Source organism: Gossypium raimondii, chromosome 10, assembly GCF_025698545.1.
Source record: "Gossypium raimondii isolate GPD5lz chromosome 10, ASM2569854v1, whole genome shotgun sequence".
Classification (NCBI taxonomy): domain Eukaryota; kingdom Viridiplantae; phylum Streptophyta; class Magnoliopsida; order Malvales; family Malvaceae; genus Gossypium; species Gossypium raimondii.
The window spans coordinates 56,460,735-56,604,913 of NC_068574.1; the positions used below are offsets into that span (position 1 = coordinate 56,460,735).

Genomic DNA, 144,179 nt, shown 5'->3' on the forward strand with positions numbered 1-144,179 from the left:
CGACCATCCAAAGAACCCTTGAATCATTTGAAACATGTATTTTGAATTTTAAGTTTTGTAATTTTTTTAAGTGAAATATGTTATAATTCTTTGTATTTTCATAAATTTAGGATTTAATTTTTGTACTCTTATTTTTAAGAATTTAGTCTCTTTACATTTCAATTTTTGGAAATAAAATAAGTATTCACTTAATAGTTATGTAACTAAAAATTATTATAATGGATTTGAATTTAAGATAATAATTTTATCAATGCTAATAGTTGAACTTAAAATTTAAAAAGTAAAGGGACTAAATTTTAAATTTATAAAGAGTACAAAGGCTCGTGGTAATTAGGTTAAAATATTTTATTTGTCTTTATGCTTTAAAATTAAAAATTCAAACCTTTTACTTTTTTAACTAAAATATCTACTTAAATCATCGTTGTTGATAACTTATGTTAAAATTTTGTTTATTTATTTATTATCAATTATGTCAAGGTAGTGTAATTAACATGTCAAATTAATAAATTTTAACAGAAAATATAGAAAAAGAAATGTTAATAATTTGATTGAGATTTTTAAATAAAAAATAAAAAACTTTAATTTTAAACTTAGAAATTAAATTTTAAATTTATATTTTGAATAATCTCATTATAGGTTTTCCATCATATCTACTCTTTTTAAGACAATACTTAGAATTATGGCCTCTCTTCAACCCTTAGATAGGAGGATAATACACTTCAACCCACTCAAATTCACGTCCTCCTGTATTAACAATAATACCTATATCAATCGAGCTAAGACTCAATCGATTTATTTTTATAATGTTTTTGTACTCAGATAAAAGGAATCATTTGAATATAGTTCATTTCTCTTGGGAAGAGGACAGCATATTCTTTTGTTTTTACTTGAAAGAGAAGGAACGGCAATAAGCTAATCTATAAAGGCATGTGGTGTTCAATGATCACACGATTAAATATACCTTTAAATAAAGGTTAAAGTTGTTTTAAATTTTTTACGTACGATGAATATATATAATTATTTGTGTACGTAATATATAAACATAAAATAATGTTATTGTTGCGTAAGAGATTTTGGTTGAATCTGAAATTGATATTTTGTAAAGGCAAAGTGTTTTTAAAAAACTATGTTTTTAAAAAACTATCTTAAAAACAGTTATTTCCTCTTCGTGTGGTAAATGATCAAGAACTACTATTCTCAAGATACAATACATTTACTCGAACAGAACAACTCGTAAACCTGAATGAAATCCAAAAACATACAAGAAAGTCCTAGAACTCAATTCCATGTTGAAATTCTCATTTTGGTGTCTATACATTAAGTATCAAGAAATACATATATATATATATACCTGTTTTCAAAGGTCACAACGGGTTTATAAATAGTTATGCCTATTTACATAAAAACACTTCAGTTACATATTATATATGTATATATATATATATGATTGTTGTAATAATATATAAGTTTAGTATATATTTTATTTGAAAATATTTTATAAATTATTATATATTGTATTAATAATTTATGAAAATTAAATTAAATTAAAATTTGATATATAAAATTACATATTAAACCGAAATTCACGTTTAATTTCAATAATTAACATCCAAAACTTACTTTAAAAAATAGATTTCCCTTTTGCAGTAACTTTTCTTTTTCAAGTGGAAGTATGTGCTACTGCAATTTTTGTTTGGTTCTTGGGTTTGAGAGCCAAATTTGTCAAGAAAGAATATTAAGACAAAAATAGTCAAAATGCTAAGAAGTTAGGCAACTATTACATCTCAATATATTGAATTTTTACTATTTCTCTGATATTTTTTATTTAATTATAATTTTAACAATTTATATTTTATTTTAAATAATTTCACGGAGTTAACATAACTTTTAACTCTTGACACGAACTTAAGAATTTAAAATTAATGTAAAAATATCATTACATTTTTATAAAATAAAAATAACAAAAAAATTATATGTAAATCTTTTAATTGAGTTAGTCTCAGAAGTCAATCAAACACAAATCTAGATGCAAAAAATCTAAAATACCATTATTTTTAAACAAACAACAACTATTATTGCGGGTGATTTGGGTGTTGAGTGTAGCACCTGAGTGGAGGTACTACATGTAGTTTGTGTAATATGAGTGAAACTGATGGTTGGCTACTGCTATAGTTGAGGGAATGACCGTCGTATATCGGCTTGTAATTGGTCTCGAGTTGTTTGAGACTACGTTTGAGCTTATGGATCTTATGCTTGTTTATCTCTGTTTGTCAAAAATGTTTGAGTTGGAGTGACACATGTTTGTGTATACTTACCGCACTAATTATTGAGGACTAAATATGAAAGAAAGGAGATAGATATTTACCCTAAGTATGAAAAAACGCGAAGAAAGGAGATAGTCGCTAAGAAAGTTTAAGGAGATAAAGTTGTTGGAGAGGAGAAATGAAGCCAGAAAAAATTGTCTCTTTTGTTAGATCGATAATATGATTTGAGATGACTGAATTACAGGGTATGTGAATGACAACTGATAGTAATCTTAATAATATGTTTGAGTTTTATTTATAAACGACGTACTCTTAATTTTATATAAAATATACGTAAAACGAAACAATTTCCCTAATGGAATAAATAATTGGTGAGATATTTTGTAGCTTAACAAATTTCAATAATTGTACAATCACATACACACAATCTTTCTTTTAAAATAGATTAGAGACAAAAAGGACTAAATTGCCATTTTTCAAAATCTCTACTTTTTCAAGAGGAACCCTCATACCAACTTTTGTTTCTTTCTTTGGATTAAAAGCCAAATTGTCAAGAAAGTATATTAAAGAAATAGCCAACACAAAACCCCATATTTTGTTGGTAATTGCTAAGAAGTTAGGCAATTATTATCAAACACTAAATCTCAATATAAACTAATCAATAAATTTGGATTTGCATTTTACTTATTAAAGCTAATTGTGAAGAAGACTTTATTTATTTTACTATTTACTCAATCAACAAAATCCAAATTCTTTTAAATTGTTGGCGGGGTGAAGTCAGGACATTTTTTAGGAGAGTCGAAATTAAATTGTATGTTTTACGATAATAAAATGTAATTTCACCATTTTAATATCTATATCTTTATAACTTTTAAAGGATTAAATCAAATTTTATCATTTTAAGGGTAATGTGTAATTTTCGTTTACTAATTTAAATTTTACAAATTTTAAAGGGGCTTAAATGGATTTTAAGGGGTTGGGGCAGATTGAATTTTGGTAAGAAGTTTACTAACTAATAAAAATATTTTAATTTAATTATATTTAAAAAAACATATATATTAATATAAATAACTTTTATTATTTATTTAATGTTTAATATAATTTGCGCGAGTTTAAAATTATATATAAAAAGTTGATTGAGTCTTAGTTTGATTGGCAAAAGCATTGTTGTCAATATAGGAGGATGTGGGTTTGAGTACGCTGAAGCACATTATCCTCCTATTTATGGGTTGGAGAGGGGCTATGGATAATTCTAGCCTGTCAAAAAGAGCAACTATGGTTACAACCTATAATGAGATTGTTTAAAAAAATTAATTATAAAAAATATCAATACTATTATTAATAAAATAATAATTATTCTACATTTGACTAGTCTAATAATAAAATTCCACAAGTGGGCAAGGCGAATCCAGAATTTTTTTTAGGGAGGTCAAAATTGAATTATAAATTTTTGAGAAGTCAAAATATAATTTTACCACGTATTTATTTATTATTTCATTATTTTATGAAGAGACTTAATAGAACCTTTTCAATTTTGGAGACCAAAGTATAATTTAATTATATATTAATTTATAATTTAAACAATTTTTAAGAGCCTATATAGCAAATTTTCCATTTTGGCCGTTGCTTGCTTCCTTTAAATTCGTCCCTACAAGTGGATTTAAGATGTTACTATATATTATTATATACAAAAAAAGACACATGATGGACTCCTAAACTCGCTTGTAAAGTTTTTTTCATTGATAAATAATAATATTTATACTATAAGATAAACTACAGATAGTTATCCACTTATAAAATATTCGCAATTTAAGCACCCAAGTTACATAGTTCGGTCATTTTGGTTACTCTCGTTAAAATCACAAATTATAAGTTGACATGATAGTTAAAAATTGGTATAATAACAAATTTAGTCCTCAATTTTTATTTATTATATCGATTTAGTCATAATTTAAAAAATAACACTCAAAATTTACAAATATTTTCAATTTGATCCTAATTCTAAAAGTTCAAAGAAATATATAAAATACATAAATATTTTTTAAAAAGTATTATTGAAAATTTAAATTTATATATATTTTAAATGTTATAAATTATTAAATCAATATAAAAGTTTAGGGCTAAATTTATAATTATACCAATTTTTAAATTGCCACATCATCTTGTCGTATGTGATTTTAACAAGAATGACTAAAATGATCGAACTATGTAATGAGTACTTAAATTACAAACTTTTATTTTATTTTAAGTGTCTAAAATGAAAATGTAAAATTTTCTTTTACGTGTAGGACATAATTTATTTATTTTTTATAAAATATTCTAAACAAACTTAAACACGAAATTAATATATATTTTTTAAATTAATTAAAATAGAAAAATATAAATAAATAAATAACCCTCGTGGCAAATTATAAAACGTCAAACTCTTTCACGTTCACCACGTTTCCTCAGTTGAAGGAAACAAAACTAAAATAGCTTTGCTTTTTCTTCTTGTTTCCAGTGTTTTTATTTTCAATTTTTTTCCCCACAGCCAAACACTCTCCCTTCCCCTTTTCTCCCATGGCGGTTGTTAGCCGTTGCTCTAGAGCTGCTACGGCTGCGACAACAGCGAACGCCACCACCGCCACAACATTCGCTTACTTAATTCGATCTCTCTCTCCTTTTTCTTCTTCTTCTTCTTCTTCGACTTTCGATCCCCAAAATGACCTCAACAACCGTAATAAACCAGCCGTTTTAGGGACTTTGAAGAGAGAATCGAAGGGTAGAAATGTCCAGTGGGTATTTTTAGGTTGTCCTGGTGTTGGCAAAGGGACCTACGCTTCACGGTTGTCGAATCTTCTCGGTGTTCCTCACATCTCCACCGGTGATCTTGTCCGAGATGAGCTCGCTTCCTCTGGTCCCCTTTCTTCTCAGGTCTAATCTATTCTGTTAGGTTTTCGTCAATCGATTTCCTTTTTACAAAAAGTTGAAATTTAATGAATGCATGTTGAATAGAGAATATATTTGACCGATGAGTTTAAATAGTTTGATCCACTGCTGTTTTAGAGAATTGAAGGTTCAGTTTTCTTGTAATTCTTTTATTATGTTAAGTGGGGTAATGTTTTTGAACGATCGAAGCTAAAAGTTTTGATTTGTAAATAAGTGAATGCATAAATTTCTTATTTGGATCAGTATACTCCAGTATATGTTACATTTTAACTTAATCAGGTCCGCTTGATGAACAATTTTGTATTTTGTTTTAATGCATATTAATTTTTATTTTTATGTTAAAGTATATAGGTAGTACCTTTAGAATTAAGTAATCTAGTCCATGGAGTTTGATGGCTGCAAACAAAAAAAAAAAAGTACAATTGTAGCAATCTAGATGCTGATGTGGACTTTGGGAAAATCTAACAATACAATAGAACTATTAAGAACATATCTTCTGTCGGATTCCTGAAGTTCAAATCAGCATTCTAGACTGTTCCTCATTACCATTGTTACCAATTTTGTAGTACTTTTAGAAACAAGTAATTTACTCCATAGAGTTTGACAGCTGCAAAAAGAAAACAAGTAAATTTAATAACATTATTAATGGAAACCCATTTAAATGCTGATGTGGACTCGTGAAACCTGACAATACAAACCTTTAAATTGAACTAACCATTAAGAACATGTGTTTTGTCAGCATTTTAGATGGTTTTTCACAAACATTGTTATCAATTTTGCTTGTTTGCACCAATATCAGATACAGAAGAAGTAAATTACTCGGTTCTAGATTGAGACCAAAAGCAATTAGTAAAATTAATAAGCAAATGGATTCATGATAAATTCATAAAGGAAATGCTTTAGAATGTTACGAGTTAGGACATGTAATTTTTTTGTTTGATTTTAGCTTTAATTGGTTTGTGTTTTTATTGGAATTTAAAAGTCATGATATTTTTGTGGTTTGAGGAAAGAAATTGGAGTTGAAACATCATTGTTGTTTCCTTTTGCCTTTTTGTTTTTTTATTACTCAAATTTACTTTTTTTATACTATTACACTTGGCAGCTCAAGGAGATTGTTACCCAGGGAAAATTAGTTTCAGATGAAATTATAATAGATTTACTTTCCAAACGTCTTGAAGCAGGAGAAGCTAAGGGTGAATCAGGGTTCATTCTTGATGGTTTTCCTCGGACAGTAAGACAGGCAGTAAGTGCTTCATTTGATAATTTTCTGTAATATTTTACTTTCAACTAAAGGTTAATTTGACTTCACTTACTGGGAAATACTAATGGTAGTAAAGGCAGTGGTAAAAGAACTGGTAGGAAAATATACCCTTTGGGTACTAAATTGATCCCTTTGCATATCTATTACTGAATCTTTTGCTAGAAGCATGTATAAATTCCAGTCATTGTTTTTGGTTCTAAAAGCTTTTGTTAGCTTCTTAGTAATTTACTCACATGAGGCCTGGCAATTCGTGTATGTTCAAGGTATTTTTCTTATTAGTTTTTGACAGGCTAATAATTTTTGTGTTTTCATGTTTCTTTGTGTTTCTTTTCCATGCCATGTTCCGTACCGTGTTTTTGTTGACTTTTTCGTGTTATGGAATCTATCATGTCCAGAATTGCCAGGTTACACCTATGCAACTTCTACCTATGTTCTCAATGATTAATAGATTTGCCCCTGATGACTGTAAGTTGGATGGTCAAGCATTTTATTCTTTTTTTTTTTTTTTTTGTGTGTGTGTGTGTGTATACACTCTGAAAATAGCATTTTATCAGAATACAACTTAAGAAAAATATGCTGATTTCATATGGTCTAAGTTGCTACATTGTTAAGAAATTTTATTGGTTAAAATATGTTTTTAGTCTCTGTACTTGTATACAATTTGAGATTTAGTCCTTTACTTTAAAAGTTAAAAACTCAAATCTTTTTACATTTTCTATTTAAAAATCTTAGTCCGATAATCATTGTTGTTGGTAGTTTTTGTTAAAATTTGTGAACTTATTATGTTTATTTTCTGTCAATCATATGATGACAGCCTAATCAAAATTCAAAGTTGACAATTTTGACAGAAAATACTTACGATTTTAATGGTTGGACTGAGAATTTTAGTAAAAGAGTAGGATTTAATTTTAACATTTTAAGTATAGGGACTAAATCTCTAATTTTTTCAAAGTACAGGAACTAAGAACATATTTTAACTATTTTTTTTCATCAAATTGAAAGCTTATTTTTTTTAATATGAAATTGCATCAGAGTTGTTTTCAGTTTCACAGCAGGCAATTCACTTATAATATGAAGGATTTTTCAACTACCTTTTATAAATAAAAACAAAAGAGAACGGTAGTGGCAGTTGCCACTGAATCCGTGCCAGCTGCATGGCAGATACATTTTACTTTTCAATGAAAAGATGCTCATTTTGTACTTTCATGCTGTTTTGGTGTTCTAGCCTCCTCCTCCCCCCTTCCTTTTTGGTATATTGTCAGGAAGCATAATGGTTGCACTATTCTGTTTATCATGTAAAATAGCTCCATGCCATTTTGACCAATTACTAGTAAATCCCTAACCCTTCAGTCTACTATTTTATCATGTTTATTTCCTAGGAAATATTAGAAGGGGTGACAGACATTGACTTAGTGATTAACCTGAAGCTTCGAGAAGAAGCATTGCTTGCAAAATGTCTTGGAAGAAGGATTTGTAGTGAGTGTGGAGGAAACTATAATGTGGCTTGTATCGATATCAAGGCAGAGAACGGGAGGCCTGGAATGTACATGGCTCCACTTCCTCCCCCTCCTCAATGTGCATCTAAGCTTATTACTCGACCAGATGATACTGAAGAAGTTGTTAAGCAACGGCTCCGTATATACCAGGCGATGGTAATTCCCATTCCTGTATTTTTTAAATTGCATTCCTAGAATTTAGTTATCTATCAACAGGATTACAAATTTTATCTTCATACAGACTCGACCTGTAGAGGATTTCTACCGCAGTCGCGGGAAGTTGTTAGAATTTGATCTTCCGGGAGGAATCCCAGAATCATGGCCAAAGCTGCTCTGTGCTTTGAATCTTGAAGATCGCGAGGACAAACAGTCCGCAGCTGCATAATGTCTTGCATCGTTGGATCATCTGAAGTAATTGCTGGTAAATTCGGTCATTCTTTGCATGCACAACACGTGCATGCATATTTATTTCATAAAAGAACCCGAAAAGAAGAGAGAAACATTGCATATGCAAATAAAGCTAGACATGTCTAAAGCCCTAAACTACAAAACGAGGTAGTTTTGTACTTGTATTGCAGAGAATATGTAAATTAGGTAAGTTATTGTTTGGGAGATGCGGGGGCATTGTGTTCTTTAAGCTAACTATAATGGTTTGCTTTGAAACAAGTATATGTATATCTGCTTAATGCCAGTGCCATTATCATTTTGCTGTATATTTGTGGTATGTCGAGCGTATAAAAGGGGATTTTATCATTGTGGGTTGAATTATAAAACTATGACTTGATAAGCTGTGGTTTGAACACACACACATATCCATATAGGCGTGAGCATGTTGCTAATATGTGGGTATATCGAGTGTTATTCAGCTGCAATGGAGGTCCATGAACAGGCTTTTAGGATATGCTAATATACGCTTAAAAGTTGCTTGATCAATGAAGTAATTTTCTACTATTTTTAAAGAAGATGAAGTAAGGCCTTCTGTAGAACAATGGCTGTAAGAGTCCACAGCTAGTCGGTGTCAGCTTTATTACTTGATTTTGGGGACGTACTGGACTGGCTGATTAAATTAAGAACCGGTGGTTTAAATCGGTAAAAAAATCGGTTAGAACTAAAACTGTCAGTCATAGGGGCAGAAATGACAGAATTTCATTCCCAAGTGATTCGAGTATATAGCCATGTGTTTTTTCATTTCTTTGAGGAATCATACTTGGGGTCCTGTGGGACACTGATATTTGAAGCAACATGGAGTTGCTTTTCATTGCTTTCTTAGAGTCGATTCGGATTTTCCAAGCTTAGTTAAGATTCTATGTCAGCCTAATAGAAAAAAAAAATAGTTGAAAAATTGAAAATTAAAATTAATATGGAATTTTTTTGAAAAAGACCCAATGGCGGCACTTCAGATTTGATTTATAATTTTACGTTTTCTAATAAAATATAATTTCATATGTAATTTTTGTTATTTGAGAAATAATGGTTGTTGTAAAAGAAGACAAAAGTGTAGTTTTTTCTAATGCTGAAAAGTTATGTTAATAGTATTTGATAGTTTAATTTTCAAACAGATGGGTAGTTTAATTAAGAATATTAATGGTTTTTGAATAAAAAATTTAGATGGTACAATAATTTTTATATTTATTTTTTAATAAATTTTTTAATTGGGTTGGTGTGACTTAATTTTGTTTCAAAAGTGCTTCTGGAGTTAGAAGTGCTTCTTTTAAGCAATGAAGAGCTGCCCCTTAATTTTGTACCATAAAATAAATGTGTTGTTTGATAAATTGAAAAGTTATATTTGATAAATTGAAAGGTTAAGTATTTAAAAAATAAATACTAAATTTAAGGTATAAAATATGTTTGGTAAATTATTTGAAATTAAATAAAAAAGTATAATTAAATTGTTTGATAAATGATAATATAATCTTAAATTAAGTAAAATAAAAAATGAGCTTATTCTTTATTAATTGATAAGTAGGTCCTATCTACTTATCATTTTCTACTTCTTTATTTAAAAAATTCAAAATTTCTATCTAGTAATTTTTATTGTGGGTTATCAAATATGTTTAAAAATTAAATTGATAAAAATATTAATTTTTCATTGATTGAATTTTTCAATACTTTATCAAGCAGGTTAAGTAATGAATAATTAAGTTATAAAATATGTTTTGATAATTTTTTGGAAAAAAAAGTTAAGTACGAAATATGATTATTGTTTTATAAATGTAAATTTTAAAATTTTAAAGGTAAATTATTTAAAAGATAAGATTAAAATAAATAAAATAAAAATAATTGAGTAAATTTTACATTAATCTGTTTATCATTTTCACACATTTTAATTAATTTTTTATTTTATTATAGATTATCAAATGAGCTTAAAAGAATTAAATAACCGAAAATAATGGTTCTATTTGATTTATTTTTTTTAATGAGTCATCAAATAAGGCTTAAGTCCGGAAGTTAATTATAGTATAAATATGAAGACTGGTAAATGAAAAACAGTGCTCACATATGGATTAAACCTTTTAAAATGAACATACAAATGCCTAACCTTCATAAAAATGCTCAAATAAAGGTCAAAATGGTCGGATAAGGATTTAACCTTTTCAAAAATACTCAAATAATGGCCAAACCTTTTTAAAAGTGCTCGAATAAAGACTTCTCAAATTTTGTATATCAAGTTTTAAATTATGTTCTTTTCTTTTCAAATATTATCTTATTCTAAAAACGTCAGTATTTACCTAATTTTTTCAACAAATTAAACTAAACTTTATTTTTATAAAAATTAGACCCTTATTTAACCATTTTTGAGGCACCCTAATTTTAGCATTTACACAAGGCTAATAGCAAGGATCATAATGTTGACTGGTAAGGAAGCTACTCTGCTTTATATATCTTCTTCATAACTCTAATGGAGACTCTCACATTCATGAATCATGGTGCCCCTGTTTCTTCCCTGTAATTGAAATTATTACTATTTGTTAAAAGGGGTATTCACATGTATCAATAATAACATTTCCTTTTTAACTTTTTTGTTCATCTATTATTTTAATAAAATAGACTTTTATTGAGTGTTTGTTTTACCATCTCCTCCCCAGAGTGATTCATCGACATATATATATATAAGATACAATCTATTAATGTGACATGTTAAAGGTAATTAGGTTACATGTATAGTGACACGTTACCCCCCTTAGAAGTTACTGGGGAGCTAGCCAGCCTCGCCAACTAGGACAAGTGGCGAGCACACATGTCGCGCGAGCTCGGTTTACGTAGTGTGCTCTGTATTATTTGTATAACAACTCTCAGTAGCTTTTAACTTTAAATGTAATATTTGGTAAATTTAACTATTATTTTAATGTATTAAATAACAATATTATTTATAATTTTCTTAAAATACCATTATAATAAAATACCTTTTAGGTAAGGGTAGGAGACAAAGACCAGCTCTTAGATATGCAAAATATAGAAGGCCAACTTGCGTTCCCACTGTTTTTTTTTTTTTTTTTGTCTTTCCACAACTTTTTACACAATGACCAAATTAGGTCAAAAATATTCAAAACCTTCCTGTAAAATATTCTATAAAATATTCACTTTCTTTTTTTAAGATTGACAACGTTTATTTATTAAATGAATTTTAAATAAACCAATTGTACCCATATTAATTAATTATTATTTTATTTATTTTTATTACCTTCAATTTTTATATTTAATTAATTTAAATATAAAATAAAAATTTTATAAAATAGTTAATTATTATTAAATTATAAGTTAATTTTTAAATATAATCATATATTAAACATAATATATTTTAATTAATAAATTTAAGTGTTTTTTTAAATTACGCTTATAGTTACAAATACAATTACAAAGAATATATTCAAAATTAAGTATAAATTTGAATTTGAATTTAAATTGAAGTCGAATATTTTTTACGAAATAAGTAAATATATTCAATTTTAAAGTATTTCAATATGTAATCAAATTTTTTTATTTTATAGTTAATAATAAGGAAAAAATCAACAAATAAAATACATATATAAATAATAATAAAGATATAATTATTTTTTATTTAAAATTTTCTTAATAAATAGATCTCAATGGTTTTAATCCATTTTTCTTAGAGGACAAATAGGCATTCTCGAAATTATAGAAAATAAGTGTATTTTAAAATTAAAAATACTTGCTTAGTAATAATATAAGTTAAAAATTATATTATAATTAATTTAAATTTAACAAATAAAATTTAACAATATTAACAATTGAACCCGATTCGTAAAATCTAGAAAATAGATGACTTGAAATAAAAGTACAGGGACTATATTTTAAAATTTTCACATTTTAACTGAATTTTAAAGTTTGGTAAATTACATAAATAGTCACCAAATTATCAAAAAAATTATTTTAGGGACTGAAAATAAAAGTTTACAATTTAAGCACTCTAGTTACATAGTTTGATCATTTTTGTCATTCGCTAAAATCACAAATAACAAGCTAGTGCGACAGTTAAAAAATCAGTATAATAACAAGTTGAACCCTCAATTTTTACTTATTATACTAATTTAGTCATAATTTTAAAAATTTACCTCTAACTTACAAATGATTTCAAATGAATATATAAAAATACATAAATATTTAAGAAATATAATATTTATGCTAATATTAAATAAAAAAAAATCCCCCATCACCCCTACCACCCCGTCGCTCTCGCCCTCTCCATCTCCCTCTCTAATGCTGCTGCAGATTCATATTGGGGTTAAAGTTGAAGAAAATGGAAGCTGTTTTAGAGAAGTACAATATGAGTCTAGAGGCGAAAGAGGAGTGGTTTTACAAGTTGGAGATTTAAAAGGATTGATTTTGGATGGGGTGTTAAGTGATCTTGTTACTTCTTTGGTTCTCAAGCTAACAAGTTCAATGGAAGTTTATAGAAGGAAACTGTGGTTGATTGGAGCTGTAGACAGTGTTGAAATATAAAGAAAGCTTTCTGATAAGTTTCCCAATATAGAAAAAGATTGGGATTTGCAATTGTTGCCCATTACTTCTTCCAAGACTTCTTCCGATGGGGCTTACCCCAAATCCAGTGGGTATTTTTACTTTGATTACGCTGCTTCAATCATCTTTCATATCGATATGTAACCATGTTTTTTTGTTGTTGTTAAAAAAAGAAAAAGTTGGTTCTCTCAATATTGCCACTCGAGTTTGACGATTGTGATTTTAGCGAAAATGATGGAATAATTGAACTATATATCGTGTTTAAATTATAATTTTTTTTATTTTAATTGTCTAAAGTGAAAATTTTGGATAGTTGGATGACTAGATGTGTAGTTTACCCTTTTTAAAGTTAAGGTTAACATCTCCATTAGGGCAGGATAGTAAAAAGGACATAAAAATAGGACAAGATAGATGTATCCTTAAAAAAATAAAAAAGACATTTGTTTCCCTTTCCCCATCTTTGGTCTGATTTCCACCTCCTTTCCTTGCTGTCTTTATATTCTGTGTCTCTCTCCTCCTTCTTTTAGTTATCTGTGTGAGGTAAGAAAGAGAAGAAGACAGTACAACTAATAAAAAGTTTTCATATGGGTTGGTTCCTTTGTGGTGGAAATTCAAACCAAGATGAAAAGAAGAAGCTGCCTATCAACAATAACACCACCACCACCAACAACTTTGATCATCAGATCCCATCTACTTCAGGTTTTACTTTAAAAACCCACTCCAAAAAAAGGAAGATTTGATCTTTAAAAAACAATTATTGTGTGAATTCTCATTTATTTTGGCTGCAATTTGATTTCGGCTTGACCCATTTGTTTAATTGTTTGAATTTTTTTTGTTAAATTTCTGGGTTTTCAATGTTTAAGTGTGATCTGACAGGATTTTGAAAAAAAAAAGTTATGTTGGTTGAATTATTTGTTGGAAATGGCAACTTGAGTTCGCTTGAAATTGTTCTTAGGTATGAAAACTATGAGAATTTTGGACATTTTCACCCCATAAAGATGAAATTTTTATTGGATTATATATAAATGTTTTAATTTGGGATCCATAAAAATGTTGGACTGGTAGATTTTAATTTCTGTTTTTTTTTCATTTACTTTCTCTCAGTTTAATTTATCTGATACATTTATAGAAACCACTTTTTATTACATGTTCTGTTAATTCTTTTGTAGGATTTTATAATCCAATAGTTAAAACTATGTTTTTGGTTCTTCATGTTACTATAGTTTAGGTTAAAATTGTCTTGAAAGAACATGGAAAGAAAGAATGCTACAAATGAAACAGGTTCTCTTTGTTTGCTATGTTTAAAGGATATATATAGAAGCTCGAATCGTGTTTTCGCCGTTTTCGTTGATATCGTTTATTATTACGAGAAGGATAATAAAGGCTGTTTTCAGCAGCATTAATATAGAGTTTTTTGTTTTTTTCTTGTCATGGTAGAGAAGCTGAAAGTGAATTCTGCACCAAATACTAAGAAGGAAGCTACTAAAGATGGAGGGTCGGATCACATTGCGGCGCATACTTTTACGTTTCGTGAATTGGCAGCTGCAACAAAGAATTTCAGGGCAGATTGCCTTCTGGGTGAAGGAGGTTTCGGCCGAGTGTATAAAGGGCGATTAGAGAGCACTAATCAAGTATGTGTGTTGTAAGATTTTAATTTTTATCAAGTACAAGTACATGAAAAAGCATCACCTTTTATGTGCTCGAAATGGATCGTTTATGTTACTGTTTTCGTTTTTTACTACCATTGTGTTAGACTTTTAGTATGTATTCATTAACTCTTTTGTGATATTGGTGATCAACTTTGTGCTCGGATTGTATCCAATGATCTTATATGCCTTTAGTTGATGATAAAACTACTAATTTTGGTTGTTTTGATTAGATTGGTTGGAACTTATAGTTTTGGAAATCTATGTTCCTTAACCGTCCAAAAAAATTTCGGTGGACCTTAACCGTGTCACCTGTTTTTCGTAGGTTGTGGCAATCAAGCAGCTCGATCCTAATGGACTGCAAGGGAACAGGGAATTCCTTGTTGAAGTATTGATGTTGAGCCTGCTTCACCACCCTAATCTTGTCAACTTAATCGGATATTGTGCTGATGGAGATCAGAGACTTTTGGTTTATGAATACATGCCGTTAGGATCTTTGGAAGATCATCTACATGGTACGAACAGCAACGCTCGTCTTTATATCTTTGTCTATCACACCATTGAATGTCATCATTAATACTAAAATTTTCCATTCGTATTGTTGATTGTTTTTCTTTGCTTCTATATCAGATTTACCTCCTGATAGAAGGCGACTTGATTGGAATACTAGAATGAAAATAGCTGCAGGTGCTGCAAAAGGTTTGGAGTATTTGCACGACAAAGCTAGCCCGCCTGTCATATATCGAGATTTAAAATGCTCAAACATTTTGCTTGGTGAAGGCTACCATCCGAAGCTATCTGATTTTGGCTTGGCTAAATTAGGCCCTGTTGGAGATAAGACTCATGTATCGACTAGAGTAATGGGGACCTATGGATATTGTGCTCCTGAATATGCAATGACTGGACAGCTTACACTGAAATCAGATGTTTATAGTTTCGGGGTTGTTTTCCTTGAAATCATTACTGGAAGAAAAGCTATCGACAACTCGAGAGCTGGTGGCGAGCAAAATCTGGTTGCCTGGGTAAGATTCCTATCTCTTGTTTACCATATATTGTTAACAATTCAAAGACACTTTATATTGCAGTGGCTCATGTTAATAGATGATTCTCTTTGTAAAATTTATATATTGTTTAACAGGCTCGTCCGCTATTTAAAGATAGAAGGAAATTTGCACAAATGGCCGACCCATTACTTCAGGGCCAATATCCAGTGAGGGGTTTGTACCAAGCTTTAGCTGTAGCTGCCATGTGTGTTCAGGAACAGCCCAACATGCGGCCGCTTATAGCGGATGTAGTCACTGCCCTCACCTATCTTGCTTCTCAAAGGTATGATCCTGAAACTCAGTCGGTTCAAGGACCCCGCACGGGTTCTTCCACTCCAAGGATGAGAAGGGAATAATGCCAAGCTAAAGGGAGAAGTAAACCATTACTTATATGACACAACCGAATCCGTGGGTAACTGATGGTCAAGATTCAAGACAAGAATCAACAGGTTTATATGTTTGAGATTTACTGCCGAGCGGCCACAAGATGGCAATCACGATGCAAGCGGTATCCCTACACCCTTTTGTCATGTCCTCTTTTCTCTTCATTTTTGTCCAAATTCATTTTTTTAATGTAAATTTGAGCTTGAAAGCCTTGTATCTAAAATGTCTTTAATATAGAAACTGGTGTCCCTTTAATGATCATTCAATTATGCTTGTCAATATTGAACATTGCTAGATTATATAGTAATTTATCTAGTTGCTAGCTTTTGCTTACAGTAGGCATTTTTGTACTTTCTTCCCCTTTCTCCTTACCATGGAGAAAGATATGCTTATTCATATCATATTCTTGTATTTTATTTTTTATATGTTAATAATTCATACTATATAGGTTTTAAGGTATTTGTGTGCTTCTTATTACTTTTCTTGTGTCGTTTCATGGTAAAAGTATGTAAAAGTATCATGGAGCTCTTGTACTAGGAGTCGAATTATATTTTGGCCTTTCTATCAAAAAATGAGCAAATTAGTTCTTAGACGTTAGGTCAAAAAGCGAATTAGTCTTTTTGTTAAAAATTTCATTTATTTTTTCTATTAAAAATTGATATTTTTACCTCAAAGGGACATGACACACCAAGCATCACTTTCTTATCATAGAGATTAATTTATTCATTTTTGAGTAAATAGGATAAAATACAATCTGGTTCGAGTTTTTTATGGTACATTTATTATGAATGCTCATGCTTCAACTAGATATACAAATAAAATCTTGATTACATTATAAACTGGGAAGAATTGCAGGCAACTTACTAAAATTAAAATTATAAAAATAATATATTGATTCCCATAAAAAACAGAACCATCTGAGTCATGGATTTGCAGATTCCTTTTCTCCACCTATATATTACATACATATAGCATCTTCATCTCTCCATACATACATATATATACATATATATACATACATGATATACATATCATTATGCAAGTAGTGCTAAGAATTAAGAGGGACTAATAGGAATTTTTATAGATCAAAGCTATGACTGTTGAAATGGAAAATGGTGTCATGTTTTTGTCTCCTTATGTTGTGTGACCTGATTTCTTTAGCAACACTTGATTGAAGAGTTGGTGGACCACAAACTAGCACACCTACATCAACATTCCCCCATTTCCTGCTTGTGGATGCAAATATTTCTGCATAAATGAAGGGGGGAAAAAACAAATCAAACCCGAGACTCAAGTATCAATGTCGTATACGTATATGTGTTCAACACGGGTTTTTATCATGGAACTAACCTTTGAAGTCTGGTCTGGTACCATATTGAATGATGGTTGAACTTTCAGGATTGTTTTGAGTCAAATCTTTGTCTTCAACAGTTCCATAACTCGGAGTAGATTCAACCTTTATCCTGTCGATATCTTCATCTTTGTCATTTGCAGAAGCTTTTTTATCCCAGAGATGCCATAAACCGATCACGAGACCACCGAAGATAACAACACTCGTGACCATGCATGCAATGAAAAGAAGGCCTAGGTACCACCAGGTAGATACATTGTATGGCTTAATGTAGAAAATCCTTAACAGGGCCATTAAAATGATAAATCCGACTGTTGATATAATAACATATAGGCCAGACCATACGTCGTTTCCGGTGCCAACCAACGGCGACATGCTGCGGCCCGAGAAAGGGCAGGAAGAGCTCGATGCCACATGAACCTTACCTTCTTCCTGCAGGTAGCATCAATGGCAGATGAAATTTAAGAAAATGATAATGATTATGTTTGAAAGCAAAGGAGGAGTTGAGCATAAACTGGACATACCATTGAAGGCCCGGATTCTCGAGTGACATAAATATCAATCTCGAGATTTATTTTGTTGGAGAAAAATGGGCAAATTGATTTCATGTCGATACTTGAAAGAAGCGGAAGTTCATCCGACTTTTTAACGGCCCAAACAACCAAAATCTTTCTTGGTAGACATGGTTTTCCATCGTTAATGCGGTGGAGGATATCACTTAAGATCGCTAAGAATGGCGAAATCCCAATACCACCTGCAACTAAAATCAGGTTCTCATACCTGCGAAAACAGGATCACCACGTCAGGTTACATATGAAGGTGACTTAAAAGTTTAATCCGGACATGAGAAAGTGAAACATTGAAAGGTATGGGAGTACGTACATCAAGTGGTATGGCGTTTCATGCCCGTAAGGTCCCTCAACGGAAGCTGTGATCGTGGTTTTTGATAGTTCAGGCTCAGACATGCTCAAGATACTGTCCCTCAGCCTCGCTGTCCATCCCCCAAGGACCTTTATGAGAATAGCTAGATGATGTTTACCGTCTAGAGGACTGGACGAAACACTGAAAGGATGCCATTGCAACCACGATAATTCTCGAACTTGAAGAAAAATAAAACTGAGCGCATTGTACTGCAAACCTACGTATATCAATCCAACAAAGTGTGAGAAAACAGCAATGTCATAATAGATTACATCCCAAGGAAACCATAAATTCACTGTGAACATATATTCTTACTTCGAGGTTTCGAGAGGACCAATTCAACTGTCCCACAGGGAAGGCACTTGGCTGAAAGCACGTCCACTTTCGTTCGTGATTGGCAGAAACGCAGGAAGCGGTCGAGCATGAAAATAAATATTGCGCCGGCAACTATGCTAAAAACAAAATCACCGACATGCAGCGCCAAAAAGACAATGAAGACTACATATAGTTGATGGGTATAGAAGAACAACTCGAAGTAGTCTTTCCTCACTGGATGAAGCGATGTAACCCACATAAACAAACCAGCTATGAGGCTGATAACTCCTGGTAAATTAGCAATACCAACCCGTTTCCACTCCAATAACTGCATGAAACAATCAACACCGAAAACAGTTAGTCGCTACCAATGCATAGGGTAAGCATCTAACACAGGTATATTCATTTGTTTTTAAATGAAGTGTCCAAGTAACATAGCCGGCATCTACGTAAGAGATATAAATATACAGCAAGCATAAAAGAATGAGTTAAACCCAAAACTCACTTCCTTTACAAGAGTTCCATTCATTGCCCATCCAATTACATAGAACAATCCATGTAGTGTAAAGAGCATCATGGTAAGATGTCCCAACCATACATGATATCTTGTAGCATGCTCAAAAGGGATGTCTATAAGACGAAGAAGAAGTGAACCCCTTGAAACTGGGAGGAACAAAAATATCAAGCAGAGCAACCCCAACATCCCACATCGAAGTCCCGTAAGTTCCAACATGAGTCGACTGAAAAAAGATGAGAGACGATATTAGCCCTCTATGAACAAACAACGCTAGTAAATGACAACTTTCAGATGCTAATAATGGAACTAATGAAGTTGGTAAACATTGGAATCACATCTAATGCATCCCAAAACTATTTATATAAACTAGAAACCGATAATATAGGCATCTATGTAACTCAAACACGGGATGTGAGTACCAGACACGAGTACATCCATGTATTAGAGGGTTTTTAGATGATCCTATCAACATATCCTCATACATTATGGTCCCGATATACATCAGACACAAGTACATCAAGAAAAACGAAGAGTCAAAGCATATTTTACCCTGTTTCTGAAGAAGAAAGGTCAAAAAGGGTCAAGAGGCTAATATTCCGCAAGGTGTAAGCATACATCGCCCATATGATGAACACAACAAAGAGGGTTATCCCAATGAACTCAGCTGCAGACACAACCCCAAATGGTCCATCCACAAGAACAGGGAATGTCCACAAACGAAACCCTGGTTTCTTTGAGGACTTACTCCTATAAACAATGCCAAAATTTTTCAAATCATTAGAACATACATACATACATACATACATACATACATACGTACATACATACAAGACAAGTTCTGGTGGAAAATGGCATACTTCTCAAAAACATGTTCACCAGAGATGATCAGATGAGCTACCGCAAGGATTGCAATGAGAAGAATTGGAGCACTGAATACCAAGAACAAACTTCCTGGAAAACAAAATTAAACATTGAGTAATAACAAAGCAAAGTATAATATATATATATATGTATGTGATGTGTATGTGTCTGTACATGTATATGTATATGTGAATGAAGTAAGATAAACAAACCTGAAGTGCCGAAAACAGATCCGTTGGTGGCATTAATAATTTTCTCAACCAACTGACTACCAATTTCTCCAGGATATAGAAAAATAACACCAACCCATGCAATGAAAATCACCCACATTACAATCTTTAAACCCCATTTCACTGATGATTTCAGAAAAGATGAGTTTTTGACATAACCAGGCTCAACTTCATCACTGAACAGAAGAGGGTTCTTCAATGAGTTTGAACCCATGGCAAAAAAAAAAAAACACTTCACAAATTCTTGGAAAGGGAAAAATGAGTTTCCTTTAATTTTTCTCCTCTACCAAACCCTAAGACTGTATAAATAAAATAAAATTAAAAAGAAACAAACTTTGTGGAACCCATTTCTGGGTTTGATGCAAATAATGAAAATAACATGGAGGAATGATCATTCAATACATGACCACAGATGAATTGCCACCAGAAAAAAGAATTTATTTTTTAGTAGAGTATAAGTAAATAAAGATGTAGACAGGTTGAAGTAAAGAGCTAAACTTTGTGGGGGTAATTTATAAATTTTATTTGCAAAATGATAGATTTTCGGGGGGATTAGATTCTTGGACAAGTGTGTGAGGAAAAAGCTGATAATAATTGATGATGTGAGATAACAAAATAAAGAGTGGAGAGACAACATTGTTTACCTACCACAAACTTCAATATACGTCAACAAGAAATTGGCTTTATTATTAAAATGACCCTTAAATTTTAATATATTATAAAAATAATTCACTTTCTTGATTATGTACATAAATAACTTGAAATGAATAGTAAAAGTTGGCGCCACCAACACGTCACATCAATAATGAGGATTAAAAAATCAATTTTTTTAGTGGAGCCATAAAGAATGACGCCACTAATATAAATATCAAAAAAATATTGGGATTTCTTAATAATTAGGGGGCCAAAAAATAAATAATGGTGGTGGAATCGTTCTAAATAAATTCTCATTGATCCCACAAAAATTTTAATTGGTTGACGTTAATTATTATTTTTAATGAGTTGATATAATTTTTGGACTTGAATTTAATAATTGAGTTCATTTTAGAATTTGTATTTTTTTATTCATTTTGGTTCTTGAATTTGTATTCGGTCAATATTTGATTATGTGCAGCGGCGAATCCAAGGATCAAGTTTTGGGGGCCTAGTAAAATTTTCAAAAATTATAAGAGTTTAATGAGAATTTTTTTTTAAAAAAAATAATGGGGTCTAATTAAAATTTTTGTGAGATCAATGAGAATTTTCAAAAATTTTAAGTGAGCTTAATTAAATTTTTTTTAAAAAATAAAAGGTATGATGAGAATTTTTAAAAATTTGAGGGGCCTAATTTAATTTTCTAAAAATTTCAAGGGAGAAATTTTTGGGGGCCAAGGCCCCATCGGCCACCATAACGATCTGCCTCTGATGATATGACCATTGTTCTTGAAATAAGACCGGATTGGTCAGTCAAATCGATTAGACCAAAAATGAACCAGTATACTGGTCTAAACAAAAGGTTGAACCGGTTGAATCAGAAATTGTTTGAATCCAATAAAAATTAATAACTAGAACAAAAACTAGTAGTTGAAATGGTTTAATAAATTTTTTTAAATTTTTTTTATGATTCTTTAACCATTTATTTAATTGTTGTTAGTTTGTCAGTTGAACCAATCAAATCGATTGAATAAGGAATCAATGGTTTGACCAATTTAACCACCAACCGATTATTAGAACAATGTGACACTCTAAAATTGTACCACATCATCACCTAAATTTTTATGTAATTTTTTTTTTAATTTTCAAGTGATGATGTGGCACAATCTCATAGTGCCATGTCATTATATTTTTATATTTTTCAAGTTTAGGGATCAAAATGAATCTAATTACCAACTTCAGGTGCTAAAGTGAACAAATAAAAGTACATATACCAAATTGGACTTAGCTACCAAATTTAGGGTCAAAACTATTTTATCCTTTTTAATCACATAAACTTTAACAAAAAAATAAAGTTAATTATATTAGATAAATAAAGTTCTAATTACATTCTCAAACTAATAATATTATACTAATCATGTCCTCTATTATTAAAATTGTTAAAAAATCAAATCTTATGTTACATAATTTAAAAAAATATTTTAATTAAAAGTAAAACGTCATTGCAGAATTTTTAATAGTTAAAATTTTAAAATAAAGTAAAGAAAAAAAAGAGAGTGAATAATAAAACTTTTGCGATGTTTCAAAATCTTAAAACCTAAATTTATTACAATATTTATTTTTACAATATTTGTTTCTCTTTAATCTATTTTTATTTTAAACTATGCCACATAAGATTTAACATCTCATTTAATGGTTAAATTAATTGTTTTAGTAATGGAATGACCTTATTGATATAACCTCGATAGTTTAATAATGTAATTAAAATGTTTTAAAATTTTAGGACTAAATTAAAATGAAAGTTATAGTTTAAGAATGTAAGGACCAATTAATAAAATGAAAAGGAAGAAAGATCATGGGTGTCAAAGTGAGGGATCACAAATTTTGTGTGAAGCAAAGTGGCTTTCCTTTCATTGTCAAATATTATGTCCATATCTCACTAATGGTGAAGGGGAAATGTTTGTTTTCCATCAAAATCATCCTAAAAAAAGTTGTTTTTTCTATACAATTGCTTCCAACTATACATAATTTCTTTCCACTTGTAAATAAAAGGATAAACTTATTTAGTGCTCTTAATTTCATGCTTTTTTTTTAATTTTTATTTTGATAATAATGTCGATACCAACCAGTAGCAAATCAGGGGGCTGGCAAGGGCCCCGACCGCACTAAAATAGAAAAATTTGTTTGAAGTATTTGTTGTACAAGATGATTAAAATCTCTGTAAGCGGATGATATTGTGTTTGAGATTACCTGTCAACGGTTTTGGTATGTTTTTGCTCATAATAATTTGGATATGTTGGATCTAGGGTCATTGATTAATGATTGCTCTCAAATTAGTTCTAGTTTTCAATTTTTTTTTCTATCCGTTGGGTTTGTAGGAGCAATAATGAAGCTGCTCACACTTTGGCGCAAGTGGCTTTACGTTATGCAAATTACTCCAAGTTTGTTACTTGTCCGTTTTCTGTTCAGCATATTTTAATTGCCGATTTTTCTAATGTTCCATGTGAGAATGAGGGGAGATAGGTTGGGTGTATTGGGTAAGCATGTTGGCTTGGGTATAGTTGCTCTCCCATTTTCTCTTATGATTTATGGTGTTTCGACTAATGAAATTTTTGTTTTTCCTGTAAAAAAAAAAAGAGTAGAAGTGTTCATGGGCCGGGGTCATTTTAAGCACGATATTAACATATTTTATTTTTGTTCAATTCCTACCTAGCACGGAATATGGATCTAAAATTTTGCTAAAGCTCGCCCATATTTATAAATAGCTAAGCCAATTCGAGGCTAACCAATATTATTTTTTAAGATTTTTGAAAAAATATTTATATTATTTTTATTAATATTTTTATATACTTTTCATTTATTAAAATTTTATATTTAAGCATCTTAACAATTTTTTAAACATTTACATTATAGTATTATATATTACTATAGATTTAATTTTTATATATATGTTATAAATTACATAATATAATATATCATAAACTTAGAAATGGGTCGAACTTAAATCTTAAATGTTTGAGCTCGAGTCTAATGCATATTATAACCGAGTTTAATTTTTTGTCTAAATTTATTTTTTGAGTTTAATATTTTTCTCCAAACCTTTTCGAATTTTGCATGAGCGTTCGAGCTTGGATGAATAATCTGACCTTAACTCGATCTAGTTAGGAGAGAGTGTAAGTCACACGTGTCACATATTTTACCCTTTTGATATTTGCCCAATACACACCGAACGCGTGAACGTACTTTTTCAAAAGGAAACATAAAAACATAATGCTGGACTATTGTCGTACACATTCCAACATGAGAAGGTATTTTTTAAATCCAAAAAATTAAATTTTAGAAAATTAAAATAAAATATTTGGTAAAAATGTCATGGAAGCCCTTATATTAGAAGTTAGATGCTCCCTTTACTAAAAAAAGGGGCAAATTTGTCACTGTACATTAAATCAAAAAGTAAATTTATCCTTCTGTTAAAATTTTTATCCATTTTTACTGTTAAAAATTGATCATTGTATAACAGCATGAGCTATGCGTGCCACGCCATGTGTCACTGTCTGGTTATTCTATCATATATGCCAGTTTTAACAGTAGAAATAGATGAAATTTTTAACAAAAATGACCAATTTACTTTTTGATCTAATGTACAAGGACTAATTTACCTAATATTTTATGAAAGGGAACAAAAGCAATATAACACCTAGCATAGGGGCTTACATGGTATTTTAACCGAAATTATTTACATATTAATATTTAATTAAACCATCGAATTTTATATCATTATTCTATATTTTGTAGGAATTTTTTTGTCCTATCTTGTCGTACTTGTAACGTAAATTATTGGGATGAATCTCAAAATTATATATAAACTTTGGTTTAATGTGTAATTATGTATATGAAATTTTGGTTTGATATAATTTTATAAATTATTAACACAACTATTGATACAAGATCATGTTATGTTAATATATTGCATACAAAAATAATTATATTTATCTAATATAAAATTAAATTAATATATTTATTTCTTTAAATGTGTATGAATGAATCAAAATTAAAGTTTCACGTATAAATTTAAACCACAATCAAGGCTTCATGTGTATAATTACACCAAATAAAATTCATGTATCAAATTACACATTGAATCAAAGTTCATGTATAATTTTGAGATTTATCCTTAAATTTTCATATCATTATATCTAAATTTATTTTAGTTAAATCTTACCATTTTATCTAAATTTTATTTTTGTGGACCATCAATAAATGATTTATTGATGGACCAATTTATGAACATAAAAAATTGATAACTGAAAAATAATCTAAACTCATGGAGTCTTCTTTTACCATTTTTGCCTTGGAACGCGGCATGCAAAACCATGAAAATTTTTGTCTAACTCAAATTACTATTTAATGATTTCAAAATATTTTATTTAAATTTAATTATAAATTACATAAATATATAAAATATTTATTAATATAGAATAAATAATAATCTGAACAAGGTCGTAACAAATATTACCTCGACAAGAAAAATAAAAATTTCGAGACCTTGATCGACCTAATCCATGGATAAATCTATAAACTATATATTTTTTAATCATTATTATTAAAAAAAAAGGATGATATTGTATGAATTCATATCATTTAGGTGTCAAACGAGAAATTTAACCATTGTTACAAATGATATTTGGTACCTAAAAATATATTGGCCCTATTTGGTAATTGGCCGATGGTAATGGCTGGTTTGACCAACTGATTCTATTACTTGTTTATTTAAAAGTGTTTGATAAAACTTAGTTGAAAATTGATATGTGTAAAATGACAAATAAGGACATGACAAATTTTATTATTAAGTATTTATTTGTTTATAATACTTTAGTATTTATCGGATGAAATTATTGAAATAAAACACTATTACCGGGGAATTAAAGCATCCATTATAAAAATTAATTAGTGAATATTTTGAAAATTTAAATAAACAAATTTCTTAAGTTCCTTATTTGCAAATATTAACCTTGTGGAAATTGATAAATATTAATAGTGTATTAATATAATTGTAAACTATATTTTCAATGATAATTATATCTTGTTCTTAGTATGTAATTAGTGATAATTATGTTACACTCTGAATAAATTTGTCAAATAGCATATTTCAATTAATATAAAGTTGCATAAGAAATCATTTTACTCAAGTAAATTGAAAATATATTAAGAGTACATAAATATTCAAGGACGAATGGGCTCGATTGAAAGTTTCTAGTAGCAATGTTGATTTTTATAGATTCACGGTGGAGTTTTTTTGTTTTGAGATTTACTTTGGACTTTGGAGGTGAAAGTGAAAATGAGATAATAGAGGCTACTGATATCTTGATACCCCTATTAGGTTTGAGAGCATGTGGCAAAAGAAGTAAATTTTGAGGAAGTATGGTTAGATATGTCATTCCACATATCTCATTCACAATCAACTGTTGAAAAAATTGTCTATTTGAGGTTTTTTTTTCCCGTTTTGGAGGTTTTAGCTCAACAAGCTCCAATTAGAGAGTTTGACTACCCAATTCTCTATTTGTGCCCAAATCAACTAAAAAAAGGCTCAAAACTCTGTTTAGCAAACACCCCCATTAAAAATTAAAACAAAAAATTATCAAGATGAAGACAAGCAAATGGATATATATATATATCGAAGTAGAGGGATCCACTTACACTGGTGTAAGACTAAAATAGTTTTACACCCTTTTGTATCTCTTTGTACACTTAATATTTTAACGATCCAATTATTGAACTTATTATTTTATTCATATAGATCATGCATGTCAAATTTGATGCAACTTAAAACTTACAACTATTTGTTTTAGGTAAAAAAACTTTCAACAGTTCAAAAATATTAATATATATATAATACTTTAGATCGAATGATAGAGATATCGGATCGGTTTAAAATTTACATGTATGACAAGCACAATTACATCTATAGATTCAACAGTTAGATCGTTAAAATATTAATCATATATTAAATATTTAGTATTTAAACATATCATAATATCTCCGGTTGAGTTTTAACTTAATTGTCACCGTTAGTATTGCAATAACAAAGATGATGTTGGGTTTGAACGTGATTAAACACGGTTTTTTTCGATTTAAAATTTTGATAAAATGTTATAAATAAAAGTAAATATTATATTCATATAAATATAATTCCTAGTTATTTAGCTTTCTTTCCTTATTATCAAATTTATTAGCATAATACCATAACTATTAAAGTTCAGTCAACCAAAATACTACTATCAAATTTATTTATTTCCAATGGATCATATTCATATATATATATATATATATATATGCTTTTGAACTTTAAAATTAGACCTTTTATATCAAGTCAATTTCATTTGATAATGAACTTTTAGGTAATTTCATGGGTCATTTTCTAATTTTAAAATTCAGATGGACTTTGTTATTTTTGTGATGACAAAATTTTGAGAAAATAAGAATGAAAAATTTATTATGAGGCTGATAATTTAGGATTATCATTAAGAATATTCACTAATTTTAGTTACGTTATCGCTTCACATCATATATATATATATATATCATATGTATTCATATATTATAGGGTAAGTTATTAAAATAGTCACTTTTATTTGTTTCGGGTTACTTTTGAGTTACGTACGTTATCGCGTTGTAACATTTTTGTTACTGAGCTGTTAATTATCGTTAATGGTGTAACGGTAAGCTGATGTGACACATTAAATCATCATTTCAAACAAAAATTTTAGGTTAATTTATACAATGATCCATATATTTTTTCGTTTTGAGCAATCTAATTTTTATATAATATTTAATTTAATTTTAATTTTAATATAGCTAGATATATAAAATTTTGTTTTTAAAAATTCTAAAAAGAATCTATATAAATGTCTACCACTATTGTATAAAATTATTTTAAAGAATAATTTCATTTTTAACGTATTTTTCCTATGTTCTTACTTTCATTTATTTTAAAGAATATTTTAATATAACGTATTTTTTCCTATCGTATAAAATTATATAATGTTTTTATGAAAAAGTTTGGTAGAACACTTTATAAACATCTCTACCAAAACTATCAAAGTCTCGACTAATTACTCTTTATTAAAAGTTTTATCCAACCTTTTAAGATCTCAATAATAATTAATTTTTTAAAAATATAAAATTAAAATCTAAAATGTTATTTTAACCCACATGGTTGTGTGATAAATTCTAATAATTTTTAATTTTTAATATATAATTAATTATATATAAAATATGAGGGTAAATTGCACTCAAAGTCACTAAACTATTAGTAAGTTTACGTTTCAGTCATTCAACTTTAAAAGTTACAAAATGATCATTGAACTATTCGAAAGTTTCCATTTAAGTCACCGGGCTGTTAAAATCATTGTTATATGGCCTTTTCTGTTTGCACCGACTGCACCAATCGAAAGCTTTTTTTTTTTTTCATATAACATCTTTGAACATCGCGAATCTATGAACCAAAATCCTAACAGCTTTCTTTTTCATTCTCCAGCATGACCTATTAGATCGACTTAGATATAATATGTTATCAATCGTCGAGCTGTCGCTTAGAGCTCACTAATTGAACTTCATTTAAAAAATTAACAGCTTAGTGACTTAAATAAAAACTTTTGAATAGTTAAGTGACTTAAATGAAACATTTCGAATAGTTTAGTGATCATTTTGTAATTTTTTTAAAGTTACATGACCAAAATATAAATTTACTAATAGTTTAATAACCTTAGATATAGTTTACCCAAAATATTAATGTAATATCCTAAAAGTCATTTTCTTTTTTTTTTTTCTTTTTAAAAAGAATTAAGTGAAGGTTCCCGATTTAATGGGAGAAAAATAAGTGGGGAGCATCAATTGACCCACACCATCCACTCAATTCATACTGGATATGACGACGACATGCAATCAAAGAAACAACGTTGGAGTGTCCTGCTTCCTTAAACGACGCCGTGTACGGTCGACCCAAAGTATAACTGCTTTCTAACCGTTGGTTTATTTGCAAATTGAATTTATATATATTTTTATATTGTTACTAAATATTATTAATTATAAAATTACAAAAAAAAAATCAAAATTTTAAAAAAATAAAAACAAATTTAAAATTACAAGATTTTAGCAAGCTAACCACCTGCCCACTACTAGCAGCTCCTGTCATGGGCACCATCGGCACTGTCTTGGCAGCACCAACACCTCAAACAATATATCTAAATACTACCAATAAATCAAATAATACCTCCAAATATTTGTATTTATATTTTCAAAAAAGAAAATTGCATTCATTTTTTATTAATAAAACACCAATCTATCATATAAATTCATACATAATCAGTATATTAGATATTAAAAAATTAAATTATTTTTTCTTATTTCTTTCTTATACTTTATTACCAATTAATTTAAGGGTAAAATATTTTCTTATGCGAGTATAAGAAAAAGAACACCAAAATATATTACGGTTAATGTGATTTTTTTCTTTTAAAACAATTATGTCCACCTTAATATTTGATTTTTTTTCACATTAACTTTTCTCAATTAAATTTCTCAACTTGAATTCAGTTCGATAATACACTTTGAGATTATGTTACATCATCATTAAAAAATCAATATATAATTAGAAGTTGGTATACAATGTCAAGTGATGATGTGGCACAATCTCAATTTGTCGCATCATCACACCATAACGAAACGAAATTAAAGTTCAGAAATCAAACAAAAAGATTACAAAATTCCGAGACTAATGTGAAATAAAAAGAAAAGGTTTAAATGCCAAAATGAACTTAATTGATATATTTAGGAGCCAAATGTAACATTAACCCAAATATTGAATACGGCTTTTATCAAGTGAGCTGTTAGAGAGAAAACTGTACAGAAACATACAACATACTATGAACTAGGATTTGAAATATCTATCAAAAACAACCATTACAAAACTTCACCATATACTTTATAGTTGATTCCCTTTGTATCTCTCGTTTCTTTTCCTTTTTCGATACAAAGGCCCGAAACTCGAGACCCGGATTTGCAGGAAATCACTCCTTAAAGGATGATTACACTTGTTCTTACATTCTCTTTACTTCTACAAAGTATTATTAGTAATTACCATCTAATAATGGAGCAAACAATTGATGATTATGGATATCACCTTGGTTTCTAGTAAAAAATTATAAAGATGCAAACTACTGGTCTCCTGAATTACCCCAATGCTAATAAAATATCTACTGAGGCCAATGAATAGAAGAATTGAAGGCAGCAAAAGATGGATATGAATGCTGAGTATTAACATGACAAACCGGCAATTCTCTCACTCCTTATGTTGTTCTTCAATGTCGTTTGTTCCCTTGTCATCTGTGTCCCTGCCGTTCAGTTCCTTCTCATTTGTGTCCTTGCCGTTTGTTTCCTTGTCATTTGTGTCTTTCTGCGGGATTTCGGTATTCTGACCCTCGTTAGATGGCTTCGCATCATTTGGGCCATCAACATTACCGGGCTTTCCCTGTTTTGTTTATTCAACCTTTTATTAATACATTAGATAAAATATTGTTATGGTAAAAAGAACAAAATAAAAACTCTCATAATAGCTTTTCCCTTAGCTGCCAATTGTGAGCCAGCCCATCAGTTTAATCCAGCAGAGAAATCATCTGATCATCAAAAAACTTAAAAGAAAGTAAATTTGTGAAAAAACTAACCTTGTTTCTATCACGCCAGCCGAGTCCAAATGGTCGAGAAAGTATGCTAATTTTCCGTGCAGGGATTTCTTGTTGAGGCTCTTGATTGCTGCGCGCTGATGAATCAGGGTGTGATGATCTGCAATCTTATATTTATTAGAAGGGATTTATAATCAAATTGGCAAATGTATATAGCTTCTGAATTGCATTCCAAGCAATGAAAAAGGATACAAATCAAAGAAAAACAACTAGTTATTGAGTGATCCCCGAACCCTGAACAGACCCAACTGACTGACTAAAAATATTGCACCCATGAGGAAAAGGATTTCAAATTGGCAAAAGGTTGTTAACGCACCGTGGAGAAGGTTGGACTTTACTTTGTCCAGACTGGTACTGTAAGGTAGCCTCTAACATTGATTCTGCCATTACCACTCTTTTCTCCATTTCAGCAAGTGAAGCAGTGGCCTCTTCATACTTTTCCTGTATTTGCATAAATTTTGAATTTTTGTGATATGGTAAAGACATAAGAACATGTTCTCGCACAGGGAAATGCTTCAGAAGGAAAAAAGAAAAGAACATGTTCTCGCATATTTTTACACTGAAGTACATCAACTAACATCGTTTCGAGTAAAGTTCCACTGTTCAATTAATTACAGCTTTCCAAAATATTTTCTTGTTTGCAACGATTTTTAAGCAAAATTAAGATACGTTGAAGCCATTAGTGCGTTGCCTGCAGCACTGGTGGAAAGATGATTTATTTACAATGTAATTAAAAAAGACCCATAATTTCCAACCCATAGAAATGAATATTGGCATTCAGTAAAACTCAAGAACCAAGGACTTATCGCTGCGAGCATATATTTACTGATGAAAGTTGCACAGCAAAACAAGAGTTTGATCATAATGAGTACCTGAAGCACTTGAACAGCATATCTTTGTGCAGCTGCATCTTGTTCAGCAAATCTGCGAGCATCTTCTGTCACCCTTTGATCTTGCTCTACCCGCATTAGGACCTACAAAATGCGAGACAAATGCTATAATAATCAAGACATGTATAACAAAAGAAGAAATCCTCCATTAATTGAACATGAGGAAACAAGTCAAACCTGAAGCATTGCGTTTTCTTGTTCCTGCTTCTCAGAAAGTGCCATACGAAGCTCAGCAACCTCTTGCTCTAATTGCTCCACCTAAAGATCAGAAGCAGATATAGCATATGCAAAATGTTTATCTTAAGAAAACACCTAGCAACTATGAAGTCAACAAAACACCAAACATTCAAAGCATACAAGTTGCAAGCGAACTGCCCAATGTCCTTCATTGATTCAGGCATGAGTCATGACAACCTTCCAATGCAATTTTTTTGCAAGTTCTTGTAATAACATTAATCAAATTGTCTAATTTGTGGTAAACAGTGATAGAATGCACACATAGAATCCACTAAGAGGCCCAAGGTTCCAGGAAAGCCAAGCAAACAAGTTGCAGGCATTGGAATGATTTTTAGTTCAATAATGGTCCTAAGAATAAATTAGAACATTGGCTGCAAATTCTGGCAAGGGAAAATGGAAAAAATTGCAAGAACAACAATCATATATTTCTATTCATGCCAAAGGAACTGCCACGAATGAAGATTTTCCATTTTACCCTAGCACTTAATTGGCGCCGATTATCCTGCTTTACCATCTCCATCAAAGCCGTTTCCAGCTCCTCAGATCTGATACAAATTAGAAAGACGCAAGATTGTTGGTTGCATTCATCAAGCTTCCATAGAATAAAGATTATTTTAAAACAAATAATCCACGAATTCCAACATAAATAAAAAGATTAAGCATGTGTTCATTTCACTGAAAACTTCCGAGAAATGATTTTTGGAAGATTGATGGATTTTCTAGAAAAACTTAAAGCTTTTTGTGTTTGTATGATTCAACGTAAAATAACTTTTTTGAAAGTTGTTCCCAATGAAACAAACACAACATAAATTACATTTGTTACAAAATATTGTCGAAGCATTAATTTGACAATAAAAATTTATCTTATAATAATCAATGCATAAGTTTTTAAATTTGAGATTACATGAATGAGAGTGAAAAGCAGTACATTCGAGCAGGAAAGGATAATTGAAACTAACCAAGATTTAAACAAATATTCATATTTTGTATTATAAAATATTTATTACTAAAAGTATTTATAAATTATAATCTATATCCATTATTAAAGTATTAATGTAAATATTTTTCAATAAAATATTTAGAATGTTAAAAGTATTATTAATGCTCAAATTTAGTATTAAAATAAAATTGCAATATCAAATAATTTTATTAAAATAATAAATTATATTAATTATATATATTTGATTTATTATATATTATTTTAAATATAAATATTTATTTTAATAATATTAAAATAATTATATTTACAATCAATATTTTAATAGGTTTAAAATTAGAATAAAAAATTATTATTAATATAATTTGGCACGATTCAAGTTAATTTTCATCTAAAAATCATATTACTCATATGGGAACTCTTGTCCAGAAATTGTCTTACCCTTTGGAAGACAATTTCATAAAAAAAGACTTATTTTCCGTTAACCAGTAAGAGTCATTTTCATTAGCCAAGCTATCTTCCATTAAACAAACACAAAAAATTGCAGAAATTACTTTCTATAAATCATTTTCCATAAAATAAAAACATCCTAAGTAGGTAGGCATGAGGTAGGCATGTCCAGTTTATAGGCCATTATGATGTAGCTTAGATATGTCCATGTGTAAGAAAGGTTAGGAGGCAAGTTAGTAATAGATCTTAAACCAAAAACACAAATCTAGCTCTCTATTACACGGCATATAGCAAAACATGCAAACCATAGAGATGATATAAATTTAACCTGAGGACAGCTGATCTTTTCTCTTCTAGCAACCTGCACAACTCAACTTTTAACCACACAACCTGCACACAATTATTTATAACAAATTAAGAATATGAAAACATCACAAGAGGCCAATAAAATCTCACAATACAAGGGTTTAGGTTTAGGGATTATGGTTTGGGGATGATAAATTAGGGTTATTGATCAATTAGTGTTTATGATTAGGGTTTACAGTTTGGGTTGACAAATTAGGGATTATAAAATAGGGATTTTGTAACATGAATTAGGTTTTATGCTAATATAAATTAGGGCTTATATTTTAGGAAATAGGGTTATGAATTAGGGCTTAGCCTCCCATGTCTTTTTGCAACTACATATAAATCCAACAAGCAACATCCTTTCAAAAAATTTTGTTAGGTCCACATAATCAGTGTACTCAATGAAACAAATCCACTCAGGCAGATCAATAGATCTAATCATTGATAATGATTTAATAAAAATAGTATCTATATCGCTCTAAGAAATTGACACTAGAAAGAGAGTTCATGTCACAATCTCACATATGCATGCAATATGGAATTTCAACTAACCCCTAAATCCGAACGTGTGATTGAACATGAATCCTTCTGAAATATCTTTTGTTAAATCTAGGGTCACTCTAGCCATTGCATTAAACCAGAAAAAAACTCAGGACATAAGATTAGAATAAATTATGTTATTCAAATTATATATTATATTTCCACTTTACAGGGCAAACAGCACATGCAAGTCATCATGTATATATTGTATTTTGTCTACAGGCCAAGGAACAAAGACTCATCAACTCACAGAGGAAATGCAACATTAAACAATTGCATATTTGCATATAGTGTTCAGAGAAAGGGTAAATGTATATGCTACCTGCTCTTGAAGATCTGGAACAGCCCCTGTGTCAGCATCTCCAGTCAGACTAATAAGAACTTCGTCAGAGTTTGTGGAACCAGACTCAGAATGAGAGAGATCCCCATTTGCTTTTGTCTTATTTGTTTCCATAATCATGGACTTAGGATCCTGCTTAAAATTATATAGCTTAGATGCTAGGCCCTGAGAATCCCTCCAAGCTTGAAGCCCCTTTGATCTTTCCTCAACTGCAGCTATTACTGCTGATCGATGCTTCTCTCTTAAATCATGTAATCTTTTCTCATTTACATTTTGATAACCCATACAAGCTGTCAATACAAGTTGGCTGCTGTCGAATGTTGAGCCAGCCAATGACTGTAACAAGGTAACAGCATCTCCTGCATCCTTAGTTGTAACCAGTGCAGGGCCTGTAAGAAAATTAAGTTACATTGTGCAGTTTAAAACAGCTTATTTGTCACTTGGGACTTCAGGTACCATAAAGATATTATTAAAGTCAAAATACTCATGTCTTTCACCCCATACCATATAACTCCATTAAAGCAAGTGCTGTCCTAAAAAGCATGACACGATTTCCTTCATAGAGGAGCACATCCCAGACTCGAAGCACTGTAATGAAAAAGTACAGCAGGAAGCTGTAATTAAGCACTGGTGATGCCAATTATTAAATGAGTGCAGCATCAGTAAATTAGAAACAAAAGCACCAATTATGACAGAAAATTCCAATGATAAACTGTTCAACTGATAGAAGACACAGCATGAAACCTAACCACTTTCCCATGGAAGCATATTCATAAAAATGGAAAGGAACCACGGTCCAGTAACCCATGCCACCTGCACTCCCAGATAATCAAGATGATTGACTGCAGAAACATAAAAATGTAAATTATAAACTGCCAAAAAAGCAATGGAAAGATAGCATATATGAAATTTCAAACACAAAAGAACAAATATTGAAAAAACAGACCCAGTTTGGGAAATCTCTCGCGCACCAACTCCTCAAAAACAAGTTGGTCAACCTAACAAAAGGCCACGAGTTACCAGGACAGTTATCTAAAGCATAATTATTCCATCAATCATTTAACATTCTCATTTAGGAGAAAGCAGATAGCATAAATCAACTAACAAGGAGAAAAAGAGTTGGACAAATATTACCTGAGACTCAATCATTTCCTCTGAGTAATAGCCATCAAAATAGTCATCAATAATGCCCATCAAAGTCCTGAAATGTATACCACAACTTAGAAAATAGAAAGCCAACAGTGCACTTACTATAAGATTAAATGCTATGTTTTCCCATAAAACTTAGAGGATCCCACCAAATAAACATAAGAAAGCATGTAAATAATGTTTCTCCAACAAAATATGCTCAGATCTGTAACCTTAGAAAAAAACAATTCAACAGATAGAACAAGGAATAATAGATCCGCAAGGAAATTCTCAACCGTCTCCAAACCTACCAGAAGGCATTCTCTTCGGGCATCAGTAATAGTAACAAGGCAGCAAAGAAATTCATGGCCTGCATGAGAAAAATACTTATTCCAAAAAAGCCAAAACACATGAAGCATGACTGTAACTAACATATTTCAGAGCCTAATACCTGACAGTAGCCAACTGAGGGATTATGTCGAGCATAAGCTGTAAGCAACCGTCTCAAAGCATTCCTACCATCATCGTCAAGGGCAGGGTGACCTGGGAATGTTCGAGGCAAATCCTGTTTTTAGAACCACTAATCGATTAGGAGACTCAAATTAATAACACAAAACAAACAGGTAGCACCAGTGGCAGAAGAAACTAAAACTAGAATTGAAAAAAACTGCCGATGAAACAACCTTCTCAATCTGCCCCTTCCACTTCTCAGGCCCACCTATGGACTCAGTAGTTGAACCCTTACTGTCTGATTGCAACCTCTGTTGTTCAGTGTTGTTGCCACAGTTAGTTTCATTAGCTAGTAGATCCTGGTAATAGTTCTCCACTCTGCGAGCCCTCACACCAACAAAGGCTTGCCAAAGCTGAAATGTCCATCTTCATGAGAGAGGAAGGTAGAAAATAATGTGGAAAATAAAGAGAGAATGACAGTAGATCAAATAAAGTACCTCTCCCCTAAGAGCCATTGGTACTCCACCACGAACAAGAACTTCCAACTCTTCCTTCCAGGGAAATAAAGATTCTGTAGGAGCTGCATCATCAGCACCACCACCCGTTCTGGTACTTCCGCTGCCACTTGTAGGGGAATCCTGAACTGGGTCAGATCTCTCTGCATCATAAAATTCATCATCAGAATCCTCCTCTGATGCTCCCTTTGGGGATCTAGCATCTTCAGTAGGAGTTAACGGCTTTCCTTGACTGGTTTTTTGCTCATCTTTTGATAGAATGCATTTCTTCTTTACACGAACACTCATCATATCTTCAATGGCCTGAAGCGACGGTCTAATTTCAGTCCATATTTGGATCCGATGAACTTTTTTCTCTGGTGCAGACTGAACCTTCTCCTTTTCTGTATCATTCTCAGACAGATTATCAGAACCAGACTTCCTTTCACATAAATCATCTTTTTCAGTGCCCTTCTTTACTTCACTGTCCCCATCCTCAGCAGCATGTGAGGTCTCCTTGCCTTCCTCTGAAGGTCTCCCATTGACTGGCAATTGAGCAGACTCGGCTTGACGTTCCAAGAAATCATTCCACCTATCTGATCTTTCCTCCTCTTCTTCCTAAAGTCATGGGAATAGACAGGATCTAAACATTTAATTCATATTAGGTGAACTTATTTCCATTGATCTCCAGTCGGTTTATCAGAAACTAGTTAAAGCAACTAAATCAAAGACCTGAACCATTGAGCTTGTTGTCATTCAAGGCCCATAAGAATGTGGGAGAGAGGTAGGGAAAAAGAGGTCTACAGGAAATATGTTCAGTCTTAACAGAATTTAATTGCTTAAGGTATTTTCAGTTTCAGAAAATAACTCTGCAACACATCAACCATTTCTAACTAAGTCAGAGAGTGAGACAAATTATTTGATATCCACCATGATATATGAGTTGGCATTTTATCATACTTTCCCTTTTACGCAGCGGCTGAAAATAGATGATGATTTAAAATAAAAAGGCATAAAATCAGGAGACTGAGTCAAGAAAATACCTTGTAGATATTAGCATATTCTCTGTACCTTTGCACATGCTGAGGTCTCACCGCAAATCCATATGCATCCCTGTCAGTAATAAACTCTTCAGTAACCTCCAAATTTTAAAAAAAAAAACCTTCATAGCTCACACTAACAACATATCATTCCAATACACACACAAACAAATTATAGAAAAAATTCCAGTTAAGCAAAAACAAAAAAAAACCCTTAAACTACTTCCGATCAGCTCTCCAACAATCACATTCCCACACTGATTACCACAACATTCAAAAACAAAGACTAGCTTAAACTTATCTGTAAGGTTATCAAATTCAAATCGAGATAACTTATTGAGAAATGAGCATAAACATAAAACCAAAAGTGAAATAGCATATAATTTTAACCAAATACGGCTCAAATAACCCGTAATCCTTCTCCAACCTTACCCAGTTACACCAGTGGCCAGTGGTCACACAACAAAATATAGTCAAAACTAAACTTCTCTACTTTCCAATGTCATTCAATTTACACCAATTTGCTCAAAAAATCAAACTACAATACATGAAAAAGAAAAGATATCAATAAAAGATCATGGACTCCAACAACGTTCTCAGCAAAAGCTAACATAAATTACAAGCGGCCAGCCACCACATTCCTCGATTACTAAACCAAATTGTGACCAGTTCAATAAGATCTTGAATTCACCTTCAATCGGCACCCAAAGATTGCGGAGTTTACACAAGCAAACAATACATGTTACTATTTTTCCATCCAAATTTGTTCATAAAAACTAAATCACATTTCAGATCATCAAATTCAAATCAAGAAGAACGGATAAAATATTCGCGGTCAAAAAGAAGTCCAAAAAGTTTGACTAAAAAAAAAGGAAAAAGAAAGATCTAATCAAAAGATTCAAAACTATAACGGATCAGATAAAGAGAGAAATCGAAGGGACAGATGGCGAAAAGAGCATACCTCTTGTGTTCGAATGCTATAACGGGGTTTACGCCTTTGTTGGTAGTTGAAATGGTGGCGGCGGCGGCGGTGGAGGAGGAGGATCTCATTGCTTCCCGCTGACGTGGATCGATTTGATTGGTCCGTGAGAGAAATAAAAGGAGCGATGTCGGTGACGAACGAGAGGAATTTTCGGACTTCTGCTTGAAATTCTGCTAACGTTAAAAAGGATAAAAGAAAGAGAGGGAGTCCAAGTTTGGCTGTTTGGGAGGAAAGAAAGCGAGGGAGAGTGAGAGAAAGGAGAGTAACGATGGTGGAAATATAAAAAAGGGGCAGGCGAGAGATTAATATTAGAGATGGAAGAAGAGGGACAAAGAAGGCATTGATTGATTTGGGCAATTCTTTCTTTGAAAATTATAAAAATTAATTAAAAATAGAAAAATTAATGAGTTTAATTGAAGCTTGGGAAAATGAGTAAAACGGAAACATTTGTTTAGGTGGTAAGGTAAAACCAACATGCGACGAGCGGTTTCTAAACAATGGCTGCTATTGGTCTATTCAGTAAGTTTATCAGACAATTTAAAACAAAATTTTTGGCCAATGTGGCCCTACTTTGGTTCCATTTTTTAGGGGTATCATCATATATAATTATTTTAATTTTTTTATTACTAGTGAAATTTTAAAAAATAAAAAATGAAAACACAAGAAATAAAAAGTGGTCGTGATAAGGAGGCCGATTCACTTATAATAGGTGGAGAGCTAGAATAGAAAGGAGAGGAAGAGGAGGCTATAGAATGCTTAGGGTAAAAGGCTTAAGAGAGGTCGGAGAGGAAAGGGGGAAAAAGATCCTTTCTACATTGCATGCTCAGAGCTTTACTTGATGGTGCCTGATTGTGTGGTTGACCAAGTGGTAATTCTATTATATGTTGTGATAATAGAATGTCGATAATGACAATATATCGCAAAGAAAAAAAATAGTATACATAGATAGATTTTACGTGGAAACCCTTCCGGGAAAAAACCACGGGCAAAAGAGAGATGGCTATGTCTATTTATAGGTTTGTAAACTCATATTCTAATCAAAATCAAATAGAAATAATGTAGTAAGGTTAATAATAATTTGGGTCACATATCTTTAACATATGTCTATTATCGTCAAGCGTAGTGCCGCATAGACCAGCTTTAACATTCCCTTTCCTGAGCTAGTACGAGATTGATATGACTCAGTGATCCTTTAGTGATCTCCCTGAGGAATACAAGCAAACCACTAAAAGCGGATGGCCTTACAGAGAGTTCAATGAGTGGCCTAATGAAAATTCCAACGATATCCGATCAATTGGTACAAGGTAAAAGGCTATCTATAAGTGTCTCTTAAACTACTTTTTATGTTGATGCGGGTCTTAACAGAAATAGAATTTAACAAATTTATTACTAACAAGCCTCCACAAATGTCCAACTAATATATAATATTTGAGTAACAATCAATCCAATCCAAACAAATAGTACTTACATAGGTCTAGTGTGGGACTAACAAAATGGTTGAAGACACAATCAAGGACATCTCTCAACCCAATCACATGCAATGAAATGTCATTGCTTTCATGTGGTCTCGTGCTATCAACAGCCTAAAAAATCACCCTTATCCCATGAAATATATACGGTTAAATTGTATTATTAGTCCCTATATTTTCATAGAATTAAAGATTTAATCATTATACTCTAAAAGTTAAAAATTCAATCGTCATATTTTTACAATTTAAAAATCTTAATTCAATCATCATCATCGTTGATAGTTTCCGTCAAAATTTATCAATTTAACATGTTTATTTTTCGTTAATCATATGTCACATTATACGAAGACAACCTAATCAACATGCCAAGTTATAAACTAAATTAGAGACTAATTACATATTTTAACTAAAATATATACATATCCTTAAAAAATCATCTTTAAATTTTACTGTTTATTGACTCAAGTATCAAAAGTATGTCTCAAACATAAACTCTAAGCACTTGTGGTATAAACTTGTTCTAATTTATCTAAAGTAATAGATAATATATTTCTTATTTATTTGATAAGTTTGTTGTAATTTATTTGTGATTTTTTAGGATGAGTAAGGGTGTGTTTAGGGTTAAATTTCAAAATATTTTTCAAATACTTCAAATTTTTAAATAATAAGTTATACTAAATAAATAGTTTTTCAAAACAAATTATAAGAAAATTAAAATTCTATTTTTCAGCTTTTTAAAACTAGTTTAAATATTAAATTATAAATTTACTCCTCGTTTTATATTAACAACAATTTATGTATTTAAATTAAGTTTTACAAATAATTTATATTAATTGCGTAAAATGTTTAAACATTATACTTTATATATCATAATATTAACAACGAATTACATAAATTATTATTTATATATTTGTATCAAAATAATACTAACATGGCATCATTGTAATAACAGTAAACACACAAAAAATATTTTGCATTTAAGTCAATTAATCCATCAATTATGAACTTTTTATTAATTTACAAGTTTTATGTTTATGTGTAACTTTAATCTCTAAACATGTATGGTAATGTATAAGTATTTATTGTTGACGTGAGATTATTTTATTTTATATGTTACGTTAAAATAAATTATTTTTAAATTATACAAAATATAATATTATAAATATTATAAAAACATTATATAAGTTATTTAAAATATTAAAAGTTATTCAAAGATTAATAAAGATATAAAAATTATAATCACAAAGTAAGGTCATGAAAAGATGTGGGAATGATGTGAATCATTAAAGTGAGAGTTTGATCAAATCATGTCGAATCGAGTGAAAAAATTTTGAGTTGACAAATCTTATTTTATCATTTTAATTTTATTTAAAGTTTTTCCTAATCGAATCGAGTAAAATTGTTCGAGTTAAATATGTCAAATTAAAATATTGTTACAATATAACTAATTTCATATCGAGCACATAAATTTGAAATAGTATATATTTGGGAACTCTTTCAAAGCAAAATAAGAAGAAAAAAGATATTTTAGTATTATAAATTTTATATATTTAAGTCTCAAAATTATTATTTTAAAAAATTATATATTCTTTAGAATTTTTATTTTCATATTTTTTATAAAATATAACTTTTGAATTTTTATAAATATTTTGGTTTTTTAAAATTATTTTAAATTGTTTTGTAGTTGTTGTTGGGAGAGAATTTTTTTCCCATGTCACAAACATAACATAAACAAACTCTCGGCCTATAACGAAACTTTGATAATGAGAACTTCAGAAAAAATATACTTGAACTCCAATAAACACATCACATAACCCAATACTCTTCACCTAATTCCCTCCGGACCCCTTTATCACCAAACCCCCATCCGTACTCCCAGCCTTTCTCAACTCCAAAATCATTTCATTATCATATATCATATTTCCTCTAAGTTCACCGAGACATTTATTCACATATCACTTTCATATAACATAGTTTATACATCACACATATATCACTTTGTATCATATTATTTATTGAATCACATAAACAGGTTCACTATATTTTTACTTCACATATCCACATCACTCACAATTCACAAAAATATAAACATAACATATATTCACGACACTCGGCACTTTAGATTTCAATTCATTATCATTAAGCACTTTACTTTCTTACAACATTTAAATATTTTATTTCACTATTTTAGCACACATAGTAACTTTTGAACATTTTATAATTTAGTCCTTAAATTCATAAAAATTCATTAATTATTATATCACTTCACACTTTATTTACTTCCACTTAACACTTCATTTAATCCATTTATTATAATATTTATTCACATGTCAAATTTTACGTATTATTCAATTTAGTCCTATCCACAACAATTTCACTGTACTACATCTATTCACTTTGTAATTAAAATTTAATTGATATATTTACTTCACTTCAATCAACTTCATATGAAATTCATACTCAAACATCTTAATTAAAATAAACAAACTTGAATTCAATTAAGTATTTACCTGTTTTTTCACTTTCCTGTGCTTTCATTCACTTTCTCCTTCAACAGAGTGATTTCCATGGTAGAAAATGATCTCATAACACTCTAGGATATGAATTAGGCTATGGTTTTAAGTAAAACCTTAAGAAAAATGCATGAATTTCCTCTTATTTTTGTTGTCCCAAGCTGCTGTTCTGCCTTCCATATGTTTTTAAAATTCTAAACTTTTCTTTTTATTTCAATTGATTCCATATTTCACCGGCCAATCAAATTTCACCACATTTCAACCTTAATTTCTACAAACTCTCCTTCTCTATCTCATTTACACCTCTAAATATCAATTAGAAATGGAATATTTTCATTTAAGTCCCTCTTCCATAAAATGAGAAAATTATACTTTAGTCCTTATACTTTTCCACTTTATTCAATCCAGTCCTTATCTCAATTTTCCAACTTCACATGTCAATATATCCCCATGTCACATTCATTAAAAAATTCTTAAAACTTTTAACCTTTTTCCAGAAATGGTAAATTTACACTTTTAGTCCTTCAACTTTTAATTTTTGCAATTTAATCATTTCTAAATTTCATTATTCATACTTTCTTTCTGAATAATTAATTATATGTATGATTTTATTGTAAAATTAACTCTATTTCCAAGTGAAATAAAAATAATAAATTTTAGTTAATAACATCTTCTCGTCTTAAATTTTAGTAAATATCATCCTACAATTGTAAAATCACAAGATAGTCTTTTACTTCCTCATTCTCCGCTCTGCATGGTGCACTACGTAGACATGTCAAAATGGCAAACCCCCAATTGTATATACCTGGCATTTGGAAAATTGATAATAGTTGGAGGTGTTGTACCATCGGGTTTTACATTCAATGGGAGATGCTGATAGGGGTCTTTAACAATTTTAACTTAATTTGAAGTCGTTGGAAATCGAATTGAAGGTTAATACCTATTCCAAATGCTGGATAAACGATCTGTCTCAATTTGTGCTTAAAATTTCCCATCTACTAGAAATCCACTCACCAATGCTGCATATTTCCATTTTATTGTCACTTCGTCACAAGAGAGACGAAATGTATAAGGTTGGAGTCCCCATCGCTCAACCAAAGCATATTTGAAAAACGATGCAAAAGTACTTGTTTCAGCTCAACTAACGTGATAGAAACCAGCTTGTATTACTTGATGAGTGATTATTGTTGTCAAGCAGATCTAAAATTGTGAAGTCAAGCCACAATGGGATACTCCAAAGTGGTTGCATTGTCAGCAACATGTCCTCGTTCGAATTTTCATAAACAGAAAGTAATCACGTTATGCTTTGAAATTAGAATTTTGAGATACTTAAGTATGTAGGCTAAAGTAGAATATAGAAGACTTGTTTTGCTTTTATATGAAGCAGGATTTCCTATTTATAGGTCTTGAAATTAGGATTCCAAAATTATTTTAAAAACAGGTTAAATTTAGGGTTTAGCTTCATTGGATATTATACTACTCGTAGTGTAGTCCTTAAAAAAGGCAGCATCTAAAAGCTATAAAATTCCAATTTCCTCCTCTACAGCTTTTTCTTTATTCCTTATCTTAAATTCTGGCATTAAACCTTTTTGCAATATTAAAAAATCAATTCGGATGTTAAAAATTAAAAGAATAAATTAATATTAAATATTTTTAGTATATATTTAAAAAATCAAAAATCAAAATGAGCAAAATTCAAATTTTTTATTAAAAATAAAAAATTTCTAACTATTTTGATTATATGTCACTTGTTGAATTTTCAATTTTTAATTCAACTAACCAGTTCGGTTTAGTTTCGTCAAAACATAAATCTCGATTTAGTAATTCCTTAGAATTCATCAAAAGCGAATGGAATTTGTAGATAAACCCTAGTTCAAAAAGAGTTACTAAGAATATTGAAAAACAAAGTCTGCAGAAAATAAAAATAGTGGTCGAACTAGCCACGCCATTGATTCGCTAGTCTAACTGATCCAACCAGTTCGATTAGTCCATCCGTTTTATTCAATTAAATAAATTATTAAAAATTTATAAATAAAGATAAAAAATCTGATTCAACAACGCAATTCAGTCGGTCTATACTTAATTTCCAGATCAACTGATCTAATCCCTTTCTCTGAATTGATACCCAATCAATTTATAGTCCAACCTAACTGGTCCAGTCCAATTCAAACAACCATAAAAAAACCAACTAGTTTTCTAATATTCCCGAAACAAGAGCTCGAAGAAACACCTCAATATCGACCATGGTTCAGTGACTCGATCAGCACAGCAGTGCCTTTAACCAACTAAAGTTTCAAAGAGCTGAGAATATGAAAACCTTCTTAACTACTAAAAGGTGCCTACGTTTTATATTAACTTCTGCAACAATCCATATTGTGCATTCATCTGATATTGTCATTCGGGTTCGGATAAAAGCCGGATCTCCATAGAATTCGATGTTCGGAGATAAGACAAACCCAGAAGAGATAACATTTCTTGCACTCAAAGTCACACGAAACAATCGATAATACTATATATGTTAATGAAATTATATATTTTCAATTATCATGTATCAGTTAGCTGAGTGAACTTTCAGAGGAATTCCCTGAAAGGCACTCTCTAACTGGTAACTGACATCTATCGATAGTTCTATTATGTATTTGTGTAAACAAGTTGTTAAATTGCGTGACTATACATGGGAAAAAAAAAATTATTTCAATTTCTTCAAGGAAGTGTTTGTTAATACAAAAAGGAGATAATGGGGGAGCAAATGATAAAAGTTTAGGACTGGTCGCACTAGCAAATGCCGTGTCCGGAGACTCCAACACCACCACGGATTGAAACCAAGGGTCCCTGCCAGTAGCTTTGGCTTATCAGATGGAAATCCAGAAACAAAACTATAACTGTTATATCGTCGTGAAAATGTCTCCTCACTCCACGGTCGATTTTTTTCAAGTCCGAGTATCTCATTTCTCTCTTCTTAGATGCTACGCGTAGAGCGGCTTTGACAAGCTTTCTAGCAATACCCTGTGTAGTAGGCATCTCTGATAAGTATATCCCGAAGCAATTCAATCATCAAAAGAAAGGTTACTTGGAAGTTACAAGAAAATTCAACATGGAACTCTAAAAAGACTAAAAAAGGCAAACCTTTAAAAATGTTATGTTTTAGTAAAATGTTAACAATTACATTAACTAAATAATGTCGATTTTACTTGGATTCGGATTTGAGTGTTCTAAAGGGTACAGTCTTACTAGGGTATGTTCATATTTTTCCAAGATTTTCACGTATCTGGATGGTCCTTGGAGGATCATATCCCGATGGTCTGGATATGCATCAGATATCAATTTCGGGCACCGGAACTTCAAGAAAAATGAAAAGTCGGAGCAATATAGTTCTAGTTTGACAAAAAGAGAATCACGAAAAGAAATCTTACATTTCGTGGACAGGTGTTGACGATATCGACTGCCTCTTGACTGCTAAGGTGTTCCCATAGACCATCTGATGCAAATATAAGAAACTGATCTTCAGGGTCAAGTTTCTGTACTAATGTTTCTGGCTCGGCACTAAGGATTGGCTTATCGAATGGTTCGGGAACTCTAAACTTCGGCAATAGAGGATCTCTGTTGAACTCCGCGCTCTTTAGATAAGCATCACCAATGGATCTCGAAATCTGTCACATAGCGAACCTTGGTTAACAGACTATAAGTTTGCACGTGCCTGTTGTGTAGATTGTGCTAATTCGCTTTGTCGGATTGATAGTAACTCAAACGGCAATTACCCTTAAAAGTTCCTAAAGCTGGTTCTCCAGGTGGAACTATTCAACGCATAAAATAAGCATGGGGACAATTCGGGCTTCTATGATGGTTTTTTATTTTATTTTATGAAAATAAGCATACAAATGGATAACAACTTGGGTACTAATGCTCCTATGGAAACTTCCAAATTCTGGAACCTAGAAATGAAAATGACTTAGCACTTGTATTGTTATTCTTCGAAACTTCATATTCAAAAGTCATAAGATTTGGAACGAGAAGGCAATCGACCAATTTTCATCAATTTTAAGTAGTTACTTCAACTCAAGAAAACAATTGTTTATAGAAGTAAACCTATGTTACTCAAACTTGGATGTGACTGTTGGACACAGGTATGTTCAAATTCTTTTCTAAGTTTTTCCACGTATTTGGTGAGTCCTAGGAGGGTCATATCCAGATAACCTTGTCCAAATATATGTCGGACACGGATACTTCAAGTAGAATGATGAGTTGGAGCAACATAAATGAAAATGACAAAAAACTACCTGTATAATACCCTTCACACGCCATACTGTGTGCTTGAGGACCACAATTTGTGGATCAGTGGGATGTAATGATCGTAACTCTTCCCGTACAGATTCAACACTTGCATTGTGCTCTGATGATAATGGAACTGCCTTGACCTCTTTATACGTTTTATCCAATCTTCCTAAGACCACTCGAGAATCTCCTGCATTTGCAATATATAGCATTCCGCTACAAACTATTCCTACCAAACAACACGAACCGACAGAAGCCATATGCGGGTCATTTAGCCATTGCTTCCTCACGAGAGCAAGAAAATCCTCCTCAGTTGCCAAAAATGCTTTGTTGATTACATCTGCTGACATTCCACCATTCTCAGTTGTAAACTCTGCACCATAATAGCTGTCAAGTCAGTAAACATATGCATTAGCTATCGGAAATTGGAAACTTTAACCAGTTGAGCGGGAAATAATCATTTTTCTTGAAGTATCTGAGTTCAACATTTTCAAATACGGGGTATAGGGATATGACCTTCCAAGGAATGACTTGAGACTACAGAACAAACTCAAGAAAACATATGGATGACTTGACTTTTGAAACTCTAAAGAACTTTGCAGTGAGGTGGTAAGACTCAAGACTACAGCACAAACTTCAGGAACATAAAGTTCAGAAATCCGAGTTCTAAGTTCCTGAATCCACACAAAAACTAAATTATCATCCTTTATGCGGAAAGAATAAAGTAGCACACGTTTTTTCGAAGATTACTCCCAACGTGTTCTACAATGTGCAATATCATCTCTATGTATGTCATCAATGGTAACAAAACCTGATTCCAAGTCAAGACTTTTAAAGACCACAATAAAAATATTGCTAAATTACGAAGTTCCGGCTTTTTTATATATATGACTATCAAATACAAAGTTTCCGAATTCAGCATAGTGAAGAAAGAATAACATACTCTTGATATAGCCGAAAAGGTGTTCATTTATAAACCTAGCAGTAGCCGGACCACCATGACCATCGTAGATTCCAACAAATGTCCCGTGAGGCCCCGATTCATATAAGCTCAATGGACCTGATTCGAGTTGGCTATGGTCTTCCAATAGATTGTTTGCTTGAATTACTGCCATCGAAAACTCACCGGTAACATGGTCTCCTAAATCTTTGTACCACAATAGTCCGTCAACCCTACCATTAGCATCATCACCTCTACTCGAATCTTCACCCTCGACGGAAGGTCTCCAGCAGGGCGGCATCATTCGCATTAATGATCCCGATAGCATAACTTACATATTCTACCCCAAATGACCCAACAACCAAGTTTTTCATAAAATCAATACCTAAAACTCTTTTCACCCTAAGAATTCACCCCCGGTTTCTGCTCGATTTCCAAATCCACAATCGAAGATTTGGATTTCAATCACGCATAGATCAATGCAGACAACATTAATCTGCATAATTTCAATAAAAAGACAGTATAAAACCTTCATTTTAACATGATAAATTCTACATAAATCTTAAAACAGGCATTATTCACATAAATCCATCAACCTGTTTATGCTTTTGGGGATTATCTACATAAATTCAGACAATAAAAACTTTTTTCAGATAATCATCAATCTATGTCTAAAAAAAAAACATGAACTTGAAAGCCATGACAAAAACTCCACACTACCAATCTCTGCATGCATTAAAATGGAAAAACAATTCATTTTTACAACATCTATGGGCTTTAAACTGAGATTAAAATCCCATATTGTCACCTGTTTATATATATATATATAAACTTTGGAACAAAATTAGAAACTTTCAGACACCAATCAATCTGTAACATTAAAGCATTAAAAAATGACAAATTCCACATTGTGAATCTTTTACAAGCATTCAAATAGAAATTACAAAAAGAAAATAGATAAACACCCATCACCTTAAAAACATCAAAAAGAAACAGAGATATTCTTCTTACATACCTTATGAAACAATGAAGAAATTTTGCATATCTAAGAAGATTCAAAAAGACCCATCATTTTGTTTTAAGACAAAACAATGAAAAATAAGGTTGTAAGAAAGGTAGAGATTTAGAGAGAGATTTTGACAAAAGAATAATAATAAGAAGAGAAAAATTTAACAAAACAAAGCTTGTGTTTTGGAAACCACCATAATAAGGTGGCTTTTTTTTTCCTCTCTCTCTCTCTCTCTCTCTTTTCTGTGGGTTTTTGGATTATGGTTTTTGGTTGGATTTCTGTTATTTTTCAATTTTAATTTTATAATAATCCATTGGTTGAAGGGGGGTTTTGACTTTGGACCTGTTTGGCTTCAACAATGAACAAACCAACAATTTAGGCAAGTTTTACTCATCTCTCTTTCTCCTGCTTTTAGCAAACAACTGCAATTTATATCAACTTTCTCCCTTTTGCCTTGCCTTGCTCTTTTCCAGTATTATTTCTAATTTTTCTTCATGATTTGGTGCATCCTATGTGTCTTTTTTTGTTTCCTTTTTATTTTAGGTTAAAGTATCCCATAAGCTTTTCTACTTTTTAAAATTTTAGAATTTGGTCCTTGTATTTTATTTTCAATAATTTATTTTCAAAAAATTTAATATTCATGCCTAATTATTAACCTTGTTAAAATTTTGTTAAATTTATTGGTTTAACATTTTGAAATTAAAAAAATACTCACTTGGCAATGGTAGCAATGTAATTCAAAATTTTAACATTGTAATAAACCTGAATTTAATAAAAAAATTATTAAAGGTTAACATTGGACCTTAATTCTGAAACCTAAAAATAATGGGAATAAATTTTAAAATTTTAAAAAATATAAAGACTTATGGCATATTTTAAGCCTTTCTTTTATAGTATATTTATATAAACTTTTTAAATTAAGGATAAAGAAAGTCAATTGAAAACTTAAATGTAAGTCCTTTATTGTTACATTTGTGGGTTCACAATGTTGTAAAAATTAGATCGGTGGACGAATTGGTCAGACCATCGATTTTCAATTTAATGGGTTGAACTGTTAATTCAATAATAATTAAATAAAAAATCATAACAAGTTAAATTGTCAATTTTTTTTATCATGGTTTGTTTTTTACCGGTTCACAGTGATTTGTTCTATTGTCGATTTTATACCACAGTTTGAACCAACTATTTTTTATTTAACTGATCAATCCAATCCTATTTTGATAATTGTCCTTATTTGGATTCATAACTGCTCCTCCCAATGATACCGTCTCCAAAATTTAAACGTGTATCCTTTCTTTAGAAGTGCGATATATTTTATCATCGTACTCAATACCTATTAACATATTGTATAAATTTTAATATCATCAAATTTTGATTGCAAAATAGTCATTTTTTCCCTAATAAATAAAAAAGCTAAGACTCTTGATTTAACCTATCAACTAACATTTTCCAACTTTAGTATTTTAGCTGTCTTTTTGAGTTGCTCTATAATTAAAAGAAGGTCAAATTATTAAAATAGTCATTTTTGTTTGCTTTGGGTTACATTTTAATTATCTATGTTTGAAATGTTATGTTTTAGTCACTTATGTTATCGTGTTGTAACATTTTAGTCACTGAGCCGTTAATTACCATTAACAGTATAACGATAAGCTGACATGGCACATTAAATTCTCATTTCAAATGAAAATTTTAGGATAAATTCTACAATTGGTCCCTATAATTTTTTTTTCATTTTGAACAATTTAATTTTTTTTCTTTTATGTTCTTTTAACTTTATTTTTTTTCTTTTTTTTCATTTTCTTCTGCTTCTCCCTTTGTTTTCCTCTCTTCTCCATTTCTTTTAGCGTAGTTTTCTATGTTTTTCATTTATTAAAATTAGTCCACAAGCTTGTCTCACTCGAAAAAATTAAACTGTTCAAAAAAATATAAAAGTATAGGGACTAGTTTTAACAAATGGCAAACGTAAGAAAATTACATTAAAAGAAATGGAGAAGGAAGGAAAACAGAGGGAGGAGTAGAAGAGAATGAAAAATAAAGGAAAAAAAAGTTACAATAACATAAAAGAAAAAAATTAAATTGCGTAAAATGAAAAAAATGGGGACCCATTGATAAATTAACCTAAAATTTTTGTTTGAAATGATGATTTAATGTGCCACGTCAGCAGCTTACTGTTACACCGTTAACGAAAATTAACAGCTCAATGACTAAAATGTTATAACGTGATAACGTAAATAACTAAAACGTAATATTTCAAACATAAGTGACTAAAATGTAACCTAAGGTAAACAAAAGTCACTATTTTAATAGTTTACCCTTAAATTTAAGAAACTATGACAACTATTTTTAAAACAAAATAAGACAAAATAATAATATTCAGGAGTAAAATCGTAGCTTAAATCGAATAAAACTATGGTTTTATTTTAGTAAAATTATCGAACTTATGTCAATTTGATCCCTACTTTTTTTTTTTTTGCATAATTATAAAATTATTAAAAAATGTTAAAACTGTTTAAATATTTTAAAATACATAAAACATAGATTTTTCTTTTTAAGTACAAGAACATGCAATTTGAAGTATTTCTATGTATAAGTCGATAAAATAAACGAAAATTAAAAATTCATATATATATTTGAACAATTTTATTATAGATTCCGATTATATCTGTTTTTTTACACAAAGCTTAAAACTATTTCTTCTCTTCTTTTCCTTTTTTAAGGTTTCGTAACCCCATTGTTGTGTGTTCTGCAAATATAAGAACTTCATGGGTTACATTTTAAAATAGTCATTTTTGTTTGCTTTGGGTTACATTTTAATTATCTATGTTTGAAATGTTATGTTTTAGTCACTTATGTTATTGTGCTGTAACATTTTAGTCACTGAGCCGTTTATTACCATTAATAGTATAACGATAAGCTGACATGGCACATTAAATCCTCATTTCAAATGAAAATTTTAGGATAAATTCTACAATTGGTCCCTATAATTTTTTTTCATTTTGAACAATTTAATTTTTTTTCTTTTATGTTCTTTTAACTTTATTTTTTTCTTTTTTCATTTTCTTCTGCTTCTCCTTTGTTTTCCTCTCTTCTCCATTTCTTTTAGCGTAGTTTTCTATGTTTTTCATTTATTAAAATTAGTCCACAAGCTTGCCTCACTCGAAAAAATTAAATTGTTCAAAAAAATATAAAAGTATAGGGACTAGTTTTAACAAATGGCAAATGTAAGAAAATTACGTTAAAAGAAATGGAGAAGGGAGAAAAACAGATGGAGGAATGAAGAGAATGAAAATAAAGGAAAAAAGTTACAATAACATAAAAGAAAAAATTAAATTATGTAAAATGAAAAAAATGGGGACCCATTGATAAATTAACCTAAAATTTTGTTTGAAATGATGATTTAATGTGCCACGTCAGCAGCTTACTGTTACACCGTTAACGAAAATTAACAGCTCAATGACTAAAATGTTATAACGTGATAACGTAAATAACTAAAACGTAATATTTCAAACATAAGTGACTAAAATGTAACTTAAGGTAAACAAAAGTCACTATTTTAATAATTTACCCTTAAATTTAAGAAACTATGACAACTATTTTTAAAACAAAATAAGACAAAATAATAATATTCAGGAGTAAAATCGTAGCTTAAATCGAATAAAAACTATGGCTTTATTTTAGTAAAATTATCAGAACTTATGTAAATTTGATCCCTACTCCTTTTTTTTGCATAATTATAAAATTATTAAAAAATACTAAAACTGTTTAAATATTTTAAAATACATAAAACATAGATTTTTCTTTTAAGTACAAGAACATGCAATTTGAAGTATTTCTATGTATAAGTCGATAAAATAAACGAAAATTAAAAATTCATATATATATTTGAACAATTTCATTATAGATTCTGATTATATCTGTTTTTTTACACAAGGCTTAAAACTACTCAAACCTCTCCCCAACCCATAAATAGCGCATTCCAACCCTCGTCCTATTGTATTAGCAACAATAACTATATCAATCGAGTTAAGACTCAATCAGCAAAAAATCATATATATATATACAAATAAAGAACTCAACTAATTTGAGGATTTTCTTCTTCTTTTCCTTTTTTAAGGTTTCGTAATCCCATTGTTGTGTGTTCTGCAAATATAAGAACTTCATGGGTTAACCTAAAAGAAGAAAAGGAGTGCATAAGTTACTAGTGTATACCACTTTTGACAAATTGGGGATTAAGTTGAATTGACTTTGGGTTTTTCTATATCATAAAACAGATTCCAATGCAATCATTTCATTTAAGAAGCAACTTCAAACAAACGTCATATATATATATATATATATATATATATATAATTCAAACTATAGGAGTTAGTATAATCCGATTAGAGAATATGAGCTAATCCTATAATTCTATGTATGTTACAAGACTAATAATTGAATTTAACTAAATAGATTTAATTGATGCTAGTTTGATCAGTACTAAATTTCAAATTTTGGAAAGTACAATAACTAAAATTTAGCAATTCAAAAAGTATAAAGACTAAATTTAATCAAATTAAAGTATGAAGACTTAATCCACAACTTTCACAAAATATAGGGATTAATAGTATAATTTAACAAAAAATTTAGATAAATGGAAATTGACCTACTTGAGTGTTTTTTTTTTTACATTTTTATCTCTTTTTTAAAAAAAATTTAGGTATTTTATTTTGGAAAATATTTGCTACATTCGAATTAAATTTACAAATTCCACAAGGGTTGGAAGTGGTGACAAACGTATATAAAATATATATATATAGTGAAAAATTAACAAAAACAAATATATATCAAATAAATGAGACTCGCGAGAAGATTATGACTAGACCTGATAATGGGCCAAACCGCAAAGGTTTATCCAAAAAGTGTAAGGGTTTAGATAAAAATATATGCCCAAAAAATGGGCTTGGACAAAAATAAGACTCATTTATTAATCGGGTCGAGCCTCGGGTAAGCTTTTTTTTGCCTAGGCCCAGCCCAAATTTGTAAAAAGAAAAACTTGTTACTGTTTTGTTATTGTTTTTCCACTACTTTGTTGTAATTTCACTGTTATATTGCTACTATTTTGTTGTTATTGTTTGGATATTGTGTAATTCTTGTTTTATTGTTAATTTTGCTACTATTCTATATGCATTTGCTTGTTAAGTCGCACCTATCTATCTTAGTATTATTTAAGTATAAAGACTTTTTTGTATTTTATTTTTAATTTGTTGAGAAACATTTATTTTAATGTTTTTAGTGCATTTGATGTATTATTTTTTAAAATTTATTTTTAAATAAAAACAATATAAAAATTTTAATACTAGGCTTGGCTTTTAGCTTTTTTATCTGGGTTAGGCTTGGACAAAATTTTAGGTCTATTTTAGCCCTTCAAAGTATTAGCATTTGGCCCTTAAACTTTATAAAAAAAAAGTCATTTTAGCTCTTAAATTTACGTTGTTTGTCAAATTACCCCAAACTAGACAGAAACATTAACATTTATTAACTTTGCTGACGTGGATGACCATGTGGATGCCACATCAACTATTACTTAATTATTTAAAATTTAAAAACTTAAAAAAATATTTAAAAAATTAAAAATTATTAAAAAGGTATACAAAAGTATTTTTTAAAATTTGAAAATAATTAATTGCTCACGTGGTCAGTAAAGTTAACAAACCTTAAATTTTTCATCCATATTTAGTTGATTTGACAAATAATACAAATTTAAAAGATAAAAGCGACGAAAATTTAAATAGAAAGCGAAAATAACTTTTCTTATAAAAGTAAATGATCAAAAAAGTTACTATGCCAATTAATAATTTTTTTTTTGTGAACTACAAGAGTAGAAAAAAACTTAACAGCAACACTGTAAGTACAACTTAAACTTAGACCATATCTGATATAGTAAACACCCTATCATCATCAAGCCAAGCTGCGAGTTAATACTAAAAATAAAGATATCCAATTACGATACTTTTCCTTTATTTCCATTAATCATTGCCATGCACTCATGATTGTTACCATTCGGGGCTACGGCCACAACGGGACGTAGAATGAACCATGTGCTATCATCATCATCATCATCATTTTCTCGTGCTTTTATAAAATTAATTTTAATAAATTCTATCTTTTGTCTTCCAAGTATGAAAAATTATAAATTAATTATTTAACTATTTAATTTTGTCTTTTATGACACCAGCTAACTAACATTAATAACTTTTAAAATTAGTATAATAGTAACTTTAACCCTCAATATTTATACATTGTATCAATTTAGTCTTGATTCTAAAAATCTAACTCCCTACATTTACATGTTATGTAATTTGATATTTTTCTATTAATTTGTTTTATTTGTGACCCTTTCATCTAAAAAACAGATTTATTAGTTAAATTTGATTGAAATATATATATAAATAAAAACACCTAAAAATCTAATATAACAATTTTCATATTTTTTCATTCTTTTAAAATTTAACCTAGATATCATAAAAAAAGTAAATCTACGAAAACCGACTAAATTACACCATGTGTAATTTTTTAGAATAAAGACTAAATTAATATAATTTATAAATATTGAGAGTTAAAATTACTATTATGTAAATTTTAAAACTACCGACATTAATCAACTAGTTGCAAAAATATTACTAATAACTGGGTAATTACTATTGCATTTTAATTTTATTTCACCAATGAAACAATTTTCCAATAATCATTTTTAAAAGCACATAGTAAAGCAATTAATAATTATGGAGAATTCACTTTTAATCATATTAGTTTATCCTAAATCACCTAACCTCATTATGACATTTTGGAACTTAATACCCAACTTGTATTTGCTAACTTTAATGAATCAAATTATATATAATGTTATAAGTTGTTTAATCTTTTACCTTTATTATCACTTAGACTTATTTATGGGTCAGGTTATTCGTTCAATTTCGAAGGTTTGTCCGAAATTTAAGAGGATTTAGGTAAAAATATTGGACCCGAAAAATAAGTTTGGACAAAAAAAATTGACCCGTTTAAAATATGGACCGAACTTAGACAAACATAAAATATGTTAACATCATGCTTAGGTCCAGCCCAACTCGACCTATGAGCACATCTACTATCACCTAGACCAATTATCAAAGTATTATATTTACTTTAGAGGTGCTCATGGACCGAGCCAAGCCTAAGCATTATATTAACATACTTTATGATTACCCAAATTTGACCCAACCCGAAATATATGCTTAAAATTTTGTCCAAACTCACCCATATTTGTAAAAGACTTATCCAAGCCCATTTTAGACTCGCCCATATTACTTTTAATTTTTTTAAAAATATTTATATTATATTATTTTAATATTTAACAATTATATACATTTTTTATTTATTGAATTTTTTATATAGCCATCTTAACATTATTTTAATGTTTACATTAGAGTAGTGTTACATATTTAGGATAGGTTTTTTTTAATATATTCTAAATTACATAATATATAAAAATAATATAATATAAAGTTTTATAAACTTAAAAACAAGCTAGGCTGGGCTCGGGGCTTGAATGTTTAAGCCTGAGCCCGACCCATATTTTGCACGAGCTTAATTTTTTTGCCCAAGTCCATTTTTTAGACTTGCTATTTTTACTCAAACCTTCCCAAATTTCGGACGAACCTTTGGACTTTGACAGATAGTCCGACCCATGGATAGGACTAAATTACTTTGTATATTTTTTGCCCTACAATTTTATACTCAAATTACCATACATAGCAAATCTTATCATTAAAACCATTTATCACCAATATCACTAACATCTAATTACCTTATTAATGCACCTTCTATCACTTAGTGATTAATGATAATAAGTACTAAATCCTTTACCCTTTTATCATCAATCATCTTTCCACTCTCTTTTTCTAACTTTTGAAAAGCTCTTATTTACTGCTTTTCATCATTTTGTTCCTAATTATTATTTGTTTAATATGGTCAAATTTATAATCAATATTTTATCAAAAACAGTAACTAATCCTCTTTAACTTTGAATATTAATGATTTAATCAAAGGTTAAACTATGTCATAAGCCTTTATGCTTTTCAGTAAATTTGAAATTTAGTTTCTATATTTTTATTTATAAGAATTTAGTCCGTCTATTTTTCAAATCTCAAAGTTCAAAGTTAAACTGTTAACACTGCAAATTTTTTTTTGAATTAAAATTCATTACAATATTATTTTTAGTTACATTGCTACTAAGTGAATATTAATTTTTTTAATTCTAAAATGTCGCACCAATAAATTTTACAGTATTAATAATTGGACATGAATTTTAAAATCTAAAAAATAGAGACTAAATTATTGAAAATAAAAGTATAAGAACTAAATTCTAAATTTATAAGAAGTATAAGGGCTAATAGTATGTTTTAACCTTTAATCAAACATGGAATACCTATAACTTACCCTCTTTGGTTTTAGCTTCTCTTGTTTTGACAATAATATTAAAGTCTAAAATAAGTTTAAAGCCTAAGCTTCGTTTTACCCGGCTTATTTTTTATATTTGTAATATATTATAGGAAATTATATATTGTTTGTCGAGTTTTTAAACTCTACAATCGAGTTTAAGGTAAAACAAATGTGTTGTAGAGGTGTAGTAAAATAAAATAAATAAATGTCACATTGGTCGCATGCTTAATCTATTTGTGGAGTCTAAAAATTCTACAAACAGTGTATGAAATAGTTACCCTATATTATATCATAATATTTTTATATATTATTTGATTTATAATACATAAAATTTATATTAATCTATAATATTATAGTGTAATAATTAAAAATGTTACGATGCTTGTGTATGAAATTTTAATAAATGAAGAAAAATAAATGTATTAAATATTAAATATTAAATTAAAACTAATATAAATGTTTTTAAAAATAGTATAAGTATGTCTAAAATGTACTTAGATTAATCATTTTAAATACATATAAATCTAAACAAAAATTTAAACTTATATTTAAATGATTTAATCCTTTTTACCGTATTTCATAAAATTATGGCATAATGATTTATTTGACCCTCCAACTTTATAAATTATGGCTGTTCATTTAATTTTTCGTCTCTTTTAACTATGAACTTACGTTTTTCTTATTTTATCAAATCACCCCAAAATAAATTAGGGTGACATGTTATTCACGTGGCGATCCACGTGTATGTCACATCAGCAAAGTTAACAAAAATTAAAATTTTTTATCAATTTTGGGGTAATTTGATAAAAAAAATACAAGTTTAAGGGTTAAAGGAGAGGCTATTTTACCAAAAAAAGCTCTTTTTTTTCAATATTTACCGAAACGGGCCGGTTTTTTAATTATTTACTGGAATGGTCCATTTTCTACGAAATCGCACCACGTCAGCGTGATGTCAGGGTAAATGGCAGGAGGTCGCGTCCACGTCAGCGCGACCTGCTGACGTGGAGGGAAATCGCGCCTACGAGGACGCGATTTGCTGACGTGGCATGAACAGTTTATGTTTTTAGCTTGGAAAACTTTGAAAGGCCATAACTTTTGGCTCGGTTGTCCGATTGAGACAAATTTTTTTTATTTCAAATAACTTTTCGAGATCTACGCGTTGAAAAACTGCTTAGAGATGAATAGAGACTAATTTGTAAAGTATAATTTGTTAGTTACGAGTATATGGACTAAAGTGTAATTATTTCAAAATTAGCATGAAATTTTTGTATTTAAGAATATTTGAATGTTATGGAAGGATGAAATTGAATTTGAATTGAAAAACGAAGCTTAGATTTGAAAATATGACTATTTAGGGTTTAGGGACTAAATTGAATAAAATGGAAAATTTTAGGGAACTTCTCAAAAGTGGAATGAGCTGACTTATAATGAATAACAGGATGATATAAGACAATTCTGTAAAAAAAAGATCCGGTGTTTACTTCAAATAAATAAGGAAAATAATGATTTGAATGTTTCAAAATTCAATTTTAAACTGAAAAAATTAAAATTTAGGGGCAAAAAAGGATCTTTTTCGACAAAAACTGCAGCAAACCACCTTTGGCCATTTGTCAGCGTGTAGATCTCGAAAAGTTATTCGAAATAAATAAATTCGTCTCAATCGGACAACCGAGCCAAAAGTTATGGCCTTTCAAAGTTTTCCAAGCTAAAAACATAAACTGTTCATGCCACGTCAGCAAATCGCGTCCTCGTAGGCGCGATTTCCCTCCACGTCAGTAGGTCGCGTTGACATGGACACGACCTCCTGCCATTTACCCTGACATCGCGCTGATGTGGCGCGATTTCGCGGAAAATGGACCATTCCGGTAAATAATTAAAAAACCGGCCCATTTCGGTAAATATTGAAAAAAATGGCTTTTTTTTTGTATTTTACCCTAAAGGAGGCAATAAATTAAATGAAGAACAAAAATGATTTTTTTATAAAGTTAGAAGGCTAAAAAAGCCATTATACCTAAAATTATTCACATACAAGTCTCTCTACCATTTTCTCACCATTAATTATACCATCTCAAGATACTTAATTTAAGCATAAATATTTTGGAATTTATTATTTACCTTGGAATTTATCATTCATGTTTCAGAATTTTACTATTACTGTTATCAAAATTTTGAAGGTCTTACACTTTAGTTTTTATTTTTATATTTTAATTTTAACTTAACTTGTTAAATTTATTAATTAAATAAAATGTTATTATAAATATTCTATGAAAATATCAAGTTGATAGAAAAAATTATTCAATCCACCTCCAATAGTGCTTTTTAAACTTCGTAAGCAAGTTAAGGGTTTGATATATTATAAAGCGTAGTAAAAAGGATCAGAGTTTGAGAAATATATTATAAGATGTAGTAAAAGTTTAAAAAATATTAATTACATAAATAAAAGTGACACTTGTCGCACCTTCAATAGGGACGTAGCTAGGGGAGGCTGGCAAGGGCCTCGACTCCCCCTAAAATGGAAAATTTTCTATTTAGGTCTTTTAAAATTTTTTAAAATTTAAATAAGTAAAGATAAATTTCCACTTTAGCCTCCTAAAATAATAAAAAAAATGGTTTAATCTTTTAAAATTTATAAAGATATAGGCTATATAAATGGTAGAATTGCATTTTAACTATCATAAAAATTACAATTTAATTTCTGCCCCCTAAAAAACTTTTCTAGCTTCACCCCTGACCTTCAACCCGCTTGTGGAGTCTAAAAAACTCCACTGGACGTGTATCAAATAATTACCAATTACATAGATAATAATATGTTTGTCACATAAAATTTTAAAAATAATAATATCTTAATAAATTTAATATTGCCACTTGCATAGGACTAAAATTTGAAATTTTTAAAAAATATAAAAACAAAAATATTGAATCAAAATATAAAGATTAGGTCACATTCTTCTATTAGTCTCTAAACTTTGCATAGGGTGTGGATTTAGTACTACTTTAATTTAATTAGTTTTAGTCCCGTGTTTTTGAATTAGTCAAGTTTGATCTCTATACTTTTCGAACTTTGAAATTTTAATTTTGACCAAACAGTAGTAGTAAAATCTATTTCGTTAAATTTTGTTATTAGTCCTATACTATACGTAAAGTTGTAGATGTAATCCATATTTTCAATTGGATTATTTTTAGTTACTATATTTTTAGATTTCAAATTTTTAGTATTAATGCAAACGGCAATCGTTGAACCGATGAACAATATTTTTAAGTAATACGTAAAAATAGCAAGTGACATAATATTACATATGTATAATACGTTTGCCGCATCAAAATTTGAAAATAGTAACTTAATGAATTTAATAACTATCATTTGGCTATTACTAAAATATTAAAATTTGAAAAGTACAAAATTGAAAATGATAAAATTAAAATACAGAGAGTAACTTCACAACTTACACATAATTTAACCTAAAGACTAAAATCATAACTAGACTTGTTCATGGGTTAGATAACCCGTTTGGCTCGGTTAGCCCGACTTAACTTAGATCTTACTTGAATAAAGATTTTTATATCTCAACTCAATTCGAATTCAATTTAAATAATAAAAAATAATTTTTAATTTAAATTTAAGTATAAAATATTAATATAAAAATACATATTTAATATTTTATTATTTTCTCAACAATAATACTTAATGTGGGTAGATGACTCGACCCGATCCGACCCGGCATTAGCAGCTCTAACCGCAACTTTGACTATTAACAAAACCTAAAAAAAAAATTTACCTTTTTAAGTTTTGATAATAATTGTCGGATTCAAAAAAAAAAAAAAATCTATGTTAAATTGCTGTCTCCATTTCTGTCTCAACGGCGCTCGTCTTCCTCGTCCGCTCAGATCAAGCCACGTCAATTCGTACTCTAACTTTTCAGCGGTCCGGTCAAGCGCCGACTCAGCCATGGCAGCACTCAACTCAGTCCGAGTAGCCGCGGTTCAGATGACCTCCGTCAACGATCTCGCCTCCAATTTCTCCACTTGTTCTCACCTCGTCAAAGTAAAAACAATACCTTCGTTTTTAGCATCATTTAATCTGAATTTGATGATGAAAATTTATATTTTTTTTCGTTGATCAACCCCGAAAAAGAAACGGATTTGAATTCAAGAATTTTTTTAAAAAAAAGGACATTTGAGAATCACTTATTCGCCCATTTTAAGAAATTAGGGATTTAATTAAAATTTTAAAGAAATTAGTATTAATTTGCTCATTTTTATCAAAAGCATTAATTTAGTTATTGATAATTACATATTACTTTATAGTTTATATTCACCTTTAAAGAAGCAAAAAAATGTAAATTAGTATAGGTATTGATGTTTAAATATATAATATTTGTGGGTTTGTTCAATTTTGAAGGAAGCAGCTTCAGCTGGGGCAAAAATGATTTGTTTCCCTGAAAGTTTCTCCTTTCTGGGTCCCAAGTCTGAGGATAGTCTTTTGGTTGCAGAAGCTTTAGATGGACCAATTATGCAAAAATATTGCTCTTTAGCAAGGTGCTAATTTTGATTTTTCTTATTTTCCTTGGTTTGTTTCATTGTATATACCGTTATTTTATTTTATTTTTTTAGCTTATGTTACTCGGATTCGGGTGAGGGTTGGATTTGGGTATATGACCAATATAAGTTTACTCATTTTCTGAAAACAATATATATATACATGGAGAATCATACCTTTATACTCATGTTTGGATATGTGTAGAACACATGAACTTTTCGAATAATGAAAAGACCAAGTAATGTTAGCTATGTTGCTCGTTCTTTGTTTTTCTTGAAGTAGTAGAGCTATATAGGAATTAAGACATATACTTGTATCCAACACTAATACCCGAATTTGAGTAGCATTTCATAGCGTTTAGCAGTTCGTCACTGCTTGCTTACTGATTACACTTTAGATTAATGTTATTGCTTCTTGAGAGAAGGAAAAAAGAAAGAATCAATGAATCGTTGTTGCCAATAGGATCCCTCTTCACTTCTTTTAATTTCATCTAATGACTTTGATTGGGTTATGGTATCGGTATCTGCACGTAATGAACATGTTTGAGTTATTGAGATTGACCTTTACATGGACTTTATGAATGCAGAGAATATAGCATTTGGTTGTCCCTTGGAGGTTTCCAAGAGAAAGGACATGATGCACACTTGCGAAACACGCATGTTATAGTTGATGATGCTGGCAACATTAGAAGCACTTACAGTAAGATACACTTGTAAGATGCTTAAATTTCTGAGTTATAATGTTATTTTTCTTTATTTTAAACTGGTCGACTTAGAAAATTTACCGAGTTAGAAAAGGCTTCCGTGATTCATTGGCTATTGAAATGAAAATAACGTGTTTGACATTGTTTCAGAGTGACGTTGTCTGCATGCATATCTTATTAAGTAGGCTTTCTTTAATTTGATATGAAATATTTCTCCTGTTGGATATTGAAATGAAAATAATGTGTTTGACATTGTTTCAGAGTGAAGTGGTCTGCATGCATATCTTATTAAGTAGGCTTTCTTTAATTTGATATGAAATATTTCTCCTGTTATCTTGTTAATCCGGGTTTATTGACGTGATACTTTCGGTACATTGGAAGGTTTGATGTGGATGTTCCTGGAGGATCAACATACAGGGAAAGCAGCTTTACTGAACCAGGTGATCTTCTCATATTGTTTTACACTATTGGTCTGGTCTGATTTTTTATTCCGTAATTCTTGCTACGGCTTGAGTGTATAACTGATTCAATCGATTTGTCTTGTGATATCTTGTAAAACCCCCAAAAGGGTATACAAATGATTTTGCTTAAAATACGACAATAGCATGTTCCTGCACTACGAATGTATGCAATGCAAATAGAACAAGCCATTTGCATTTGCAAGAGAAGGCTCTTTCTTAAGCTATATCTAACTAATCTTAAATTTCCGTGTTTCTAGGGAAGGATATTGCTGCAGTAGACAGTCCTATTGGACGTTTGGGATTGACGATCTGCTATGATTTGAGATTCCCAGAAATTTACCAGCAGTTACGGTTCAATCATGATGCACAGGTATGTTCAGACCTCATATTGTACACCTTCCAGTATGGTTGTTTTCCATGTCAATAAAATTTCTCCGTGGAATATGTTTTATAGGTCATATTGGTACCTTCAGCTTTTACCCCGGTTACTGGTCAGGCACATTGGGAGATTCTTCTTCGTGCTCGTGCAATCGAGACTCAGTGTTACGTATGGAATCCATTTCCTTTTTCCATCATACTTTTTCTTAAATCTGTTTCTCTATATTGATAAATTTAGTTCATTGATGAGCCAATCTGCCAAGAATTCATTATTAGGTCATTGCTTCTGCTCAAGCTGGAAAGCACAACAAGACAAGAGAAAGCTACGGTGACACACTAATAATTGATCCATGGGGCACAGTAGTTGGCCGATTACCAGGTTAGGTGGAGTTTCCCTTTTGGTAATTGAACTCTTGTGTGGTTATTTCTTATGTTACACGACATATGGTATGATTATCGGATATGGTTATGTGTCCGATATGGGTATATTCAATTTTTCTTAGTTTCTTCATGTATTTGGAGTGGTCTTGGAGGGTTATATCTTCATACCTATATTGGAAAATATGTTGAATTTGGAACAAGTAGTCCCTCTCCTCCTGCAGGAACAGAATGTTAACTTAGTAATGAATTGAATTTCTTTCCATTACTTCGGTGCTCATAGTTGCAGTTTAAGTGACATTAAAATCCTCATTTTTTTTCCTGTTTCAGATCGATTATCAACTGGTATCACCGTAGCTGATATCGATTTGTCATTGATAGATTCAGTGAGGAAAAAGATGCCAATTGCAGAGGTTAATTCCTAACTATTTCTTCAAGGCTACCTTAGACATCGCATGTTGTTTATCTGAAACATAAAATAGATCTAGTATCGTCCTTTTTGGTGTTGTCGAAAAACCGACGGACACTTAAGGTTTTGTCCTCCGGCTCTAAAGAGAGCCCATGGATGCCTCTTGAAGCCGCTATAAAGCATGAATCATACCATTGAAGAATCAACCGTGGTGGAAATCGAACCCCTGACCTCTACATCCTATAGGTCTGGGGTTCAATCCATGCCTTGCCCTCTTCAACGCCTTGGGTTTCCACCATGCATCAATTCTTCAGTGGAGTGTTCTCTACACTAGAGAGGCTTCCAGAGGCATCCCTAGACAAAACCTTGAAGGTTTGTCGGTTCTTTCCCCCTAAAAACGATTAATTCCTGTTAATCTCATTATTCTGTTATAATTAATCATCCAGCAACGGAAACCATTTGACTTCTGGAGACCTGCATCCTTATAGTTCTCGAAGATGATGGCCTGTTACCTTCATTCATATATGTAAGTCAAAGCCACTTTGAATCCCTAATGCACACTCGAAGGCATGTTAGTTGATTAATAAGGATAGTTCTTACAGCTCTCTTGCGTCACTGTATCATTTGGATTCTGTTATGTAATAAACATGCATGAAAAGCTTTAAAGCAAACCTTGTCAATATCTAGTCTTGCAAAGTCTATTTTTCATCATGCCATTATCTTGTGATGTATATAATTTAAGGTAGAAAAATCGTAAATAAAAGGATTAACCATTTTGTAATTTGCAACTTTAAATTTTATTATTCTTTAACATGAAAAATATACTTCAAAATTGAACGCCTTGTTTTTATAACAAGGGTAAACTAATAAAATAGTCACTTTTGTTTGTCTCGGGTTATATTTTAGTCACTTATGTTATCGTTTTGTTACGAAATGATCACTTTTGTTGCGTTATTTTTGCACTCAATTTTGACTGTAAATCATGATCGGATCCTCCATTGAATCGATCTTTTATTCTTCCATTTTGAATAAAAAAATCCAACCGATTAATGGAGTACTGTATTTGATTTTTATTGTTTCGATTCAACAAAAATGACTATAAAAATGGATGGGTTTTTTAGTCAAAATGGAAACGAAAATTAAAAGAAAAAAGAGATCTAAGAGTTTTTCTTTTTTCAGTTTAAGGATTAATTTGATGCATTTATGGTTTAGACTGGTTTTAATTATTTTAGGAAACCAAATTAATGTAAAATTTCAATTAATTAAATTTATTTAATTAAAAATTAATTAATTTACTTGGTTGGACATTTAAGATAAAGTGACCATTTTGTAATAAAATGATAACGTAAGTGACAAATGTAACGCTTAAAACATAAATAGTTAAAATGTAAAAAAATGACCATTTTGATAGTTTACACTTATAACAATGAAGTGTGAACAAAGGTCATAAAACACTAGCTGTGCAGTGCTAGATTTTATTAATACCTCATCTATTCAATGCTCAACAACTTGGACCAATAATCATCATCATTCGATACCCAAACATTATAACTTTTTTCAAATCTATACATCATACGAGTATCCCAGATCGAGATATAATCATGTAGAGGAAGTACCCTCCCAAATGTTTTAGGACAGAAATTGTATCAATTGAGAAATTTCATTGACCAGATGAAATGGAAGGATTTTAGGGTTAGCATTTCAATAGCAAACACCATTTACACATGTATTGTTTTCGTTGGAATCAATCGCTAGGCGTTTAGCCACTTGTATATCTTTGTGATTCAACACCTTAGAAGAATCAGTTCTCATACTTTGCATATTATTTTTTGCATGCTTTATAATCATTCAACAATCGGTTCATCCTAATTCCAAATAGATATAAAAAATTGTATAAATCAATGGAATTTTTTCATTAATTTTAGAGAGAATCCTAAATTCTTTTGTAGTCAGATTACATAAATAAGAATTTTCTCGATTATATAAACAAAATAATCCACTATCAATGTAAAACATAAAAGTAAACAAATCCGTAGATTTATAAGAAAATAGATCATCATAAACTTAGAGAGAGAATTACCCTCGGTAGATAAAAATTTACACACTTTCCATTCTTCTCCTTTGTAGAATATCACATAAAGATAGACTAAACCAATTGGTAAAATCATCTTGGAACTCAGATAGAGAAATGCACCTATACTACAACAATCTACGACCCATATGAACTACCAACTAGGATGACTTTATAATAAAGAAAAAGAAGATCTGTAAAATTATTTTAATTAAACCGGTCGGTCCAACCAGTAATACATCTAATAAGAGGCCTTAACAATTTGATCTTTTGCTTGAACGAAGAAATGCATCTATTTTTGCCTATACATGTAGGATGACACAACAATCAAATTCCAAACATATACTAAAAAGACAGAAATTTCATCTGGTTTTATGAGACGAAAACCAACTACATACAATTTGTATGACCTTTATAACAAAAGAAAATGTGTCCCCTTTCTTCACTTCTTTGCTCGCCCAAGAACTTTAACAATGTAAAAACAAAGAAAAGGACAAAAAACAGCCTCAAAGAACACGAATTCAAAAAAGTATAAAAAGACCTATATAAGTCTATGAACAATATGTTCAGCCACCCATAAAACTGAAAACCAACCTTTTTAGCCGATCATTCCAGGAGGAATTCTCGAGTCAAATCGGGACTACCAAGAAGGTTAAAACTTTTGTTGTTGCTTAAGGTGTCTTTCAAGATTGTAATTTGGCCTTCTTTTAAAAGTATATCCTCATCCAAAGTTTCTATCTTCTTTTTTAACACCTCAATCTCTGAGTTTAATAACATGTTCTTCTCACTATATTGCTTCACCTCTTCCCACATCAAGTCTCTTTCTTCGGAAACCTTAGGTAGTATACCCCTCAAGATAGATAGTTCCTTCATTGATTCTTGTAAATCGTTCCGGAGACGGCTTATGTTGTCATCTTTCTTTAGCATCTGTTCATATTGAAACCAAATAATTAGACAAATATAAAGGGTTTCTTATTGTGAAGGGTAAGGCAGCAACGCAATGGCAACGACAAGTGATAAAGATAACAAAGGTTCAAACTTCAGAATATTGAAAACACAGAAACTGGAGTAGCACAAACATCAAGCAACTACATGTATGCCCTTATATCCAACCTATGTTTCTTAGTCTCTTCATTTTTCTTGGAGTACCCGTGTCAGATGCGAAATTTGGACATGAGTATGGAGTCAGGCCCTCCAAGGATTATCCAAATACATGGGAAGCTTAGGGAAAAATAAACATAACCGTGTTGGACAGGGATACCCAAAACTTGCACCCAAGTCCAAGTAAATTAGATTTCAGCTACCAACCCTAGTTTTTGTCAATTATAAGCAAGCTTTGGTTGGTAGAGTGGAAAGAAAATTGGAAGAATAATTGAAGGGGTAGAAATTTGAATGGAAAACATAATTTGTCTTTCCATAGGAGTGCTTGGTAGGAAAGATGGAAAAGTGGAAAGAAAAATTACTTTTTCTTTCCATCCATTGCTTGGAAGGGTTGAAAAAGGAAAGGAAAGAAAGAAAACATTTGAAAATGCATAATTTTGAACATACACCTCTTTCTCATTTTCTCTCCTCTCCTCATTCCAATTTGAAGGATTGATTTTTATGCATTAGGATGGAAAATGATCATCTTTCCTATTTTCTTTCCTCACTTTTCTTCCCTACCAAGCACACTCAAAATTTATTTGCTTTTTACTTTTCCATTCCCTCCTCCCATCCCTCCACTTTTCCACCCAACCAAGCAAAGCCTAAATGATTTGCAAATGTGCAAATATAGCATATGCAAACAAAAAACTAAATATCAGAAACCCAAAGAAACCTGAATAGCTGGATAGTTACTGGTTTATACCTGCTACTCACTCACATGCAATATACAAAGGAAGATTTTTATGCACAGATACAGAAAACTTATTACATTTAAGGATCAAATGCTACCTGCAGTTCAAGATCCTTCAATCTGTGGGTGAGGCAGGAAATGTTGTCCATTGCATTCTGTAATTCACATCGAAGGATATCGTTACCTCTCACACCTGCTGCCACCTCGGCTTGCAACTGTTCGACTTCAAGCTCTTTAGAATACAGCTTTTCTCTCAACAAATTTGTCAGCAATGTTTCTGATTTAAGCTCCGTTCTTAGAATCTCCTAAAAAGTTTAACAAAAGCAGTGAGTATGAATTTAAAAGAAAATAAATTACCATGCTTGAAAATAAGAACCAAGTTTCATGAATAAACATTCTTAAACAGGTGATGAGCAGTGAAACCTCTGAATTGATATATATTAATGTCAACCCTAGGCTTTATCAAGAACTTACTTCTGAAGATTGGTTATTGAGTTTCGTAGATTCCGAGTCAGACTCTGAGGCAACTGGATTGGATTTCTCCTGCAGCAAAGCGGAAATTGTCTGCAAACTCCTTGTTAAGCTTTCAATTCCACGTTTAAAGCATTGCACCTTTACATCAGATTCAACAATAAATTGACTATCTAAACCCTGCTGAGTTTCTTGAAGCTGACTAGTTTTTCCTTTGATGAACTCAATTAACTTGGAAGACAAATGAGCGCTCTCATTAAGCATAGATAGTCCTTGATCCTGCAAATAGTATACACGATTCCGCATTTCCTTGTCAAGCTTGAAGGTTAAGGCTCCAACGTCTTTTCCATTACCTTTTAAGCGATTCAGTAAATCGATATTCTCATGTCGAAGAGAATCAACTTCATGCCTACAAGACTCCACCTCCCTTCTTAATGCCAATTCTACACCAGTCAACCTCATTTGCTCCATTTGCAAATTTTTCACCCAAACTTCATTCTTTTCCATGGAATGCTTCTTCTCGATCTCCTGATTATATCCTTCTCGCAACCCTTCAATTGTTTTCTCTTGCTCTTTGCAGGTTCGAAATAATTTGGCAATGGACTTATGCATCTCCTTGCACTCCTTATCTTTCTCTTCAAAATTTCTTCTAATGCAATCAATATCTTCAATTGCAGCTTGATGCTTCTCTTGCGACTGAGAGAGATTTTGTCTTAGAACTTCATTCTCATCATTCAGCTTTTCGACCCTTCTAGTCAACTCTTTAAGTTGTTCGGCAGAAGAAGTCATCATGCTTCTGTTTTCTGTTTCCTTTTCATTGAAGGAAGAGACTTCTCTCTGAAGTGAAACATTTTGCTCCGCTAGCTCCCGAACTCGTTCGCGAAGCCTTTGCTCTTCTAACCGATGCTTCTCAAGCTTAGACGACCAGTCACTTGACCTTCTATCTAACTCCTTTTCCAATCCCAATTGTATCTCATGTTTCTCTGTCTCTATTTTTTTTGTCTGTGACTCTAATTCTGCCCTTGCCATTCTCAGTTCATCCCTAGTATGCACTCTCTCTGCAATTCTAGACTGTAGAAGTTCTGAAACCTCAAGTGCCAGGTTTAATTTGTCCTCTGATAGGTGTCTAATGGTCTCAATGAGAGACGAAACATTAAACCCAATGTCACGAAGAAAGGTTTCCTGCCCAAGAGCTTCAGAAAGAAGCAAAACTCTCTCCTCTGCTTCTTTCGATCTTCTTTGTAACTCCATATCTATATCCTCTTCTGTTTGGGAAGAGTTCAAACCATTAGAACATCCCCCAAAGAAACAATGTTGCTTCTCCAAGCCAGAGAAATCCTCATGATATCCAATATCATTTTCATAAGGCTCGTCTGTTACACAACCTTTTTGGGCCAACATATCCAATTTGGACTCGGGGCATCTATTCAAGTATCCACCATATACATCTTCAGTGGTGATCGGAATATGAAGATCAAATTCTTTTGAACTTGATCTCGGGATATGAGTCTGAGAAAGCCTTTCAACCACATTCTTTGCAATCATCCGGGGTGACTCATGCCCAAATCCATTTTCCACCCAATCTCTAGATGAGAACTGATGACGCGTGCCTTTGGCTTCCCTAAATGAATGAAACTTGTTTTTCTCTTTGACACTATCTGTTGGAGACGAAGGAGCTGTATACTGAACTCGTGGAGGAAACCTCCCGCCACCATTTCCAAAATTATTTCTTTTTGAACTGTTCTTTGACTTGCTACTTTCCTGCAGCTGTTCTCCATCAATATAGCGGTCCACAACTTTACTTGACACATTGCTAGAGCAAGAGGAAGAGCTTCCAGATGAATCATGGCGCATCCTCGAAGAACCAATAGCAGCCACTTCACATCGTTTAGCCTTAGACTTTTTCTCGGGAATAACAGCTCTTCTCCTGGAATAAACCACAAGAACACGAGTGGTATACCTTTAGATTTATACAAGTAAAAGAACAAGGTATGATCAACAGTTTTTATACTCCACACATTAACAAACACACCAAATTCCTTACCGTGATGACTGATCATACTGCTGGTGTGAAGTAATATTAGGAGACCTATTTTGATCATTTGAGGAAGGAAAATCTTGTTGTTCTAGACCATCAACAAGAAAGGCTGCTGATGACAAAGAACGACTCCTTCGAAGAACTGGACTGTCACAAAAGCTAGGGCTATCAGGTATTTGCTTTCGAGATTTTCCAAAAAACCGTATAGGACTGAGAAAACCGTATTCAGCCTTATCACTGTGTTGATCATTCAACCCACTTTCCAATGTGTTTTCCCAGAAAACTTGCTTGTCCGCCGACGGTGAAGGAACAGCAGCATTGTTATTACTACTGCTAGAGGAAGATTTGAAGAAAAACAGCTTCTTCATCTCTATATATCATCAACAAGAACAATCAGTTTTATCTCACAGAATTTCTGATACAAAATCCAAATCCTTTTATAACACGACCTTCCAGAGAATGGGGCCTCAATTAACCTGGAGATATAATACATAAGCCCTGAAAGTTAATCAAAAAGGAAAAAGGGGATCAAACAAACACACAAAAACATCATCAAAATCACTAGAGACAGTGGGGACAATCTATAAAGCAAGTACCAAAGAAATAAATCTTGGTTAAGAAAACAAATACATAAAATACAACTCATATCAACTTCACAGTATAAGAATTATATATCATATAGAAGAAAAAGAAAGCATATGCAACATTGAGATACCAATCATGAATCAAAAAGGTACCTGATACATAGAAATATGGACTGGAAAAGCAATGAATATGAAACTGAGGTTTATGATTCATTTAGTTGGAAAAGCAAAGCAAGACAGCAAAATCAATAGATGTTATGTTATCCAAACTTTTCATTTTTTTTATAGAAGTACATGTGTTCGACATTTGAACCGACACATTTCAGACATGAAGATGAGGTATGATACTCTAAATATAAGAAACTATTAAAGCATATATGTATGTAGAACAATGGTATGCAATTTTAAAAAACTAAAATTAGAAATTACAAAGCAAAAGTTAGTAATTAAGATTCATAGCAAAAAGAAAAAGATGGTTAAAAAGAAAAGGAGAACCTGCAAACAGTTATAATAACTATAACAAAAGAGCTAGTATCGTAGAAATCAAACTACAAGAATCAGGTTTACCTATAAATTAATAAAACTAGAAAATGCAAAATATATACATATACCTACATATATACACTGATATGTACTGATTAATTATTACAAAGCTTTATTTTTATAATTTCTGCAACTTTCAGTAAGCTTACGAAAAGGGTTTTTTTTCCCATTAAACAAACAAAACTATTTTTATAAAAACAGATAATCTGTCAGAGCTGAGCTTGAGATTCAATCTAAAATTAACTAAATCACTACCAACCCCTCAAGGTAGATTTATCAAAAAGACCAAATTACCCTGATTCACCATTTTCAACTACTGAAAAACCTCTCAAAAACCCCTTTAAGAAGGAATAAAAAATGAAAATAATTTCAGAAAGTTCTGATGAAATAGAAGAATATCAAGACTGAAGATCACCAAATAAATTTTAATTCAATTATGGGTGAAAAAATGAAAAAGAATAGAAATGAAATCAATCTGTTGGAAATTGACTTACAAGAAAATCAGAAGAAAAAGATTATAACTTTTGTAACGGATCATGAGAAAATAATCAGTGAAAACATTATTTTCCACTCCACTTTAACTTTCTCAGCAACCAAACAGACCCACGTGAAAAAGAAAATAAACAGAGAGAGACTCACAAAATCCCCCCCCCCCAACTCAGCTTTCTCTTCAAACGGTCAAAAAAAAAACGCCCAAAACATACCAAATTTAAACTAAAACCAAGATAATAAAATCATGAATTCAACGCAAAGAAAGAATTAACCTTAAAACATCACGAAAAGAATAAAAGATTAAATCTTTGCATTTAATTACTTACCATTAAATGAGTGATATACGGTATTATTTTTTTCTCAGGAAAATTCAAAATTCGAAAATTAAAAAAAGGAAAAGAAAATACAACCCCCCCGAAATTTAAGGGTTTTAAACAGGATTATCAAAGACAAAGTGAAAAAAAGAAAGTGTGCCAAAAGCAAGAGATTGACAAAAAGGAGCGGAGTCAACGGCGTTAAAGAACGGAAGGAAATTCAGGATTTAACGGTGACGGAACATGTCGGCCGTTCACAGCAAAATGATGAGAATGAGTGACTGAAGGAGAGAAAGAGAAAGAGAGGCGGCCAATGGCAAGAGCAAAAGGAACGTTTCCTTTTTTCCGTTGGGTGGGGAAAATATGGGAAAAGGCTGAGGGTATTTTCGTCATTAAGAGAATCTTTTGAATTCTGTTTCGTTAAGGGCGCGGGGGGTTGGGGGGCGAGGTTTTGATAGGGTGGAACAGGGTGTAGCGAAATTTCGTGTGGGTCCCACAGTGGGCGGATGAAGCTGGAGCGTTATTGGTGGGGTCAGGTTTTGACCGTTATTCCTAAATCTAAAAGCTTTCAGTAATCATATAAAACAAATTATGATGATTTTTCTAATTAATTTAGAGGAAAAAATATGTTTGAAAACAAATATTTTTCCAATTATTAATTTTCAAATTGGATTTAAAATTTTAAATTTGAAATATTATATTTGATAATCCGAAGTACCTACAAAATAGCAAACTTAGTGTCTTCTACCATTTTTCATCATTGTTTGACAGGTATCTTCCTCCAACAGACCTCTCATGAAATGTGATGGATCATTAAGAATAACCAAATTATCTAATTTGTTTTCATTTACCTAAGCTAAATGATAATCCGAAATTTAGTTTAGATTATTTAAATCATTAGTATTTGGTGTCATTGAGGCTTTGGTTATGTCATTAAAGCAATGGTATTGAGATTTTGAGCATCTAATTCGTTTTTTCATATAGTTCTCTGAATAATTCCAATGTTGTTTTAAGACTGGACCAATTTATTAGTACTCCTTTGGATGACGGTATGTTTATTTGTGGTTAGTATAAAAACAACGATAGCATTGAGATTAGATAGTATAACGATACTGTATCGTGTTAAGACTCAATCCATAAATAGGAGGATAATGCGCTTCAGTGCACTCAAACCTACGTCCTCCTACATTGACAACAATACTTATACCAATTGAGTTAAAACTCAATCGACAATATTCGCCGAGTTTATTAAAGTAACTTCCTATTATATATCCAAAACTGAAAATCGAATTCTTGAAAGAATCTCTTAAATAAAATTCTGATCTCAATACTAATAAAACTCAAGAGATTAGCCCCAAATGCATCAACATAAACTTCAACATTCAAAAAAAAATTAAAATTAATAACAAAATTCCTTAATTTAAAAAATAAAAAATAATCACTTGTGTTTCTAGTCAAAAAGTGATGTCAATTACATCATGAATCTTAAAGAAAAATCAAGTAATACTAAAATAACATTTCAATCAAAATCTATGTAATTAATTTAAATTTTAATCCTTTATTTATCTTTTCATGTAAGAAAAAATCACAAACTTATAAAGGAGTACTTCCAAGGACCAATTCTTGCAAGCTAATAAAAACAATAGATGGCAAATCAAAGCAATATATATATACATACATAATCTCTTTTTTTTAATTTTTAATTTTAATAATTTGTATAAAAATTCAGATATACATTTTAGGGACAAACAATTTTCTTTTTGAATACTATAATGTAAAATATATAAAAGGTTTGATTATTGTGAAGGGTAAGAACCCTTACAAGTTACAACCATTTTTTCTCTTTTTACCTTTGAATGCAAGATATAGATGGCAAATTTTACAATCCAAGGTAGTGTATAGCCTTGCCCAAGTTTCTACACTAATTTGTTAAAGCTAATATGTGACCAAGTACCAACTTTTTTTTTTTGCATAATGACCTTTTTAGCCCTCTAATTTTATAAAAAAATATTTTAGTTATTTATTTAATTTTTATTTTTTAGTCTTTAAATTTTTTATCAAATCACCAAGTGAATGAAAAATTAGTATTTTTAACTTTGTTGGCATTGCATATATGTGAATTGCCATGTAGATGACATGCAAATATTTAATTAACTTTTATAATTTTAAAAATAGTTTTAATTAAATGCTTGCATGTCATTTACGTATATCACGTCGATAAAGTTAACAAACGTTAAATTTTTTATCTATTTTGGGGTGATTTGATAAAAATACAAATTCAAAGCTAAAAGGGTAAAAAATAAAAAATAAATGAAGGACTAAAATGATTTTTTTTGTAAAGTTTAGAGGTCAAAAAAATCATTATGCCTATTTTTTGGGGTAAAGATTATTTTTAAATTGGTAAAAAATATATATAAATGAAGAATTGTTGACATCAATCATTTATTACAAATTAAAGTAGGATACATTATGTGATGTAGATGTTAGGCACTGAAGACAGGGCACGTGGCTTTTTTTTAGGGGCGGAGTGAAAGGAGAAAGGGATAGGGAAAGAGGAATAGGAAGGAAAAAGAAAACAAGAGAAGTTGTTGATGTTTAAAATATATATTATAATATTTTACGATGTAAAATAAATATTATATGTTTAAATTGGTGAGAAAAAAATCAATATATAATATAAAATTTATTTTTTAAAATATATAAAATTATTGATTTTTTTATTTACTTAAAAAACTTAGAAAATTTTGTGAAAAAAAGGGTTGATGGATTGTTAAATAATATCCCAAATTCATAAAATAAAGTAAAATTTGTTAAAATAAAGTCTTAACATCCAAATCACAATATGGGAAAATCGAGGATTGAGTGAATTATCATAGAGGTTTGAAAAATCAATAATTATACCGAACCAAATTTGACCCTACCATCAACCCTAAGTTTGTGTATTTCGATGCGCAATTTACCATGTGTGTGTCTTTAATTTGTCATTGTCGATAGTAGGTTTTATCTAATTTTTTGTTTGTTTGTGTTTTTACATTTATTTGATTCTACTTTGTATTTATGTACATATGGTTATAATTATACCTATAATTATTTTGTATTTATACTTGTAAATTCTAAAAAAAAATCGTGAATAGTTCACTATTTAATATAAATAACAAATGAGATTTCGGTTTATCGGGATCTTTTTTTCTTTAAAAAATCATTCAAAACGTCGTGATAAAATAATTATTTTTGTTGGAATAGTGTTCCTGAGAAAATTTAACGTTGGTATTCTGATTGAAACGGTTAACAATATTAACTATTTGGACTAACTATATTATAAAAGTAGAGGGACCAAGTTATGTCAAAAATTAAATTTCAAGTTTCAACATGGTTTAGGGTCCAAAAAAGAAAATTGACCATTGTCTTATAATGTAAAAAAAAAAAAAGCGACACAAGCCTAAAAGAAATGAGAATCAATGTATCACTCTCTAAGACTTTTGAGGTATTAAAACTATATATAATAGCGTAATGTTTTTATTGAAAATTTAACAACATTGACTTTTGGACTAATTAATATCATTATAAAAATATAAGGATCAAGTTATGTTAGAAATTAAAGTATAGATATTAAATCTCAAATCGACATATTAGAGGATCCTATTAAACATGGCGATAGATTAATTTTCTTTTACAAAATCATAGAGTAAAATTTGAAAGTTAAAATATGCTTCAAGCCTCCGTACACTTTGTGCTTTTAGAATTTAGTTTTCATGTTTTTATTTTTAAGAATTTAGTTAATTTATTTTCAAATTTAAAAATTAGGTCAAATCGTTAACACAATCAAATTCTCTGATAAATTCACTTGAGTGATATTTTGGAATAAATAAAAAAACTCGCACGGTAACTATGTAACAAAATAAGAGATTGCAATGGCAGTGAATTTAATAGTTATAACAACTCTTAAAAAATACGTCATTTTTAATCAAAATAAAGCATATGACATTATGACCTAATCAACCACATTGTAAAAGTCAAGTACCAAATTATATAAAAATTTAAAGTATAAAGACTAAATCTTAATTTGAGTGTAGTATAATGACCAAAATTGAAAATCGACCATAGTTATATAATATGTAGAAAAAATACAGTCCATGCCACTTTGCCATGTTGATAGTCTCTCTTTTTATTTTACCAAAACATTCATATAGAGTTGAAAATTTCACTTTTGACCTTTTGACTACAATTAACATTTTGTATTCTTGAACACTTATCAGCATACAAAGGATGTAATGGTAAAATAACAAGCTAACTATAGCATATAAAGATGTAAATTATTTGGACTAACTAATACCATTGTAAAAGTAGATGACCAAATTTTATTAAATTAAAATATAAAGACTAAATATCAAATGTGAGCATAGTGGAAAAATGGAAACTGCAATCTTACTATTATCTTATAATGAGTGAAAAATGGAAAAATTAATGTCATTAGTTAGTCCAAATAATTATCACTGTTGATAATTTTGATAGTTGATTTGAATTTTTTAAAAGAACATATTCTAACTCATAATGCCAAAATATTTTTTTTGTAATAATCTGAAGTAAACATTATAAAAATAAGGATTAAATTGTTGTAAAAATTTAAGTAAAGATTAAATTTTAATTTAGGCATAGTAGAGGGACTAAAATGATATTTAGCCATATTTCTATAAAATGAAAAAGAAAAAAGAAGAATGGTTGAGACACATGGCTATATAAGAAGGTACCTTGGACCTTAGGTTATAAATTTTATCTCAATTATTTATTTAATATAATTATAATAATCTATATAATATATAAAACAAAAGTTTGGGAGAAATTTTTTTATTATTAATTTTATTATAGGTTTTTATCATATTCTTTTTTATATAATGTCTAAAATTACTCATAGTCCCTCCCCAACCCTTAAATAGGAGGATAATTTGCTTCAGCGCACTAAAACCCATGTCCTCCTACACTGACAATAATACTAATATCATCCGAGTTAAGACTCAACCGTGATAATGTATAGTACGGTATTGAGTGCAGCCCATTTTTAATGTTTGATTCCTATTAGTTTTTACCAATTTTTTCAATATAAAGTTTGGGCTTAGGTTCCAAAAAGTCAAAGCCCAACTATTTAGTAAAAGCTGTTGCTTCTCAAACATTTAAAAGAATGGTAAATTACATTTATGGTCATTAAACTATTAGTAAGTTAATGTTTTAGTCACTCAACTTTAAAAAGTTACCACATGGTCACTAAATTATTCAAAAATTTTCATTTAAGTCATTGGGTTGTTAAAATACTCTTGTATGGTATTATTTGTTTGCAGCACTTGCACTAATTAAAAGCTTTCATTCTCTTTTTCTTCTACAAGTCATTTTTTTTTCATAGAACAATTTTGAACGTCATGAATCTATGAATCAAAATCCAAACAACTTTTGTCTTCAATCTCCAACACTAAGTGTCAAATTGACTTAGATATAAGGTATGTTTTTTTACTTGTTGATAGGTACTAATCTATCGTATCAATCTTCGAATTGTTGCTTGAAGCTTGATAGTTGAACTTTTTTTTTAAAGACATAAACTTAACAGCCCAAATGACTTAAATAAAAACTTTTGAATAGTTTAATGACTTAAATGAAAACTTTCGAATAGTTCAATGACCATTTTGTAACATTTTGAAGTTGAATAACTAAAATATAAACTTACTAATAATTTAATAACCTTGAATATAATTTACCTTTAAAAATTATAGTTAAAATGTATTAATTTATATTCGAGTTGACATAAACAAATTTTTTAATATTGTGATTAGTTAATAATAATAATCAGTGCAAAAAAAATCAAACTCAACCTAAAGTTGTATCAATACTATTTTGTATCCATAATATTCAAACTTGAAACCTTACTTAAAGAGTATCACGTTTCTTATTATTCAACTCGATAAATATCGGTGTTCTAGATAGAATTTATATGATATTTGTAGCTCACCCGAATTTAAGTACATATTATAAGAAAATTAATTGACTCAATATTAGTTTAACTGGCATCATTGCTATTACAACAATATGAAAGTCCTGAGTTCAAATGCACTTAAGTGCACACTATATTTTATTTTAGAGTTAGGAACAAGATTTTCAGAATCAAACCTGTGGTCAAATTGATTAAGCCATCAATTTGTCGCTCTAACTAGTTCTACAAAAAATTATAAAAAAAACCGTTTCAACCGGTTTGTAACGTTTTGTGTCTAAACCGGTCTAAAATCTTTTTTCGGACCGTTAATCCAATTGATTCTCAATCCAATTAGTCTGATTAGCCGATCAAGTTCAAATAACCATGGTTAGAAAGTTTATAGGTTTTCTTTAAAGAATTGTATTAAAAATAATATTACATACCCGACGCGACCTGATTTTCTTTTTTAAATTATTTTGTTTTTTTTAATATATGAAAATATTAATTTTAAAATTTTTAAGTACTTTTAAAGGTAAGGATCAAATTGACAAAAAAGTATAAATATCAAGGGGTAAAAAAGTTATTTTACCTTTGACACCATTAACTTTAATGGAAAAATTAGATGGAGGGACCAAGATATTTAAATAAAAAAATACAGAGACTCAATATCTCAAAATTAAAGTATAGGGACTAAATTTTAAATTTCAAAAGATAACAGAGATTTTTGACATATTTAAACCAAAATAATCTTACATACCCGACCCGACCCAATTTATAAACACATCTATTCACAACCCTTGTCTCCTTTCTACATCTGGAAATCGTTGTTGTCCTCTCCAGTCTTCCATTGAAAATTCTTAACCAAAAATAATAATAAAAAAAATCCCTTTTGTTTGAATTTCCCAATGGAAATCGATCCCCTTCCAAATGGCACCGGTTCCACCGCCGCCACAACAACCACCGAAACCACCGTCACGGCAACCTTACCCACCGCCACATCAAACACGACGCCGTCATCCAAGCTGAGCCAGCTGACGGAATCGTTGAAATTGGAGCACCAATTCTTGCGTGTTCCCTTCGAACATTACAAGAAGACGATCCGAGCGAATCACCGGACGGCCGAGAAAGAAGTCTCCGCCGTCATTTCAAGCGTTGCTGACGTAGCTGATAGTAACGAAATCTCCAAAGACGACGCTGTTTTGAGTCTTACTTCCCTTGTTTCCCGTTTGCAAGGCCTCAAGCGCAAGGTAAAAGAAGAGATTTTTTTTTCAAATTTTATTTCTTTAATTAGTTTTATTGTTTTTAAGTTAATTGAGTGTGATATAGACTGAAGTTAGCAAAGTGTACTCTTTTCAACTTCCTGGAGACCTAAAAGGTAAGATTTTGAATGAATTTGAATGAAAATAGCTGAAGTTTAAAATGGTGTAAGATCAAATCTGTGTATATAAAATGAAAGGGAATATCAAAATTGAAAACTTGACGGCTTACTAAAATTTGATACTATGACCAAGTAGAATTAAATTAGTATTAGAGCAAGGATAAATTGAGAACGCATTGATTTGTATGGAAGTTGAAATTATGGACAATTTGGAGTTTTGAATCTCATCATATTTAATTTGGGAGAAAGATGACGTTTAAATGTGAGAATGATATATATATATGTTGTATACCCGTGTTTATATGTTTGTTTCACCAATTAGCATGTTTTTGAAGTTCAAAAATTTGTTATCCAATTTAATATGTAACCTTGATGCATTCGTAGGTAGTGGTTTCTATATATTTTCATCTTCAAAAATATGACCATTTGATGATTTATTGCTTGTTTCATCGGTAGAATTTTGTTTTTGCCTGTCTAAGCAATTTTGCTGTCATTTTGTGTTCAGTAATTAAAAAATTAGAATGATAAAATAAATTTGTTATCCAAAGTCATGTTGCTTTTTCCTAAAGTACTTGTGTCCAACACTTGTGTTTGACTCACATTCAGACATAGGTTTGGAGGTCCGATCCTCCAAATATATGGAAAAACTTATAATAAAATTGAGCATACATGTGTTGTAATAGCTGTATCGGACGCTCATCCTGATTCTAGGTAACATAGATCCTAAGCGGTTAGTAACCCCTCTAAACTGGTGGCTAGTGAGTGACTGATGCCTATACTTTTGTGTCATTCAGTTGGAAGAGGGGAGTCGAACAGAGAACTTGCAGGTGCAGAACTGTCGTGCTCGTCTTGATCACTTAGAATCCGTGGATGCTGAGAACCTGTCAGAATGGAATAACGTGCGATTCAAGCGTATCCTTGTGGACTACATGTTGCGTATGTCATATTATGACACAGCAAGGAAGCTTGCTGAAAGTAGCAAAATAGAGGTAAATTACATGCATGTTTCATTTGATATGTAGGTGTTACAGTTGTCATTCATTGAATATTAAGTTTTCCACTTAAAAAGTTTTCTCTAGCTGTTTCTTATTGTGGCTATTGGAGAATATGAAAGCACTACCATGTTAGTGTTACCTTGAATCAGCATTGTCTCGTCGTCTTTTTCTGTCCTAATATACACTGTACACACATTTGAATTTTCTGGATTAGAAGATGTCGCCATTCATCGGTGTTCCTTGTGGCTTTTTTATTTCCCTTCAAATGCTTGTAAACATTGTTGTGCTCATAATAATAGTTCAGGTCCAATAGGAACTTCATGCGCACTGTAGCAATTAGCATACATTTAGAAGTCACTGCACTGCATGAATTCTGCATCATGTGCCACCCTTCTTGGAACCAATCTGGTTTGACCATTATTTCACAATGTCTCTGCTGTTGCTTGAAGTAAACAGGCGATTACATAAGAATAAATAATTAAGTTGTGCAAAGTATCGTCTGCCTGCAAATAGTCCCCCCATAATTTAATTAAAATTTTATGTTCCAGGAACTTGTCGATCTTGAAGTTTTCCAAGAAGCTAAGAAAGTTGTTGATGCCCTTAAAAATCAGGAGGTGGGTCCTGCTCTTGCCTGGTGTGCAGAAAACAAATCACGGTTGAAGAAGTCCAAGGTATGCACTCATTGTGTTTTCTGAATTGTCATGATCATTACTGTCTTTGAGTTTCACTTGATGATGTTTTAACTCTTTTTCAAAGCTCCAATTATCTTAGAGTTAGATATAATTGAGCTTTCATGATGCTATTTAATTACTCTCATAATTGCATTCATTAAACTCAGATGTTCTTTACTATTTAGTACTCTGTCAAGAATTTGTGGGTGTCCCAGCTTGGATTTAGCTGTGATTTTACTTTCTGTCCGGGAATGTGTCTCAGATTTAATCATTTTTTATTACAGAGCAAATTTGAATTCCAGTTGAGACTTCAGGAGTTCATTGAGTTGGTACGAGCTGAAAACTACATGCGTGCTATTTTGTATGCTCGAAGGTACCTTGCACCATGGGGAGCTACTCATTTGAAAGAATTGCAGCTAGTCATGACAACATTGGCCTTTAGAAGTAATACTGAATGTACAAAGTACAAGGTGAATAATATTATCCCTCTTTTCATTTGACTACCGGTTCAGGTTAGTTTAAATGCTTGGGATGCTCAGTTGCATGAATAGTTGATGAAAGAATAAGTAATGGGAGCAAAGGCAAAACCAGAAGCTTATTTTACATGATTGACGACATTGCAAATGTGGAGCATACTTTTAAATTAATTTTGATATAGAGAGATGATCTTGTTTTGTGTTTGACACAAATATGTTTATATTCGTATAAATCAGCTAAAATTGTATTATTATTAAAACATTACGTCTTCACTTTTGCCTAAATTTTGTTCCAACACTGATCAATCATGATGCTTTCTTGCACAACCTTTGGCCTTTACTTTAAGGCTTTATATTTGAACAATGCTCATACAACTTGTTTTGATACATTTCCAGGTTTTGTTTGAACCTAAGCAGTGGGACTTCCTGGTGGATCAGTTTAAACAGGAGTTCTACAAGTTGCACGGCATGACCCTGGAGCCATTGCTGAATATTTATCTTCAAGCAGGCCTGTCTGCATTGAAAACTCCGTATCCATACAGTAGCTACCATTATGTGACTGCCTATTTGTTTATCCATATTTATCTGTCGTTCAGGGACTTCAGTGATTTTAGCAAAGCATGTTTGTTAACACATATGCTGGCATGCATAACGATCAAGTTCTTCCGTACAAGCTTTCATTGTTTTGATATTTCTGCAACTACAATTTTTCCCTTGACATAATTAGATGCTGTTTTGAAGATGGCTGCACCAAGGAGGACCCACTGTCACAGGAAAACTTCCGGAAGTTAGCGATGCCATTGCCCTACTCGAAGCAGCATCATTCAAAGCTTGTTTGCTACATAACCAAAGAGCTAATGGATACAGAGAACCCACCTCAAGTCCTACCTAACGGCTATGTCTACAGCACTAAGGTTCGTATTTTACCTCACAAACTCACTTTTCTACTGCTGATTTTTATTTTTCCATTGGATTGTCTAGTGCTTGAAAGAACAGAGCAGACAAACCAGTCAAACCGGTTAACCCAGGAACTAGTGGCCTGTTCTGTCCGGCATTATATGTAAAACCAAGCTTTCTTTGAACTGGTGGAAAACTGGTTTAGCCAGAAAAAAAAAAAAATTTTAAGCAATGAGATTTGGACATTTATATTAAAGACTATACCCCACTAAGTAAAACACATGTTGTTAATTAGAGGCTGTCTAGGAACCAAACTTGTGACAGATATCAACTAAAGACTTGAACACAAGTCTTTTGCCACTTCACTTGTGGTTCAGACGATTACTAACTACTATATTTATTACTTATTTAACATTCAAATTACTTTATATATGCTTAAAGCTATTCTGATAGAACTGCTTGATCCAACCAGTTGGACCCTTGCTTCTCAGAGAACATTAAGATAGACAAGATCCCGGTTTCCAAATGTCAGGCCGGTTTTTTTAACCATGTCTTGTGTTGTAGGCTCTCAAAGAAATGGCCGAGAAAAACAATGGTAAAATTACATGTCCGAGGACTGGTCTGGTCTGCAATTATTCTGACCTGGTTAAGGCCTATATCTCATAAAACTACACCATCAACACTGCAAAGGTGAAAAAGAAAAAAACTCTTCCTGGACTGTTTCCTCTTAATGTTAGTGGTAAATTTTATGCATCATCTGTAGATATATTTCTCTTCTGCTTTCGAAATTTTTGGAACTTCTCATTGTAATCTTATTGCACCTTTAGCTTGTTCACCTCATGTAAATAATGCATCCCTTTTTTTTTTCTATTTAATTTTCTGGTAATTGTTATCAGCTTATTGTTGCTTGTTTTGGTTAGCAAAAATTTACTTGTATTTATGTTACTGGTATTTGGATATAATTACGTGTTTAGCATTCATGCGCACATGTTTATTATGATTGCATCATGCGCACATGTTTAAATACATGAATATGAACATTGAATATAAATACTATTAACAGAGATGAAAATTTCTGATAACATTTGTGGATTAATTGAATCTTTTGGCTCAAAACACAAAGAAAACATGTGAGCTAATATATGTAAAAGAGAAATCGGGTTTGGGACGTCACCTTTTTTCTAATTTCAATTCCATCGCAACACTCAAACGGTTTCCTATTATCCTCTCTAAACTTCAAAAAGATAACTCAATTTTTTAAGTAGTTAATATGAATAAATGGAATTTGGTAATTTTATTCCAAAATGTAAAAAGCAAAAGCACTTTAGATTTCAGCTAAATAGCATATTCTATTTTAGAAGCTAAGCTTCTGATTGGAAATTACATTGGAGCCTAAAGCAATTCCGTGTGGGATTTTATGTAACACTGTATACAATTTTATGTGTTAGATTGAACCGAACTAGTATTAATCGAATTTTTTAAACTCATAACCGTTAATTGAATAAAATTTTTTTCAAAATGAATTAATTGGAATTCGGTTAATTCGGTCGGTTAACTGAATTAACTGAAATTTTTACTTTTTTGTTTTTTTTTTGTTAAAATAAGAATAAAACATATCAAAAAATAAATTGGTAATGTTCATTTTACTGAATTAAGCAAAATTAATCGAAATTAACCGAATTGGTAATATATAATATTAGTTTTTTAAAAGTTCGATTAATTTAATTGATTACCCAATTTCAAAACGAATTAACCGACAACCGAACTTTCAAAAAATCATTAACTAACTTCTGACCGAATTAGATCGGTTAATCGACCGATAATTCAATTCGGTCGGTTAATTTGGCTTTAATCGAAATTTGAATAAAAAGATTTAATAAGATTTTACTTCGGTTTAATTCAGTTATCTCTATTTGACCATCTATTTAATTCGATTCTCAATTTATTTAGGGTTTAATATCTAATTTGACTCTTAATGGGGTTTACAGTTTACACCAAAAAGATAAAAGACTCCAAAAATAACTCGGGTTTGCAAAATAACCAATTAACTTCATTTTCTTAGCAACACTAAAATCATAAAAAAAAAAAAAATCAACATTCTCGAACTCGGACGATGGCTTACTTTTTGAAATCAATCCAAGTCAAATCAGCAATAAGAACATATTATTTTTACTTTATTAATATTGTAAACAATTTTAAAATAATTTTTAGATAAAAGGCACTTTGTGATACTTATTTCTTCATTTAAGGCATGTAAAAGAAAACTTGACAAACGGCATAAAAATAAAGATAAAATGATATAAAAACTAGAAAAGATCCTCCCCTTAGTAAATTGGTCGGATTTGGATTCAGATTCAAAACGGATCCGAACCATCTGTAATTGATACAGAGTTTATGAAATCATAAAACTAAATTTTACCCATCACAAAATAGGAGAGAATTTATGGAAGAGTTTAATAAATCTTAACAGCGCTAGATGTTCAAGAAAAATAAAAGTTATCAATCCAATATAAAAAAAAAAAACTTAAAAAAGTTGTTGCAAACTGAGATTTGTCACTAACGCATACCGATTCAAACCAAAGCATCGGTTAATTCGATTCACTGCGCCTAGGAGAGGCATGATTATCATCATCATCATAAATAGGGCTCCGGTCTTCCCTAGGGAGTGGGCTAGGGCTGCGGCTCTGGCCATTTTCTTTCTCTTTCGCAGGGTTCTTATAATCCTTGTCTTCAGCATCAGCTTCACGATCTGGGCTTCTGTTTCTTCCCCTTGGACTTGCACTGTAATCTGAACCGTTGTTAAGCCTGCCCTTGCCTTCCCTAGGGGAAGGGCTACCTTTCTCTTGCGGGCTTCTTTCATCAGGCACTGGACTATGCTTCCTCCCCCTAGATGGTGATGGAGATCCCCTGTGGCGCTTAGGACTCCTTGATCTTTTGTCTTCTCGCTCGAAAATCCTCTCTCTCTTCACAGGTGATCTTGATCTACTGCAGAAGGTCAAGATTAAGCACAAAGAAGATTAGGCCCCAAAAATAACAAAATAGAACATTTCTATCCATTAAATCCTCCTCACTTATTTAGACTTGCATCGGGATTACTGCACACCCGGAAAAAGGGGGGGTACATTTTACATTTCAGAACCCAAATCCTGTTTCAGGAGAGTTAAACACAAACCTGCGGCTGTAACTGCGGCTTCTGCTTCTACCACGGCGGGGACTAGGTGAGCGTGAGTAACTGCGGGGTCTACGGCTGTACCAATATAGTAGTCTCGCTTGTAAACAAAATTGAACTTGACAGATAATTTTTTATAACACATCCAATCAGACCAAACTGACAAGGATAAGAATAGAAAGAGAGAAAGGACCTTAGTTTCTTAGGACTGTTCTGACAATTTCTTTCTATGTGGCCTCGTTCTCCACAACGATAACACTTGTTCTTCCAATCCCCAGCTTTGCAATCACGGGCCCAGTGACCATCAATTCCGCAATTGAAGCAGCGTCCTGACCCAGGAGTAGGGCCTCTTCCAAGGTAATCACGAGACCCACCAGGGCCACGGGGCACCTAAATTGTAAGTCAAATCAGATTCAACGATCAAGAAATATTGACAAACTTGAGGATGAATTCCAGGAAAACAATCAGAACAAGGAATGGGAGGCAACAGAATAAAATGATGCAGCGCCAATGCACTAGGGTTATATATAGACATGTGTTTGCCATATACACTCATCCACGTCTAATATACTCTCTAACTCAATTCAACTCAAGTTGTTTTTAAAAATATATATATTATTAAATAAATAATAAAAAGAAGAAATGAAACTATTGAAATCTGTTCAGAGTTTATTGGGGAAACCAAATTTCACCATACTAGACCTACATTCTCATCTCAGGCGTGACAAGTTTTATATTCCAAACCAGTTCACTGAAAAGTGGAAATTTTATTAGCAAGCCAGATAGATAATCATACAGCAGGGCGACATACTAGGTAAAATTCATGTCTGTATGTGCCACGTCAAATAAAGATGCAATGGGAAAACATGCAAATAAAAAAGAAGGTTAACGAGTCGTGCTGTATGGCTGAACTAAGCACGCAGATTTTATGGTTCACATCACCCAAAGATCTGAAGGCATTAAAGATGTTAATACATCATAAGATTAAATTAGTCAAGGGCTTAAATGTAATAGTAGTTCCTTTCAATATTATCGAGGTACTAATATCTGAAAAAAAAACAGAAACTTACTCCCTTGGCAAATTCAACAATGATACGGCTTCCATCTAAGTCTCGACCATTCAATGAATATCTTGCATCATCAGCATCTCTAGGGTCGCTGAATTCCTGTTATCAGGAAGGCAGGAAACACACACAAGGAGAAGAAAAAGATCCAAGCAAAAAAATATCATATTTACAACATATGTTGAAGAAATTTAGAGAAAAGAGAAGTTTTGGTATAAATTAAGAGAGTTAAGGAATACATACAACAAATGCATAGTCGCGCTTCATATCCACATCACGTATTCTGCGCAAACGGGTGCCAGAAACAGTAAGGCCATCAAGACACAATTATCGAAGGGTTGATAGTTCGCCCCTCACAGTTGAACCAAAAACACCACTTTTGAGATTGTTCCATTTCGATAAAAACAGGCAATAACACTACAGAAAAACTCGCCAAATCCACCATGGCACCCTCTCACCATAGACCTCCAGGTTAGGCAAAAGCCAAGAGACCTTCAACAAGATCATTAAAGTTAAACCACACAGACACGTGGAGGGGTGCAACATTCTCACTCATATTTTATAAGGAAGATCATATGTCAAGCACTACCACAAGGGCTTGGCAAGTGCTCTATTTCTCCCCACTTCATCATCACTACACCTGAACCTATCCTAACGGCCATCAATACAAAAGAATAAAACAACCATGAACACCCAAATAGAGAAAAACAGAACACTTTAAACAAGTAAACTTTGTAAAACAAAACTATCAAGCCACACAACTAAGCATAACAATTAGTCAATTACAAAGTTCACAATTTCTTAAAACATAAAAAAGACTAGTTTACCTCCCGTATCTGCTAAACATGTCCTCAAGATCACGTGATCTTGTCCTTGACGATAAGTGACCAACATAAAGGCGAGTACCACTGCCGCGGCGGTCATCATACCTAGGCATTTTTCTTTACCTACAATAACTATTTCCAGAGGAACCAAAAACACACAATTACTCATATTTACATATCATTTCGTAGAAGAAATATTTCTTTTTCATATGTAACAGAATCAGAAAATCTATAATTCAAGTTAAAGATGTTTTAAAGCTCCCCTCCAGTATATATTTATATTACTACAACAGGAAATTGTAATCCATTTCAAACATAACATGCTAAAATGCAAGGCAAATTCTAATACCATTTTAATTTTCAAACGAAAAACTTTAAATCCAATTGCACACAAATATCAAATGATAAATGCCACAACCAAACAGTACTTAAACAAAACCTTGTTTCTGTGCACTAATTATCTTGTATTATACCTCACAAGACCGGGAAAAAATACTATTTTTTTCGGAAAACATAAAATTAAACACGAAAGAAAAAGAAAACACATTGAGTATTATTTTAATTTTCAGAATTCAATTTCCAACAGCCACATTTACAAATCATAGAAGCGAAAACAAACAAACAAACAAATAAATGAACGATATGCAAGGGAGAAATTAGCATTAAAGGCGGCCAAATTCAAATTTGAAAGCTCAACAGCCTTTCAGATCTATAAATATAACTAATAAATCGAATGTATAATAAGTGAATGAGAATCAAAATTGGAATAAAAAATTAAAAATTTGAAATTAAAAAACAATACTTACGATGAAATCTCAGAAGAGGAAAGCGAAGAAGGAGAAGATGAAAACCCTAGATTTTTCGAAAAGAGACAGAGAGAGCTTAAACGCTCCGTTTTCTTTTTTATTATTTATAGGCACAAGGATAAGAATCAGTCAATACTCAAAAATTAGAGATCGTGAAAATTACCAAACAACCCCCATATAGTTTCGTGAAATTACAGTAATGGGCTTCCAAGAAGTGGAATGTTTCAAACGTAAAAGCTGGGTAGAACCGGACAATGTTCTAACTTCCAGGCCCGGTCCAAGTGGAGGATTTTCTTCTCCCGAAATTTGATCATAATGATTTATAGAAACCGGTAATTGGACAAACTCGGAATACGTGTCCTAAATTTTAGAGTAAAAAGGTTATGAAAGACAGCATGGAAATACCCTGATTTTTGAATTATCTAAATTCAGATATGCTTAAACTTTGAATTTATTTATTGTCCTTAAATAAATTTAATATTATTATTTAAATCAGAAATTATCCGTTAAATATTCGAATTAGCAAAAAATCTAATTAGTTTTAAACATTCAAGTCCGAAAAATCATAATTTAAATCAGTTTGTATATATATATAATCAAATTTACAACCATTCTATAACTAATGGATTCATCACTATTACAATAAGCTTATACGGATTTGAAATAATGGATATTTGGGGCACCTTTTAAATCTATTCAAATTCATCAGCTATTACAATAAGTGGGTTCTTAGTTAATGGGTTTAGTATTATATCGTTGGACGTACTGGTTTTTTTTACTAGAATTGATACAAATTGATATCGATATGTTTTGATTTACTATTTTAGATTACCAATATTTTCTAAGAATATTTAATATATATTAAAATTTTGAAAATATCAAATGAATTAGATTAAATAAATTTTAAATATAAAAATATTAATTAATTATATAAAATATTCATCAATAAACTTTACAAATAAATTTTCATCATTTGATAAATGTATCATAAACAAGGAAAAATCTCATACATTAAATAACAAAAGTATCCACAACAATATTAAAAATTTCACAACAAAGTCATCCTATACTAAGTATATAAAATGAAAAAGTAATAAAAGTGTGCAAATAAGGCTATGTCCAATTTTACTTTATTCCTATAGTTTTTGTTATATAAATTATTTACTTTTATTATTTATTATTTTTCTTCTAGTTAAATTTCAAAGTTAGTTAAAGAAATAGTATATATATTCTTTTAACATTATTCATGCATTACTCGATGTCCAATGTTTCAATTGATCGAACTAGAATTTGACAGGACGAGCCAGTACAATCAGTATAGGTCAAAATTTTCACTGATGTGGAAAAGAGAATTGACTATCCTGATTTATTATTAGTACGTAAATATTTGCTGTACGAGCAAAATTAGTACGAAACTGATCGAAGTAATTGCAATAAAGTATAATTACTTTAATTCTTGAGACATGCTTGGTTTGGCTAGTAGACTATAATTACATATTAATTTCTTATGTCATGCTTGATAATAAAAACTATAATTACATTATTTAAAAAAAAAAGTTTGACAATCGCTACAGGTGTGCTAAGCACGACATAAATTGAGATTTTTTTGTCTTCAAGCATCTCTAACTTAACCCTAAATTTAAATTAAATAATTTCAAACATGTTTAAAAATATATAAATATTTTCCATTGAAAATCAAACCAATTTTGCCGTTGTTATTAGAGATGATGTGGGCAATTTTATCCAAGCTTTGTCGGGGCATTTTCAAGGAGTCATAGAGGCTCATGTGTCAAAGCTATTGTTGTCCACGAGGCTCTTTCATGGATCAAGGTGTCAAACCATGACAAAGTTGTTATTGATTGCATGGAAGTGTTCAACGCTTTGGGTTAAACGGGTTCCGTGTTGTCAAAGTTTGGTTTAGATTTGAACGATTGCACTGAATTAAAATATCAGTTTCATAATTTATCCTTCCAATGGGTTCGATTGAGTGCCAATAAAGCCACTTATTCTTTAGCGAGGGTTGCCTTATTTTATGTAAGCCATATTGTTCGGGATATCATCCCTTCGTGTTTGAATTCTATTATCCTTCATGAGCTTCCTATTGATAATGCTAGGATTAGGATATAAATTAGGAATGTGTATATTGATAGATTTGGTGTCTTAAGTGTAGTATTTTTGTCAATATACACTTGTATTTTTTCGAACAAATTGGTTAAAAAAATTCATTACTTTGTATAAATTGTCCTCAAATGATTTTTCCACGCAAAGTAAATGTTGCTTATCGGTGGTCTAATGTTTAACTAATACTAAGCAGTATTACGTGGTTGGATCGTGATACGAAAAGACAACTTGTATTAGTAAACGAACCTAAACATGTCCTTAATCTAATCGGAAATGAGCAAATCGATTGAAAGACTAATATTTCATCTATCAAGTCCAATTAGGAGATGCCTTATCTTTGGCATCGGAGTGGAATACTCCTAGAAGATAGAGACATAGATGTGACTGACTGGACTGATAGTACATAGAATAGGAACCAAGTAGAATAGATTACGAATCTGTTTATGGATTTATTCACTTGTGATGTTCACAGTGTGGTATACTTAAATCCTGAGTAGATGGCGAACTATGTATGCGTGACTCGTACACTTTGATGTAAATAGAAGCTTGAGTCCAAATAGATAATTAATTGAAAGCTGGTGCGTTGGGTGTACGACTTTTACATTATGCAGTGTCATTCACAACAGTGGAAATCATAGACTGCGACATGGGTAAATAATATCCTCTCATATGCATTACATGGTTGATGAAAAGTAAACGTGGTCACGAATCGTTCGTATTTGTGATGGATGACTTGATCACTATTTGATAGTGATTGACTTTTCACAAAGGAAGTTGTGATGGTCGTGATGAGATAAAATTGGATCACATTGGGAGAGTGGATATTATCCCAAAGAGATTAAGGATATCCTATTAGGGTAACACATATATGACAAGGTCATTGGATGAGCATTGAGTAGTTGCTTTTGTAATGGTATATCGTTAGGGAGAGCTCAGTCATGATACTATCGTAGAATGACTTCGTGATTAAATGAGTTTATAATTAATATACGAAAAGTTGAAATTTAATTATAAATCGTTTGAGCCTTAATTACATATGTCAAACCGATCCCTTCACTAGCTCATTGAAACCAGAAATGAATTGCGTGTTTAAATATAAATAAACAGAATGAATTTGAAAAGAGAACTGAGAAACATTCAGGAATTATTATTGTTTTTTTCGAAATGGAGAAATGAAATCATTTGGAAATGAATATGGGTTTCCAAAATAGAAATAATTTATTTGCAATTCTATATGGGTTACTTAAAAATGATCAGAAGAATGAGTTTATATTTTTGAGCTATTTTGAAGCCCAATAATGAAAATAAATCACTCGATCATAGTGAACATGTTAAGTTGTAAAATATTAAACATATTTTCTCAAAATTTTACCAAGGGTAACATCGTTAAAATTTTATCGGGTAAAATTGGGATTATAAAATTATTTAATTGGAAAATTAATATTTATTTTGGAAAAATAGAAAAAAATATGTATTGGGTTGGATAAAATTATAAAGTGATGGGTTAAAAGTTTAGAAAACACATATAATTGGACCCAATACACTGAAAGACTCGAATCCCCATCATAATACATATAAGGGGAAACACACCTTATTATCTCCTCTCCCTCTTCTAGTCGGACTAAGAAATTATTTTTATATTTAAAATAAACTTCTACAACTCAATAAGGATTCTATCTTCTCTCCTTATAAATATATGACCTTTGGTAGAGCTATTTACATAATTTTGAGTAATTGTTACTTTCTTTGAAAAATAAAAAGAAATTATTCTTAATTATTAAATGTATTTTTCAAAATAATAATTCTATTGGTTTCTATTAAAAAAGAAAGAATTTTCGTTTTCACCCCAAATAAAATAGAGAACTTTTTCTAGTTCTGTGTTTCGATTTAATTGGTTTGAGCTCACACTCAAAATAATTTGTGGTACGAGAATAAAGGAGAAAATTAGTTGGTTGAAAGCCGAAAACAACGAACGTCCGCTAAGCCGAAAACACGTGTATGAATTTGGTTAGGGTTTACTGCTATAGATATCACAACCGGGTCGATTTTCAAAATTTTAATTTTTTGCTGTTCAAAAAAACCGTTTTTAAACCAGATTTTTTCCAACATGTATGGGATAAGCTTGTTGGCTTAGGATTAATTTGGTTATTCTATTTGATTTTTTTTGGTGAATTACAAGATGAGAGCAAAACCCTAATAACAATATGACTTGAACTCAGGCCACACTTAGAACGATAAACACCCTAACCATCATTTTATTTGATTTTTGTCTAAGTTTTGATTCTTTTTATGAAAAATATTTTATTAAAAATTATTTCAAACATATTATTATTTTTTAAAATAATAAAATGAGCTAATTATGTAATACCCCTAACCGTATCCATCACCGGAATAGGGTTATGGAGCATTACCGAATTTTACAGATCAAATAAACAGACATTTCATATCATATAACATTCATGTCAGAAACCAGTCGAAATCAAACATAATGTCCCTTATGCGAGCCCTCAAGGCCCAAAATACGCATTAAAAATAAGTCGATACTAAATCGGGTACTCAAAGAATTTTTTAGAAAACATTAAAAATTTTCAAAGTTGCAGGGGTCACATGGCCGTATGGCCAGGCCGTGTGAGCGCCCGTGTCTTAGACCGTGTGGAAATTCAAAATAGGGACACACGGCCGTGTCCTAAACCGTGTCTGTGCTTGTGCAACTCCTTGACTTGGGCCACACGGCCAAGCCACACGCCCGTGTCCTAGGCTGTATGAGCATACTAACTTGCACAAATTAAAAGATACAGGGGACACACGGCTGTGTATCACACATGGCTGAGACAGACACCCGTGTCTCTACCCGTGTGGACGAAAATAGGTCAATTTCCAAGCCACATTTTTCACCCAATTTGACATCAATCTAACTCAACATTTTTGCACAACAACAAGTCATAACAAAGCATTCAAAACAAGCCAAAATCAAGTCTTAAACATGAAATATCACTACATACAACCAATATGCCTTTAGGCATCTCAAATGACAACTTAAAGACATGTCAACCAAGTATCCTAAATGATCAAATACATATATGCATATTCAAACCACATTTTACTTTTCATCATTCTACCATATTAAACACACACCAAATATAGTAAGGCCACATATATATACATCAAAATATATCAAACACAAGCCATATAAGTGGTTAATCTCAACAAAACAATTATACGCCAAAATTGGCCAAATTAACCTATACATGCCATTATAACCTAATTTAAATATTCGAAAGTACCAAAAAGTCAATGGATAGTGTGATATAGCTCCAATAAGCTTTCGAACTTAACAAGCTTCCAAAATACTATAAAACACAGAAAAATAACACAGAGTAAGCATTTAAGCTTAGTAAGTTCGTATAACACAGAATTTAACTTACCATATATCCATAAAATAAGTAAGTAAACATAGCATATCTCAACCAATTTGGCTAAAAGCCTAAACACATGATCACCAACATATTAGCCATAAAAATCACATATAAGATCCAACACACATGGATGAATTCATCAAGTAATCACATTTCCAGTATTTCATGTAAATACCAATAATAGTTCATATCGAACTCATATAATCTCGTAACAGAACTGTGCCCGTTGAACCATTTAAAATATCGTTGGATACACGGGTAGTACGCACGAGGTGTATTGAACTGTAATCCGTCAATTTATATTCATGTATGCTCATACAAGCTACGAATCAGTATGCTCTCATGAGCTGTGAATTAAGAAGCTCATACGAGCTGCAAATTAGTAAGCTCATACGAGCTGTAAATCGAGAAGCTCATACGAGCTATGGTGTGTCTGCAATACATGCAGGACCCAAACCAAATCAGTAACCCTAATGACATGTCATTTGTATCCTACGAATTTCTAAGGTTTAAATGGGACTCGGTAATCATCGGATATGCGATCTGTATTTATACATGGCAATTATACAAATCACATACATATGATTTAATTAAAACATACAAATACTTAATTTAATTACATGAACTTACCTCGACAAGTGTACGTAAACACAAAGGCGACTAATCCGATATTTTATCTTTACCTCGATCTAACTCTGTACGAGATCTGACAGGATCTATGCGAATAAATTTAACTCATTTCAATATAATTCTCATTCAATTTAATCCAAACATGGAATTTTGGTAAAATTACCATTTTGCCTTACACTTTTAATTCCTTTGTAATTTAGTCCCTAGGCTCGAAAAAAGAAATTCATACAATTTAATCCTTACTCAAGCCTAGCCGATTTTATACATATTAATAGCAGCCCATATATTTCACAAAATTCATAAATTTTACCATAAATTTATCATCATTTTCAATTTAATCCCTAATTGATAATTCCATCAAAATTCTCTTTACAAAAGTTGTTTATCTAACAACAACTATTCATTTTCTATTATCAAACTTCAAAATTCAAGCATATTCATCAATGGAAAAATTCTAATACTTTAACAGTTTTGCAAATTAATCCCCAAGCTAGCTAGATTAAGCTACTACGATATCGGAAATATAGAAATCATAAAAAACGTGACAAAAATACATACCTAATTGAGCAAAATAAGCTTGTCCAAATTCAAGCTTCCATGGCTAGGTTTCTTTCTTTCTTTCTTTCTTTTTTTTATAGAAGATGATGAGAATAAATTATTTTATTTTATTTTATTTATTATAACTTTAATCACTAATTTCTAAAATTAACCTCATTCAATTTCCAATGATGACTATTCATACTTATCCACTAAGCACTTTAATGGCCTATTTACTATATAAGGACCTCCAATTTAAAATTCTATAGTTATTTAATACCTTTAGCTATTAGAACTCAACTTTTGCACTTTATGCAATTTAGTTTTTTTATCAAATTAGGCATGTAAATGGTAAAATTTATTAACAAAATTTTTATATGATATTTCTATCATACTGTAGACCATAAAATAATATTAAACTAAATTTTTAATTTCGAATTTGTGGTCCCGAAACCACTGCTCGATTTCACTAAAATGAGCTATTACAAATTAGGTGGATTGTATTTGGATTTAGGCCTAGATATTTTTAAAATAACTAATATATAACTTTATCCAACTAAAGCTTTTATTTTTAACCCGTATATGATAATTGAAGTAAATAATTGGGGTGTTTTGAAAAAACCTTCAATTCAATGAGATAATTAATAATAATGATTACTCAATTTTTACAAATATGAATTGTAAATAAAAATTAAACCTATATTTTATTACTAAATAACTTTTCAAACACACTCAATTGCATGAAGTAAACAAACTAATTTTAATTTTAAAATAGGAATTAATTTGTTCAAACAAATTTACCAAAGTCAAAAGTTATTAAATTAGAGCATTAAAAGGTAAATTGTTTATCAACAATTTCTTAGTTTAGTGAAAAAGCATTTGTATTATCACTTAAAATTTAAGTTCAATCCCTAATAACACCACCTTTCCTTTTGGGTATTTAATCTTCCACGCTTAAAGAAAATGATCAAATATTATTCGAGTTAAACAGACTTATTATTTTTACATTCTATTTTATAATGTATAAAATTTATTTATTTTTAGAAATTATAAATATAATTACAATTATAATTTTAATCTAAACAATCCAAATTATTATAATTAATATTGATATTACAATAAAGGATGAGATTTATAATTGAAATATACTCAAATTTTATCCAAAAATAAATTAAACTGAACCATTATTACTCTATTATTGATCTATTGAATTAGGGTCCTACTTAGGTGAGAGTGAAGTGCAAATGGCTAGCATAGGCTTTAATATGCTTTGGGTGAATTATTAACAAAAATAATTGATGTTGAATACATTCCACTCCAAAATTTATTATCTTAAAAATTTAATAGGAAAGAATAACTTAAATTACTATCCTCCCAAAATTTTAGCTTTTAGTCGATTTGATAGCGAGTTTGGATGGACGATGTGTTTAACTTTCTTTTTCTCTCATGCTACAGTATCTAATCTCATCGCCACCGCTGTTTTTACATTAACCGCAAGTAAACACATCGCTCATCTAAATCCACCCTGAGTCTTAACTTGATTGGTATCGATATTGTTACTAGTGCAAGAGGACGTGAGTTCGAGTGCATTATTATATTATTTAAGGGTTGGGGTTGGACTATGGATAATTGTAGGCATTGTATAAAAAAAAGAACAAATACATTATCTTATATTTAAGTCCATATTTAATATATTCTCTAATTTAATTTAATTTCAATTAAACTATTTTTAATTTAAATTTAATAGTAAGAAAAATATTAATTACGAAACATTTATTTTGTTTTTGATCCTTATACTGTCTATACTTTTATAATTTAATCATTTTTCTTTTAGTCTAAAAATTTAGTCTCTTTACTTTGATTTGAAATTAAAATCCAATTGTTAACACTATAAATGTATATTTTTTGTTAAATTTGAACATATCACATTTTAATATTCAAAGTTTTGATTTAAAATTACAACTTAAGTAGTAACACAAAATCAAATTTAAAAAAGTCCGATTGGACTTTAAATTTTAGGTTGAAATATGCTATATGTTCCTCTACTTTTCATAAATTAACAAATTAAATTGAATACTTTTATTTCTAGGAATTTAGTCACTTTACTTTTCAGGTTTATAACCATGCCTATTTTTTAGTTACATGACTACCAAGTGAGTATTTTTATTATTTTAAAATATTACGCCAAAAAGTTTAACAAAAAAATTAAATGGTTTTAACAATTGAATCTAAATTTTGAAATATAAAATGCAGAGAGACTAAATTTTGAAAATACAAATATAGGGACTGAAATCCAAATTTATGAAAACTACAGGGACTTATAGCATATTTTAATCTGAATTTCAATTCAGATAAATGAAGGACTAAATTATAAATGTCTGAAGAGTACAAGCACTAGATATAAATTAGACCATTTAAGAAGATATTGCAAAATTACTGTGGCAAAATAAAGTTGGAGGGTTTTTATTTTGATAGTGAAATCTTCTCAACCGGGTCCGGTTCTTTTTTATAGATTTCGACATATCGGCCCAAACCCATTAAAATCTATAAACAGTAACCCTCTTATTAAATCCCTTTTTCTTATTTATTTCTTATTAATTTTTTCGTTTTCCAATTATAAATTTCCTCCGATTCTCTTTCTCCTTTGTCTGTCGTTTCTTCTCGCTCGTGGGGTTTCTTTCCTTTTTTTTTTTAATTCAAATTTTCTCTATATTCTCTGCTCTATGTTGTTTTATTCTTTTTACTTGATGAAATCTTATATTCAAATTTTTGGCATATAAAAATTTCCGTTTTTTTGTTGTTTTTTCCTTTCTGGGTTTTGTCCTTCGATCTCAAAACTTTGTTATTTGCTGTTAAATACGTCCTCTCACATCGATTCCGAGGGTTTTTTAAGGTAAGAAGTTGGTCTGATTCCTTTAGATTTAATTAGGGTTTTGTGGTTCCCCCCCCCCCAATTTTCTAATATTATTTCAATGCAAAAGTCTTAAGTTATTCCGGGTTACTTCATTCTTGATTCGGTACAATTAGTAATTCCTTTTTTACGGTGCTAATATTCTTTTGCTTTTGGTGAAATACAGGGATGATGATGAAATGATGAATCAAGCTACTAATACACAAACGTTAGCTTCAGTTGACCCGAACGCTGTTGAGGTAATTTCCCTTTTGTATTGCTAAAATGGCTAAAGAAGTTGATATAAGTAATGGGTTGGGTTAAGAAAGTATTGAGATTGAATACCCAAGGTAATAGTAATTTTTCTAACGAATATGCTTTGGGATTTCAAAATTAAAAATAAAAAGATTGTAGCAGAGCTTGTGATGGAAGTTTTTGATTTATTTAGTTAGATTTTAGCGGTTTAGGTATTTTGGTGGTGAATGGTGTAGCTTCCTGTAGTTACTTTAGCATTGGATGACAAAGATGTTGAAATCGAAAATTGAAGGTAGTAACATTGCTTGTAGATTGGGTTGAATTGTTATGTTAGGGTTATTTGCCTTAGAACTTTTTTTGAAACAAAGAATGTTATGTGTTGTGAATTGGGTTTGAATATAGAACTCAATTAAAAGTTAAAAGGGTTTCATAATCTTAGATTAGAGATGATATTATTGCTTGCAATGAATTTGGTTTGAAGTTCATGAATTGTTTATTTAGGTTTTGGGTTTTTAGGCATTCTTTTCAGGCAGAAATTTCTTGTTCTGAACTAGATTGGTTTACGGTTGGATTATAGAAGTGTTGAAATCTTAAACTGAAAGGATTTGTTTGTAATGAGTAATGAATTGTGTTTGAAGTTTCTATGTTGTTTAGATACCTTACAGTGACATTTTTGGAGTGAAGTTTTCTTGTTGTGAATTGGGTTTGTGTTTACATCAATGTTTTGTTTGAAGAAGGAAAAGTTTTTTCGGTTTTATTTGTGTTTTATTTGTGTATACTACATCCAAGTTAATTGCATATTTTATTATTAATCTGATTTAGGGTTCTGAATTTTGAAGAACCTTATGTTAGATAAGTTATCTATTTTCGTAATAACTGGAATCTGATTCTGTTATTTTTGTTGGTTCTTGCCTTCATATGTCATTCATTAACTTTTGTTTCTTTTTTCTCAGAACCGGTATGTTGTTAATGCAAATCAAGGGCAGACGTCTTTATATGTTCCCTCAACAACTGGTTCAGAAGCTGCATCATGGAACATGTATAGGGTAGAAAACCACCCTGCAGAAAGTGGAAGTTTTTCAAATTCCACTTACCACCATGTGCAGCACAGCGAGCCATCTTCGAGAACCGTTCAGGATGGGTCTAATGCAACATCTCTTGCCACTTCATCGAGCTTAGGAGCAGCAAATACACAACCAGACTATGGTGGCTATACTTCATACTCAAATTCTGCTGGTACTTATTCACATGGGAGCGCAGGTTACCAAGGTTACTATAGTGGTTATCAGCAACAACCTAACCCCTCATACTCTCAGCCAGTAGGAGCATATCAAAACACAGGTGCTCCATATCAGCCTATTTCCTCATTTCAGAATACAGGGTCTTATGCTGGGCCTACAAGTTATTCAAGCACTTACTACAATCCTGGTGATTATCAGACAGCTGGAGGTTACCCAAGCAGCAGTTACACTCATCAGACTACCACATGGAATGGGAGCAATTATGCAAATTATACTACTCAGCAGTATTCAAACTACACTCAAGATTCAAGTGGGGCTTATGCCGCTGGTAATGCAGGTGCAAATTCTTTGCATTATCAGCAGCATTACAAGCAATGGGCTGATTATTACAATCAAACGGAAGTTAGTTGTGCCCCTGGAACAGAAAATTTGTCTGTTGTTAGTACATCCACTCAACTGCCTCAGGTGTCTCAGGTTCCTGGTGTTAGTGGTGGATATCCCACTTCAAACAGCCAAGCCCCGACAACTTTTGCTCCACCTTGGAGGCCAGAGTCCAGTTCATCTCAAACACCATTGTTGCAGGTTTGAGTTTTTGTTGGATGCATGGTCCAGGATTAACTGAATTCATGCATGGTGACGACTTGTTTGAGCTAAGTGACGACTTGTTTGAGCTAACTGCTGATCTTAAAGTGTGCATTCTATCATTATTTTGTTCTGTTTGTGTTTAGGTCTTTTGCTGTATTAGGTATATATATACTATTACTATGGTTGAAGGTGATTGTTTGATGTGTTCTTTTGCAGATATTTTACTTATGTTTCTATTTTGTTAGATTTGAGGTGTAGTGATAAGTGCGGTATTTTGTTTGATTGTTATCGATCAACTTTCTGTTTGATGGGATATATATTTATATCATGGATATTCTTCTTCTCAATATTTTGATAATGAATTTTGGATGCTTCCACCAGGTAAGATTTCATTGTTCCTAAGATGAAGGGTTTTGGAACTTTATAAAATATACTTCCTTTCTTTGAAATGAATTAGAGCATGCTATGCATGACATATTGGGGTAAGTTTGTTACGAAGTTGGCTCCTTAGACTGACATTCCTCTCTCTGTGGTAAAATCGAGACCATTGTTAATTTTGAATCTAAAATTTCCTGAGGAATTAACCCTTTGTTGTGACTTTAAGACAATACACTGTTGGCATAATTATTATTTATATACATTTTATTTTTTAGTTTGATGATGTTTTTATGGCCTAGAGTTCTATTGAACCACAATATGTTTAGCCGTGTTGTTATGATGTGAGTATGATTAGTTCAAATTCCTCAGTTCTCGCTGCCTGTGAGAAGGTAGTGTTTTTTTGCAAGGAGAACCGTTGCTCGTTCTTTTCAATACTCTACTGGTGGAATCCCACTCCTGCTGCATTCTCTAACCAAAGAATGGAGTGATGTATGTACTGATAACAACATTTCTAAAGGATTTGCTTAAGCGAGTAGAGGGATAGGAATGGATTTGTATATAAACTGTTATCAAAGTAAAGCTTGTTGTGTGTGCTGTGATAATAGTCCTGATTCTATTGCATGCTTCCCTTTGATATCTGATCTTTTTAAAATGTTTTAATTATTTTTTATTTTTCATGAAATACTCCTGAATAAGAATGCATTTATATTCAGAAGCCTAGAGTGTCTTATATGGTTAAATGCATTTATATTCAGAAGCCTAGAGTGTCTTATATGGTTCATCCAGATTGTAAGGTGGGTTTCATAGTACGGTTGGACAAGGAAAATGATAAATTTATGTAATTATATTATAGTGCATCAGGAATTTTATTATGTGCTTCTTGTTGCTATATTATGTTAATAGTACTTTGTGGATGCCTATTACTTAATCTCTTTTTCATCTTTTTGTGCACTTTTTGGTCAGCCTGGTGCAACTGTCACTGGTGCTTATGATAGTTACCGCACACATGGGGCTCCAAGTTTTCAAAATCAGCATCCTAGTCCTGTACAGCCACATTTTGTGAAGCCTTTGGAATCCAAATCTTCATATGGTAACTTTCAGGAACAGCAAAAAACTGCTTGCCCTCAACTTCCCAATTTACAGTATCCTGTGGCTCAGCAGGCACCTCAAAATTACCAACCACCTACGCAAACCGTTCAATCATTAGAGACACAAAGGGTAAGCAAACTACAGATTCAAACAAATCCCAGAATTGCCTCTAATTTGCCATTAGGTTTACCAAAATTGGACAAAGAGGGCCCCAACAACAATGCAATAGCAAAACCTGCTTATATAAGCGTTTCCCTGCCAAAATCCAGTGAAAAAGTGTTGTCCAATGATGCAGCTGATACCGTACTTAAGGTAAGCTTTCTGATGTAATTGGATAGTTTTTTTTCTTCAAAATAAACACCATATAATTATCCTACTAGGATTTTCTATACAGAAATGAGGTGAGTAAGAAAACTGCCTTCTGCCACCCAGGTTGAGCATCTGCATAGTAGTACCTGAAACATATATACTTTTTTTAATCTTAATTTCTTTGTTGCCTGAAGCTCTGCAACTAGATCACTCATTATTGGCATAGTTTGTTATGAGAGTAAATTTATTGCTCTCTTAGAAAGTGCTTGAGTGTTATAATGTTACAGGATTTGACAGCATGGTAGAAGTATTTCCATGTACATTGAAAAAACTTGAACACCATTGGTCTGCAAATCAATGATGATGTGCCAGTCTAGCTGTTCTACATGCTAAATTTGGTGATAGATGCCTAGAAACTTTTTCTTGAGTTCTGAACTTGTTTTATCATGATTAATATGTTTGTTTGAATAATGAGGATTATTTAGCTTTGCTGTGTCTGTAGATATATCTGGGATGTTAGCATCTGATATAAGAATCCAGATACTTGCTTCATAGAAAGGGCATTATTAGATTCAAACTTAAATTTGTAGTTTGCAAGACGATTCTAACTTTGTTGAATTAATGTTGTTTCAAAATGTTTATATGCATGCATATTTGTCAGTGTTTGGCTGCGCTTGGTGTGTTAATTGCTCATCCCCTATTTTCTGGTAGTCCTGTTATTCATTTGAGAGGCAATCTTCCTTTTTATATTTGGCTCCTAAGACCAGATATGGCTAAACTTGCTTGATCACGCGGTGCTGAATTAAAATGCATCTTTGCAATGTGGCAGATGATGATTTTGACATAAATCACTCTTGGAAATTGTTCTTAAGTCCTTTATTCTCTTAGATTTAGATTGTATAGTTTAGTTATAAGCGCCCTCAACTGCCCCCTGCTTCCCTATGAAAAAAGAAAAGACTTGTCATGGTTTACATATGTTAGATTTTTGAACAACAATTGATGGCTGCTTTATTGCTTTCAGGCTGGTGTGTTCCCAAAATCATTAAAGAGTTATGTTCAAAGGGCGTTGGCTCTATGTAAGGATGAAAAGCAATCGGCAGCATGCCAGGAAATCATGAAGGAGGTGAGGGTTTTCTTTTAAATAAAATTTTGGCAGCTGTTATTCAGGATTATGTGCATGATGAATTGTTTTCTTTCTTCTCTCTGTTTTTTTTAAAGTTCTACTCATGCCATGTTCATCAAGCATTCATTAAGAGTTTGGGTTAATGAATTCTTAATATGCTTGTAACTACAAGTTGTTTAAATGAAGAATATAAGTGTTTCACTACAGAAATATCATCTTTACAAATTGACAGAGCAAGGAGGCTAGCTTGAATCTTAGGATAGCCTTTAGCCACAGAGCTGACCTTGCCTTGTTGATTGTCTATATGCATTTAAAAGAGGGTACTGGGTCCACTAGAAAGGAAGATTGAGAAAGTGATTCATGTGCCTAGCTTTATGGACTGATTTTTGACAACTTTTTGACTTCCTACGTGTTTGCTATTATGTTTCTTTATAAGGGATGCTTTGGAAAAGGTTTTTTTGTGGTAGAATTTAGCTTTAAAGTTATCGAGATTAATTGGTTTCTTTATATTTTGGGATATTTTGGTGTACTTGATTTCATTATTGTCTTTTTATTGTTCTACTTGCCATGAATCTGTACTTTTCTATTTTACGCTGGATGCATGTTATGTTTTAACTTTGTCCTTCACCTCCTCCTGTTCTCTTTCAGATAATTACCAAGGCAACTAGTGATGGAACAATTCATACACGAGACTGGGATGCCGAGCCTCTCTTTCCAATACCAAATACAGATATGACTGATAAGAAGTATCTATTCTTGTTCCCTATCTAAGCTCGATTTTTTGCCTTGCTTTTATTTGGAAATATATGGCATTCACTTAGGTTCTAGTAAATAACTTGTTCTGCCTCAAGCCTTATGCCTCTCTTCCTTTCTCTTTTTATCTTCTCACAGCAATTCACAGAATCCAACCCCTGTTTCTTTATTTTCAAAGTACAAGAAGAGTCCAACTAGACGGACCAAGAGCAGGTGGGAGCCTTTAGAGGAGAAATCAGTTGACAAATTGGGTTCTCTCAACAATTATGCTGCAAAATATAGTAGCCGAGTTCCTCTTGATGAAAAGGACAGAAAGGTAGCATTTCATTCCATTGCATTTGTTCTTTTGTAGCAATTCTATGCTAGGGTTGATGCTTTTTTTTTTTTGGTGGTAGGTGTTTAGTGATATCATTGGTTCTTAAGGCATTGCTTCTGCTACAAATAATTTAATGAGCTCTTTGTTGAATTATTGTGCAGCCCATAGGAGCAAGTTCTGAGGGGAAGACTGATGTTATGAAAAAGATTAGGTTTCCACAGATGGAGCAGAAATCTGCTAGTAAAACTATTCAAAGACAAGCAAAGAGGCAGCGTCTTGCAGATGCTAGTGCTGCTGATAATGGTGATGCATCTAGTGATAGTGACAAGGAACAAAATTTAACAGCATATTATTCTGGTGCTATTGCACTAGCTAATACCCCAGAGGAAAGAAAGAGACGGGAAAATCGTTCTAAGCGTTTTGAGAAAGTGCAAGGAAATCGAGCAGAAAGTAATCACTTTAAGGCCAAAAATGCGGGCACTGGAAATCTATATGCTAGAAGGACTACTGCTTTGGTGCTTAGCAAGAGTTTTGAAGATGGTGGCAACAGGGCTGTTGAAGACATTGACTGGGATGCACTAACTGTGAGAGGAACATGCCAGGAAATAGAGAAACGATACTTGCGTCTTACTTCTGCTCCAGATCCCTCCACTGTAATCATCAATATTTATAATTTTGTTGTCATAATCTTTGCATTCCATCTTTTGAATTATTTAGAAAGAATGATGCCATATTTGCATATTTGAGCTTCCTCATCGAATTACAGGTAAGACCAGAAGAAGTTCTGGAAAAAGCTCTGCTTATGGTTCAAAATTCCCAAAAGAACTACCTTTATAAGTGTGATCAATTGAAGTCTATTCGCCAAGACTTAACTGTCCAAAGAATTCGTAACCATCTAACAGTAAAGGTATATCTGATGCATATCCTTTGGGAGAATAAGACGTGTTTATGTTGATGAGGGTTTCTTTTTTAAAACTGATAATTCCTGGATGTTGTTCTGATTTTCAAGCATAATTTCACTGCTAATCAGGTTTATGAAGCTCATGCTCGATTTGCTTTGGAAGTTGGGGACCTGCCTGAGTATAATCAGGTTTGCACTTCGATTCATTTTATTATAATTTCTTTTCTGGAGTAGCTTTTTTTGAAATATGTAATGTATAATCGTGGTTTGTTAATGGGACTAAATTCTGTCTTTACATAATTGTTATGTTTTCAGCCTTTTGTTCATCAGATGTGGCCGAATGCTTGCCTCCAAACTATTAGTTAGCCTTGTCTGCCAAGTTAAATTAGCATACTGTGCTTTTACAAAAATGCTGATAAAACACATGGCTAAAGTACTAAAAGAACTCTTATCCTTCTATATACCCAATTACACCCTTTATCTGTTACTTCTGTTCTTTTTTTTTTTCCGGCCAAAACCATTACTTTTGCTTAAGCAAGCCCTTTGTGCATGAAAACTAAAAAATAAAAAGCTGTTACACATAGGAGTTTAACTAACAAAAATAATAATTTAAGAGCTTTATTAGATAAAAATTGTACTTTGAGGGCTCAATTAGACAAAAATGATATGTTAAGGTGTTTATTGAGTATGATTATCTAGAATATTTTGAAAAGTGCAAGGGATTTTCAAGAGTTTTAGCCTAAAACGCACATATGGACACTAGTGAGTAGTGTGTATAACTATTGTTTGAAACATTACCATATTGCTAGGTTTTTTCTCTTTTGGGGGCATTATTGTTGAGTAATGTTTTATGTAGCCAACACTCTTCTAGTGGGTCATGTGCTCTAGATGTTTCAAGGTTAATAAATTGTGGACATTTGTCAAGATGTAAGCTAATATCTGAGACTTTGTCTTTACTAGTGATTAGTATGTTTAACTATTGCATAAAACATTAGCATATTGCTAGTTTTATCTCTTTCAGTGACATTATTGTCAGTATGTTTAATATTGCTAGTTCACCATACGTTCATCCTTATTTTCAGAAATTTGTGAACGAATCGCCAAAGGATTTGAGTAGTATCTTTCTTTTTTGCCTCTTTTTGGGGTGTAATGCCATTTTAAGTCAGCTGGTGCTTAGCATTCACCATCTTGAATAATTTGGCAACTGATATTTGATGCTGAGTTGGAATGTAAATGTATAAAGATCTTGTGTTACTATCTTACATTTGTAGTCATATTCGCTTTTCTTTCTTTTTCCTCCCATGTGGTCCAGTGCCAATCACAGCTGAAAATCCTTTATGCTGAAGGAATCAAGGGTTGCCATATGGAGTTTGCTGCTTATAATTTACTTTGTGTTATAATGCACTCAAATAACAACAGAGATCTTTTATCATCAATGTCACGGTTAGTTCTGTTGCTTTTCAATGTACATTAAATTTTCCTTGATTGCTTGAATCATTTATGTTATTCTTCAATGAATTTTGATGCAAAATATCCAATTATATCTGATTTCCAGGTTATCTGCTGAAGCAAAGAAGGATCAAGCTGTTCAGCATGCACTTGCAGTTCGCGCAGCAGTGACTTCAGGAAATTACGTCTTGTTCTTTAGATTATACAAAACGGCGCCTAACTTGAACTCCTGCCTTATGGGTAAAGTGTATTCTACTGGGTTATCTCAATGCTAATAACTAATTATATATATCAAAGGAGTGCTAAGGTCTTTCTTGCATTTGTTCCTTTCACAGATCTTTATGTTGAGAAAATGAGATATAAGGCTGTAAGCTGTATGTCTCGTTCTTATCGTCCTCAAGTACCGGTTTCGTACATTGCTCAGGTGCTGGGCTTCAGCAATGGTGTGCTTACAAATGAAGGAAGTGATGAGAAAGAGTCGGATGGATTGGAGGACTGTGTTGACTGGTTAAAGGCACACGGTGCATGCCTTGTTGTGGATAGTAACGGAGAGATGCAGCTTGATGCTAAGGTATCGTAAATCTCATCTGGATAACAAACATATCTAATCATATTAAGCTGTTGATAATTAGCAATATTCCCATCTTGGTACATTCATTAGATCCTTGTGTTGTTTAATTAGCCTGATGATCTGAGCTCTAAATAAAGCATCAAAAGTCCGCTCCCGTAAGAAAAAATATTACTTCATGTCATGAGAGAATATCTTCACAGGAGCAGTCCGACTGTTCCTAATTTCTAACTTTGGGCGTTCACCATTTGCATTGCCCTGTTTGTTTCTCCCTTTTCCCTGTCTCCTCAAGATACCGGGAAGTTTGGTTATGCGTTGCTCTGACCAGTGTTCTTAATGTGCAGGCATCATCTTCGACTATCTACATGCCGGACCCTGAAGATGCTGTGGCCCATGGCGATTCCAGTCTGGCAGTTAACGATTTTCTGACACGGACATCATCATAGCCTTGTACTCCTTTTTAAAAGTGTATTCGAAAGCATTAGTAAGACGATGAAGTGTGAAGCATTTGCCAAATCGCTATCAGAGAAAGAGTGGGAACATTTTGTTTAAGGCGTGGCAAAATCCGAAAGACCCAACATCTGACGACGTTTCTTGTACCCTAAGAAAGAGTATGATCCCATTTGTATACCATGAAAAACTAATTCAAAAAGAACTCAAAATCCTCTCAGAAACGGGTTGCTAAGATGGCAGATTGAGAGAGAGTCGGTTGAGTTAGGCAAGTAGCAATGTAGTTTCTTTTTATTGAGGTTTGTTTTCTGAAAACATATATAGATTCATTCTTTGTTGGTGAAAAGACCGAACATAGATGTATTTCAGGAAGATGATAATAAGGAAAATTAGTCTCCCTGTTTGATATTTGAATGCTTTGGACATTTAAGTTCAGGTTTACCTGAAATTTTTATATTTATTTTAAGTAGTAAAATTTGTTCTCAACAAGGTTTTAATTGAATAAATTATTAAAATATAAAAAGTAAAAGATAAATAAAAATAGAAAAAATTGATTTAATCTGTTTAATTGGTTTTAGTTTATTGGTTTGCGGATCAATCCGTTATCTTTGCCATTTTTTTCTCAAAGCTGGTGTTTGGTAATACTAAAACTTGTAGAAATTATATTTTTGTTTAGTAAGAATTTTATTAGGAATGTGATGAAAAATTGTCCCCATCAAATAAAACTTTGATTTGACCCTTTTATCAAATTTCAGTAATATTTATTATTACCAAGTAAGAAAGCTGTCTATTAGAACTAGACATGAGTTTTGGTTCAATGTGTATTGTTATGTATGAGTTTTGATTTTGTGCGATTTTATACGTAAACTTTTAATTTGATTTAATTTTCACAAATCATTAACAACACTATCAAATTAGTACCATTTTATGTTGATATATTGCATACACAAATAACTATATTAATCCAATACGAAAATAAATATATGTATTCATTTCTTTAAATGTGTATAATTGAATTACAATTCAAATTTCATATATATATATATATAACTGCCTCAAATTAATGTTTATGAATTAAACTATGCATTAGACTAAAGTTGATATTTATCCTTTCTTACCCATTATTTTTGGAAGGTATAAATACTTATTTTCTTCTTTATTCTAAGTTGAATAGAAGCATAGAGGTAGGTGAAGACATAATCGTTTTACATGAAAATAAAAATAAAATTTAAAAATGTGAAAAATTGAGATGAAAGATAATAATATGAAAATATATATATATAAATATTTAAGATAAATTATACCATCAACACTATTAGCATGTCAACTACAAAAACTTCCAATTTCTTACTAACATTATGAAAATTATCTAAATAATAATAATAAAACTTCCAGCTAAGTTTTGCCATTCTTTTGATGCACTATTCAAAGTTTTCCGATATTAAATTTAGTTAAGATTGTTTACAAAATATCCTTTTAACTTTTTCTTCTAGTTGGACTTTACCAGAATTTCAGGCTCGTTTGATAGTTCTGAGCTCGGTCTGACTTGAAAAATGGATTTAAAATTGTGTTCAAACTTGACCCAGATAAAATGCTAAGATTCATACCAATTCAAATTAATTTTTTATATAAATTTTTAAAAAAATATAATATACAACAAATACTAAAAATATTAAAATAAATATTTTCCAACAAATTGAAAACAAATAAAAAATATTTATACTTCAATAACACTAATATAGCTCTAACTTAACAAACAAATGCTTTTAAAATAGTAACAAAATTAACAATAAAACAAGTTATATAATATCTAAATAATAACAACAAAATAATAGTAACATAATAGTGAAATAGTAGCAAAATAGTGAAAAAACAAGAGAAAACAACATATTATTGTCTTTTTGCTAATTCGGGCCGGGCTCAACCAAAAAAAAGCCTTACTCGAGGCCCGATCTGTTTTTTAAACGGATCTTATTTTTTTACCCAAGCTCATTTTTCGAGTCTATATTTTTTTTTCAAGGCCTCCCACTTTTCAAGTAGACCTTTTGACCGACCCATGAACAAGTCTACTCACGATGATTAACATATATTAAGAAAGATTAGTATTCTTGAAATCTTTGGAATTAATTGTTAGATCAAAATGGTTTATTTATAGGAGGATAAAGTAAAAATTCTTTTCTTATTCCTCTCCTTATTCTCTTTTAATTTTTTATCTATTTTTTTATTTTTCTATGTTTCTTTTTATGATTTAATCTTTTTCCCCATTACTAAGTTATCCATCCACATTTATTTTTATGCTTACAATTTTCCTTTCTTTCCCTTAAGTTTTTTAATTATTTGATTGTCAAGAAAGAAAATTATGCTTACTTCAATTAGTTGATAAAACTTAATCAATTTGTTATCAAATCACAGCTGTAATTGTTTTATTTATCTTAGTGTTTTGGGTATAAAAAATAAAAGATTGTATTCACTTTTGCGTAACTGTAATTAGAGCTGTTTATGAGTCGGGTCGAAGTAAAATTTTAGGCCCAATTTCTAGACTCGAACCCGGCCCAAAAAATGGGCCTAAAATTTTGCCAAGCTTAGCTAGAGTAAAATGCTAAAATTCAGGCCCAGCTCACCTGTATTAAAATTTTTTATATTACTATTTTTATATAAAAATAAATTTTATAAATATAATACATCAAATACACTAAACCCAACAAATTAAAAATAAATTTAAAAATATTTATACTTGAATAACACAAATATATGTGTGTAACTTAACAAGCAAATGCCTTTAAAATAGTAGCAAAATTAACAATAAAATAAGAGTTATACAATATCCAAATAATAACAACAAAATGGTAGCCATATAATAGAGAAATGACAACCAATAAGTGGGAAAACAACAACAGTTTTTTTGGGCAAATTCGGGCCGAGTCGAGGCCCGGGCAAAAAAGCTTACCCGAGGGCCGGTTCGTTTAGAAAATAGACATTATTTTTATCTAAATTTATTTTTTGGGCCTATATTTTTACCCAAATCCTTTTACTTTTCGGGTAACCTAACCTATTAACAAGGTCTAGATACAACAAGTCTACAATATATTAATTACTTCCATTTTCAAAGAAAGAAAATATATTCCTGTTAATCACATAATTAAGATTACATCAAAGCTTTATAGAGTGACTTTTCTTATGGAAACATTTTGGACATCAACAAATGATAGACAATACAACAAGAAAGCACATAGATTTACAATGAAATAAAAGAAAAAAAAAAAAAACTCTAAACAAGTCACATTTGTAATTGTGTTTGTCAACATCAATCTCTTTATCCAATGGCTGTCAAACAAGATTTTTCGAGTGTTTCCAAAGAATCTTGTAGTTTGAGTTGCATCTCCAATGGCTAATGTATTTGCATTCTTCCTCCAAACATTCAAGAGTTAAATCAAAGCAGGGTTCACCACATTTGCAACATTTAGGATGATGAGCCTTCTGCACAGATATGAGAGTGTGCTGGTGGTCGTTAGTTATGAAGGTTCTCCCACGCTTGATAAATGGGTAATCCCCAAGAACACAATGGATGTGTGCCGAGTTGTCACAAATTGCACAATGGTAAAACCAAGTATTGGGGCTTCTTTTTTCTTCACAGATATCACAATAGTGATGTTCTGAATAATCATTATCTTCATTGTATCTGAGAGTAAGGAAATGTTTGTCCCCTTCGTGCCAAGCTATTTGTGGTGCCAAAATACATTGATAATGCACCGCAAAACTGCAAGTCTTGCATCCATAAATTGAAACACCATCAGTACTACCACCACAAGCATTACAGGATAGCCCATTAAGTTGGAGGTAAAAGCGAATAGGGTGCTTATGTCCTTGACTTTTGTAGGGCAAATGAATTTCAGCACACCTAACACATATAAGGTCATTACACATATAAACCTCACATTTGTAGGCAAAACCACTGCGCATGAAACGACAAAGTGCACATTTGAAAATGCAATGTGGAATAAGGCTAAGGGGATCTTGGTGGTAGAGAGAAATAACTTGCTTCTTTTTAGGTAACTTAGCACAATATTTGTGGAGAAAGAAGTCACATTCCAAACAACCATAAAAGGAAGTCAGGATGAGTTGACTGCAGCCATCGCAATACCTACGATCCTTAACTTCATTACTTAGTACTAAATTATGTTGATGGCTGAAATGTTGTATCTCTGCATTTATAATTTCTTCTCCAATTTTAGTCGTTTTAACAACGAAAAAGCTTGGATCTAAAGCACCAACGGCCGACATTGCATTAACCTTATCTTTTGACTCAATTTTGTAGTACCATCGAGCATCCTTTAGTGCACAGTTCACATGGATAATGAACTTGCACTTGGAACAATAGTAACTCCCGCTCTCCATGTTCACATCCTCGTGACAAAGTCCACAATCATGTGCTGTACACTCATTGTCTACCACAAAGTAATTATGAGAAATGGGATGGTCATGCCATATGCTTTTGATGAAGCGTGGCAATGCAATGCATTTCTTATGGACCATTAAACTACATGTCAAGCAATTATAAGAAACATAGTTTCCTAAAGTGCCACATGCATCACAATTGAATGACAGGTTTTTTAAACACCTAGTGAATGAGTGTTCATGAGTACTTGGATCCTCAATAATGGGTGGTGGTGAAACACATCCAGTGTGAAGGACAAACTTGCAAATTGAACAGCAATAAACCAGCCCTTCATGTTGGGTTTCTTGGCATATTTGGTAAGGGAGATGGTCACTGTTAAATTGTAAGAATAAAGAATGGTGGCGGTGGCAAGGGTGATTGATTTCAAGAGGTAACTCAAGGCATTTCTTATGTAGGTGAAATCCATAATCAGGAGAGATGTAAACAGAATCTAGTAAGGACTTTTGACATGCAAAACATTGAGCTTTTACAAGTTCTCGGGAATGGCATTCAGAAGAGATTATTGGGACAAGGTGTTGAAGATCTCTAAAGTCATTTTTAAGAACTTTGTATGAAAGAAAAGCACATTTGATGTGAAAGTCTAAATTGCAAGAACAATGATAAAGAAAATTCCAACATATATTATTGCAGAAACCACAAAGAGGGCTACCGTCATCATATGGAGAGCTTGCCTTAAGCTCAAGGTTATGTTTGCGATGAAAGGGATGATTCATCACATCAGGTGCCTCGGCGCAATTCTTGTCAAGATGAAACCCACATTCCATGCAGCTAAACCTTGGACCTAACACTAGCTCTCCACAGGCACTGCAATAAACCTCATTTTCATGGCTTCTCTCTTCATTGAAAATCAGAGGATGCTCATGGCTAAAATGTCGAAGAACTTCCATCTCTCTCGTATCAATGTAAGTTTGTAGGTGTGATAGTTGCTAATGATTTTGCAAAACCAAAATCATTATTATAATATTATGACATATTAATATATTATCGTATTTCACAATTAATTTTATTCAAGAAGAAAAGAATTTTACTTTATTCCTTCTTCAAGTTTATGTTTGTTCTAAATACTTTTACATGGATAACCAATAGCTTATTATACATCATTTTATAAGAATCAATCATTTTATATGCTTAATCCACTAATCACATATATAATAATATAATAAGGTACAAAAGCCTATTAGGGCAAGTGGTGTAATTAGGGTGAAGCTAAAAAATTTTTAGGGTTTGAAATTAAATTATATTTTTATTATAATAAAAATATAATTTTAAAGGATTAAATCAAAATTTTATTATCTTTAAGGAGGCTAAAGTGTAATTTTATCTTTACTAATTTAAAATTTTAAAAATTTTAAAAGGCTAAAATGAAAAATTTTCTATTTTAGGGGGCCGAACCCCTACCAGCCCCTAGATTCGCCCCCAATTTTTTTTTAAATTTTATATTTTTTTAATTATATCCATTTATTCATTTAAAATTATTTTAAAAAAAAAACATAACATCTAATATTTAAAAATTTTAGGTTTGAAAATCTCAATCTAATTACTTAACCTTTTAAATATTTAGTGAATTTTCAAACTGAAAGTATACAAATATTTAATTTCAAATTATATTAGAAACATTTATGTTAAAAATTAAATTTAAAATTAAAAAGTTTCATTAAAAATTACCTTAAAATAAAAATATAAAAATTAATTTAAACTACCTATTTATTTAATTAACATAAGATAGTTAGACAATAAAATGTATATTGTTCTACAAACATGAGATCTCACGGGTTAATTTTAAATTGTTTAAAACAGATTCACCTTAAATCTATTCCGCTTGAATGGTAGATACATCCATACTCCATATGAAGCAAATAACTGCATAAGGATAACCTCACAATTATCCTGGCAGAATCTCTGGCTTATATCTTGTGCCAGATCTGTAACACCCCCTAACCCCAAACCGTCGCCGGAACGGGGTTACGAGGCATTACCAGACATATCAAACAGTTTACGAATAATTCATAATAAAATAACAATTGTAATATAATTGTATAACTAAATCCATATAATAAACTTTTGAAGTTCAACACATGAATGAAAAAGTGAAATGAAACTCGTTCAAATACTCCGAGATTTTTTTTTTTTACAAAATTTCGGCAACATTTCGGCTTATTTTTGCATAATACCTCCTGCAATTAAAACCATAGTATTTCCAATCTCAACCAATTCAACCAATTCATTTCACATTCTCAATTCCTATTCTAAATACCTTCTAATCAACTTAATCAACATAATATCAATTTAAATTTAACAATGTAATAAATTAAATAAAGATCGATAAACTTCTTTCATTATAATTCATAAACTTATACTACTAACATTTTAATCATTCATACTAAAACATAATAACCTTTATACACATCCTATGTACATGCCACATTACCAAGGAAAATATACATCACCAAAAGTTTGTCAAGTCGGTCCGGTTTTGGATCTTTGGATCAAGATTGACCTCTACAACTGCAAGACGGAAACAACCGTCTGTTGAGTATGCATATACTCGGTGGTATCACTATAATTCAATTTATAATTAAATACATTAAATCACACACATACTTTTCATTACAATTATCACTACTAAGAAACAATTCAATCTTTTAATATTAGCAATTAATTATATATAAATATCATTCTTATTTCTTTATTTAAAATTTCACTCTTCACATATAATATATCATTCGAGATTAGTTTTATCAAGTAAAATTATTTCATTTATCCTATTAACTTGACTCGGGCTCGGCGGATACAGATTCCAACCAAACACACCAAGAAGCGATGAATCAGAATTGATGATAAGAATCGTATTCGACACACAAAGTGCCGAATCAGAATGATAATGATAACAATATTCGACACACGAAGTGCCGAACCGATAACGATATGATATGATAACGAGATTCGCACATAAGTGCCTAATCGATGGCAAACAAATACCCGTACTCTTCCATATCCTATGGCATGCCAACTATATCCGACTAGCCCGACTAGTTAATAGGGTATTTAATTCACTTTTCAGTACAATTTCCATCTTAGTTCAGTATCGATTATAAATTCCTTATTTCAATCAGTTTCACAGTATTACAGTAATTTATTACTTCAGTAATTTCACAATTTAATGCAATATACATAACAATATTCAGTATTTTCACAATTCACACAGTACTCAAAACAATATCCAGTATTCCATAATTCAGTTCAGTTTCGGTTTAAATTTCAATACCACATTATAAATTATCATTTATTAAACACTTACCTTATAATACTTACCACACATAATTAGCAAATTAAACACTTAATAATAACAAAATATATATGAATTATAGTGATACAAACCGTGATTCTCGTGTTTATTCCTCGACCACTTTTTCTTTTCCTTTCCTTGTGGATGCCTCGGGTGCGATATTAGCTACGAAAAAAATTAAGATAATTTCCATAATCATTAGCATAACACAAATTATTTGCTGAAATTTTCATCTAACTTTTACTTTAACTTCAATTTAATCCTAACTAAACCTATATATTTTCTTTTCTCAATTCATACCTTCTTACTACTCAATTTCTTGCCAAACTCACATTTAACTATCTAATTTTATCATATTTTCATAATTTCGAATTTATTTCAATTTAATCCTTAGATTTCAAAATTTATAGTTTAGTTTACAATTCAATCCGTTATTCAATTCCAAACAAAATTACTATCAATTAAACCCTTAATTCCATCATTTAATCAACATAAACCCTACTCAAAAAAAAATCTATTAACTTCCAAAACCTCAACTTATTTTCAACAAAACTTTGTTTTAAACTTCTAAAACATCTAAATTAAAAGAAAAGGACTTGATTGACTTACCAAGTTAAATTCCAAGCTTTAAAACCCTATTTTCCTTTTTCTTTCTTTTCTTCTTTCTCCCTGTTTCTCCTCTGTTTCGTCTCTTTCTCTGTTTCTTTGTTCTTTCTATTCTGTTTCTTTTCTTCTGCTTTGTTTTTATTTCCTTTTATTTTATTTACTTTATACTATAATAATATATTTATTCTAAATATCTATTAAATATTCAATCATATATTCACATTTGTACACCATCAACACCATACAATTGTCACTATTTAATTTGTTTACCAAATAAAAATCTCATAATATAATTAATTAATTAATTAATATATTTTACTTAAATTTTAAGTAATTAATAATTATAATACAAGTGTATATTTATACATTATTACACTTGTACCATCTTATCACCACACATTTGTATTAATTTTAATTTATTCCATAATAAAATAATACAATTAATATAAATTGCAATTTAAATAAATAATAATAATAATTATTATTATATACATATAATATTTATATATAACTTAAATAAGTCTTGAATTTAACGCATATATGCCGCCTCTTTCCATGTAAGTGGCTTAATTGCCACTTTAGCCCTTTTTACTTTCTTTTAATTTATAATTAGACTTTCACTCTTTATTCGATTTGATCCTTTTCTCCTAATTATTCTTAATTAGACTAAATTCACCTAATTAAGCACTCAACTAAACTCATAATTACTTCTAATAATTATTTATGACTCAGTTTACTAAGACGGAAGCCCGATAATATACTTTTTCGGTGCCCACGGATTTTGGGTCGTTACAAGATCGTTGCCCAGCATAATGCTACTTGGCGGTTCCTTATGGTACTCGTTAGACATTTGACTCTGGTGGATACTCCCGCTATTTTAGTTATCGAAAGGTTTAAGAAAAACCCTTCTCATAGCCAATAGGTGTCAGCTGCGAATTTGAGAACCTGATCAATTTATTACAATTTGAAACCCAAGCTTCTATTGGATGCTGACTATTTAAATTGAGACATGATGGAAAGAAAAATCCTTGCATCATAAATCAATTTCCCCTCCAAATTCCTTGTTGGTTAAGTTTCTTTCTAAACCCTAAGTCTTTTTTCTCCTATTCCTTTCTTCCTCTTCCTAATCCATCGTCGGAGTTTATCCTTCCTCTATAGACTTTACCCGGTTCAAGGTAATTCTTTAATCTATTGCACTTACTCCTCATTCTCTTTTTAGCATGTCTAGAATCGTACCAATGTTAGGAGGAAGGGCTAGGGGTTATGGGTACTATAGCCAAAGGGGTCACCGGAGAAGTTATTCGATTGCAAGCAGTAATGATCCACAGTCTTCAGAGACTAGTACTTTAGCAATGACATCACTGTATAGTTGCCTAATCATCTATGAGAAGATGGTAAATTAATTGGCAGCCCGGAGTATTTGGTTACCAAATTTGGCATATGACTTTGATATTGTCAATGGGGAAAGACGCCTGAGTGATTCCAGCAAGGGTTTCATACTACCCCTCTACATGTTAGAGGCTGGCTTCCACCTTCTATTACACCCTTTCTTCTACATAGTTCTTGAAGAATACAGAATTGCGCCAAGGTAGTTGACCGGTCTATCCTGGTGGACCTTGGTGGCGTACTTCCTAGACTACAACATTCGAAATGACCCATCCATGCTTGACGTCTTCCAACGCTTCTATCGTTTGAAGGTCCAAACTTAAGGGCCCTCAGCTGGGATGGCTTATTTTAGTGTTTGCCAAGGTTGCGAACCCATACTCAAGAATTGGGCTTCCAAACTTTGCCTAAACCGCAACAAGTTCATCTTGGTGAGGTGTAAGCTCTCCAGCGGGCTCGATTTCCCCACTAAGTGGTCGATTCCCAAGGAATCCATCTGCCATCAATCTCAACCTTTGGACACATAGATTGCCGTGAAGAAAGTTGAAAGGTTGAGTCCCAAGCGTACCTTGGAATTGAAAAAACTCCTTACCATTCGAAATATCTTTAGCTACTGTTCAAAGGGAAGAAGCCCAAATAGTTGGCGGACAATTGATCTTTATTGTAATACCCCCTACCCGTATTAATCGCCGAAATAGGGTATGAGGCATTACCAGATTTTACCGAACAAATTTTTTTTAAATTCAGTATAACCCCTTTACTAGTATCTAATCTTTCCTGCAATTGTAAACCGAGACCAATCCAACACAACCAATCCATTCCAACATATTTTCAAGACAGATTTAACATATTCATAAGATAATCTCATTACATACCAAAACCAAAATTTGTTAGCCATACCAATGACTAACCATACATTCATTTCACATTAACATGTTCTTTACTAGCTTATACATGCCATTGATTTCCAAAATAAAGTTTCTTTATAAACCGAGATCTTGAGGTTGATAGTGTGATGCGTCTCCGACCAAATCTGACCTCCGAGCTCTTAACACTACAAAACAGGGGAAAAGGAAACAGGGTAAGCACTTTGTGCTTAGTAAGTTCATGCAACAGGAGTTATACTTACCATACTTATACATCCATCATTTAATAACACAAGCACACATCCAATTCACATAAACATATACCTATCACATACAAACTCAACTTTTGCATTAGTTAAGTAACATCATACAAATTCATTACAAAGATAAATGATTGATGAGCTCATCAATTCCATATTTTCCATTCCCTTGTTATTTTTCCATATTTATCCCGTTGAACTACTTGGAATTTCGATGGATTTTCAGGGGTACACATAAGTGTACAAATCCGGGTCCGTCAATTCATATTCATGTGCGCATATTTCCATTTCAGAGAGCATACTCCCGCGAACCTCATCCTTACAATGGATTACCGGTCGAGCTAAATCTCAGTAATATAAACTCATAGAGTATTGTCGGGATTACCAGTCAGGCTAAATCCCCTGCAACGACAATTACTCTAATGAGCTTGGATCTAAATTACCGGTCCAGGCTAAATTCAGACCCTAATTTGGATTACCTGTCTGGGCTAAATCTATTTTCCACATATTCTTCGGGAGGGCTATATCAGGATAGGATCACCTGTCCGGGCTAGATCTTTTTTACCGTCAATTCCTTTTCAGAGATCCATCGAATTTTCCTTTCATTCAACCGGGATTTATTTCCTCTTTTCATCAATAATATCAATACTTCATCAATTATCATACAATAAACATCCAACTCATATTCACATCAATAACAAACATTTCAAGCATTTAAGAATATAATTCAAGTTACACGAACTTACCTCGATACTTGTTCGTAAACAAAAATCTACTAATCTCGAACTTTTTCTTTTCCTCGATCTTGCTTCGTATTTAAATTTTCCGAATCTAAATAAATAAATTTAATCATTAATCTAATACATTTCATGTTCATATGTAACATTCTCTATAATTCCATTATTATTTATAGTACATTCAAAGCTGTCTCACTGAGTCACAGTCACTAAATTATTTATATCTTAAGCTAAGGAACTCCAAATTAAGATCTGTCAATTTTCTCTGAAACTAGACTCACATATCTTCTTACAAAAAAAATTTCAGAATTTTTGGTTTAGCTAACAAGTACCGTTTATTCTTTAAAGTTTCCCCTATTTCACTGTTTGACAGTTCCAACCCCTCTTCACTAAAAATTAATTATCTCATTTTACAGAATTCGGATTATGTTTCCGTTTGTTTCTTCTAAAAATAAAGATTATAACCATATAAATTATAACTCATAATCATTTTTTTACAATTTTTAATGATTTTCCAAAGTCAGAATAGGGGAACCCGAATTTAGTCTAACCATGTCTCACAAAATCCATTATATCTCATGATTTACAATTCCATTGATTAAACCGTTTATTCTATGAGAAACTAGACTCAATAAGCTTTAATTTCATATTTTATTCATCCTCTAATTCGATCTCTAAAATTTTTGGTGATTTTTCAAAGTTAGACTACTGCTGCTGTCCAAAACTGTTTTAGTGTATGATGTTAATTACCATTTTTCCCTAAACTTTCAATAAATGATAATTTCATCCCTGCTCAATTAACCTCTCAATTGAGCTGATTTTTCTCAATTAACACTTTATCCCATCACTTTAAACTACTTTATAAGCTTTGGAAATCAGAATTTTAGTACTAGACTTTAATTCCAAACTTTTTCACAATTAGGTCCTACAAATCAATTTCTATTGAAATTACCTAATAAAATCATCTCATAAACAAATTAAAGCTTCAATTTCATCCTATTTCATCATAAAATTCCAGCACATATTCATATCAACTTTCAAATTCATTCATAAAATCAAAAACTAATGAATTTAATAATAGGACCTAGTTGTAAAAACCTTAGAAACACAAAAATTACAAGAAAAATGCAAGAATTAACTCACTTGGTGCAAAAATTATGAAAAACCAGCTTGAAGAAACCCTTAGGACGTTTTTGTCTGATGAGAATGCAGAAAATATGGAGAGAATTCTAGATATTCCACTTTAGTCCTAACTTTTAAAGTAAATTTTGCAATATTCCAATTTTACCTTTAATTCTTCAATTCTCCTGATTTTTCTCAGCTTATGCCGCCCAAAATATCTTCTTTTGGGGTTATTTGCAATTTATGTCCCTCGTCATTTCACAATTGAGCTATTTAATCCTTCTAATAACTTTTACACCTTTTTCAATTTAGTTCTTTTCACTTAATTGACCACCCAAACATTAAAATTTTCTAACGAAATTTTAATACCATATTACTAACACTTCATAAATATTTATAAAAGTATTTTTGACTCGATTTTACGAGATCGAGGTCTCGATACCTTATTTTTACCCAATTTCTTCAATACTTTCTTTTTCTAACTAACCATTAAATCGGTAAAATTTTTCTATCGATATTTTCATACGATTTTCCTATCATACCAATATTCATGCAAAAAATATTAAAATAAATTTCTCTTTAAATCAGATTTGTGGTTACGAAACCACTATTCAGATAATTTTGAATTTGGGCCATTACATTTATCTTGGTGTGAGTCCCAAGATAGTACAATCTGCTAAAGATGCATGACCATTTGGGGTCAATAACGAGTTAGCCTAGGTGCTTGTTGGAAGAAGCTTGTTGGAAGAAAGAGGGATCCCTCAAATTTATTTTATACTGTCTACAATATACCTCTTTGTCGCTAGTCCACTTCTTCACAGGGATTCAGGGGTGAGTCATCAGGTAAACCTTTAATTGAGAAATTTTTTGACCCTTCTATTGATACTGTAGAGTCCACTCATCCCTCACTCCCATCACAACCTTTTCAGCTCGGAGTTATGGATGTTGAGGCACTAATGGAGAGTGTGCAACAGACTGTGGAAGCTATTGATGTGAGGATTCGGGCAAGCAGTAGTAGCTGTAAGAGGCTGAGATTTGAAAGGGGGTCCTCTAGTGCCAGAGAGGGCAATGGCAATAGATTAACCTGCCACAAGCCAAGAAATGAGCCAATCTTTTCGGAGGGTGAGTCCCTTGTTCCTCCTTCAGCCATCCTTGAGCTTCCTACTGAATCCGCCAATGCTGCGGACCCTTCTGCACCTACTTCGGTACCTCTTTTCGCGAGTTTAGATTTAAGCACTCCCCACCAAACTTCTTACATTGCCCCGATTGGTGCCCTCTATTACACTCCTCTTTCAGGCGAGGTCTAGACCTTCTTCTCTTGGCGGAAACATGTTGGCACAAAACAATATCTCTTCTCTCCTTTTGCGGTCTAATAGAAACAGGATAAAGAGTTGTCCCAAGAGTTAAAAGAGTTCACTTATCCTTCCCCCTTCTCCATATTGGCATTGGAGTGTGGACTTGTGAGCTGGGCCTTTCAAAAGGCTTGTGCTGAAAGGGAAGCTAAGTGGGTAGAATTCGAGAGGACCATTCTCTTTGACGAGCAATCTTTTAACTAGCTCCGTCAGTCATATTCTACTAAATAATGAGCTCACAAAGTTCGTCTCCACCTAGAAGACCAAATACCAATCCTTGGAGGCTTGAGTGAGGGAGTTGGAGGCCTGAGTAAATTTATTAACTGAAGTGGCATGTCATGTTAGATAAAAATGCTGATTGTTATTTGATTGATTGTTTCCATCAATTTTAGCTTTATTCAAAAATTTTTGCAACAATGAAAAAAAAAGAAGAGTTGTATTCATCTTAACTATATTTAATAATGGCAAAAGTATCATGAAAGTTCTTGTATTAGGAGTCATATTACATTTTACTCTCTCTGCTAAAAAAACTGATGAAATTAATCATTGTACATTAGATCAAAGAACAAACTGATCTTTTTATTAAAAATTTCATCTATTTCTATTGTTAAAAATTGGTCCTATGTCACGTGTCATTATCTGGTTATATCGTCAACTATACCAATTTTTAATGGTACAATTGAATGAAATTTTTAACAGGAAGGACCAAATTGCTCTTTAATCTAATGTAAAAAGACTAATTAACCCAATTTTTGAATAGAAGGGAACAAAATGCAATGCAACTCCTATTACAATTTCTGTCTGTTGAAACCACTTTTTTTTTTTAGAAAATGGGTCGACTTGGATTTTGAAAAACGAAAAAAATGAGAGTCGCCACCAATCTTTTTTATGAGGTGTGATCAGATCACCTCGAAAAATAATTGTTTTTATAAACAAATTGATTTGTTGAAACAACAATTTTGGTCCACAAAATTCAGAAGAATAGGTTCAGGAGTCGATTACATAGGAGGAAGGATTAGCACCCTCATAATGCCCAAAAATTGGTACCTACTTGATTTATTAATGTCTTAATGTCGAAAATTTGCAAAGATTCAAAATACGATCCTTTTGTTTAACAGGACATTTGTATAAATCTAGTTGCATGTTAAGACCCTCTTATTTTAAGAGATAAAATGTCACACCTAATGAGTTAGGATGTGATGTTTCACATCCTCGAAAATGAGCTTGTCTTTTGATTTTTAAAACTCATGCAGTGAAGTTTAAAAAGGATATTCAATTGTTTAATTCAGATGAAAAATCAAAGCCTAGTAAGTTAGGGCACAATTTCTCAAAATTCCAAACATAGAATATTGCCTTTATTTTAAAAAAATCCTCGTCTCGAGAGAACAAAATTTCATATCCAATGAGTTAAGACACAACGTATCGAATTCCCGAGAATGAGCTTTTTATTTATATGTTTTGATTAAAAAAGGATACTCGATTACTTAGATTCAACGAAGAAAATTGGAACCTAATAAGTTAGGGCTCAATCTTCTCGAAGATCCCAAATACCGAGTATTGCGTTATCTTGAAAGTTTTTGAATAAAATGATTTCAAAATTTAAATAATATTAAACGTAACCTTTTAAGCGAATAAAATGCGATAGAATGATAATGTACAACGCGAAGTGATAATTCAAAAACAAAACGTAAACTAATGAGCGACAAATAATCAATAAATACAAATTAAGAAATATAATACACATAATGGCAAGAGAATATCAAAATTAAAAAGGAATCAATAAATAAATACACAAATATTGAGGCAAATAATTTATGAAATATTAAAAGGTCAAATAAAAAAAGTGACTGAAATTAAGGTTGCAATAATAATAATAATAATAATAATAATAATAATAATAATAATAATAATAATAAAAGCATAAAATGCATCATAAAAATGAAAAAAACAATAAAAATAAATAAATAAATAAGTAAAGTAAAAAAAATTATATATATACATAATAATTTAAAAAGTTTAAACTAAATAAATGAGGACTTGATTGTCATTGACATAAAATTTAAGATCTAAATTTTAATAAATAAATGTAAGAATATCAAAAGGATTAAATTGAAACCTAAATAAAATTTGGGGGAGAAATTCGGATAGAAAAATAAGTAAATGTATTCATTTGAAACGCGTGGATGAAATGGGAGACTAAATGGGAAAATATCCCTAGCCCAAAAAAGCAGTGTTTCATTGTGGACCAAATTAAAACTAACAGAAAATTATGCGGCCGAAATTAAAGAAACAAATGTGACCAGATTACACTGCGGCGCAAAAGCGGAGGGATCCCTAGCGAAATTATCCCCTTCACCGTAGAAACACGCGGATCCTAAAGTCAGACGGGTCGGGTTGCGGGATAGGGCCAAAACGACGTTGTTTTGGCACCTGAACCCCACTTGCAAAACGGCGACGTTTTATTGTTCTATTTAAACCAATTTTTAAAAAAAAAAAAATCATTTTAACCCCACACCAAAAAAAAAAAACCCCTTCTCTTTTTTCTTTGTAGCAGCCCCCAAGCTCGGCCAAGCTCCAGTGTCGGACCACCGTGGCGGCGAAAAGGTACGTTTTTGGGCGCCGGACCACCCAAGCTCATTTTTTGGGCTTTTCGACTCCCGACCTCAAAAAGGTAGTTTACTTTCCCTTTTTATTTTATTTTATTTTTTTTTTAAAACAAGCGAAAAAGAAAAAAATAAAAATACCTTCAACAATTTTTCTCTTGTATATATTTTCTCTATTTTTTTCTGATTGATTCGTAAAAAAGAAGAGGAGAAATACATGAAATCGGACCCTTTTTATAGCCCCAAAATACCATTTTTCCTATTTTTATCTTATTATTTTTTTTACACGGTTAGATTCTTCTAGTCTATTTATTTTGCAGCTACAAGGCCGTTGGCCAGCTGGCGTATGGAAGCGCACATGGAGAGGTGCGGCATGCTTGGCTGCTGTTGAGGGTGCCGCGGCTGAGTTGTTTGGCTATGGATTTTTTTTTTGTTTCTTTTGAAAGTGTATTGGGTTGAGGTTTCTGGCCTGGTCTTTTAATTGTGCTTTTATTTTGGTTTTTATTTATTTAAATTTTCTTTTTCCATGCTAAAGATTCTATTCCTCTAAAATAATTTGATATTAATAAGAATTTTTACTAACCCACTTTTTTCCGTGCTAAAGATTCTATTCATCGATATTAATAAGACTTTCACGGTTCTCATGAAGAGAATAAGAACAGGTTTGAATATTTTATTTTAAAAATTAACAAAAATCTTTTAAGGGTGTATAATACAGATATCCAAGAAACCAAGAGAAACCTCTCATCAAAGTATTGAGTGAATTACAGTAGAGTTTCCAGAAACTATGAGCCATTCCAGTAAAAAGCCTACTGTACATAATCTACAAACAACTGAAGACCAGCAGCAAATAACTGAAGAAGATCACCAGCATTTGATTAAGAAAGAAGTTGACGTCCCGAAGATACATGAGCCGCAAGTAATCACCTCGGCAACAAACAACTTAGCTGAATCAAAACCCCCACCCCCGGCAGCTTCACCCTTGGTGGCACATCCGGATCCACACAATCCTATAGATGAACCACCGTTTCCAGCCATAGTAGAACCATCATCCAAATCATTTTCTCGAAAAGACTATTTGCCATCCTCGCCGGCTTCACAAACGGAGGCATTTCCGTATCCACACCCTCCACAATATGAACCACGAGGCTATCGGCAGTCCACGGTAGCTTCACCCGTGGTGGGATTACCACAAGTTCCTGAAAAAGTATCACCACCTGCATCAAATCCTCCACAAGACTACCTGCATGCCAAGGAAGTTTTGTTGTCTTCGCCGCAAAATCAACCATCGTCTCGGCCTTGTTGTAGTTGTATCATCTTATGAAATCTACGGCTGATCTCTTAATCTCATCAAGTTTGATATAAACTTTTTTTAATGATCCATTTGCATTAAGTTCTCATTTAAATTTTATCCTTGTTTTTGATGAGTTATAATGCATGAACTTGAAGTTTGTTTTGCATTACAAAGAAATCATATTATGTTTTGGTCAAATAAGGAAACTCTAAATATGATGAATTTATGAATTAAGATTTGTTTACCGATCAAAATCTAGTTTATAATTATAGATTTAGATTATATTTGCTCTTTTAGATATAACGTCTACAGGTACCCATAATCCTTCATTAAGGATAATACGCTTCAGCACACTTGAACCCAGGTGCTTCTGCATTAACAACAATATTCATATCAGTTGACCTAAGACTCAATCAGCTAAGATGAAAGATATTTAAGAGAATCTGCATGCTTTTAATTGACTTTGTAGCAATGTTCTAAGTTATAAGAACTGAATCGTAGACAGTCAATTTTCTATTTCATAGGTTGAACGTCCCCTTTGTAAAAAACAAAAATATTAAAAAAATAAAGATTTAATTGCACTAAATATCCCTAAACTATGATCCTCATTCTAAATTGATCCTCAACCTTTAAAGCATTCTAATTACATTTTAAACTATTGATGTTATATCAATAAGATCCTTCATTATTAAAATTGTTAATGTAACTATTAAATGAGACGTTGGATCCTATGTGACATAATTTAAAATAAAAATTTAAAGAAAAATGAATTTTGTAAAAGTCGATTTGAGGTTTTCATGACTTTTCACTCTCTCTTTTTGGTTTTACTTTATTTTTGGTTTTAGTTTTAAAATTTATGTGGCAATTATTTTTCTTTAAAATTTTAATGTAAAATTATGTCATGTAGGATTTTACATGTCATTTAATGGTTAGTTAATAGTTTCAATACTGGAAGGACCTGATTGATATAATATTGATAGTTTGGAAATGTAACTAGAATACTAATTGAGAGTCATAGTTTAAGGATGTCTAATGCAATAAACTCAAAAATAAATTAAAGCCTAGAAAAATAAATAAACACAAATGCTAAGATTTGAGTAATAAATATGAGCCAAAATAATGACATTTAGTTTTCTCGAAAAAACCCTAACCCTAACCTGTTTCTGTTTTTGGTTAAAATATGCCCTCAGTCCTTATACTCTTCATTAGGGATGAGAAAAACTCGATTCGATTAAAAAAATTTGAATTTCGAGTTAGTCAAATTAAGTTATTCAATTTTTTTAGTCAACTTGAATAAGCAATTCAAGTTTTGAGTTCGAGTAGAGTTGAATTTGACAATTTGACTAACTCGAATAATTTCAGTAACAGATTGACCCCTTTGGCCACTATCAATTTTGAAAATGAGCAAATTGGTCTCTCTAAACAAAATTACAAAAAAATTCAAAATAATTTTTAAAAATATATTTATAAAAAAATCCAAAATTTATATATTTTTTGAAAAAAATTATAAAAGTTAAAAAAAATTATAAAGAATATATAAAGAAGGTTACATTTTTTAAAGTTTTCTAAAATAATAATTTTGAGGACCTAAATAAATTAATTAATGATTCAAAATTATCATAATAAAATATCTTATTTTGCTTTGAAAAAGTTTTCAAATATATATGATTTCAAATTTATGTGCTCTAACATAGAACTAGTTATATTGTAACAAGATTTTAATTTGACTAGTTCAGTTTTTTAATTAACTCAAACAATTTCACTTGATTTAACTTGAATCGAATTTCATTTCACTTATCACTTAACTCGATTCGAAAAAAATTTCAAATCAAGTTAGGATGATAAAATAGGGCTCGTCAACTCGAAATTTTTTCACTCGATTTGATTGAACTCTTACTTACTTTCATACATTTGAGATTTAGTTTATTTACTTTTCAAATTTAAAAATGCACGTCCAATTATTAATACAGTTAACATTCTTCTCTTAATTCAAGTCCATTGCAACACAATTTCTTTTGTTACATATATAGCTACCAAGTGGTATTTTTATTAGTTCAAAAACATCACACTAGTGGCTAGGCTTGTCCATGGGCTGGGCCGGGCCACCCAGCCGGAAGGCTTGCCCAAAAAGTGGGAGGATTTGGGCAAAAATATAGGCCCAAAAAATGAGTTTGGGCAAAAAAAAAAACTTGTTTAGAAAATGGGTTGGGCCTCGAGTAATTTTTTTTGCCTGAGCTTGGCCCGAATTTGCAAAAAAAATTGTTTTACTGTTGTTTTTCCACTATTTTGCAGTTGTTTTCCTATTGTTTTGCTATCATTCCACTATTATGTTACTATTATTTTGTTGTTATTGTTTGGATATTGTATAACTCTTGTTTTATTGCCAGTTTTACTATTATTTTAGAGGCATTTGTTTGTTGAATTATACCTATTTTGTTTAGACAGATAGTAGTAATATAATAACAAAATGACAGTAAAATAACAACAAAACAAAAAAAAGTTTAGGCAGATTTAGACCGGATCAGGCCCAGACAAAAACGAATCGTATCTGAAACTCAATTCATTTTTAAAATTTTTACCTAAACTCTTTCAGATAGTAATAAGAACGACGAAACTCATGAAGATGGATAATTTGGAAACGGCGTTTGAAGAAGATGGGATCGGAGATATTAGCGTTCCTATTCATGCTTGGAATAAAAATCACGGTTCAAAATCGATGAACATGGATTTCTACTCATGGAGTTCCTATTCATGCTTGGAATACGCGTACATTTCAAAAAATTGCTGAGAATTGGGGAACTTTCGTTAATGTTGACAAAGATACTCTGCCAGCGGACTGCTTTGTTGGTGCTAATGCTCAGATTATTACGAGCCACAGTGGAAAAATTGAACATTCTTGTAAATGGACATGGTTTATTCTATTCCAACATCAGAAATAGATTTGGCATTATAGCCTAAGTTGATTATTTCTAATCAAGCAGCACATGATTTGAGAGGATGAACGAAGTTGGCTTTTTATATAGATAAAGCAGAAGTTATTGTTTTTGTCAATCATTATCTACATGAAAGATTGAATGTGAAATTATCTCATTGAGGAATAATTTGAAAGAATTATTTGACCATTGAAAAACATTAATATTCCCTAAAACTTGTTCTGATTGGAATATCTAATGTGCTTTCACAATAGCAGCATCATAAAAAAAGTTTTAAAAAGACTTCTAAATTGATCTCATGTTTTCTGAACAAAATAACGAGTTATTGATGGAAAACCACGAAATTCATCCCATTATTTCTAACCACCAAGAAAAGAATAATAAAGGAGGACAAGAAAAAATAGGTCAAAATAATCCTTCAAAGGTTATTGAAAATTAATGTTATCAATGTGGTATGAAAGGTCATTGGTCACGTACTTACCGTCTGCCTGAATATGTAGTGAAACTTTATCAAACATCCAATAAAAAGGTAAAAATATTGAGATAAATTTTACATCCTAAAATGATGAAATGGAGATTAATTTTTCAACAAAAGATGAAAATCTTTACTATGATACTAAAGCTGACCATACATAAAAAGATAATGTTTCAATATTTGCCTTAATGATATAACCCATCTTAATATGATAGATTTTTTGAAAACGATGAAGTCGAAATTAGAAATTTTGATATTATTTTAAAGTCGGGTGAAGTCGAGAAAATTTTTTGAGGGGCGAATAAAGTTGTATATTTTATAATAGTAAAAGTGAAATTTCACCATTTTAATAGCGAGCCCATTTTTAATTTTTGAAGTTTTCATTTCTTTTATTTAGGATAAATCTTAAAATAATATATTAAATTTGGTTTAACGTCCACTATTACATATAAATTTTAATTTAATTAAAATTTCAAAATTATCAACACACTTATTGATATAATATCATTTTATGTTTATTATTGCATAATATTTTTCGAATATAAAATAACTTGATGTGTTTATTACTCATTTTCTTTATCAATAAAAATAATTTTAGGATAAAATTATTATTCGCTGTCTTAATCAATAGAAAGAGAGGTAATTATAGAAATTGATTTTGGTCGGAATCATAAATTCCGAGTCATCAAGACATTGTACTTGATCAAATTCGCCCTATATTCTAATTCAATGTACTCAAGTTTGATTTGCAAAATTGAATTTTGATTGGGCCAAGTAACACACTAATATTTTAGGTCATGTTTAATAAGAAGGTATATTTGATATATTATTTAAAATTAAGTATGGATTTATTTGTGTAGAGTGTGTCTCGTATTTTTTGATAAATTAGAGTCGAAATAGGATCGACGTCACGACGAGGCAAAGCACGATGTGGCGACGTGCTCCCACATAAATCGAGTCTTTTTTTACAGTTAAACTCTGCTATGTTTCTCCAGTTGAACTCTAATTAATTTAAGATGTTTTAGTCATATTACCACTCCAAATTTAGCCTATAAAAAGGGTATTAGTAATCCTAGAAATTATGAGGAAAAATAAGAAGAAAAGATTAATTCTTTGAGAGAGTTTTAAGAGAAAGAACGAATTCAAGGGGGTTGGCAACGGCCCCAACCCCCCTAAAATGGAAAAATTTCTATTTAGGTTCTTTAAAATTTTTAAAATTTTAAATTAATAAAGGTAAAATTGTCACTTAGCCTGCTTGCGCCGTCGCTGCCGTCTCCGTTCGCTCGGCAACGCGATGGCCGGTCACGGTGGCGATGGGAACGGCAATGTTGAAGTTTTTTTTTTTTTTTCTTTGCTGTTTTTTTTTGTTTTGTTTTTTTTTTCTCATGCTTGGCTTGTTTGGGTTTTAGGTGATGGTAGTGGAGGGAAGGTGGTGGTACGGCGGTGGGCATGGCGGTAGTGGGGGGACGGCTAGATTTTGGAGCTTTTTGCTTGATTTTTTTGCTCGATTTTTTCTTTTTGTTTTTTTTTCATTCCTTTTTTAATTTGGGAAGGGGAAACCCTTTTATTTTGAATATTTTGCAGGAAGCAGGTGGCTAGGGAGGAGAGGGGCCATGCCCTAGGCTGGCTGCCAAAAATCGCGGAGAGCGGGTGCGCAAATTGCTCCTGGCGGCTGCTATAAGGACCAAATTGCAAATGTAGCAAAACTTCTAGGGCCAAAGTGTAATTTTGGGAAAATTTGGGGCCAAAATGTAATTTTAGGAAGTTTAAGGTTAAAATATAATTTTTTTGAAAGTTTAGGGTTCAAAATGTAATTTTGAAAAATTAGGGGTCAAAATGTAATTTATATTTTTTTGTATTTTTCAAATTATTATTATTTAAAATTAATAAAATATAAAAACAAAAACAAAAACAAAACACTAATGGGCTAAAGCCTAAACAAGCCCAAAGTTAAGCCCAATTCCCCAATCCCAACGGGCCCGATAATTGGGCCCAATTATTGGGCCTATATAAGACAAGCCCGAGCCCGTAATTAAAACAAGAAATTTGAACCGGACATAATTCAGTGATTACAGCTGCCGTTCTTTGCTCATCGTTATGAAACAAGGATAGAGTAAAGACTTAAAAGCACTGAATTTTGTTTGATTGTCCAAAAAAATTTATTATTTTTTATTTGAAAAACAAAAATAAAAAATAGCTCGGCATACGACCCAAAGCTTAACTCACCTCTCGGATTATGAGTTGATCTTTGAAAAACGGAAATTGAAAATACATTAGCGCGCGACCCGAGGCTCAACTCACCTCTCAGTTTATGAGTTGATTTTTAAAAAATAGAAATTGAAAATACCTCAGCGTGCGACCCGAGGCTCAACTCACCTCTCGGATTATGAGTTGATTTTTGAAAAACAGAAATTGAAAATACTTTAGCGTGCGACCCGAGACTCAACTCACCTCTCGGGTTATGAGTTGATTTTTGAAAAACAGAAATAAAAATATGTTGAGAAAACCCGAATTTCAAAAAAAGATTATCAGGTAAAACTCGAAAGCCTTCTTTTTCATTGATTTGGTGCAATTGCCTCCCAAAATTCCATGTTCTATTGGGATACCTGTATATGTCATGTATGCTGTTATTATGATTTGCACGTGTTTGTCATAAATGCTTTCCTGCCATCCAAATTTTTTTGTTAAATTGAGGTCTATTACAATGTCATTTTGTATGTTGCATGGCTATCGAGTAAGTAAAATTTTTTTTTTTTATTTCAAGATGTTACACCAATGAATTTAACATAAAAATTTTTATGGTGTTACCAATTAGACTTTTATTTTTAAATACAAAAAGTAAAAAAAAAATAAATTTCTAAAAATAAAATTAAGAGATTAAATTTCAAATATATAAAAAATACAGTTAAATAACATATGTCGTTAATGTGGAGGTTGTGAAGGCTATCTAAAACTTCTCATCGAGGGTATCAAATTCTACTCTGATAAGGAGAGTTCATCAGCTTTTGCCAAGGATAGACAATGAATTTTACAACACTTCCCTGGAGAGAATAATAATAATGGTGATTGCCTAACTAAAGTGGCCTTTGAAAGGGAAGAGGGTCTACAACTGTACAAAGTTTCTGCAAAAGAGATTTCTCTTAATTTAGTTTAATATTCCTGTTTGTTTATATATATATATATATATATATATTTAAGTATCAAATAATTATTTAAATTAAATAAATATTGTGAAACGATTTATTTATTTCCTTTCATATGAGTGTAGCATCAAGATTCCTAATATTTATTTTTTGATATAATGTCTAGAATTACCCCTTCCCCAACCCTTAAATAAGAAGACAATGCACTTTAGCATACTCAAACTCACGTCCTCTTGCACTAGCAACAATTAAGTTAAGACTCAATTAGCTGGAATCAATTTTTTTAGTCTACACTAAATTGATTCAATTTGCAATTTAATTAATGAAAAATATTTAGATTTAATAACAAAATCTGTAAATGTTAATAAAAAATAAAATTCTAATTTATTTTAAATTGTAAAAGGAGTTCTCAAGTAGAATTTTTTTTAATGAGCACATTTTTACTCTCAAACTTCCTATGCTTCTGATTTGAGGAGCACATTTTCACTTTTAAAGTTTTTCTGGCTCTTAATAGTGGAGCAAATTTTAACTTTTTAAGTTTTGAAGCCTCTTGTTATAATATCATATTTTTATTTTAAAAGTTTCCATACTTTAGAGGGAGAAGCAATGATGCTTGAACCGGATTAGATCGGTTTGTTAAACTTATTAGATTGAGAATTAGTTAAGATATGATTTGAAGACTGATACCAAATCGATTGAATCGTATTTTTTATTTTTATGAATGTTTAATAATTTTTAATTTTGACTGATTTAACCTTGAGTCAATCCTAAAACATTTGAGAGAAGCATATTTAATTTTCAAATTTTTTAGCGAGTCCATTTTAATTTTGAAGTTTTCATTTCTTTTATTTAGGATAAATCTTAAAATAATATATTAAATTTGGTTTAACGTCCAATATCATATATAAATTTTAATTTAATTAAAATTTCAAAATTATCAACACACTTATTGATATAATATCATTTTATGTTTATTATTGCGTAATATTTTCAAATATAAAATAACTTGATGTATTTATTACTCATTTTCTTTATCCAATAAAAAAATAATTTTGGATAAAATTATTATTCGCTGTCTTAATCAATAGAAAGAGAGGTAATTATAAAAATTGATTTTGGACCGAATCATAAATTCCGAGTCATCTAGACATTGCACTTGATCAAATTCGCCCTATATTCTAATTCAAAATTTTGATTGGGCCACTAATATTTTAGGTCATATTTAATAAGCTGAGAAACTAACAGTTGAAAAATTAAATATTCGAAAGAAGGTATATTTGATATATTATTTAAAATTAAGTATGGATTTATTTGTGTAGAGTGTCTCTTATTTTTTGTTAAATCAGAGTCGAAATAGGATCGACGTCACGACGAGGCAAAGCACAATGAGGTGACGTGCTCCCACATAAACGAGTCTTTTTTCATTGTTAAACTCTGCTATCTTTTCTCAGTTAAACTCTGATTAATTTGAGATATTTTAGTCATATTAGCACTCCGAATTTAGCCTATAAAAAGGGTCTTAGTAATCCTAGAAATTATGGAGAAAAAGAAGAAGAAAATATTAAATCTTTGAGAGAGTTTTAAGAGCAAGAGCGAATCTAAGCGGGTTGGCAGGGGCCCTAACCCCCCTAAAATAGAAAATTTTCTATTTAGGTTCTTTAAAATTTTTAAAATTTTAAATTAATAAAGGTAAAATTGTCACTTTGCCCTCCTAAAAATGATAAAATTTTCATTTAATCCTTTAAAATTTACATTTTTACTATCGTACAAATTATAATTTAATTTCGACCTCTTAAAAAAATTTTCTGGCTTCACTCCTATTTAAGAGAGCTTTGTTTTTCGGGTTAAGAGTTTTGTTTTGATTTTCTCCATCTTGTATTCTTTATTGGTTTGCCGATTAGTGAAGTTTCTTTTGCTCGTAATTTTTTATCCTCTTTCTTGGAAAAGTTTTTCCATGTAAATATTTGTGTGTTTAATTTTCTATTCTCTTTTGATTCTTATTCATTGCTTATACGAATTTACCTCAATAATTTAGCTTTGAATTCACTATGGTACTAAATTGAATATTTAAAATTTAAAAAAATCTAAAAAAGAGAAGAAACATTCGAAAAAAGTAAAAAAAAAAAAGAAAAAGAAAGAGAGAGACTGAGTTCCATGTGGAGATTGGAGGGCTTAATTTTCTCGGATCCAACGGTTTACATCAGAGATCAGAAGTGGTTGAGTTCTTCAATGCGTGACACGTATATGATTGGTTGGCCTTTTGGTTTTTAGAGCTTTCTATGGTGGAAGCTTACGAGAATAATTTGTTGAGAGAATCTTAATACCCCAGAGGCTAAGATGGCTTCTAACTTTATTGCAAAGATGCCCCCATCTCTTTTATATATAAAGAAAAACAATTTTCTATAACTTTTTAAATTTAAGATTTTTTTATTGCATCCTAATTTTTTGGTTTTCAATGTCAAATCATAAAAAAGAAAGAAAAATAATAATAATTCGTCGTTGATCATGGCATATAGGATTTGCATTGAGAAACATGAGTTTACCTTTTAACTAGTTTAACCGGTTTCAACACTAAAGAAGGAGAGAAACTGATTTCTCACTCAATTTTTTAGTTTATAATATGACTTATCCATAACCGTTGATTTGAAAAAAAATCTCGTGGAATCCCAATATAATATATCTCACCTTAAACATTACCCAAAATATATATTAACCTAATTAAAATTATTAATAATCATATTTTACTTCACTTCTTTTCACTAATCATTTCATCTTAGCATATTTGAAAATATTTATTTTGTTGATTGTGATAGATTATTGGACTCTTAATCTCAACAAATTAAGTATTTAATAATTGAAGGGTGGTAAAAGAAAAAAATGAAAATATTTAAATAATCTAAAATAATTAGAAAAATGAAATTTAAATAATCAACAAAATATTTATAGAAAATTTTATTATTTGATATATTAGGTTGATTATCTAAACATTTTCAACTATTTATTTGGTTGATTATTTAATACATTAGGTTGATTATTTGATTTATTTTAGAAAAATATTTTGTTGAATGTTGATTTATTAGGTGATTTAGTTGATTGTAATTATATATGGAGTTAAAAAGATTTACTACTAATATATTAAGCTTTATTACTTTTTATTGTGGCAGAGTTAAGGGGTTGGTAGGGCTTTCGATCCCCAAAATAATTTTTTATTTAGGTCTTTTATAATTTATAAAATTTTAAATTAGTAATGGTAAAGTTATATTTTGGTCCCCAAAATAATAAAAATTTAATTTAATCCTTTAAAATTATAAAGATATAGACTATTAAAATAGTGAAATTATATTTTACTATCGTAAAAATATACAATTGAATTCTGGTCTCCTAAATTTTTTTTTGGCTCACCGTAATCTCTTAACAATATTATTTTGAAATTCAACCATGAATTCTCCTCTAAAAATAGAATAACATAAAATTGAAACATAAATTCTAAAAAATTGCAATGAGTAAGTTTCTTGATGGTTTCTAAGTGGATTCTCTTTTTCTTTTCTCAATAATAATGCTTTTGGAGTATGTGATATCCTATTTTATAGTAATGTTGCTTTTTTTATAAAATGGCAATTGCCATAAAGTACAAGTTTTCTTCCTAAAGAAAAAACCCTACAAATTAAAAAGGCTATGCATATAGTATTTTGAGTTTAAGCCTTTGGTGATAGATTCTCCACACAAATTGATTTAAAAATTATGGTTGATTCAGGAGCGAAACTAGGGGTGTTAGCAGAGTTCTGATTTTCTTAGAATAGAAAATTTTTATTTAAATTTTTAAAATTTTAAATTAATAAAGATAAAATTATACTTTGGTCCCTTATAAATATAAAAATTAATTTAATCTTTTGAAAATTATAAAGATATAGGCTATTAAAATGGTAAAATTACATTTCGCTATCGTAAAAATTATAATTTAATTTTGACCCCTAAAATATTTTCGGTTTCGTCTCGGACTCATTAAATTTATTTTATTGGATCATATTGAAAAAAATTGATGATAGCACTCTATAAGGTGGTTGATTAATTTATGTAAGATGAACACAATATTTTTTTAAAGAAGATGACCACATTATTATTCTTTAATTTCTCATACTATATTAATTGGATTGTTTATTTTAAAAGATATTATTCAGTTTCCTCATATTGAATCTATATTTAAATATAAGTATAAATTGTAACCATTAATCATTGAATTTTTTGTTTCTTTTAACTCTTAAACTTGTGTCACCCTAAAATGGATAAAAATGTTAACGTTTGTTAACCTTGTTGACGTGGTATACACGTGGGTGTCACGTAAGCAATTAATTATTTTAAAAAAGTTAAAAATATTTTTATATTTTTATACTTTTTATTATTTTAAAAAATATTTTTTATTTTTCAAATTTTCAAATTTAATTAATTACTTACATGATACCCCGTGGTAATCCACATATATGCTACGTCGATAAGTTAACAAATGTTAATATTTACCATCTATTTTGAGTAATTTGATAAACAACGTAAATTTAAGGATTAAAAGAGACGGAATATAAATGAAGACTAAAATAACTTTTTTATAAAGTCGGAAGACCAAATAAATTATTATATCTTATTAAAAATGGACTAAAATATATGACCAAACCAAATTTGAATACCAATACAAAAAAATATTAATTTAAATATTAAAACCAAACTCAAATATAAAAAATAAAAAAAAACCTGTAATTTGTTCCTATATCTGCCCCAGTGATCTTTTTAATTTTCCCTACCATTCCTACATTTGTTTTCGTGTTTTTTTTTTCTTGAACATGAGTAATTTTCCTCAAGGGTCTCCCTTGAAGAAACAGCCAGCTGGGATCACAGATGAAAGCAACAAAGAAGAGCTGTTGTACATGGGTCAGGAGCAGAACCAGAACCAGGACCCGAACCACCATCGCCAGCAGGTGGAGCAGCCGCAGCAACCACCTCTTTCAGTTGGAATTTCCCCGGAACAACACCCGCCACATCCAAACGACGGTTACCCTTTAGAGAGCAGGGACAGTTCTAATCATAAAAAACCATCAAAGAATATTAGTTACGAGGAATTTGTTGCAGCAGAGGAGGAACGACAAAGATTGATATTATCAGAAGATATGGACAGTAACGGGTTCCCAAATAGCTGGCCGAAAGTATCACCACCACCTTTTCTTCCAGTAACGGTCGCTCTGCCAACATTAGAACCACCGTCTCCAGAAAAGGATTTTTCTCCACCCACTGTTACTCGGAATATAGAATCACCACCTCTACCTCTACCTCCACCACCTCGTCCTTCCAAATGTTGTATTATCTTATGAATATCTCTGAAAATTGATTTTTTTTTCTCATGTACATTGAAAAAGAATTACGGATATAGATGAAATACTAAATTATTTAATAAAATATACATTTTGAGGAGCGGACTTCACCACCATCACCGTAGTAATTTATTTTGCTAAATAATATAATATCTAGACATATTTATGAGTCGGGATAAAGCAGGTTCTCACAAAATTTCAAGTCCATTTGATAGGCTTGAATCCGACTTAGTCTGAAAAATAAGTTTAAAAATTTTAAAGTATACAATCAACCCTTTCTCGTAAACCTCTCTCAAATCTTAATTTAATTTAAACTATTAAATTTTCTATCTCCTCCCTCTATCTTTCTCGCACATCTCTCTTTTTTCCGCTCTCATCTCATCTAAGATTAAAAGAATCTGATCAATTCCGTCCCCCTTCCCTTCAGTTTTTATGTTTTCATTCCATATCTCCAATTCAATTGAGTGAAGGAGAAAAGAAGCAGAGGCTGAGACGGCTTTGCATTTAGCAAAGAAAGTGGTGTTATGAAATTTTTAGGGCAATTGCCGTGATTTTCACTTTTTTTTTTCATTGTTTTTATTGCTTTGAATTGAAATATGATGGGTTGGATTTAGACCTGTCCATGGGCCGGGCGGCTCGGCCCGGCCCGATGGCCCGTCCGAAATATGGGAGGGTTTGGGTAAAAATATAGGCCCGAAATATGGGCTTGGGCAAAATTTTAGGCCAGTTTAAAAAATGGGCCGGGCCTCGGGCAAGATTTTTTTGGCCCGGGCCCGGCCCGGCCCGAAAAATATTAAATATATATATATTTTATTTTTAAAATATAATAGTTTTTTATTTTAAGTTTATTTACTTTCATTTCCTTAACTAGTGTTTCAAAATAATAATAATAAAACATCAAGTTTGTTTTACTAATCAAATGTTAGATTTTGTTACAACAATTAATACAATTAATACAATTAATAATTTGATAAATTTACTAATCAAATGTTAGATTTTATTACAACAATTAATACAATTAACAATTAATAATTTGATAATTTTACTAACAATTAATTTTAATAACAATTAGTTTTAATTTTATTAAAAAAATAATTTTAATTTTAATTTTAATTAAAAATGGGCCGGGCCGGGCCGGGCTCGGGCCCCATATTTTTTCTTCGGGCCGGGCCTGGGCAAAATCTCAGGCCCATATTTCGGGCCGGGCCCGGGCCTAGTAAACGGGCTGAAATTTTTTGTGGGCCCGGCCCGAACCGGCCCATGGACAGGTCTAGTTGGATTTGGAAAAATACAAAGGATTTAGTCCAGTTTTAAGTGGTTTGGGCCAAAAACAAGAAATTTTTTTCTTTTGGGCCGGGGTATTTGGCCCAAATATTAGAAACTCCGGTTGAACCAATTCATCCGATTGACGAATCACAGTTCAATCGCGGTTCAAATCAATTAACAAGACTGATTTTCCTATATATTGGACCGCTATATTGATCAGTTTACGGTTTGATAAGCCAATTCGGTTCAATTTCAAAAACATTGAAGAAATCATGTTCTATATTTATTCTATGGTAATATAAAAAGATGTCAACTTCATTAAAAAAATTGGAACTCAAATAGAAGATTCTAGAAAAAGCTTGAGCCCTCATCCATCCAATATTAAATCTCGAAAATCTTTATCTCAAAAGTCAATTTTTAAGATTATATCAAAAAAACCTCTTGAAGTAAACTCAACCATACAAGATCAGTTTTCCCCTTAGAGCAAAGTCTTTTCAAGTTCATCTTATCATTGTAAAGAATCAATTTTATTCTTAAGATCAAATCTTAATTATGCTTGAAACAGACCCTATTTATTAAAAGTAAATTTTCAAAAACTCTTGAATCTAAATTTTAGCCCCTCCCCAGCCTTTGAATAGAATGATAATACATTTTAACACACTCGAACCCACATTCACCTATATTAACAATAATACACATACAAATCGAACTAAAACTCAATAAACGTTAAACTTTATATTTAAAGATGCCTTAATCTTATAATATACTTTTGAATCCGTTATTCATAGACTTTCATTTAATGTCTTTTTACTTTAGATGTTTCCTATGGGTTGGGACACTACGACTCAAAAAATATTTAAATTTTTTATTTAAATATAAAATAAATCAAATTTAATTTAAATGAATTCGATATCACACATACATTATTAAACTATTTTAAGATTTAATTTGAATCAAATTAAAATGATTTAAACTATTAAAATTATGTTCGAAACTAAACTTATATCGATCAAATTGATTAAACCGAACAAATTGTAAAATTACTTAATGGAATTGTAAAATTGTATATAATCGAAGATGATTAGAATTGTAGTGCCACGTGAAATGTGTGGAATCTCACTTTAATCGGATGGAAACAGGTGGGGAATCGTGTAACATTTAATATAATGGAAGAAGTATTATCCATATACACATTATTATAGTAACTAAATTTAAAGAGGGAATTTTAACAACTTTCGGTGGGTTTTGCCTACATACTAGATTGATATACTCTTCGATTCGCGATTTTATCAGTCGATTCGATTCGATTTCAAAAGTATTGAAGAAATTATATTCTACAAGAATTTCTTTTTTATTCTCTAATAGTATAAAAAGATGTCGACTTCATTAAAAATTTGAAACCTAAATAGAAGGCTTTAGAGAAAATTTAGAAGCTGTATCGATCTAATATTAAGTCTGGAAGATCCTTAGCTTAAAAGTCCCTCCAATATTCCTATCTTAATTAGTGGTCGAGGGTTTGATCCTCGCCCTAGGTATGGAGTAGCTTTAAAACTCGTGGCCAATATCTAGTCCCTTAATAAGCCTACAGAATATGGAGAATTAATTTCTAGGCTTGCTTCGGTAGATACTACTCAACTATACAAGATTAAATTTTCCTTTAGACCAAACTCTTTTAATGCTGGTCTTATCAACCTAAAGAAAATAAATATTATTTTCAAGATCAACTTTCAATTATGCTTGAAGCGAATCTTATTTGTTAAAAATAAAGTTTCAAAAACTCTGAAATTAAATAAATCGTATTTTTCAAGCAAGAAAGAAACTCTTCAAATTTGTTTTCAATATCACCTCTCAATCACCCTAATCCAAATTTTATTGATAAAAAAAAATTATACGTATACAAGAAGTACCGAAACTGTAAACTGTACACGACTCTTGACGAAAGAGAAAAAATAAACCTTGTCACGGGAATAATACCAACCACTGTTGAGGATTTAATTGGCTGCTTAATAAAACAACACTTCTAAAATTTCTCTTAAAAAAATTATTTTTCTTCAACAATCATCAAAATACTATTTAATTCTCTCTTTACTGAAAGGGTTTATTATTGTTAGTTTAACAACACCCCCACCAAAAGCAAATGATATTCCTTTACGCAGTGTTATAATAATAGATTGTAGAAGGATTTTAAAGCACTTCAAGTGAGCTTTGCACCAAAACATTTGGTTCCAACTCTTTCTACTCCAAGTCATGGTAAGTATCGAATTAGTATTTGTTGAACTTCAAGCATACTCTATTTTTTAAATGCTTTTGGCATTTGAAGTTCCGTCATATTTTAATCAAATTATTAAACCATTGTTAGTCATAAAATTAAGTGTTTGTAAAGAGTGATAGGGAAGTGGAAACTTCTTTAGTATCAAATTTGAAAATAGAAAATATAAAGAATACACAGGAATTGTATATGCAGTTTGGTTTCCCTACGTCTGTGGAACCAAGTTCAGTGAGAAGTATTTACTCTCTTCAACAGTTACAACAAGTGATTCTAATCTATCACACACCCCGTAATAATTCTCCTCACTTTTGAATGAAATTTGGCAAGTAAAACCACGATACAAATGGTTTTACTAGCAATCTGCACTCTAAAAATGGTTCCTTACTTAAACAAGATAAGTGCTTCAAACTCTTAGTACAATAACCTATACAAGTCTCCCCTTTAAATAGATTTTCGTTCGGGACTTGCTAACATAGAAGATCTATAACAATCCCATCAAAATAGTAAACTCTTTAGAAAATAGGGATAGAGAATAAACTAAACGTGGACTTTTAATAGCTAATCATGTAGAGTTTCAATCTAATTCAAATGTTCATGTTGCAAGGGATTGACTTGGGTGATTTAATTCTATCCAAGATTCAATATGAGTTTCTCAAGTAATATTACTTTCATTGTTGGACTAAATATCCTCGACATAATCAGCACAACTCATTTAAACCGTTCATTAAATCGCTAATACTTCAAATATAGAAATACTCACTAAACAACTCCAGTGTTAGGGAAGTGGGCACTTCCAATTTTTCAACATTTAATATAAAATTTCATAATTAGTTTCTTTTTATTCAATCAAGTCACTTTGAATAAGGGACGAAAACAAAGGAGGTAGGTTGTGGCTTTGCCCCCCTCCTAAATGGTAGATTTGTCATTTAACTTTTTAAATTTTTATGAAATTATATATTAATATAATGGTAAAATTGTACTTTGACCTTTTAAAGCAATTTTTTAAATTCGTCTCTACTTCCGAAAGTTTTCTTTGGATGACTCATGTACGAACTTAAAGCTTCATCGTATAGTTCTTTTCACTATCATGGTATCATTTGATGTAATGAATCAATTTGTTTTTGTTTTGCAAATTAGCATTCACTTACGTGGGAAGATGTGAGTTGTAATCTATGGAGGGTATATCAAATGTAACCTAAACCTAAACTTTTTTTAAACCTAAACTCTAAATTTTAAACCTTAAATCCTAAACTCACTTTATATTTGAGATAGTAGCATTCGGATATTAAATTTGACAATCTTTTAAATTTTGTCTTTTAATAATTTTTTTGTATATATTAATTTTGGATTTTGATAATTTTTTTCAATTTAGTTTTTGAACTTAAATTCTATTATGATATATGCACAGATGTGATGAAATTTATTAAAGTCAAATCAACTATGCTGTCAAATTTCAAGCTTAAAATGTCAGTCAACTTGCGATAATTTTTTAGATGGAATTCAAGAATTTATGGGTTGAAGATTTATCTCTTAGTTTCGAAACACACTTTGAATCACTCGATTTTGAGTCTAAGAGTTCAAGTTATGACTGACTACTTTACTAAAGACTGTGCGAGCAGAATTTTGGACAGAATTATTATGAGAAGTTACAAATTTTGGACTCTAATTCGAGTTTAAATCATATTGAGCTTGAGTTTAAGGCCTAATTTTGATTATAAATGAGCCCAATAATGTATCTATTATGTTTTATTATTTATTTATTTTGAATTTTAGAATATTTTTAAGTATTTAAAGTTGTTTAGGAATTTAATGATTCTTAGTCAATAAGAAAGTTTAGTTATACTAAAACTACTTTTATTTAAATTAATTAGAGTTTCATTATACTTAAAAATTTTATTTTGATGTAAATAGCTAACCTATAAAGGCCTCTTCATTAATAAATTTAAACTCTTTGAGTTATTTCTCTTTTTGAGATTTTCCTTCTGTTTATTTTAGAAGTAAATTTTTTTTTTTTGATTTTATGTTCGAAGCCATGATAGAACTTTTCACACTCCTATTTATTAAGGTTTGGCCTTAGGGGGTTGGTTATAGCCATTTGTGAAGCTTGTTAAAGATCATTTTTTAAAGGGTTTCATATGAGATCAATTTTTCATCACCATTAGTTGTTTTTATGGAAACTTTGTTGTTCAAGGGGATCACCTTTTCATCATCCATATTATTTTTGTTTTCTATTCAATATTTTTTCCATCTCACCTTAATATTTATTTTTTTTCTTGATTTTGTTTTCTCTTTATTTCCATTATTTCCAATTCGTTTTGTCTCTTATTTCAAGTCATATTTGAATTTTTTGAGTCCAACAGTTTAAATACAATCTTAATTCGTTACTCCTTATCATGTTCAAAAGTGTTGATATGACACTCTGAGATTGTGTAATATCATCACGTGAAAATTTTAAAATTATATATAAAATCTAAAAATACAAAATACAAAAATTATAATTTTTAAAAGTAAAATTTAAGTGATGATATGTCACAATCTTAAAATGCCACATAATTATACATTGATAAAATTCAAGTTTTGAGATCAGATTGAGAAAAGATGCTAAGTTCTGAAACAAATGTGAAGAAAAAAGTTGTGAAGTTAACAAACTAATATTCTTTTATCCCTTTAGGTATATGATTCAGTATAAATATATCCAAGAAACCAAGACAGGGTATGGTGTGAAAGAGAAGACTAGTGTTTCCATCAAATATGAGCCATTCACCTCAAGAATCTGCTCCACACAATCTACACACAACCGAAAGTCATCCGATTCCAAATTCAGTTCATCTTCCGCAGGTAGATGAGCACGAAGTGGCATATCCGGATCCGCACTATCCACAACGAGTATCACCATCTGTAGGTTATCCGCAACCCCCGGTAGTGTCACCCGTGGTGGCATATCCGGATCCGCACTATCCCCAAGCCCCGGTAAATTCACCTGTGGTGGCATATCCGGATCCATATTATCCACAAGTAAACACCTTACCAACAAACAACGTGGCTGCACAAACAGAACCACCAGTTCAAGCGCCAGTATCATCATCTGTTGCAACAAATCCTCCACAAGGCTATCTGCCAGCCCCAGCAGGTCCATCGTACGTAGAGCCGACGAAGCCGTCATCGTGTTGTGGTTGTATCGTCTTATGAAAACCTTGGCTGATCTCTTAATCTCATGAAGTTTGATATCAACCTTTTATTTTCCC

General features: G+C 31.1%; 11 protein-coding genes across 22 annotated transcripts; 5 read left to right on the forward strand and 6 right to left on the reverse strand.

Annotated features, from left to right (window-relative positions):
• Positions 1-4,705: 4,705 nt before the first annotated feature.
• LOC105776366 (probable adenylate kinase 6, chloroplastic) lies at positions 4,706-8,662 on the forward strand. The gene is made up of 4 exons (XM_012598977.2): positions 4,706-5,177; positions 6,295-6,435; positions 7,833-8,105; positions 8,191-8,662. Exons 1-4 carry the CDS (start codon positions 4,824-4,826, stop codon positions 8,332-8,334), a joined length of 912 nt encoding a protein of 303 aa, XP_012454431.1. The 5' UTR covers positions 4,706-4,823; the 3' UTR covers positions 8,335-8,662.
• Positions 8,663-13,363: 4,701 nt separating this feature from the next.
• Positions 13,364-16,335, forward strand: LOC105776365 (probable serine/threonine-protein kinase PBL7). Its single transcript, XM_012598976.2, has 5 exons — positions 13,364-13,628; positions 14,367-14,560; positions 14,901-15,090; positions 15,206-15,597; positions 15,714-16,335. Exons 1-5 carry the CDS (start codon positions 13,514-13,516, stop codon positions 15,972-15,974), a joined length of 1,152 nt encoding a protein of 383 aa, XP_012454430.1. The 5' UTR covers positions 13,364-13,513; the 3' UTR covers positions 15,975-16,335.
• A 531-nt stretch (positions 16,336-16,866) lies between these two features.
• LOC105776367 (ferric reduction oxidase 7, chloroplastic) lies at positions 16,867-20,550 on the reverse strand. Of its 2 annotated transcripts, none has more exons than XM_052622592.1 (9): positions 20,180-20,550; positions 19,931-20,057; positions 19,656-19,853; positions 19,095-19,329; positions 18,590-18,917; positions 18,236-18,491; positions 17,878-18,133; positions 17,353-17,785; positions 16,867-17,250 (listed from the first exon to the last, which is right to left on the reverse strand). In XM_052622592.1, the coding sequence occupies exons 1-9, from the start codon at positions 20,409-20,411 to the stop codon at positions 17,081-17,083; spliced, it is 2,235 nt and encodes a 744-aa protein (XP_052478552.1). In that variant the 5' UTR covers positions 20,412-20,550; the 3' UTR covers positions 16,867-17,080. The 2 variants fall into 2 exon arrangements, with proteins under 2 accessions (XP_052478552.1, XP_012454432.1); XM_012598978.2 differs by having other exon boundaries at positions 19,964-20,057; positions 20,180-20,546.
• Positions 20,551-29,627: 9,077 nt separating this feature from the next.
• LOC105776844 (uncharacterized) lies at positions 29,628-38,873 on the reverse strand. Its single transcript, XM_012599782.2, has 18 exons — positions 38,386-38,873; positions 37,428-37,497; positions 36,388-37,002; positions 36,124-36,303; positions 35,892-36,005; positions 35,752-35,810; positions 35,447-35,513; positions 35,259-35,310; positions 35,062-35,154; positions 34,817-34,900; positions 34,295-34,701; positions 33,413-33,474; positions 32,173-32,242; positions 31,638-31,718; positions 31,443-31,544; positions 30,887-31,011; positions 30,553-30,670; positions 29,628-30,359 (listed from the first exon to the last, which is right to left on the reverse strand). Exons 1-18 carry the CDS (start codon positions 38,472-38,474, stop codon positions 30,171-30,173), a joined length of 2,577 nt encoding a protein of 858 aa, XP_012455236.1. The 5' UTR covers positions 38,475-38,873; the 3' UTR covers positions 29,628-30,170.
• A 6,029-nt stretch (positions 38,874-44,902) lies between these two features.
• LOC105777894 (probable protein phosphatase 2C 38) lies at positions 44,903-49,035 on the reverse strand. Of its 2 annotated transcripts, XM_012601398.2 has the most exons (5): positions 48,616-49,035; positions 47,604-48,096; positions 46,666-47,033; positions 45,802-46,038; positions 44,903-45,394 (listed from the first exon to the last, which is right to left on the reverse strand). In XM_012601398.2, the coding sequence occupies exons 2-5, from the start codon at positions 47,926-47,928 to the stop codon at positions 45,164-45,166; spliced, it is 1,161 nt and encodes a 386-aa protein (XP_012456852.1). In that variant the 5' UTR covers positions 47,929-48,096; positions 48,616-49,035; the 3' UTR covers positions 44,903-45,163. The 2 variants fall into 2 exon arrangements, with proteins under 2 accessions (XP_012456852.1, XP_052477667.1); XM_052621707.1 differs by lacking the exon at positions 48,616-49,035 and having other exon boundaries at positions 46,666-47,047; positions 47,604-47,746.
• Positions 49,036-60,863: 11,828 nt separating this feature from the next.
• LOC105777865 (deaminated glutathione amidase, chloroplastic/cytosolic) lies at positions 60,864-64,643 on the forward strand. The gene is made up of 9 exons (XM_012601358.2): positions 60,864-61,108; positions 61,466-61,602; positions 62,190-62,315; positions 62,688-62,746; positions 63,025-63,137; positions 63,222-63,314; positions 63,422-63,524; positions 63,854-63,936; positions 64,379-64,643. Exons 1-9 carry the CDS (start codon positions 60,893-60,895, stop codon positions 64,418-64,420), a joined length of 972 nt encoding a protein of 323 aa, XP_012456812.1. The 5' UTR covers positions 60,864-60,892; the 3' UTR covers positions 64,421-64,643.
• A 1,555-nt stretch (positions 64,644-66,198) lies between these two features.
• Positions 66,199-72,376, reverse strand: LOC105777158 (uncharacterized). 4 transcript variants are annotated; one of them, XM_012600254.2, is made up of 5 exons: positions 72,292-72,376; positions 70,353-70,844; positions 68,312-70,235; positions 67,936-68,142; positions 66,199-66,930 (listed from the first exon to the last, which is right to left on the reverse strand). In XM_012600254.2, exons 2-5 carry the CDS (start codon positions 70,712-70,714, stop codon positions 66,610-66,612), a joined length of 2,814 nt encoding a protein of 937 aa, XP_012455708.1. In that variant the 5' UTR covers positions 70,715-70,844; positions 72,292-72,376; the 3' UTR covers positions 66,199-66,609. The 4 variants fall into 4 exon arrangements, with proteins under 4 accessions (XP_012455708.1, XP_012455706.1, XP_012455707.1 ...); XM_012600252.2 differs by having other exon boundaries at positions 70,353-70,822; positions 72,292-72,374; XM_012600253.2 differs by lacking the exon at positions 72,292-72,376 and adding an exon at positions 71,968-72,129 and having other exon boundaries at positions 70,353-70,822.
• A 6,657-nt stretch (positions 72,377-79,033) lies between these two features.
• On the forward strand, positions 79,034-83,547 carry LOC105777724 (protein MAEA homolog). Its single transcript, XM_012601117.2, has 7 exons — positions 79,034-79,482; positions 80,408-80,602; positions 81,157-81,279; positions 81,564-81,749; positions 82,152-82,285; positions 82,483-82,669; positions 83,217-83,547. The coding sequence occupies exons 1-7, from the start codon at positions 79,141-79,143 to the stop codon at positions 83,316-83,318; spliced, it is 1,269 nt and encodes a 422-aa protein (XP_012456571.1). The 5' UTR covers positions 79,034-79,140; the 3' UTR covers positions 83,319-83,547.
• A 1,383-nt stretch (positions 83,548-84,930) lies between these two features.
• LOC105777378 (serine/arginine-rich splicing factor RS2Z33) lies at positions 84,931-88,640 on the reverse strand. Of its 7 annotated transcripts, XM_012600633.2 has the most exons (8): positions 88,516-88,532; positions 87,713-87,841; positions 87,475-87,536; positions 87,129-87,377; positions 86,892-86,987; positions 86,015-86,211; positions 85,825-85,899; positions 84,931-85,637 (listed from the first exon to the last, which is right to left on the reverse strand). In XM_012600633.2, exons 4-8 carry the CDS (start codon positions 87,150-87,152, stop codon positions 85,241-85,243), a joined length of 789 nt encoding a protein of 262 aa, XP_012456087.1. In that variant the 5' UTR covers positions 87,153-87,377; positions 87,475-87,536; positions 87,713-87,841; positions 88,516-88,532; the 3' UTR covers positions 84,931-85,240. The 7 variants fall into 7 exon arrangements, with proteins under 7 accessions (XP_012456087.1, XP_012456084.1, XP_012456085.1 ...); XM_012600630.2 differs by lacking the exon at positions 87,475-87,536 and having other exon boundaries at positions 87,129-87,168; positions 88,516-88,640; XM_012600631.2 differs by having other exon boundaries at positions 87,129-87,536.
• A 9,209-nt stretch (positions 88,641-97,849) lies between these two features.
• LOC105776505 (SAC3 family protein A) lies at positions 97,850-107,934 on the forward strand. Its single transcript, XM_012599184.2, has 14 exons — positions 97,850-98,112; positions 98,297-98,369; positions 99,318-100,187; positions 101,532-101,969; positions 102,988-103,089; positions 103,738-103,835; positions 103,981-104,158; positions 104,320-104,811; positions 104,925-105,065; positions 105,189-105,248; positions 106,372-106,502; positions 106,615-106,748; positions 106,844-107,079; positions 107,421-107,934. Exons 2-14 carry the CDS (start codon positions 98,310-98,312, stop codon positions 107,520-107,522), a joined length of 3,042 nt encoding a protein of 1,013 aa, XP_012454638.1. The 5' UTR covers positions 97,850-98,112; positions 98,297-98,309; the 3' UTR covers positions 107,523-107,934.
• A 2,826-nt stretch (positions 107,935-110,760) lies between these two features.
• On the reverse strand, positions 110,761-112,864 carry LOC105775074 (uncharacterized). The gene has a single exon (XM_012597613.2). The coding sequence runs from the start codon at positions 112,744-112,746 to the stop codon at positions 110,854-110,856; it is 1,893 nt and encodes a 630-aa protein (XP_012453067.2). The 5' UTR covers positions 112,747-112,864; the 3' UTR covers positions 110,761-110,853.
• Between the last annotated feature and the right edge of the window lie 31,315 nt (positions 112,865-144,179).

Excerpts from the sequence above, each read along its gene's own strand:
- LOC105777865 (XM_012601358.2), top strand. The coding sequence starts at position 60,893 with ATGTTAAATTGCTGTCTCCATTTCTGTCTCAACGGCGCTCGTCTTCCT. Across the intron at positions 62,316-62,687 it reads ACTTACAGTAAGATACACTT|GTTTGATGTGGATGTTCCTG; the intron begins GTAAGATGCTTA and ends GTACATTGGAAG. Across the intron at positions 63,937-64,378 it reads AAAAGATGCCAATTGCAGAG|CAACGGAAACCATTTGACTT; the intron begins GTTAATTCCTAA and ends TTAATCATCCAG.
- LOC105775074 (XM_012597613.2), bottom strand. The coding sequence starts at position 112,746 with ATGGAATGTGGGTTTCATCTTGACAAGAATTGCGCCGAGGCACCTGAT.
- LOC105777158 (XM_012600254.2), bottom strand. The coding sequence starts at position 70,714 with ATGAAGAAGCTGTTTTTCTTCAAATCTTCCTCTAGCAGTAGTAATAAC. Across the intron at positions 70,236-70,352 it reads CAGTATGATCAGTCATCACG|GAGAAGAGCTGTTATTCCCG; the intron begins GTAAGGAATTTG and ends GGTTTATTCCAG. Across the intron at positions 68,143-68,311 it reads TCAATAACCAATCTTCAGAA|GAGATTCTAAGAACGGAGCT; the intron begins GTAAGTTCTTGA and ends TAAACTTTTTAG.
- LOC105777894 (XM_012601398.2), bottom strand. The coding sequence starts at position 47,928 with ATGCTATCGGGATCATTAATGCGAATGATGCCGCCCTGCTGGAGACCT. Across the intron at positions 46,039-46,665 it reads GTGTGAAGGGTATTATACAG|ATTTCGAGATCCATTGGTGA; the intron begins GTAGTTTTTTGT and ends GCTATGTGACAG. Across the intron at positions 45,395-45,801 it reads TCAACACCTGTCCACGAAAT|GGTATTGCTAGAAAGCTTGT; the intron begins GTAAGATTTCTT and ends CCTACTACACAG.
- LOC105777378 (XM_012600630.2), bottom strand. The coding sequence starts at position 87,822 with ATGCCTAGGTATGATGACCGCCGCGGCAGTGGTACTCGCCTTTATGTT. Across the intron at positions 86,988-87,128 it reads AGCGCGACTATGCATTTGTT|GAATTCAGCGACCCTAGAGA; the intron begins GTATGTATTCCT and ends TCCTGATAACAG. Across the intron at positions 86,212-86,891 it reads TTGTTGAATTTGCCAAGGGA|GTGCCCCGTGGCCCTGGTGG; the intron begins GTAAGTTTCTGT and ends CTTACAATTTAG.
- LOC105776844 (XM_012599782.2), bottom strand. The coding sequence starts at position 38,474 with ATGAGATCCTCCTCCTCCACCGCCGCCGCCGCCACCATTTCAACTACC. Across the intron at positions 35,155-35,258 it reads CGAGAGATTTCCCAAACTGG|TCAATCATCTTGATTATCTG; the intron begins GTCTGTTTTTTC and ends ATGTTTCTGCAG. Across the intron at positions 31,012-31,442 it reads ATGCTGTTCAAGTGCTTCAG|GAAAAGTATGAAGAGGCCAC; the intron begins GTACTCATTATG and ends ATGCAAATACAG.
- LOC105776366 (XM_012598977.2), top strand. The coding sequence starts at position 4,824 with ATGGCGGTTGTTAGCCGTTGCTCTAGAGCTGCTACGGCTGCGACAACA. Across the intron at positions 6,436-7,832 it reads CTCGGACAGTAAGACAGGCA|GAAATATTAGAAGGGGTGAC; the intron begins GTAAGTGCTTCA and ends TTTATTTCCTAG. Across the intron at positions 8,106-8,190 it reads TCCGTATATACCAGGCGATG|ACTCGACCTGTAGAGGATTT; the intron begins GTAATTCCCATT and ends ATCTTCATACAG.
- LOC105776365 (XM_012598976.2), top strand. The coding sequence starts at position 13,514 with ATGGGTTGGTTCCTTTGTGGTGGAAATTCAAACCAAGATGAAAAGAAG. Across the intron at positions 14,561-14,900 it reads GATTAGAGAGCACTAATCAA|GTTGTGGCAATCAAGCAGCT; the intron begins GTATGTGTGTTG and ends TGTTTTTCGTAG. Across the intron at positions 15,091-15,205 it reads TTTGGAAGATCATCTACATG|ATTTACCTCCTGATAGAAGG; the intron begins GTACGAACAGCA and ends CTTCTATATCAG.
- LOC105777724 (XM_012601117.2), top strand. The coding sequence starts at position 79,141 with ATGGAAATCGATCCCCTTCCAAATGGCACCGGTTCCACCGCCGCCACA. Across the intron at positions 81,750-82,151 it reads CTGAATGTACAAAGTACAAG|GTTTTGTTTGAACCTAAGCA; the intron begins GTGAATAATATT and ends ATACATTTCCAG. Across the intron at positions 82,670-83,216 it reads GCTATGTCTACAGCACTAAG|GCTCTCAAAGAAATGGCCGA; the intron begins GTTCGTATTTTA and ends CTTGTGTTGTAG.
- LOC105776505 (XM_012599184.2), top strand. The coding sequence starts at position 98,310 with ATGATGAATCAAGCTACTAATACACAAACGTTAGCTTCAGTTGACCCG. Across the intron at positions 105,249-106,371 it reads ACCTGCCTGAGTATAATCAG|TGCCAATCACAGCTGAAAAT; the intron begins GTTTGCACTTCG and ends CATGTGGTCCAG. Across the intron at positions 107,080-107,420 it reads AGATGCAGCTTGATGCTAAG|GCATCATCTTCGACTATCTA; the intron begins GTATCGTAAATC and ends CTTAATGTGCAG.
- LOC105776367 (XM_052622592.1), bottom strand. The coding sequence starts at position 20,411 with ATGGGTTCAAACTCATTGAAGAACCCTCTTCTGTTCAGTGATGAAGTT. Across the intron at positions 18,918-19,094 it reads ATGGAACTCTTGTAAAGGAA|TTATTGGAGTGGAAACGGGT; the intron begins GTGAGTTTTGGG and ends TGTTTCATGCAG. Across the intron at positions 18,134-18,235 it reads GAAACGCCATACCACTTGAT|GTATGAGAACCTGATTTTAG; the intron begins GTACGTACTCCC and ends CTGTTTTCGCAG.